Raw genomic sequence first — 142,688 nt, forward strand, 5'->3', positions numbered from 1 at the left:
GGACGGGGAGTCCCGCCCGGGCCCGGTGCCGCCCGGAGAGGCGGCGGCGCTGGAGGCCAACACCCCGGCTCGCGGCCTCCAGCTGACGGTGCTGGAGCCGCGGGTCACCGTGGTGGCCGGCCATGGGGACCTGGAAAAGGTGGGTCTCGACACAGCGGAGGGAGGGGCATCGGCTGACAGTGGGGGCCGGTCACGGGGAGCTGGACGAGGTGGGTCTGTGGCACAGCAGGGGTGATGGTGAGGGCGGCATTGTTTGAAGAGCAGCTGCTGCATGCTGCAGTTGGGCGTTGTGATGTGATGACAGGTTGTTTGCAAGGAGATGGGCTCGTGAGATGCGTGCTTTTTACTCCTATGATCCGGCTGATCCGGCTGATCGCTGTTGATAATGATGTTGCCTTCCCCAGGCCGGGGAGGCGCGTCTACCGCTGTTGTGTTTCTCAGTCCCGGCTGTCTCACCGGTTCCCCCGTCCTCAGGCCGGTGAGGTGCGCCTCCAGCTGCGCTGTCAGACAATCCAGTGGAACGAGCAGCAGCCCATGTACCCGTCCCGGCTGTGCTCGTGTGTCTCCCAGCTCCGGCGGCCGACTGCCGCGCTGCTCTACAACTGCCACGTACACACACGATGCACGGTCAGTCTCGATGCAATTAATTCTAACTTCGAAGGATAACGGGTGTTTTGTTTGGTTGACTAGAGTCTCTTTGCCTTTGTGTTTTCTGTTGAGTATACCTGCCAGTTGTGAAGTACTGTGATAGGACCGACATGATGGCTATTCATTAGAAGGGGCGGGAACATTGCCCCACTAGTGATTGGAAATAAATCATTACGTCCGCCGCTCCTGACGGTTTTCCCTGTTTCCTGTACGCCCTGTCGCAGGTGACGGCCGGCCAGGCGGTGCTGGTCTCGGCCGCAGCGGACGGGCAGCCCGCCCAGGAGCAGCAGGTCGCCTCACTATCCTCCGCCTCGGTCTACTGGAAGGCGCTGCTGGCGCCGGCGCTGTGGGCTGGCTCCCAGCACCCGCTCACAGAGCAGGTGTGCCACGCCGACTGGCTGCACTGTGAGCTCAGCGTGCGCCAGGGCGGTCGGCTGCTACGGCTCTACCGGAACCTGCTGGCGCCCGGCCGGGGAAACCCCGACTCCGAGCCGGCCGGCCCGCAGCTGGATCTGCCGCTGGAGACGGACCTGTGCGGTGTGGACGCGCGGCTGTGTCAGACCGGTTGGTGCTGGGCCGGTGCCGCCAGCCTCGGCTCGGTCCGCTGTCAGCTGGACGGCCGGCCCGTACTGGCCGCGCCCCAGGCGGCCGACGCGCCGGCGGCCGGCGGCGGCGGTGAGCGGGCGGTACGGGCGCTGCTGCAGCTGCCCACAGCCGCCGCCGCCGCGGAGAGCTGCCCGCTGCTGGTGGTGGTCTCGGAGCCGGCCCTGCTTTGCTGGCAGCCGGCGCTGCTGCTCTGGCTGTCCCTGGCCACGCAGCTGCTGGCCGGTCCGCCGGCGGCGCCGCCGCTGCCCCAGCCTCCCGAGCCGCCGCCGCCGCCGCCGCCAGCGGAGGACCGGGCGTCCAGTCGCTCCGGCCGCCGCTCGCCGGCCGTCGATGTACCCCGGCCGCACGGACACTCCCGTACCTCGCGATCGGCACGGAGCCACACCACGGAGCGGAACCTCCCCGCAGTGTCATCCAATACCCTTGCGGCGGCGGCCGTCTCGCCCGCTCCGCCGGCGCCGCCGGCCGCGCCGCCGCTGGCCTGGCTGCCGGCGCTGGAGCGGCTGGAGGTGCGCCTGCAGATCAGCGCGGTCACCGTCACCGTTCCGGCCGGTCCAGAGAGCGGCGGCGGGGCGGCCGGGGACGCGGAGCGGACGGCGGACCCGACCCCGCCCCCTCCCGGCCACCACCCGGCGCCGGTGCCGGGCCGGGTCCGCAGCAGCAGCGACTCTGGCCACCGGTACTGCCTGCACGGCCAGCTGGTCTCTGTGCTGCCCTCGGTCCGACTGGACAGCGCCGTGCTCAAATCGGCCGCCCTGCCGACAGTGCCCGAGGTGCCCGTCCGGCTCACCAGACCGTCAGCGGCCGCAGGTCAGTCGGCTGCCGCACGGCCTCATATCGGCCGCTGAGGAGGGGTTTCTCATAAACTTACATTGCTAGTGATTTTGGCATGGGCATAGACTGAAATAAATGCAACTTTTCGCGTCCTGTGTCATGAAAATTCCCCACCAGCTGGATCCCATTCTCTGGCAGTGCGTGCCTCCCCTTTCTCTGGTGTTTCCGCTCTCTGACCAGCCCCCTACCGCCTCCTCTCAGGCCGTCCGGCGGCGCCGTGGCAGGCCCGTCTCTCGGGCGCCGAGGTGTACGTCCAGCTGGAGAGCGGCCAGCGGCGCGCCCTGATGGCGCCCGCGGAGCTCGAGTGTACCGTGGGGCTCAGCGCGGCGGTCGACGGCGCCGGTCCGCTCAGCCTGGTGGTGCACGCCAACATGCCGGAACTGCAGATCACACTGGGACAGCGACAGGTAAGTAGCCGTGATCTGGGTACCATTAAGCAATGAAACAGAAACCGTCAAGTAATGAAAGAGGGACAGCTAAGCGGCAATCTGGGACTGGTCTCCGTCCGATCATTTCTCGTTTGACATTGTATGTTATCCGCAGATCCAGGGCCTGGCCGTGGTGGTGGAGCAGTGTTTTGCCGTGCTGGACCGCGTGGCGCCGCTGATGTCGGCTGCCGGGGCAGACGTCAGCGCAGAGGACTCCAAACTGGACAGTACGTCATGCTAGCTGATTTATTTGGAGTCGTGCTTCCAATTTACTAACAGCCTGTTGCTGGTCAATTCATGTTTGCAAGTAAGATAAACGTTATAAATGTCGCGCTTATTTCATGTTTCGTATTTGTCACGTCGCCACTGTTTCGTATCGCCTGAGGTATGTCTTCAGTCATGAAACTACTTTTTTATTTATTTCTCCTTCGGCTGATGTGCCCAGTATTGTTGTTGTTAAATTTCTTCTTCATCTGGGCAATGCTCTTACTTTAGCTGTTGTGTTTGTTCGCAGACGCCGCCCGGGCCAGTCAGAGTGAGGAGGTCTCCGCTCAGCTGCTGCGATCCCACGAACTCCGCTCCGACAGCTCCGGTGAGATCACCATACCCCCCCCCCCCCCCTAGATTTTGTACTTATAGGACAGTCGCTCATTCATACCTAAATATTTTGGCTGTGTGACTCGTTTGCTTTAGCGATGCTGTGTTTGCTCGCTCAACGGTCAGCCCCGCCGTCCGGCAGCGGACGGCTGTCCCGTCCGTCCGTCTCCGTCTGTACCCATGTGTTCTGTGTTTTGTCCCCCAGCGGTGGGCGCCGCAGTCTCGGCCGCGGACCGCTCGTCCCGTCCGTCCGTCTCCGTCTGGCTCCAGTGGACGCTGCCGCGCGTCTCCCTGCTGCTGGTCGGTCCGCCGGGCACCGACCGACTGCTCACCGTCATGGAGGACCTGGCCATCTCAATAGACAGCCAGGCCGTCTACACCAAGGCCAAGCTAAACCTGGCCTCGCTGGAGACATCGCGGCAGCCAGCCAGAAACGCCAGGTCGGTGGCGATAGGATGGGACTGAGAGGGCATGGAAGAGACAGTTGGATTTGTTAAACTAAGGCTTTTGGTAAAAGGAGACTGTATGTGTGATCATGTTACATGATGTATCATATTTTACTGATATCCTGCAGGTTTTTCGTGACTGAAATGGTTGCAGTAATGTGTATTTGACCTAGAAAATCAAACTCCCTCTACCTTTTCAACAGCTACACTAACTTGCACTATATGACTGGTTGCTGGCCGTGTTGACCGTTATCCGCTGTGTCTGTCCCCAGCTGCTCGGCCTCGGACCGGTCCCCGGTCCGCCCGGACGCCTCTCGTGTGGTGTTCACCAGCTCTCGGCGCCTGACGCGCGCGCTGGTCATGTGCCCGGACCGGGCCGGCGCCGGCTCGCCGTCACCGGAGCCGGAGCCGTCCCAACCGCAGCACCGGGCGCTGCTCTCGGCCGTGTGCACCCGCGCGCTGCGCTCCAGCGTGCTGCAGAAGTGGGGCTCGCCGACCACCGCCACCAGCAGCGGCGGGGAGTGTCTGACCGAGCTGGAGGTGCGCCTGAAGCCCTGCGACCTGGTGCTGACGCCGGACATGGTGCTGCCCTACAGCGGCCTGCTGGAGCCGCTGCTGACGCCGCTGCTGGCGCGGCAGCAGTCGGGCGGCGGCGGCGGCGCGGTCCCGGCCGGCCCGCGACTGGCGCCGGCCGCCACGGCCGCCGACCTGCCGCTGCTCTACGTCAGCTGCGAGCCGGTGCGGCTGTTCCTGCCGTGTGATGGCCGGCTGTGTCTGCTGCAGCTGGGTCGACTGCGCGTCCATCCGGCCGCCGAGTTCCCTCTGAGTCGGCCCGTGCTGCGGCCCGACCTGTGTCCGCCGGCCGACTGGAGCGGGTCCGGACCCGACGTGGACGACCGCCACTACCAGGCGGACGTGACCGGGGTGCTGGTCGCCACCGGCTCCTGGGACGAGGTGCTCGCCCAGTCGGACCGCGAGCAGCACCAGTCGGCGCAGACGCTGGTCACGATGGGCGAGAACCCGGCGGTGGAGTGGAACAACTACGACCCGCTGCAGAGTCCGCGGGACGTGACGCTCACCTCTGTGCTGGAGCGGTGTGACGTGCGCGTGACGCTGGCGCCGGCGCTGGCCGCCCCCGGCACCCCGGAGCCCACGCTGCTGGCCGGACACGCGCTGGAGGTGAACGTCACCGCCCCGCTGGCCGTCTCGCTCAGCGTGCGACAGGCGACGCTGCTGCGCCAGCTGGCCGATAACGCGGCTGTGGCGCTGCGCCAGCTGCTGGGCCCGGCGCCGGCGGCCGCGGCGGCCCCAGAGGTGGCGGCGCGCCCGGCCGGCCGCCGGCCGCTGGTCGGCGGGCTGCCGCCCTCCCCGGCCGCGGCAGACAGCGGCATCAGTAGCAGCCGTACCGAGCGGCCGGCCGCTGACACCGTGGTGCCGTTCGAGGCGCTCCTGACGCTGGGCGACGTGACGGTCACATTGTACGACCACGAGGACCCTCCACCGCACCACGGCGCGCACACGGAGGGCGAGCCGCCGCCGAGCCGGCCTGTGCCGCTCCTATACGTCTCCGCCTCCCAGCCGCACGCCTTCCTGGCGCGCCGGCCGTCCGAGCGGAAACTGCAGCTCTCCGTGTTCGACCTATCGGTGCTCGCCGGTGACCCGAGTGACCGCGGCGACCCGGAGCAGTCAGAGGACGAGCCACCGGTGCCGGAGCGGGCGCGCTTCCCGGTCACCCTGCTGGAGACCAGGCCCGGCGAGCCGCACTCCAAGACGGGCATCCCTCCGTCGCTGCTGACGGCCACGCTGGCGGACGGCGCCGTGCCGGGCGCGGCGGCGCTCACCGTGGACGTAGGCCGGCCGCTGAAACTCTGCTGGGCGGAGACCGGCGCCCGGCAGCTGGCCACACTCGCAGAGGCGGCGCAGAGGATCCTGGAGCTGCCGGAGCCGTCTGGGACGGAGCCGGCGGGGGCGGGGCCGGCGGACCTGTGGACGGAGCTGGGCGGCCAGGCGCGGCTCTGGGCGGCCGTGGTGAGCGCCGTCAGCGTCACCAGCCGGCAGCTGGTGCTAGAGCTGGACCCGGCGCCGGCCGGCGGCCGGCTGCGCGCCGCCGTGTCAGGGCTGAGTGGCGCGCTGCGCTGCCAGTACCTGCCCGGCGAGCCGCCGCGGCCGGCTGTCCTCTCCCTGGACGCCGAGACCAGCGACCTGTCGGTGAGCTGCGGGCTGCCGACAGGCCCCTGGCGGCCGCTGCTGGCCCCCTGGAGCCCTACTCTGACCGCCGAGCTCGAGTGGGAGCCCTGGAGCTTGCGGCCCTACTGCAGGCTGTTCGTCACCTCCGACGCCCTTGTGCTGGACGTGGGAGCCGAGCAGCTAGCCTGTCTGGAGTCGCTGATGAAACTGGCACCGGCAGCGAGTCCACCAGAAAGTGACCCACTGGAAAATCCACAGCCAAACAGCAAAGACATCAAGCCTACCGCCAGTCTCAGCGCCAACAGCGCTCCGGACGGTGAGCTGAGCTCTCTGGCGACCCGTTCAGAAGACGACCTGCGCCGGGGTCTCATGGCGTTCTCGCAGGGTGACCACGCCGCCTGCCCGGTGGGCCACGTCAGTTTCGACAAGTCGTCGGGCATCATGTCGTGGCGGTACGGCCAGCCGCGCAGCCTGACCGCCGTGCACGTGTACCCCGTGCCGTTTGTGGCCGGCTCCGAGGTGAGCCACGCCTCGGAGGCGGAGCTGGCCGCGGTGATCTGCCTGCTGCAGTACTACGACCGGCTGCGGCGCCGCTTCTGCACGCTCTGCCAGTTCGAGCTGTCCGAGAGCCAAACCAGCCGACTGCAGCTGCCCATCCCGGTGGAGACGAGCAAGGCGCCCAGCGCCGCGCTGTGGCGGGTGCAGATCTGCCTGGAGGACGGGGACGGGCCGGCCGGCCGGCTGGCGGTGTGCCCCACCGCGCTGGCCGCCTGTCTGCGCGTCGACTCCGAGTTCCGGCCGGCGGCCGTGGCGCGGCTCCGGGCCGTGGCCGAGCTGGGCGGCCTGCAGACGCGACTGTGGCTGCAGCAGGCCAGCCGGCAGGCCGAGCTGCCGCCGCCCGTGGCCGGTTACCGCCTGCAGCCCGGCTGGCCCGAGGAGCACGTGTTCCTCACGGTGGCGCTGGACGGCGCGTCCGCGGCAGCCAGCGTGTGGCCCGACATGGTGCGTCTGCAGGCGGACGGCGCCCTCTCGGTGACAGCCGTCAACTACGCCTACCTGACGGAGGCGCCGCTGCTGGAGCCGGTGCTGCTGCGACTGGACGCGGTGCGCTCGGCGCCGGCCGCGGGGCCGCAGCTGGAGCTGCTCGCCGCCGCCGGCCCGGCTACACTCCGGCTCAGTCCCAGCGCGGCGCACACTCTGTCGGCGGCGGCGGCCGACTGGCGGGCGGCGCTGCAGCGGTACCGCCCGGCAGCGGACAGGCCGACGGAGCCGGACGGCGGGCAACTGCTGCTGCCGGCGCGCTACGTCCTCCTCAACAACACCGGCTGTCGGCTGCGGCTGGGACAGGCCGGTGCGGAGCAGGCCGAGCCGCTGCTGCCGGGACACGCGGCGCTGCACAGCTGGAGGGACCGGGGCCTGCCGCCGCTGCTGCGACTCTCACTGACCGACCGGGACGGCTGGAGCCGGCCGCTGTCACTGGAGAACGACGGCGAGCAGGTGGTGCTGCTCCCCGGCGCTGCGAGCGACCCCGACCCGCCTGCCGACGACCGGAGCTCTACCGAGACAGACAGCGCCGTCAGCTACCCAGTGATCGTCACCGTGCGGCCACTGAGTGCCACCCAGAAACTGGTGACCCTGGAGGGGCGCCTGAAGGTGTTGAACGCGCTGGACTCGGCGGTGTGGGCGGACGTGAGGGCAGCGCCGTTCTCCCAGCTGCAGGCGGTGTCGCCGCGCTCCTGCTCCCCGTCAGTGCTGTGTGACTCGGCGAGGGTGCAGGTGGCGGCGGTGACGCCCGGCGCGGCGGCGGTGTACCGAGAGGTGGACCTGGCGGCCGCCGAGCGGGCGCTGCTGGCGCTGGGCCCAGTGCACGCCTGGTGTTCGGTGCTGCACGAGCCGGTGGGCGGCGCGGCCGGGTGCCGGCGCACCCTGGTGGTGCTGGCGCCCGTGTTCTGCGCGCGCTCGCTGCTGCCGGCGCCGCTGGAGCTGCGGCAGACGGCCGGCGGCGCCGTACAGCGGCTGGACGGGCGCGGCGCCGTGCAGCAGCTGCGCTGTGACCCGGCCGCCGCCCACCAGCTCACCATGAAGCTGAGCGCCGGCGCCGAGTGGTCCAGCCCGCCGGTGGCGCTCTCCGTGGGCGCCCTGGAGGAGGGCGCGGCCGAGCGGCCGGCGCCGCCGCTACCCGAGCTGGCCGCCCTGCTGACCGCTGACCGGCCCGACTGGCTGCCCGACGGCGCCGGTCTGCGCACCGTCGACCAGCCCGACATCCAGCTGGAGGTGACGGTGCGCCGCCGCTGGCCCTGGCTCAACACCCTGCTGCTGGACGTGCGACCCACGCTGCTGGTCACAAACGAGTGCGGCGAGCCGGTGGTGGTGCGCTGCGGCGCGCGCGACGCCGCCCCCTCGCTGCTGCCGCCGGCCGGCGTGCTGGCCGCGCCGGCCGCCGACGGCGCGCTCTACATCAGCGCCCTGGTCGGCGGCGAGGAGTTCCAGGCCAGCAAACTGGTGCTGGGCGACCAGCAGTGGCCGTACCAGCGGCCGCCGCCCGGTGGACAGGGCGTGCTGCCGCCAGAGGGCGCCGTGCCCGTGGCCGCCTTCGTCCGACAGCAGGTCAGTTATAGTGGATGAACGGGCTGGTAATGGTTAACGGAAAGGGGTAACAGAAATCAAAAAAGATCTTTCAATTCACGCTAATAACTGTTTCTTTAATTGGTTCAGCCCCATCGATACTCTCCAGCCAATGGTATGTCATTAAATCGGCAATTTACAGTTCCTTGCTCACCAATCTTACGTTCAGTGACAGTAAACGGTGGTATGTTCATTGTCCCCCGCTCAGTGACCGCGCACCGTTCGCTGTTCGGCAGGTTGCTCTGTTCAGCGTGGGTTCCGCGCGGCGCGGCGGGCTGCGTCATGTCTACATCCGTCCGCGGGTGGTGGTCGTCAACGAGACGGGCCGCAGTCTGCCGCTGGCCGCGCTGGCCGCCGGCGGAGCGGCCGCGCCCGGCGGCCGGCTGCCGGAGGTGCACGGCCGGCAGCTGGCACGCGCCGCCCAGCCGCAGCCGCTGCTCTGGTGGCAGCTGGCGGCCGGCATCGCGCCCGACCCGGCCGCCGCGCCGCTGCCGCTGCGGCTGCTGCTCGACCTGAGCGGGTGCCGGCAGCGGCCGCAGCAGCTGCCGGACGGCCGCGGCAGCCGCGTGCTGCACGGCCCCGGCACGCAGCCGGTCGGACGCTGCCTCAACAGTCTGCTGCGGGCGGCGTTCACACAGCGGGACGGCCAGACGTTTGTGACCGTCCGGGAGGAGGCGGCGCCGTTCCTGCTGGTGAAGAACGACACGGCGCTGCCGGTGACCGTCATACAGCCGGAGCCCGGTCAGTAACATAGCGGGGACTGGAGGGGGCTCGGGGGCAGTGCAGAGTAGAGCCGGTATGGCGGGTCCCTAAATTTCCAGAGTCATCGATTTGCTTTTCAAGACAGGTCCAAAAGGACTCGTATGTTCTTCCTTTCTAAGTTGGAAGTAAACAGAGTCATGGTAACATCACTGACACCACTGTTGATCCGTTTTCGTTTTTGTGTCCCCGTCTCTGACCGGTCGTCGTGTCCGTGTTTCCAGCCGAGCCCGTGGAGCAGTTTGTGGCGGCTGGAGCTCCGGGCGAGGTGCCCGCCGGACACAGCCTGTACCTGCCGGAGCCGGAGCCGGCCGCCTCCGGAGCCGAGGAGGCCCACTACCGACTCCAGCTGTCGGTGGGACCCGGCGGCAGGGCGGAGAGCGACGCGGCGGCGACCGCTGCTGCTAGCGGAGCCAACTCAGGACGGATCCCGACCGGTACGAAACGGGCTCATACCTACAGCCAGTCAGTTACTGGACTGAGGGATGGTGGTGATACTGATTGTGTGGCGAAATTATTGTTTTTCTTTTCCAAATGTGTCTTTGGCGTTCCTCATCCATACCAACAACACATATTAAATGTTGCGGCTTATCAAATAACAAACAACGCATGCCGTGCTCCGGAATTACAATAAATAACTTCCGTCCGTTGCAGCCGATCGCGCCACGGTGGACCTGATCTACGGCAACACGCAGTTCCTGCACGTGGCCGGCCACGACCTGACGGCGCACGTGCGCGTCCAGGGCCACACGCACCACGTGCAGCTGCGGCCCGTCAGTCGGCTGGAGGTGTCGGCGCAGGACGTGCGCGCCAGACTGTCCCGCTCATTGGTCGGCGAGCCGGCGGCCGAGCGGCCCGCCTCGCCCAGACCGCCGAGGGTGTCCCCGCCGCTGCCGGAGACGGTGGTGGCCGAGCCGGCCGGTCCGGCGGCGCTGGTCGTCCAGCTGACCGCCGTCTGTGACCAGCTCAGTGTGGTGCTGCAGGACGACACCGCGGACGTGCGCCGCTGCCAGGAGGTGCTGCGCGTCACGGCCGACCGTCTGGCGGTGCTGCTGTGTCCGCCGGCGGCGCCCGGCGCGCCGTGCCGCCTCTCGGCCTGCGTGGCCGACCTGCAGGTGGACAGCCAGCTGCCACCGACCGCCGGCCAGCTGTACCAGGTGCTGGTGGCCGCGCAGCAGCCGCCGGCGCCGCCCGGCCACCAGCCGCCGCTCTCCGGCCTGCCGCCGCTGGCGCTCAGCGCCGCTGTCAACTCCCTGCGCCGCTCGGCGCTGCTACTGCTCGAGCTCGGCCTGGAGCCGGGCGCGGCCGGCGGCAGTCAGCTGCGCTCACTGCGGCTGCAGGCGCGCCCGCTGCGCCTGTTTGTGGAGGACCGGTGTCACGCGGCGTACTCGGCCTACCTGCGCGGCCTGATGGCGGCGGTGGGCGGCGGCGCGGCGCCGGAGCGGGACCCGGACCGCGGCGGGGTGCCGGCCGAGGTGCGCGCCGAGCTGGCCGCCCTCTGCAGCCAGGTGCTGGCCGACCAGCTGACCGTGGAGCCGCTGGCGCTGACGCTCAGCGTGCGCACGCACCGGCAGCTGTACCTGTCCATCGACGACTCGCCGCTGAGCCTGCCGGCCTTCCAGCGGGTGGGCGTGCGGACCAGCCTGGAGCGGCTGCTCGACGAGCTGGTGCACCACTACATGTGGTCCGCCATCTACAAAGCAGGTCAGTGCCGCACTGTTTGGCTGTTTGGCAGAGCTCAGAGGTTGTGTGTCTAGAATAATGTTTGAACGAATGGGAAATGCCTTGTGGCTAGGAAGATGTTCAAGTGTGGGTATCTGTGCTTCCCATCGGAAGGGTTTGTTTCATCGGTGGTCTTAGTTCATTGACTCAGCAATAAATAAATCGTGCAGCTGGTAATTACATCATTTCATTTATCCTTTAGATTCCGGCTTGTTCACGTTCGTTGTTTCCCAACCATTTACACTCGCTCTGTGCTCGGCAGGCGGTGTGGTGGCCTCGCTGGACCTGCTCGGCGACCCGGCCGGTCTGGCGCGCTCTCTGACACTGGGCGTGCGCGACCTGGTGCAGCTGCCCTACCGGGGCCTACTGACGGGCCCGGCCGGCCTGGTGGGCGGCTGCGGCCGCGGCCTGGCCAGCCTGGCGCGCCACCTGACGGCCGGCGCGGTCAGCTCGGTCAGCGGTCTGGCCGCCGCGCTGGCACACAACCTGCACCGGCTGTCGCTGGACGCCGACCACCTGGCGCGGACCGAGGAGCAGCTGAGCGCCGCGCCGGCCGGCCTGACGCACGGCCTGCGCCAGGGCCTGACCGGGCTCGGCCTGGCGCTGCTGGGCGCCGTGGCCGGCCTGGCCGACCAGCCGCTGCAGGGCGCCATCGAGGGCCGCTCGGCCGGCGCGCTGGTCGGCGGACTCGGCCGCGGCCTGGTGGGCGCGCTCACTAAGCCGCTCGGAGGTGCCGCCGACCTGCTGGCGCACACGGGCCAGGGCCTGCTGCACAGCGCCGGCTGGCGGCGGCGGCCGGCGCGACGGCACCCGGACTGCGCGCGCGAGGTGTGCCGCGCCTCGCTGGCGCCGCTCTGGTACTCTGTGCAGCTGGCGGCGGACGGACTCGTGCTGGCCGTGGCCGACGCCACCCTGGTGACGGACTCCCGGCCGCCGGCGTACGCCGCTGTCACTGTGCTGCTGCTGACCACAGAGCTGCGTCTGCTGCCCGAGACCGAGCCGGGCGCACCGGACCAGGCGACCCCCCGCGCCGCCGCCGCTGCCTACGAGCTGTGCGACACCGACCTGCTCCCCTCGGAGACTGACCCGACCGAGGCGACGCTGCGGCGCCGGCCGGGCCGCGCCGGGCCGCCGGCCGTGCCCCTGTCACCGTCGGCCGCACTCCTGGCGCACGGACTGGCGCACGCCGAGGCCACACACTCATACGTGGCGGAGTACGTGCGGGGTGGAGGCGGTGTGCCGGCGCCGGCCGAGGGCGCCGCGCTGGCCACCCTGCTGCTGAGCGCCGAGCGCCGGCCGCTGCTGGTCTCGGCGTACCGGGCCGCGCAGAGACGCCTGTTCGGCACCGGGTTCCTGCTGGAGCTGCGGCAGCAGCTGGCGTGAGACGTGCGAGACGCCTGGAGCTGAGGCCAGAACAAAGGAGGGTTGTGCTGGGAATGGTGAGGTGATATTGGAGTGATATCGGATGCCTGTCGCTGGTGCCTGAAGTGAACTACCGAGTTAAGTCAGCGGGGATGCTCGTTGCCGGCCAGTTCTGTCCTTGTGGCAGCTGCCGTTCTCTGACTGGACCTAGGGTAGCTAGCGTTCTCTGTCGGCGGAGAACGCTGGTGAACGATGGTGTTCTCTGTCGGCCCTCGGTCGCGGCACTGACCAATCACCGCGCTCGGATTCCGTCCTCGCCCGGGACCAGCCGATCGAGAGTCGGAGTGCTGTGGTCCGAGCGGCTGTCACCTCTGCTGGTACTGGAACGTGCTAGCACGGCTGCGGCCTCCGCAGAGGATAACTGGTTTGAGATACGGTCTAAGTAGTCCCAGTCCTGGCGGTAAATCTATGGACGTGTTACGCGTAAAGGCTTCCATCTCCGATACGTATTTGTTGTTACGACGCATCTATGAAGGTGTGGAATTGGGTTTATTGATATTGAACAACACAAGGAAGTTAGCATCATGGTGTGCCAGACGAAGACGCCGGCTGACTATATGTGCCGTTACGTTGTGTATTGTTGGGTAACCACTGTGTGGGGCATTCCATTGATGGCGCCAGTCTTGGACGGTGGTGGTCGGAACTGTTACGGTTAAAACTAACACCTCTTGTATGTAGAGGAGTGGACACTTCTGTGATATCCCGTGAAATACACTGGAAACATCGATACGGTCTGTGAAGTTGCTGCTCTCTGACGGGTAGATGGGCTGACGAGGTAGCGCAGCTCGTCTATACACGGGGTGATAAAAAACGTGCTGAGCTTATGTCTCATCGCGGACGCGGATATGAATCACGCAGGAGTGTCGAGTGTACGAACGCGTACATACGCAAATGCATGACGAATGTCCTTAATTATGTGCGATCTAATCCCGGCATTTGCTGTACCTGGGGCCTGGTCAGGAGCCACGCCTTTGTGAATAGCCGATTACCTTATTGTGGATCAAGTTGTGGATATTGATGCTCAGTTTTCCGTCAGTTTTTGCACAATAGACGGACGTCTAATTTCGTGTGCGCGGTGCATAATTATTCATACATGATCAGTCCGGCGTAAGCAGATTTGCAGTTACTTAACCAGGCACTGATGAGTAATCGCGCCTAAACCCCGGCCGGTCCCCGCAAAGCCCCGGCGACCTGATGGTGAAAAATCGCACCACTTTTCCGTCGATGAACTCATCAGCTCAGCGGCGCGGCGGGCGCGTCTGATCCACTCTGACGGGCTGTCACGGGCTGTCACCTGCGGCGGCGGCGGCTGTCACGCGGACCGCCGATCAGCCGCTGATCCCGCCCGTAATCCTATTTTGGCCGGCGCGGAGATACGTCCCCCCCTCACGCTCCCCTGATTGGCACACTCGTCTGGGGACGCGACCGGCGTGGGACTAAGTAGCATGTCTCCAGCGACCCCACAGGGAGGGACGCTCTTCACTGAACTGAACACGTCAGTGGAAAGGAGGGGGACATTCTCTACGGACATTTTCTACTCGCTGAAGTAGCGAATCTATGTCATTTGCCGTTTTACTTGTTACAGTTGTCTTTTTTATCTTCTTTATGCCCAATTTCTATTGGAGGGCTCATCCTAAGTTTTCAGGTTACGGCTGCAGTAAAATCCAACTTCACTCACGTAACTGGGTAACGTAACGTAACTGGGTATGCCCCTCTGGGGGCCGGGCGGCAACGGGGATCGAACCTAGATCCTCTCGAACCCTGAACCAACGCCCTGCCAACCGCGCCACCACTTCGACTGGGGGATCTACCCTACCAGCCTGACTTTTGGTCAGTTTTCATGTGATCGTTATATTGAAGTTCCTTGTCATTTAATAACCCACTTTCACCGTGTGTCGTGATTGTGTCACCGAGCCAGGGTTTATCCATTTCCGACCAATTCACTCATACCATACGAACGGAGCCCACCAACCAGAACAGTATCAATGGAAAGATGAGAAGATCTAAGCAGAGCCCACCAACCAGAACAGTATCAATGGAAAGATGAGAAGATCTAAGCGGAGCCCACCAACCAGAACAGTATCAATGGAAAGATGAGAAGATCTATATTACATGACACATAAGTACATGCATGATATCGTAACACACTACTATAGCTGCTGAAAACGTCCAGGGACTTTTCTCTCGTTCGAGTAAAGTTGCCGAATCGAATAGGGTTCTCACATAACCGAACACTTAGTTTTGGCACATGAACATACCTACATAATACCATCCTCATTCCTCATACATGGAGACTGCAGATGTAACAATGAAAGGAGCAAATACTTCAGAAACACACTCAGAATCATTAACTCATAACTTAGACATACACAATCTCTTGACGAAACACAAAGGGGCCATCTGTTTCGACATTAAACACTCACACATCCATGCGCCGACGTTTAACACAGCTGTATCGCCCCACCTAATGAAGGGTCGCCTGTTGCACCTTTGGTGACTGGGCCGGAGCTGCGCGAGGGATCAGAGCAGCCTGTCCGAGCCCTCCTTCACACAGTGAGTTCTAGCCAGAGCTGGAGGGACACTCGCCGGGACGGGACGAGGGTTTCGACATTTAACAGTCGTCGGCTATCCAGCGGTGCGGCTCTGCCCACCACCCCCAGTGCAGCTCTGACTCTGTGGACGGCCCCGGCGGCAGATCTGAATGTCATCAGCTGCGACTGCGGCTCCGGCTCCGAGCACAGTCCGGGCGGCTCCGGCTCCGGCTCCAGCTCCGGCTCCGGCTCCGGGCAGCAGCTCACGCGGCGTATCACAGCTCTGGGGTGCCCGCCGCGCCGGCGCCGGTCCCGGACAGGGTGTCAGCGCGCTCCGCTCCTCTCCTCCCCGGCAGCTTCACAATACCAGCGGGCCGCCGCCGCAGTCACTTCCCCGGCGGCTGTGACACGCGGCGTCAAGCTCTGTCTCTGTCCCTGGTAGCCGTGTCACTGCGGCACACGCACGCACACCGCAGCCGGGCCGCGCGCTGAGAACTGGGCCGTGGCCCGGCGGGCTCGGTTACCGGCCTCTGACCGCACGGCACACAGGAGGCGGCGCTCCGCCGGCCGCGGCTGCGCCCGCTGGTCGGTGCAGGTGCCGCTTACTGTGTCGGCAGGGTCGGACTGACGGTGGTGGCGGGGGCCGCTGTGGTCCGGCGCCGGCCGCCCGGCCGCCGGCGCCGCTGCTGTCGGTGCCGCCGCCGGCCTGAGGCGCCGCGCGCCCGGCCCCGGCCGCGGCGCCTGCCTCCGGTGCGCGCCCGCTTCCTGCCGCGGCCGCGGGGCCTCTGTTTGTTACCGGCGCCGCCGCGGGACGGGGCCGGGTCGCCGGGAGCGCCGGTGGGCCTGACGCGGCCCGGCCGGGCCCGGCCTCTGGGCCTGCCGTGGCCGCCGGCCGGCCTGGGCCGACCCCCAGGCCGCGGCCGGCGGGGGCCCGGCCGGCCGGTCGGCGGCGGTCCGGAGGCGGCCGCCGGCAGCATGGCCTGCCGGATGGCCCGCTGGTCGGAGCAGTCCAGGTTCCGCAGGAGACGCCGCACCTGCCGGAACACCTGTAACACGCCGGAGACGCCGGGCACGGCTGTCAGACACGCCGGATGTCCGCTGACAGGGTCCGACACCTGCTGACACCGTGTGACCACCTCCCCGGGCCGGTCAGAGCGGCACATTATACAGGACAGGCCGACCGGCCGGCACGTCACTGACATCAGTTGACAGGGCGCCCGACACGAACAGGGCTGACGTCACACACCGACCCATATCTGCCGGGTATGCATTCAGCTACATGCATGGGGTGGGCCGCATTCAGCATGGTCGCCATGCAAAGTCAAGTGGTCCGGATTGGAGTGAGTCTTCAACTAACTCGTTCTCAGTTTTCACAAACAAAACAGCGAGACAATGAGAACCGACACACATGCCACACGTTCATTGACTATTCCGTACTTAGCATCACCCTTACACCAACATCCTGTCCGGCGGCCCTTTGAGCACACACCGGTCACTCACCGGCGTCTTTTTCCAAGGGGTGATGAAGGTGGGCACCAGCTGGTCGCCCTCGCTGCGCGCCATCACCAGATACTTGGTGCGCCGCTCCTGCAGCTGTGGGCAGCACGCCGAGTCGTGCGTCCAGCGGAACACGGGCCGCCGCAGGCTGCGACGCTCCGTCCGGTTCACAGCCGACAGCTGCGGCTTGAAGAAGCGCGCCTTGCCGGCCAGGATGCGGTCGGGCCGCACCCGGCGGAACCGGGTCCGCACCGCTGGGCGAGGAGGGGCGAGAGGTCAGCGGGAGGTGGTGGGGACACAGCGGAGTAAGGTCAGCTTAACTGGTAGTGTTCCGCGGCGACACTACACAGACTCGTCAGAATGAACTGCATTCAGAAAACCATCAATATGTTCTGGTAGGCGCTGTAAGAGATAGTGTGTGCTCACTGCTTATCTTCCATATGGCCGGCGGCCAAAGTAAACAAGGTGAAAATGAGCCAACATCTATAACCCGCAAGATTTCCAGGCAAGAATCTCTTTCACTGCACATTCGTCTCAACCGTGAGTGACAATGCATATTAAAAGTGAATTCCATTCTGACGGACCATTTCGTGGGCGGCTTAAGATCCGCTTATGCATGACTTCTTATTCGGTTTGTTAGGAATGGCGCTACTCTGTTTAGAGTGATGTGCGATAAGCCCGCCTCGGCACGTCACCAGGTGAGGGAGGGTGGAATTTATTGGACACTCTGACGGTCACCGCTGAAACATCCAGTCCTGCACACGGCTGTCAGCTCCCGGAACGGGGACCGACGCTTTGCCACCTATCTGACTATCGAATTAAGTTGAAAGGAGCCGAGCCGAGTGAACTTTCGATCGAGTTAACCAGCCCCCGGAATGCTGATAAGAACCCGTTCAAAGACGGCGGGCTCGTGTGGGCACGCCTCCGCCCACGTCAGCGTCGGCCGCCGCCGGTGTCCGCACACGTCCCGCGTCTGATCTCAGCGGCCGGCTTACCTACGTCCGAGCGGCAGAAGTGGTCGAGCATGTTCTCCTTGGTCTCTGGCTGGTTGCACGCGTTGCATGCCTCCGACGGCGGCTCCTCTGCAACAGGCAAAGAGCCGCGGTCACGCCAGCACCGTTCAGCTGTGAGGTGAGGGCGGCGGGGCCGGCCGGCTCGCCGAGCCGACAGATTACATCGCGGGCGGCGCCGGCCGGTGATACGAGCCTCACAACTCGTCACGGTCGGGACGGGTGAGGCGCGGCCCGGTGTCAATGTATATGGGAGGAGTTGGCCGGTGTCGGGGTTAGGAGGCCGCAGTGGCCGGTGTGACCCGGTACCCGGTGTCAGTGTATATGGGGAGGTGTTGGCCGGTGTCGGGGTGTGGGAGGCCGCAGTGGCCGGTGTGACCCGGTACCCGGTGTCAGTGTATATGGGGAGGTGTTGGCCGGTGTCGGGGTGTGGGAGGCCGCAGTGGCCGGTGTGACCCGGTACCCGGTGTCAGTGTATATGGGGAGGTGTTGGCCGGTGTCGGGGTTAGGAGGCCGCAGTGGCCGGTGTGACCCGGTACCCGGTGTCAGTGTATATGGGGAGGTGTTGGCCGGTGTCGGGGTTAGGAGGCCGCAGTGGCCGGTGTGACCCGGTACCCGGTGCCAGTGTATATGGGGAGGTGTTGGCCGGTGTCGGGGTGTGGGAGGCCGCAGTGGCCGGTGTGACCCGGTACCCGGTGTCAGTGTATATGGGGAGGTGTTGGCCGGTGTCGGGGTTAGGAGGCCGCAGTGGCCGGTGTGACCCGATACCCGGTGTCAGTGTATATGGGGAGGTGTTGGCCGGTGTCGGGGTGTGGGAGGCCGCAGTTGCCGCTGTGACCCGGTACAGCGGCGCCGCCGTCTCGCTGTGGATCGCTGGCGCGCTGAGTCTATCTGTTAGGGCCGCTCTGATCAGATGTGTGGCCGGCGTCGGGGCGGTGCGGACCGCGCCATGTGGGGACAGATGCCACTGTCCCCGCCACACGGATGCCATGAGACAGCTGTCGCGGGGCTGACGCCGCCACTTCGCTGGAAGGAAACCATTTGAATGCATACATGAATACTAACCGGGCGGGTCGGCCGTTTGTTTCTTTATCCGGGCCGAGACCGGGCTGTAGCTCACAGGGGAAAGCAGATCTGCGGCCGGACAGGCAGCAATATCGTCCATCTCTTTGCAATTTTTAGTAGCAATTAATTTCATCTAGACATTTAGCGTTAATCTAATAAAGGCACGATAGACGCTTCTCTTTCGAGAGCAATAATGAAAGGATGAAGAGAAAAATTTGTCATGATCAAATTCCTTCCCAGTCGCACGGCATATATTTATTATCATTTTTCCTGAAAACGGCGATTTTTCACTCACATATTTCCAGGGATGATTAATTTATGTAGGTATCTTCATTAACGCTTCTTCCCTTTCTTTATGTTCGACAGCAATGCGAAATGATTAACTTAGGTACCTACTGCAAATGTTTCAAACGAGACCGCGCCTCATGGTAGGCATGGAATAAGAGACGATACCAAAAGAACAAGCTTTCTTAGGTATGGACTTAATAAACAGACAGGATGTTAATAATTAAACTTCCTTTCTATCGCAATCAAGTCGTAAGTAATTGTGAGAAATCCTCAAAGAGGGGAAATGGCCCGCCGCGCCTCGGCCGGGGAGTGTTATATTGCTGCCGCTAGATGACAGTAGCTGTAGCGCCTGTGGGTATGCTGTACCGCCATGCACAAAATCCGCGAGCGACAGCCCCGGACTGAGAAAAGAGGACCGCAAGTTGCAGTGGACGGTTTTCATTAATTTTCCAGTGCTTTTTGGGACACACAAGGGTTTCAACAACATCAGGAAGAACAGACAATTGACAAATATTCGTGGATGCTTCACGCCAGCTGCCCTAGGCTATGCTCCCCGGTCCGATAAAACAGTTCGTTGTCCGTTTATATGGCCTTCATGTGTCTTTCCTATATGTGATGCTGAAGCTTGATATTGAGATGACGACACAATCGCATAGTGCATGGAATATCTTAACTTTTAAAAGATGTAAGATATTGAGAACGGATGAAACAAGTGAAAATGCCTAGCTCCCCGACTGTCCGAGACGGATAAAGGTAGGCATTTAAATCGAGCTCCTCTTGAACCGAACCACCATACCATGGCAACAATATAGGCAGGTACGGGTACCTACTCAGCACAATATTCAGTACGTATTGTGACCAGGCCCTGCAGATACTAACCGATACAGATAAAACCAATGCAGGGACCCGCCAATTCGCCACCGTTCCTCACCAATACCCCATAACCATATCTGTCCATATCCGTATACCCCAGAAGCTGTGCCGTACCGCAGAGGTAGGAGACGAGCGGCGGGCATAGAGCCGCCGCCAGTGCCGCCTCTCTCATGCTAATCGGGCGGCGGTGCAGGTCGCGCCAGCTGCACGGAGGCCACGGACGGCAGGCTCGGGAGGCGCGGAGGCGCGCCGTGCTGCAGTAATGCGGCTCGGCGGAGGTCACGGTCCCCACAGCAGCGCCAGTCGCAGCCGGCTACAATTTATTAGGCAATTTCCCCAGGGGCAGCGTGCATGCCGCCGTCGCTGCCGTAATCAGTACCGGGCGCGGGTACAGATAGGCGCGGCCGGCGGCGCCGGCGCCCTCTGAAGGCGGCCATCGGAGCCGATCAAGGGCCGCCGCCGACCGGCCGCCGATCGGATGCCAATTCGACCGAATGTAAATGTTGACACCGGAGCCGGCCGCGGTCCGCGGCGCCGGCGGCGGGCGGTCGAGCCGAGTCGCCACCAGTTGAAGGGCGCCGCGCGCTGGTCCGACACCGGTCGGTGTACGGTACACCGGCCCGGACCGGCTACCGTGACACCGGGCGACAGGCTCGCGCCGGTCCCCTATGCCGGACGGGGGTCGACCATCCCATCCCTGACCAAAGGCTATTCCAATGGGCTGGACGATTCAATTGGTGCGCATTTGCAGTTAAATATTGCACACAAATAGCATGCTTCCTGCACTGAAAACTTTTCTTTCTTTTTTACCTTTTGAGGTGTTGGAACTTTTTACCCATTTACCCAATTTTATCACTCGGCTAGAAACAGGATCCTACCAGCTTTATTTTCGATGTATCCGACTATAAATCAAGCTGCCCTCGCATTTAATATATGCAGATGTTGTCAGGTGAATAAGAAAGAGAAGGCTAGCCATTATTCACTCGGCATAGCTGAAGACGTAGAATAAGAGATCACCCTGGCGAGTGCTGAAGACGCATGTGCTTGGAGGCGGTTGCGCTCTACCTCTTTTCGAACTCATGGTATGCTACTTTAAGGACAAAAAATGCTCGATTAAAATAATTAAATGAAATGCACTATGCAGGTAAGTTGTGAGCTAGATACACATAAAGGTGCACTGTTCAAGATACCCTACGGCCTTATCTAATGCTAGCATGTCCCGAGAACATTTGGTTGTGATAAATTAAAGTTACTAATGTAGTCATTTACCTACCTGACTTTCTTACATCATCTTTTATAAAACGAAGCACACATCTTTTATAAAACGAAGATCCTAGAAGTTAATAAAGTACAAAAACGCAATGCAATACGTAAACCTGATTGCGCAACAAGATGTTGCAATGCTGAATATAACATGATAACGTGTAACATAGTAACAATAACTGCACCCAACGAACATCGAGCAGGCCTCTACGCTAAACTAGACAGTACCTACGATTCATGGACATCGATGCACCATATCATCCAACTTCTAGTAACTAACAGATGACGGGCGTTCGACCAGGCAGCATGCAGCCTTCCGATACATGTGTTGTGTCCGTCTGTCAGCGTATGTGTCGGCCACCGGTGGCCGTCTGTCAGCGCATGTGTCGGCCACCGGTGGTCCGTCTGTCAGCGCATGTGTCGGCCACCGGTGGCCGTCTGTCAGCGCATGTGTCGGCCACCGGTCCGTCTGTCAGCGCATGTGTCGGCCACCGGTCCGTCTGTCAGCGCATGTGTCGGCCACCCGTGGTCCCAGACAGCCAGTTATGACCGTGCTCACCCGAGGGCAGCTGGGGCGTTCCACGACAGATCGACCAAGCCATAACACCCTACCTCTCAGATTTTGATGAAATTGCGTCCAAGGGGTTATCAGTACCGTAGATTCTTAATCTCTTATTTGTAGCGTCATACTACGAACGGTTTACGAGTTATAGCCAGAGGCATTTTCCAAAATGCCCAGAGTAACCCTCTTTTAAACTCGTATTATCAAAAAATATAGCCAGTAACCTACATTAATATGCATATCATTGGAATCCTCATTGACTGTAGAAAATTATTCAACCAAAATATTTTGAAAAATTTTCAAAATCACGATTTTTTGAAATAATGAATTTTTGATTTTCGATTTTCAAAAGGTGGCCATTTAATTTTTGACAAAAACATTATGCCAAAAGATGCCTCTGGATATGAAAATTAAATGTCCAAAAAATTGGAGACATGTTTTGCCTTTAACTTTTTATATAATTTTTTGTTTACGACAATGTTTGTGGTAAAAGGGAACATTTGTGATGCCTTCCAGAGCCAACCATTCTCCTACCCTCATACCCTCGAACTGTTTCATGAAAATTAGAAATAAAAGCCTGGCACTCACACCACACTTACACAACAGGCATGCGATTATATTGAATAATTTTTGCTTCACTTTCGCTGTAGCTTCGAACATTGTTCAATGACGGTCAAAAAATTAATTTTGAGCTGAACACTGATATCGGCTGCCTCGCATGTAATTCTGATATGCTTCTAAGCAGCTTGCACTGATGAAACGTTACACTGGCGGATCCAAGGGGGGTAGGGCCATGCTCCCCCCAAGCCCGTTTGCCCCCCCCCCAAAAAAGACCCAAGTTTTAACATTGCGCCTATGGTGGTGCATGGAAAGGAAGGGGCCATTCCGGCCATTTGCCCCCCCCCCCCAAAAAAAAAACGTCCGGCTGGATCCGCCAATGAAACATTAGGAATTATCAAAATTGTGAATCGAACGTTGTGGCCGGACATCCCTACACAACTTCCGTTCATAAGAGCCGAGGCTGTGTTAGAGTCAAATGAGGAGAAGGCTCTAGCTAGTAATCGCATGAAGTTCGCTCTGTCCTTGTAATAATGGACTTTCAGTAATTTTGATGAATAAATTTGCCACAAAAAAAAATTATACGAGTACCAAAATGTGGCATTTGAAGGTAATTGATTGCAATTGTCAGGGGCGTGACCAGGTCAGAGTGGGTGGGGGTGACAAAGTTACCTACAAGTACTTGAAAACTCGCCGATATTGTATTCTGTTTTCTTGGAACTGGAAACATCTCTAACGTTTTGAAATTAATGCATTTCGAGGTAGTGAGTGGCTTGGGATGATGCTCCATATTTCACTAACATTCACTTTATTAGTATTGTTATTCCCACCCGGCCGAAGGGGAGGGTTTGATGTGCAGCCCCAACGGTTTTCTCGATATTGTTTGCAACGCTGTAAGGCTGGAGAGCTGAAAGTTGACACACTTCAACATTGATTTAATCCGAATCTGTTGACACCAACAGAACAGGCTAAGGTCAGCTTACTGACCTATGACGTCACAAATAAACATCGGAATGATGCAAAAAGTTGCAGCTTTGCACTGTGCTATCAGTGTATGGGAACCTTCTGCAGGGGATGAAACAAGTAACGGCAGTAACGGCTCTTGAGATTTCACAACATAAATTCCTCCAACTTTCCTAAATTTTCACCCGAGCTCAGGCTGGTCACGTGACTTCACTAATATAAGTCAATGGGAAATATTGAAACATTGAAACTGTTATTTAGATGCCGAAAATGATCCAAATGACGTCAATGTGACGTCATATTCTGCCGTTTTCGACCCAAAAAAGGGTTTCGCGGGAAGAGCTGTCAGGCCTATAGTTTTGCAAATACAGAAAAATGATAAAGACATAAAAGCTGTAGAATTGACAGGGCTACAAAACTGCTATCTCGGATTTTTGAAATGTTTTGATTTTGACCCCAAAAATAAAAAAATAGATTTTTTGGATATAATAGTCGTAAAATCCAACAAGTTTTTGGAATTTCGCACAAACCGGAATATATGTGATAGCCCTTACCGCCTGCCATCCACATACCAAATTTTAGATTGATATTATATTCAATACATATTCTGCCGATATTATATATAAACATATTCTGCCGTTTTCGACCCAAAAAAGGGTTTCGCGGGAAGAGCTGTCAGGCTTATAGTTTTGCAAATACAGAAAAATGATAAAGACATAAAAGCTGTAGAATTGACAGGGCTACAAAACTGCTATCTCGGATTTTTGAAATGTTTTGATTTTGACCCCAAAAATAAAAAAATAGATTTTTTGGATATAATAGTCGTAAAATCCAACAAGTTTTTGGAATTTCGCACAAACCGGAATATATGTGATAGCCCTTACCGCCTGCCATCCACATACCAAATTTTAGATTGATACCTCTTTTTTGGCGAAGTTATAGCGAAAAAACTGTTCAAAATTGATGACGTCAAATTTTCAAACTCAATTTTTAGCAATTCTAGACGCCGTAGCGCAAAGCAAAGACCACCATTAGACTTCCCGTGACGAGCTGCATCGAATCAATACCCATTTTATGCAAAACTATCAACTTTAAAATTTGACCTTTTTTGGCCTGACCTTGACCTGACGTTGACCCGACCTTCACCAGAAAGTGCCCTAAGCCGTACCTGATAGTCTTATAACCAACACCATTGAATTGGAAATGAAAAATTGGCCATAAAACATGCATCACACAACCTTAGTAAAGTTGGGCTCATGTGACCTGACCTGTGACCCTTGGTGACCTGACCTGTGACCTGACCTGGTATTGTCAGTGACCTCTAATAGCAACATATCTACTAGGCAACTGACGCACTATCGCTGATTCTCGACAAAATGCGTTTTCCTCGGTGTTATAGCGCATTCCCTAGTAGACCCGTGAACGGTGAAACATTTCATCTTTGACCTGACCTGTGACGTCATCGGTGACCCCGAGGTCAATTAAATTTGGTTTCCTTCGACAAATTTGACAGGCCTTTCGAACGCCGTTTGAATTTTGCGGATCCGTCCAGTAGTTTCGGAGATACGAGGGGGGGGGGGCAAAAAATAGCCCCCCCCCCCACCAGGTCACGTTATAAACAGACCCCACCGGGGCGCGGGTTAAGCGTCTCTAAAAAAATTAACAGCGTTGCACTGAGCTCTTGATCACATTTGACCGTACTCCGTTCAGACCGGTTGACAGTTATTGTTAATTTTTCCACTGTACGACGAAATTCAATGTTGTATAGCGACCTTTAGGGGAAAAACATGTTTTTAATATTTTCATCATTGAAAGTCAATGCGTTCACAAGACTTTTGCTGCAAAAATAAATTGTAAAAAAAGATGGCCACGTTCTCAAAATTTGATTTTTATAAATCAATTTCATGTTTAAAAAATTAAAAATCAAAATTTTCAAAAATAATTGATGTCACGAAAATCTTTGGTTAATTCTTATTGTGATGATATGCAGTTTTACATGAATCTGATGGGTATTTAGCTAAATATGTGGGGATGAAACTTAGAGTTTTTATGATAGCCGTTAAGTTGCCTGGGGCAATATCTCCCAAAGTATTCGACGAATGAGATTGAAAATGTCACAACACGAATCGCCGGGCAAGATAACCCCAAAGACGAATTTTCATCAGAATATGAGAGGTAGGGTGTTATTTCGCGATTTTTTTGGTCGAACTGTCGTGGAACGCCCCAGCTGTTCGTGTCACCGCCGCCATGCCATGTGCCTGTACCCGTCCGGGTCCTGACCGAGCCATGCAGAGTCTACCCAGATCTACCACCAGCCGGCCACCAGAAGCTGCGAGCGAACACCGGCTACCGATCGAGTGCGGAACATTCGGCGACGTCCCTCCAGCCGTCAATGAGCGAGCCTTCAGACCGGGGCGTCCAGCCAACGAACAAACTAACTACTCATATACCGCCGCAGAGCAAACAGTCAGAAAGAAGAAGCGGCCCCGAGCGAGCCTCCCCGTGCGGGGGAGTCTGGGAACAGACCGCCGGCTCCCGAGCGAGCCTCTCCGTGCGGGGGAGTCTGGGAACAGACCGCCGGCTCCCGAGCGAGCCTCTCCGTGCGGGGGAGTCCGGGGACAGACCGTCGGCTCCCGAGGGAGGCGGGCCTGAAATGGGCTCTATCGATCTGGGCAGGATGTGGGAGATGAGGCGGCCACACCGCGGAGGGGTCGCCGTCCGGGCAGGGACCGCGCCCGATCGGGAGACTCGAGCGCCGCTAGCTAGCACAGTGTGAGGGAGACAGGTCTGAAGAGACAGAGCGAGCGACAGAGACCGGGGAGGGGGTAGCATGCGGTCCGGGTGGGCGGCGGCCGGTCATGCGGCGCTGCCGAGGGCGGGCAGCTCGCCACTTACGGATCACCAGCGGGCCGCCGCCGTCATCCTCCCACCGAGTCACCTTCTCTGCAATACACAGGACACGGGCTGAGTCTCACAGAGGCCGCTCGGCCGCCGCCGGCCACAGACGACAGCGAGAAAGTCGCCCGTCCAGGACGATTCAGGAGTCACACAAGCAGGCAGAGGCATGGTGGGTTTCTCTGCCCGGCGCTGCAAAGGAAATCGCATCATACATGCTAGCGGCATGGCGGTGCACAGCACGTTAAAAGTTATCGGTGCAGCTGACCGAAACGGTATAATACATGTACAGATACAAAGGTGGTTCCACTTGGTTGGTAAATGGCAACGAAAAATGCGAGGATATTGCAAGCGCAAGTAGTTGGTAGCAAGAAACGGAAAACCGTAAAAACTGCCGGTTAATCAGTTCTACCCAACACAAAGGAGGTGCATCTGCAGTCTCCCCTTTCCCAGTATTCCTCATTTCTCTGACATTTGCGATTGGCGAACCAAAAACAATTTACTTACATTGCAACTGGCGACCAATGCATACCTACTCGTATACATCCGATTATATCCGCACATTGAATAAAGAGTGAGGAAATTCAGATATCAATCCCCCAACTGGTGCTATGTTAAGATAATGAACACCAGAAATTATGGGCTCTAAAAATGGTACCAAATAGCCTTTAATTCGGGTCGGTTGGGCGTCCATCGGCGCCTGTGATCGGCCCATCCCGTGTATGGCGCCGCACGGAGCTCAGACTCGGCCCGCACTCGGCCCGCTGCACACCAGGATTAATGCCGCGCCCGAAATGGCCCGCAGCCGCCTCCGAAGGCCGCCAGAAAAGACGCCGACTCGGTGATCACCTACAGATCCAGGCCGATTCAGAATCAGCATTTGGAAACTGAAATGCAGCCGCTATGCATAACGCCGATTTAATCTAAAGATTTTGGGCTATTTTTTAAGCGTCGGTAAATAATTGAAACCACTATTTGAAAAACGAAACTTTTGCTAACGTGGATAACAATGACAGGTGGCTGCCTCCCGTTGTATAAACGGCCTCGGGCCTCTCTCAGACTTCAATAATTTGTTTGCTTTCTGATATCCTAAGTTAACCCGCGCCCCAGTGGCGGTCTCAGCCAACTTCGCCCTAGTGGGGGGGGGGGGGGCATATGTTACCACCCACCTCTAACTCAAAAACTAAGAGGGATAGAAAGACGCAATAAAAAGCAGTCGATAGCTCTCAATGCGTACGTTTGAAAGTATTTCAGTCATTTTTCATCTTAGAGCAATATTGGGGTCACCAGAGGTCATCAAAGGCCAAAATTTGCCAATGGTCATTATATTTTTCAGAAAACATGCCGTTATCTCAGGAACTATGGTAGCTAGAAAAACGCATGGAAAAGCAACCGATAGCTTTTGAACTCTTCTTTTGATAAGGTCATTATCAAAATTGACCTCAGGTCAACGGTTTAGCCTCCAGAGGGCAAAAACTCCAAAAATAGCTGTTTTTACGAAAAGTGTTTTTCGACAATAACTTTCGACTACAAAAAGCCACGACATTTCTATTGCCAGAATCGTGTTCCTCTCGCCGAGACGCGTCGAATGAACTATAATTTGACATTGAAAGGTCAACCTGAAAATTTGACCTCAGGTCAAGGTCATGACCTGACCGGAAAAGGTCATGTTGCATATCAGTCGATGCGTCTCGGCAAGACAAACACAATGAGACCATCCCCAGCGTTCTATCTCTTTCCAATCTCGAGTTATTGGCAAAAATATGTTTGTAGCCTCAAATGACCTCGGATGACCTTTCTAGAGGCTATCAGCAAAAATGGCACCTTGGTCATCACGGGTGGCTCAAATCATTGTGATTCTGAAATATTTGGACTGTTCCTATGCGTACACACGGATCTAGAGGCATTTTCATTTTTCTCCATTGACTTGTAATGGAAAGGTCACGCCACTGACCTGACCTTAGGTCACGGATATAAGAAATCCGAGATATACAAATTGTGGGCGCCCATAAATTCATGCAATCCACCAAGTTTAAAACCTTTCCGACAAACACTGCGGGCTGGACATGATTGCAAACTTTTTTAGGCTTGGTCAGTTAACTTGACCTAGTGACCTGACCTGACATGACCTGGGGTAAAAAATTTCACACATTGTTAAAAATTGATGTACCAAAAGCTATCCCAAGCGGCGCGGCGCGTAGCAAAAAACGCGACAGGGTGGTAACATATGCCCCCCCCCCCCCCCACTGGGGCGAAGGTTAAGAACTCAAACAGCGATAGCCAATGCCAAAGCGTTTCTGGCATCTTTAATGGGCCATTAGACAGGCGGGAGATGCAGTTCAATCTGATCATATTTCCTCTCTTGTCTGTAGGTTGCCTGGCAAAGTGGCCTGGCCATCGGTTACAAAGTCGCAACCACAGCGTGATGGCAGGCCACCTGCGACCACCAGCAGTTTGTTACATCTTCCAGTTTCTGCCATTTTAATCCGCCACCGTGCAGCATTGCTCTTCGGCATGTCTGAGCGACACAATGAGCGGAAATGACTTGCATCGTTTTCCGTCGCTGGGGTTAGGACGTTGCAAGTCAAGCAAAAGCCTGATGCAACACATGTGCTCCCATGTCTAGTTGCAATGTGATGTTGGCCCTCAACACTTCATAAAAACGGCTTTGACGTGCAGTTTTAATTCAATTCGTAGTATTCTCTAAGGAGATTAATTTGATAAGTTTGTTATCGCTTTTACAATGCCAATGCCGTGCGATATTGTGCCTTTTAGTTTTGACCAGCGGTGGGCACACAAGCCTAAAGCAGACGTAAGGTAAACGATGTCTTTATTATTGTTTTTTTTCGGTTTACCTTGCTCATTATCAGATACGTTCCTTGACATTTTAGCCTGAATTAAATCACTATACCTCGTTGTAACAGACAATGCAGCCGAATCTTTAAGAACATAGTTACTTTTCATAGTCCGGGATAGGTCCATTCAAAATATTTTCGAAAACTTTCCAGCATTCTCCCGTGCTTCAAATTGAGCCTTTTTAAATTGACATAAAAGAATTGCAGAGGTCGTAAGTCAACCGGCAGTGGTATGATGCATTCGTGCATCATGTGTCGTGCCCTACCGTTTAATTAGACCCCAAAATGGTCTGCGTGATGCGCCACCACAATCTTTACATTGCCCTGACGGTACGTCTACGACCTTCGAGAACAATTATAAATAAACGCTGCTTTTGTACGCTGACACAGGCTGTGATTTCAAACTCTGTGCGGAATAATAAAATATAATTAAAATAGCCCTTGCACTTTAGGGGTCGACCTCTCGGTTTTTCGCGAATAGCTCGCGAAAAAGGCAGCCGATCGCGACGAAAACTTCAGTACCAGCAATTTATCCAATTTAACACATATCCTGAAAAGTTCATGACCCTGACCCAAAGGACCTTTGACCTGTGACCTATTTCTCGAGACCATGTTTTGCCGGAATCGCGATTCGGCGTATGTCGGCTCAGATTATCCGCGCGTTTGCAGTCTTTTTGTGTTTTTTAGCGTTCAAACACGTGGAATGATGTTCATCCCATGCATTATGGTGGGTGTCAAGGTCACGTTAAGGTCAGGTCAGGTCATTGACCAGTGATCTTTGATGACCTTGTTTTTCGAGTTTTACAGGTTTCTTGGCTAGCTTTTGGAGCTTATTTTGAATTTGGCAGCCATTTGAGCATTTACGATGTAGTTCTTGTGCCTTCGTGACATGTTACGAAGGTGTCAGTGGTGGTTGACACCTACTATGAATACCCGGCAGGAATCCTACTGGTTGACCAGACCTGGCCCGACCTTACCTAAATGCATTAAGACATCATCTGTGATCAAAACTTACATGATATTCGTGATCAGCATCCCGAAAAACCCCTTAGCAGCCACACGCTACGACGTTCTAACAGGTCCCGATTTTCCCGACTTTTGGGTCATTGACCTGACCTGGAAGGTCAATCAATGACCAAAGACCTTAAAGTTGGGTATTATCGGCCTCCTATCGTCACGGGCAGCACGTTCGTTTTTTCCGCAAAGCTCTAGCTCGATCAGGGGCCGAAAGGCAAGGGGGGTCCAAAATACCCTGCCTGCCCCCCCCCCCCCCTAGCTACGTTCGCGGCTACGTTCCAGTACGAACGAGGGTTAAAGAGAAAAAACGGATACGATGAACGGATGTTGTAATATTAGTCATGTTTTAGAGGACTTGTTGCATTTTCCTGAAGACCGCGCACACCGTCAATATGGAATTTCAAGGTCTCCTTTCGAGACCACAGGCTATCGGCGCTTTGTGCCAGGTGGCACGCGCTAAACTCATTGTCCTCATACCTCATCACTAATCTGATATTGCCCTCACTTAGCAGTACGGTTTCTGGTTTCCTTGAACTCGTGAGTTGAAAAAGCGCGCCCGGTTCATTTATAAGGTGTTGTGACGCGGTGTCGCCAAACATGACAGCCGTGCAACAAACATTCTCGGACGCTAATTGAGAAATGGCATGTTGCACGTGCTACCCATTGCTATAGTCAACCGCACGTGTATTTTTCGGTACCGGATAATGGCATCGCAACATCAAAGACGCAGCCGAACCGCCGAGCCCACGAGACGCCGCTGAAAGAGAGGGAAAAGCTGGCCACTCTGCCGCGGCCGACACGCCACGGAATGGCCAGACTGGCGGCCGGCACGTGTCCGAGCCGGTCGGGATGGAGCACGGCTCCTTTAGCTGCCGGCCTAACAGCCTTCCGGCACGAGAGGCACGCCGGACAATGAACACGTATGGGCGAGTTCGCTCGCCATTTGATAATTAATTGCACACGAACATGCAATACACGACTATTATGTGTAACCTGGCACCATGAGTAATACCTAAACCAACGTCCACTTTTTCGGACATTCCGGAATTCGGATGGTTTTCTGATGCGTCGACGGGCTTGACTTGTTACACCGCACAAACGGAAAAAGCTAATGCGACGCATTTCATTAATATAATGGACTTGTTTCATTCACCTAATTAGCATGCAGATCGCAGCTTATTGGGTGCCTAAATCCTTGCTTAAATCGAACGTCACTTAGGTACTGATGAAACTATTAATTGAGGCTTATAGTCTTGAAACCCTTCATATAAATGTTACCTTTCAGTAATAATAACTTCGTTTTATCGGTAACGCCAAGTGATATAGGTACGTACGCATCAGCCATCAAATACTTGAAATAGTGCATGCAATTTATCGAGAGGTAATGGCTAGCTCGTTACAGAACCATGGATGAGGAGTGAAACGTTTTCTGACGGCTTTCCCAGCTGCAGGCCAGTCGCGCTCTCACGTCGTCTCAGCGGGACTACATGATACCTAAGGATCCGACCCGTCAACAGCCCACCATCGACCCGTCACCGGTGGCGGCGGAGTGAGACAGCTGCTGACGCACCTCGGAATGGCACTCAGCGGTAAGATCATGGATGATCTATCCGTCCCTCGGCAGGACACGGGGTCCATGGCGAGCCACCGGGCTCGGCGACGCCCTCACACATTCCGGAAGTCACCTCTCCATGCTGAGACCTCGTGACAAGTGTCTGCTCGGGTCCGCGAACACCGCCGCACTGACTGACGCGCGGTGGTGAGACATTTGTCACGCGGTGGTGACATCTGCTGACGCCGGCTGACGAGCGGCGGTGACACGCGCTGACAGCACGACACGCTGTCTGCGCGGCGCGACACGGCGCGACTGACGCGTTATCGGCGGCAGGGCGGCGCCGGCGGCGACACCTCATCAGATAGCCGTGCTGCGGTCAATTATCAGCGTCTCCCCGCCGCCCGACCGGCAGACCTGCGCTGCAGATAATTGGCTGCCGCAACGCCGCCTCCGCCATCGCTCGCCGCTACCGCCCCCGCGCCGCCACCGCGATCGTCACCGCCACCGCCCGGGCGGTGACTGCCGCTACCGCCCCGCCACCGCCACAATGCCCGCACCGGCAATGGACCGATTGCAACGCCCCTAGTTACTACCGCCCCTCGCCATCGCCACCGCCACAGTCACCGCCACAGTCACCGCGACCGCCCAATTCACCGATCAGTAAAATCGACAGTTATTTGCTCGTGCATCACCAAGGGACCGAGCAGAGATAAGTTAGAAGATTTATGTCTAGTAAAACGTCAGTCTACTGTCTAACTGTGCCAGCCATTAGGTCAATTGAGTTTTCTGGCAAACAGTTTTGTCGCAGTTTTGCTATGCATACCATTACTTTCCATTTTGGGATAGCTCAAACAATGACGTCGCAAGTCAAACAAACGATCAGCTTGAAGCCGAAATCATTTAATCAATGGCGCAGAGCACCATTTCCGAGTAACGCCTGTTTGATGATGCTTCCAAGCCAAGAACATGAGAGCATGGATTTTCGAATTTTTAACATGTATGCACCCAGCTGCTTTTCAGCTAGCTGCTAGGTAGGTACTACAAGCGGCTGCGCCGCTTGCTTCGCGGCGTAGCCAGAAAATACGGCAGGAGCCAATTTGCTTTCGAATGGTCTTTGATTTAAATCCATCTGACGTCTGTAAGCAGAGATATGGACGGAAACGTGCAGAGGAAATTTTTGAACATAACTATTCTGAGGGCTTAGTTGGATGAAATTTGGGTCACACGGGGTCAAGTCAGGTCAAGGTGGTCATCCCTGGTCACACTGGGTCAGGCCAGGTCACCTTCGGTCAGGCCAGGTCGTATAGGTCACCACGTCACATTGGATCGGCCTGTGTAAGTACAAAACTTCTACTGCTTCTACCCATACCACTACTTCTACCACTACCCCTACCACTACCCCTACCACTACCCCTACCACTACCCCCACCCCTACCCCTACTACTACCCCTACCACTACACCTACTACTACCCCTAACACTACCCCTACCACTATACTCCTAATGCTACCACTACCCCTACCGCTACTCCTACCAATACTACTACCACTACACTACCACCACTACCACTGGGTCATGTGAGGTCACAGACTATCGTCACTCCATTATTCTTTTTCTCGTGCTATGTTCAAGAAGATGTTTACAGTGAAGGACGAACTTTAAAGGTAGTGTGCCAGAGCTTTCTTGGACCATATGGAGTTAATGACCCGGATAAGGAGAACCGGATTTTTAGAACTTATCCATACCTTCAAAACTCACGGAAACGTCTTAAATTCTTCAAATTTTGAGTACCCCAGTGCGAAATTCGCCCCGACGGGTTGTCGGTCGTACCCCAACCACATTTCACACCACTATGAACAATAAATGCACACACTAAAATCGCTATTACCGATAGGCTCATCCAATCAAGTTTCGATAAACCCGTTCATCATCATCTCCTGCGGTTTTGAACACGCCTGTTAGGTGGCTTCTGATGCTCGTCGAGGTCGGAATTTCCAAATACGCGTGGTGCGTCGGGCCGCGCGCTCTGACTTCGGCCAATAAAAATGCGTCAGCTGATCATTGTCATTTCTGCCACTTGCGTGTGGTGAAATGGGGTCATAACTTAAAGGGACCCTCCCACCTTTAAAAAAGTTTATGAATTGGCATGAAAGTGATGTCGCTCGGTTCAGAAAGAGCGAAAACGAATATCTACCAAATTTCACCGAAAAATATTCACCGGTTTTCAAGATATTAGACTTTTACTTTTGTTTACTTTTTGGGATCTCCGCTGTTCCTAGCGACTTTATTTAAAAGTGCGGCATTTGTTGCGCGCAACGCAGCATATACCACCGCGTGCTACAAAACGTTTTAGTCAAACATTTAACGGACGTTCGAAAGCCTGATGACGTCATCAGATTTAAGTGCCAATACCAATACATTGTGGCACTTATTTGCACAGATGTCAAAATCAAACTCAAATTTCTTTGCGATGAAGTAATTGCTGGAGAAACGGTTTTCACGGCACTGATTTTCAAAGAACGTCCATCAAGATGGCTATCTCAACTCAAATCTAATGTTAAGGTGGGACAGTCCCTTTAAGAGACGGCTGTTTCATATCAATTATTTTATATAAAATCATATTTCAAACCATAAATTAATGTTCGACAGCCAAATTAAAGAAACAATACCAATACAGGCTTACAGTTTAAGTTCAACATTGTGTTGTCTACGATTAGACAGCTGATAACTCATTCCCGTACGTCGTAACTCTATAATGACCTTTGCTTATTGTCACATGTGCGCCGCATTCGCGATTGTTGCCGACGCCTGTTTGCAGGTCAGCCCACTACAGTTGTTATACATATCGAAAAACCGATAAACTTTTAGGCAAAAAAGGCACTATTCCAGGCCCATTTTTTATTTTTTTTTGCGATATTAGGTAAAAACGGAAGCTTCTTATCCTAGGAAAAATAAAATGGGAAATCACTGGAAGGTGGCACACTACCTAAAAAAAAACGAACTATAGGTAGGTATCTCGCGAGCGCTATGTCGTGACCTTCAATTTTATTATGTCGGATCGTCACCGTTGAATTTATGCCATGCGTCGTATGAGGTGCAAAATTAAGGCTCACAGCGATGAGCCTGATTGATATTCAATCAGGGACGAAGAAATCTGATGCATTCTTCTGAGTTGGCAAGGGTTTGACGGGGTTTGACGACGCAAACCAAAGACGCTTTGCATCAGGCATAGGATGTGTTTGCGCTGCAAAATGCAGAGTAAAATGGCAACCGTCCGTTCGCTCTGAACATTTCCCAATATATACTATAGCCCTGAGGCATTTAAATAAATCTAAACATGACTGTTCGCCTTCTGTGTCAAGCTAAAGTTAGGTAAATGAGATCGGTGCAGTTTCGTCCATTTGGAAACTTCGGTAGCTTCGAACACCAGACTTCCAGTGGCGATACTGATAGCCCCGAGTTCGAGATGTCCGTCAAGACAGCCCATATTCAGCCCAGATTCAGCCCGGATTCAGCCCAGATTCGGGACACCTCCGATCAAGCTGAAACTCGCACACAATGTAGGCCATGACATGCCCAATCCACAGTGGAAGTCATTCGGTGGCACTCCCAGCCGTTTGACCTACAGAGGTCAGCAAAGGTCACGTGGCCCAAATTTGCACAGCAGATTGTGGCCCACCCAGTAGAGCTAGAGCGCTAAAAATGGCACCAATCGACTCGCCAGCATCTAATCTTACTTTCCCAACACTCATTTGACCTCTCAAGGTCATGCGATGACCTAAGGTTATTTGTGGGCTATGTCGAAAATACACTTGCACAGCAGTTTTCAAGTAGAGGGATTGACCGCATTCCAAATCAAAGCACATCATCGGGTAGCCCATAGGCCGTAGTAACTTTCCTTAAAAACCGCTTCTCGATATGTGACCCCGTTTGACCTCGGCAGGTCAAAATGTGCAAATAAACGACACTCAATACATCGCAGCCGGGATTCAGCCCAGATTCGGGACACCTCCGATCAAGCTGAAACTCGCACACAATGTAGGCCATGACCTGCCCAATCCACAGTCCAAGTCATTCGGTGGCACTCCCAGCCGTTTGACCTACAGAGGTCAGCAAAAGTCACGTGGCCCAAATTTGCACAGCAGATTGTGGCCCACCCAGTAGAGCTAGAGCGCTAAATATGGCACAAATCGACTCGCCAGCATCTAATCTTACTTTCCCATTACTCATTTGACCTCTCAAGGTCATGCGATGACCTAAGGTCATTTGTGGGCTATGTCGAAAATACACTTGCACAGCAGTTTTCGAGTAGAGGGATTGACTGAATTCCAAATCAAAGCACATCATCGGGTAGCCCATAGGCCGTAGTAACTTTCCTTAAAAACCGCTTCTCGATATGTGACCCCGTTTGACCTCGGCAGGTCAAAATGTGCAAATAAACGACACTCAATACGTCGCAGCCCGGATTCAGCCCAGATTCGGGACACTTCCGATCAAGCTGAAACTCACACACAATGTAAGCCATGACATTCCCAATCCACAGTCCAAGTCATTCGAAGGCACTCCCAGCCGTTTGACCTACAGAGGTCAGCAAATGTCACGTGGCCCAAATTTGCACAGCAGATTGTGGCCCACCCAGTAGAGCTAGAGCACTAAACATGGCACCAATCGACTCGCCAGCATCTAATCTTACTTTCCCATTACTCATTTGACCTCTCAAGGTCATGCGATGACCTAAGGTCATTTGTGGGCTATGTCGAAGATACATTTGCACAGCAGTTTTCGAGTAGAGGGATCGACCGAATTCCAAATCAAAGCACATCATAGGGTAGCCCATAGGCCGTAGTAACTTTCCTTAAAAACTGCTTTTCGATATGTGACCCCGTTTGACCTCGGCAGGTCAAAATGTGCAATTAAACGACACTCAATACGTTGCAGCCCGGATTCAGCCCAGATTCGGGACACCTCCGATCAAGCTGAAACTCGCACACAATGTAGGCCATGACATGCCCAATCCACAGTCCAAGTCATTCGGTGGCACTCCCAGCCGTTTGACCTACAGAGGTCGGCAAAGGTCACGTGACCAAAATTTGCACAGCAGATTGTGGCCCACCCAGTAGAGCTAGAGCGCTAAAAATGGCACCAATCGACTCGCCAGCATCTAATCTTACTTTCCCAACACCATTTGACCTCTCAATGTCATGCGATGACCTAAGGTCATTTGTGGACTATGTCGAAAATACACTTGCACAGCAGTTTTCGAGTAGAGGGATTGACCGAATTCCAAATCAAAGCACATCATCGGGTAGCCCATTGGACGTAGTAACTTTCCTTAAAAACCGCTTCTCGATATGTGACCCCGTTTGACCTCGGCAGGTCAAAATGTGCAAATAAACGACAAATGTGCAAATAAACGACACTCAATACGTCGCAGCCCGGATTCAGCCCAGATTCGGGACACCTCCGATCAAGCTGAAACTCGCACACAATGTAGGCCATGACATGCCCAATCCACAGTCCAAGTCATTCGGTGGCACTCCCAGCCGTTTGACCTACAGAGGTGTGCAAAGGTCACGTGGTCCAAATTTGCACAGCAGATTGTGGCCCACCCAGTAGAGCTAGAGTGCTAAAAATGGCACCAATCGACTCGCCAGCATCTAATCTTACTTTCCCATCACTCATTTGACCTCTCAAGGTCATGCGATGACCTAAGGTCATTTGTGGGCTATGTCGAAAATACACTTGCACAGCAGTTTTCGAGTAGAGGAATTGACCGAATTTCAAATCAAAGCACATCGTCGGGTAGCCCATAGACCGTAGTAACTTTCCTTAAAAACCGCTTCTCGATATGTGACCCCGTTTGACCTCGGCAGGTCAAAATGTGCAAATAAACGACACTCAATACGTCGCAGCCCGGATTCAGCCCAGATTCGGGACACCTCTGATCAAGCTGAAACTCGCACACAATGTAGGTCATGACATGCCTAATCCACAGTCCAAGTCATTCGGTGGCACTCCCAGCCGTTTGACCTACAGAGGTCAGCAAAGGTCACGTGGCCCAAATTTGCACAGCAGATTGTGGCCCACCCAGTAGAGCTAGAGCGCTAAAAATGGCACCAATCGACTCGCCAGCATCTAATCTTACTTTCCCAATACTCATTTGAAATCTCAAGGTCATGCGATGACCTAAGGTCATTTGTGGGCTATGTCGAAAATACACTTGCACAGCAGTTTTCGAGTAGAGGGATTGACCGAATTCCAAATCAAAGCACATCATCGGGTAGCACATAGGCCCCAGTAACTTTCCTTAAAAACTGCTTTTCGATATGTGACCCCGTTTGACCTCGGCAGGTCAAAATGTGCAAATAAACGACACTCAATAAGTTGCAGCCCGCATTCAGCCCAGATTCGAGACACCTCCGATCAAGCTGAAACTTGCACACAATGTACGCCATGGCATGCCCAATCCACAGTCCAAGTCATTCGGTGGCACTCCCAGCCGTTTGACCTACAAGGGGTCAGCAAAAGTCACGTGGCCCAAATTTGCACAGCAGATTGTGGCCCACCCAGTAGAGCTAGAGCGCTAAAAATGGCACCAAACGACTCGCCAGCATCTAATCTTACTTTCCCAACACTCATTTGACCTCTCAAGGTCATGCGATGACCTAAGGTCATTTGTGGGCTATGTCGAAAATACACTAGCACAGCAGTTTTGGAGTAAACGGGTTGACCGAATTTCAAATCAAAGCACATCATCGGGTAGCCTATAGGCCGTAGTAACTTTCCTTAAAAACCGCTTCTCGATATGTGACCCCGTTTCACCTCGGCAGGTCAAAATGTACAAATAAACGACACTCCATACGTCGCAGCCCGGATTCAGCCCAGATTCGGGACACCTCCGATCAAGCTGAAACTCGCACACAATGTAGGCCATGACTGGCCCAATCCACAGTCCGAGTCATTCGGTGGCACTCCCAGCTGTTTGACCTACAGAGGTCAGCAAAAATCAAGTGCAAATTTGGGCCACGTGACCTTTGCTGACCTCTGTAGGTCAAACGGCTGGGAGTGCCACCGAATGACTTGGACTGTGGATTGGGCATGTCATGGCCTACATTGTGTGCGAGTTTCAGCTTGATCGGAGGTGTCCCGAATCTGGGCTGATTCCGGGCTGCGACGTATTGAGTGTCGTTTATATGCACATTTTGACCTGCCGAGGTCAAACGGGGTCACATATCGAGAAGCGGTTTTTAAGGAAAGTTACTACGGCCTATGGGCTACCCGTTGATCTGCTTTGATTTGGAATTCGGTCAATCCCTCTACTCGAAAACTGCTGTGCAAGTGTATTTTCGACATAGCCCATAAATGACCATAGGTCATCGCATGACCTTGAGAGGTCAAATGAGTTTTGGGAAAGTAAGATTAGATGCTGGCGAGTCGATTGGTGCCATTTTTAGCGCTCTAGCTCTACTGGGTGGGCCACAATCTGCTGTGCAAATTTGGGCCACGTGACCTTTGCTGACCTCTGTAGGTCAAACGGCTGGGAGTGCTACCGATGGACTTGGACTGTGGATTGGGCATGTCATGGCCTACATTGTGTGCGAGTTTCAGCTTGATCGGAGGTGTCCCGAATCTGGGCTGAATCCGGGCTGCGACGTATTGAGTGTCGTTTATTTGCACATTTTGACCTGCCGAGGCCAAACGGGGTCATATATCGAGAAGCGGTTTTTAAGGAAAGTTACTACGGCCTATGGGCTACCCGATGATGTGCTTTGATTTGGAATTCGGTCAATCCCTCTACTCGAAAACTGCTGTGCAAGTGTATTTTCGACATAGTCCACAAATGACCTTAGGTCATCGCATGACATTGAGAGGTCAAATGAGTATTGGGAAAGTAAGATTAGATGCTGGCGAGTCGATTGGTGCCATTTTTAGCGCTCTAGCTCTACTGGGTGGGCCACAATCTGCTGTGCAAATTTGGGCCACGTGACCTTTGCTGACCTCTGTAGGTCAAACTCCTGAGAGTGCCACCGAATGACTCGGACTGTGGATTGGGCATGTCATGGCCTACATTGTGTGCGAGTTTCAGCTTGATCGGAGGTGTCCCGAATCTGGGCTGAATCGGGGCTGAATCTGGGCTGAATATGGGCTGTCTTGATCAACATGAGTTCGAGCCGCTCCGGCGCTCGAATCACGAGACTTCTGACTGAGATGGTCTTCTGCACTGAAAACAATTTCACCCGAAGCTGGCGAATTAAGCGTTGCTCTGCGGGTGGTATATGTGTATTAACTCGCCATGTCCAGATTCTAGCTAGAGGGTAAGCAGACTTGCCTGCCTTATTACTCGTAAATATGCACTGCACCCACAGTCTGCAGTAAGGTAGCTACCCAGCACCGGATATTGTCCCCGCGTGTGTCGAGTCATTGACACAGCCCTCACTGAAAGAGTTGGAACTACTCGAGGTATCGTAAACGCGTATCCGTTGATGGCGAACCTTTACATAACCTGCCCTGAAGGAGTTGGATCTACTGTTACAACTAGATGGCGTTGTCTCATACAGTTTTGAATTACAACGTTTTTTTAACTTTTTTTTTGAACCAATGATATATTGGCACATTGTTTGGCGGTTTCCAAGTGGGGGGAAAGTACAATTGTTAGGGTGCACGTTTAAAACCTCTGCAATATTCATCACGGGACGATTGGCAACGCTTTTTCTTCCGAAACTACCTAGTGAAACCATTTAGATTCTTATATAGGTCACGAAAGCAGCGACGACACATCTTCCTGATTTCGGGCGGTCTGCGTGACTGCCGGTGACTGAGTCATGTCTAAATTTCTATGGGAATTCGATTTGACCTTTCCCACCGATGTGGAACTTTCTTACCGATGTTTTCTAGGTGTGAGATTGCTATAATATAGATACAGGGTGTCCCAGAAGTCTTGAAGCTTTTTTATTTTTGTCGTGAGAACTTGCTATGCCACTGATTAAGGCAAATGACGCCTCAAACGAAAGAGAATGAACTGAAGTTTTGTATTTTCATGCGTAGAGCACCACTTTAGTCAGGTGGCCCCCGTTGTGAGTCGCACAAGATTGAGCACGAGAGATCACGTTCTTCGCTGCCGCCAAGATCTCCCGGTTTGCGAAACACCGGTGTCGCCATGCCCGTTTCTGGTCAGCTTCAGAGCCTTAGTTCATGAAGCGAGCCAGGAAACAGAGTATTGGATCTCCGAGAAAACATTAGCAAGATAATGATTACTGATCAGAAAGTCTCCTGACATGTTTGCACGCATCCATTACGAAAATAAGGCTCAGCTGCTTGAGCGCGCTAAGCAACAGCCCGTTGTAATCCTTTGATTCGTCGCATTATTATGGTGCTAAAACAAATATCAACCCGTCGCATATATATGTCGCTAATATTATGTCGCTCGCTTCAGGGAATAAGACTCTGAAGCTGACAAGAAACGGGCATGGCGACACCGGTGTTTCGCAAACCGGGAGATCTTGGCGGCAGCGAAGAACGTGATCTCTCGCGCTCGTTCTTGTGCGACTCACAACGGGGGCCACCTGACTAAAGTGGTGCTCTACGCATGAAAATACAAAATTTCAGTTCATTCTCTTTCGTTTGAGGCGTCATTTGCCTTAATCGGTGGCATAGCAAGGTCACACGACAGAAATAAAAAAGCTTCAAGACTTCTGGGACACCCTGTATTTTCCCGCAAATATGGTCAAGCGTGGGAGTTTTTTTGGCCCTCGTGACTTGGTCGGCGAAGGGTAGGCGTGGAGGGTAACCCCATCTCCTAGGGGTTTGTGGCTTGCTGCTGCCAGGTAGGCGTCGATGAATACCTTTCGATGGAGGGGTCGCGAGCCACTGGTGCGCGAATAGTCGTGGATGGTTACTACTCACCAGAGTGAATTGCAAAAGTGTTATGTCCTAAATTGACTCCTGGGAAGGTGGTTAAAAATGGTTGCGGATAGGGGTACCCGCGAGACACCGGTTTACTCGCCAGTTTTGGGTGAAATTGTTTTCAGTGTGTTAGCGAAATTAAGATCATTAAGTGGATTTCGATTTGATACATTCAGTTCGCCCAGCTCCGTCTATTCAACCCTTCGAGCTTAGCTTATAATGTATAAAACACTTACAATTTATATAACAGACAAATAGAGCCATCTACAATTATTTACTGAAAAAAATGGCCCCAGCTGACAAATACGCAGCTGAGACAGGTGACCAAATAAGGAGCCTGACAGGGCTGCGGGCTGAATCATCACGGTCCCGGAGGCCGGACGCCGCGCTGGTGCAACGATGACAGATTAACGCGTTGCCGAGAGCCGGCTGCTGATTGACAGGTCCGGGCGGCTGCTGACGGGGGTCGTCAGCAAGCGGTCAGCACGGCGCTACACGCCTAGTGGAGCCCGTATCTCGGAACGGACCGGACCGGTACAATACTGATTGCTTATGTCGCATGGGAAACTAACGCTTTGTGGTAAGGATGCGTTTCTACTTTGATTGCTGTAGTAAAGTGCATACACGAACATCATATAGTTTAAATGATTATGACGAAAAATAATGTGAAGGAGCCCCCCCCCCCCCCCTCCGATGGTGTTGACGGTGTCGACGCAGCTTAACGTCCGGAGCATATCGGTAGTGGTCAGAGCGCGGGGAAATGACGGGTGACCTGCTGCGCCGACCTTCGAAACGGAAAGCGAAATCTCTAAATTTTCATGTTATTTCACGCGATAGAAGGGCTACAACTTCGGGCCCCCCTGTATTATGCATTTTGCACATGTAAGGTAAACTATGGGGTCTTCCATTGTACATACATGAAGGCACATGACCCAGCATTACAAAGTTACCTTTTGAGGAGCATTAGTTGAACTGAGCGCCTGGGCGAAATGATTTCATCTGGTGACTTCATCGGTTATTGTATGCATATTACGCTTTAGTATCTATGGATATTTGTTTTCTTGGTGATGCGAAAACCAACTAAAAATAATTCTTTGAACTGTGAAGCCTTTACTCATACCTCAGCCAGCGAATATCCTTTACAATAGGAGTTTTGCCTTGCGTGTATGCAAATGACAACATTTATATAATAAACCTCAGAAATGTGACATTGTTTACACACACCGCCAACCACACAAAGTGTACCGAGTTGAAGTGATCTTTCACCCCGCTCGGGAACTCCAGCGTCGGGAGTATACCCGGGCATACCACGGGCCTTGAGATGGAACGTTAGTGTCACACTGAACCGGGCACGTCAGCACGCCTTGTCAGCATTAGCGCATAGATTACAAAGCTTACGGTTAGCCATCAGCTCAGATCACCTGGACACCCGCCGCTTTCCTCCGACTTAGCCTGTCTGTTCGGCCAGCTGTTGGTCAGATTATCGTAACTTTTCGAATAGTTTGTCGAGTGAGTAGCGGCTGAGCGGCATTTTTGTTGGTGTTTTCGGAAGCGGTCCGTTGTGATCGGCGGTAGGCCGGTCGGCTCGGCTGCCGGCGGGTCGGCCGTGGGTGGCGCGGCCCGGTGGCGGCGCCAAATCGGGCACCGCCGCCGCCGCCGACACGCGACGGAGCCGCCGCCGTGCCGCCGGACCGCCGGACCCTGCCGCCCCCAGACGTGCGCCGGTAGCGGCCGGCGCCGACACGAGTCTGGGCGCGGCGCCCTCCAGACCGGCTACCGGGCTCACACCATCGGCAGTCGGTACACGGCGCCGTGACATACCGTTCATCACCAGCCGCACAATATTGCGTACATATAATAAGATCTATAATTTTTCGTTGCGTCATGTTAAGCACTGCAGTATTGGCGGGGAGGTCACACCTAATAACTATACCCACAGACAGCTTTGAGCTCAGACATCGTTTTTCTTAAAAACAAGGCAACATAATCCAAACGAAAGGAAACAACGACAAATGTCAATTGTCCCTACTTAGGTACTCTTCGTTTCAACAGTCAGCATTCATGTCATATTCCCCTTCCTAGTCGATGCAACAAAGCCATACGTGATACGCACGCCGATATTTTATATCGACATATAAAACTATATAAGACTGTCACATTCCACGAACCTTTTCAGGAAATGTAAGAAAATAACTATAGTGTCGTAATTGAGTTGACATTACTTAAATGTTCTGCAGCGTATGGGGTGCACGATTTGTTCTATATTAATTTCGTAAGTCCTTGGGCACAAGGAAATGACATTTCCATGCTGCACCGAGATTCAAAAGTAATGACCGTACCGGGAAATGACTTCCTGCATGAAGTGTCGCTACGTGATCTTTGCTGCGATCTGACATATTTGCCTTAGGTGAACTTTGAAGCCATATATTATGTCTTATCCTACCATGGAAATATATCCGATAAAAGACGCGTTAAAATATGAACTTCGAGACCTAATTATATTCAGTCTCACAGATGCCGCTCGAGATATATCCCGCCCATTAAAATTCCAATCATTCCTTAGCGGTCAACGTCGGTGAAAATGCGCATCAATCACCCTGACACCAAATAAAGCCGTATATGCAGCGATGGGAAAAGCCCGCCTGGTATCATCAAAGGCTGACGCCGGTCTAAGTCGGCTGGTATCGCCGGCACCGTTCGAGCCGGGCGGAATCACCAGCCCGCAGTCAGAGCCATGTTCCCGTACACCGGCTATCTCTGACGCCGCAGACTGATGGGTGCGCCGATACGAAACACGACGGAGACAACCCATTAATTTCTGCAGATTTGCGACTAGATCATTTTGAGGATGCCGCCCAATTGTGACATCTGAAATCGCTATTACTATTGGATCAGTGACGGGAAAATATGAGATAAACATTGGTAACTGGAGTTGGAAAGTATCTTACAACTGGGACAGATAAATTCATTGGTCTTGCAATAACTTAGCTGTAAAAATTTTAAAAATTTACTGTCGGTAGGTGGGCCTTGGAAGAAAAGTATACACTTTACTACATGCATTTAATTGTGTTTTATAGGTATACCTACTTCGACCTAGCACACGTCAAGGAGGACGTACTTACAATTGAGCATTACAGATCTGGCCTTGTAAAGATGAAAGATCTGTTTAACCCGCGCCGCACTGGGGGATAGAGCCCCTTCCCGTTTTTGCAATATCTTTTAAACCGCTAGACGTAGCAACACGAAACTTTCAGTGCCTATGACTGTATCAATTTGACACCTTCTGTCTAAACCAAAAATTCGTAGCTACCATAGTAGGTCGTCCGAATATCACGTCAGTATGACGTCATGTTTGGCCGATTTTGATGCCAAACATTGAACTACGGCAATCATTCTCAAGAGCTCAGTTTTTTTTTTTAGCTAGATCCGATTGCTCCGCACGAGAGGACTCAAAATACACGGGACTACCAAACCACTAACTCGGAATTTCAAAATTTTGAAAGTTTTGAAATTATTAGTATAAAAACTAAAAAAACATATTTTAAATATTTTCTGATCAGTTTTTGACATCTCCATAAAACCGGAATATCTACATGTGCATACAACACATACAGCTGATCTACTTTGGGAGGGTTAAGCGCGATATCTTCAAAAAATAGCTAAGTTATGCGCTTTGTAGTCAACCTATTTCACGATTATCAACCATTCAAATCCATTTTTCAGCACGTTTTCGACATCGTAAACCAAAATAAATAGCACCATCGTTGCTATTTATTCAGTCAGTTAGCATGAGCTCAAACTGCAGCTAACTGACACCTTTTTGTTGAAAAAAATTAACTTCAAAATTTGACCTTTTTCACCCGAAAGTTACCTCAGCTGTATTCAGCTGAAAATTGCCTCAACTGACACAGACGACGCTGATTTCGAAATATATGGCCTAAATGGACCATAAAACATGTATCACGTGACCGATACATTATAAAAAAAAATCCGTGACATAAGATGACCTGCCCTTGACCTGAAAAATTCGAAGCACAATTTCGGTACCCTCAGGGTATCTATCTTGGCATCTGTTCCCGAGTGTGAAACAAAAAATGAGCCTGATCTGACCAGTAAGCCAGCGACCAGAGCCCAAATTGTGAACAAGCCAAATGTTGATAACTTTTCCTTTGACCTGAGCTTTGACGTCATCGGTGACCCCGAACTCCGAAGTCAATAAAATTAGTTTCACCCGACAGTTTTTCCGGGGCTATCAGACGACATTTGAATTTTGACCATCGCCCCATTACTTTCGGAGCTAGAATGAGGGCTATGAACAGCCCCCCCCCCCTCCAGCGTTATAGAAATAACTCAGTGGGGCGCGGATTAAAAATATACCTATAAAAAGTTTTTTTTTTCAAAAGGACGCTGGCTCAAAGTTCAATATCGAAGCTCTCACGTGAGTTTTGGCAGCTTCAGTGTCTGGCCAAGAATTTCTTACCGAAAAAATAATCGATTTCAAATTGTGCACGGTAAGTAGCTGGAAATTGTTTCTTAAAAATGAACTTACTATGATGACGTCACTGGTGGCAGCAGGCACCCAAATGTCCGTGCACTTTGACAAGTGTCAATGAATTTGGGTGAAACTTAGTTTTTCACTGTTGCCGAGCTAATAATCGAGTAAGCGGTTCCGTCCATGATAGTTATAAGTTACATTGCAATACCTACATGTTCGACAGTATGACGTCACCACTGTTCTCATATATGGTTCCAAAACGCACATATGGAAATTATCGGGAAGAAATCACATGTTAACCCTCGCCCCGTTGGGGGGGGGGCCATTTTGGCCCCCCCCCCTGTGGTTTTTCCTGAATAGCAAGAAAACGGCGGCGCGCAGCGCCGCCAAATTTTCAGTACCTTCCCGGGCATCAATTTGACACCTTCACACCAAATTTCAAGTCTTAGGTCACCTTAGGTCAGGAGTTATTGAGGTCAAACTGAGGTCATGTTCGAGCAAAAATGAGCAAAAAACATGCAATCTTGAAACGCTCACCAAATCTACAGTTATCAAGCAATTTCAAAGTTCTTTATATGGTCTAGTAAACAAAAGGCGGCGCTACAAAACTGCTATCTCGGATTTTCAGAATTTTGGGTTTTTGACCCCAAAAAAATCGAAAAATTGATTTTTTTTGAAAAACTAAAAAAAAATCCAAAATTTTTCCGAATTTCGAAAAAACCGGAATATATGTGATAGTCCCTGCGCTCTTCTATATACATACCAAATTGCAGATCGATATCTCGTTTTTTGGCCAAGTTATAGCGAAAAAACTGTTCAAAAATGATGACGTCAAATTTTTGAACTCAATTTTTAGCAATTCTAGACCACGTACGGCAGAACAAAGACCACCATTGAACTCCCCGTGACGAGCTGCATCGATTCGATACCCATTTTATGCAAAAATATTAACTTTGAAATTTGACCTAATTTGACCTGACCTTGACCTGACCTTGACCAAAACGTGACCTAAGCTGGCCCCAACGGCTGCCTGACCCACATAATCGCATTTGTCATGTAAAATGGACCATAAAACATGTATCACACGACACTTTCATATTGTGACCCCCCAGTGACCTGACCTCTGTGACCTGACCTGGTATCAGTGACCTCAAATAGCAAAATATGTGTTTGAAGAACATTTCCCCATCGATGATTTTCAATGAAATGCATTTTACTCGATTTAACAACGCATTTCTTGAAATGCCTGTAAACGGTCAAAATTAGACCTTTGACCTGACCTGTGACGTCATCGGTTTGACCTAGGTCAATAAAATTGGGTCACAAGGTAGTTCCCTGATAGGGCTATCCAACACCGTTTGCCGCTTGTCGCTAGGTTGCGTGGTTCTCGAGATCTTAGGGGGGGGCCAAAATGGCCCCCCCCCCCAACGGGGCGCGTTGCTCGGCAGAGCCCAACGGGGCGCGGGTTAAAATTAGTCGACGTTCGATTTTCTCAGGTTCAGTTTTTGCTCGTTTTGCTCGCTAAAACACGTGCTTGTTCGAAAAACATACTTGGAGCCAGCGTCCTTTTGAAAAAAAAACGAACTATAGTAATCATATATGCTTGTTCATCGTTGCATTTCAATAAAGGTATCGATGAGCGGCTGAAAGTGAGATTCTATCAAAATGATAGCGATTAAAATAAAAACATGAACGTAGAGAGCACAACAAAATGCGCACATGCAGGGAGGAGCATTCGACTTCCCGTCTCAAAACATTTCCTGAACTGATAAGGACCCTGATAATTATCCATTGGCTCAGTAACAATAAGTTTTATCCCATCCAGCAATGCATTCCAAAGCTAAGGTGTGAAACGATCCAGTCATGTTGGATCAAGTGCAACAGGATCTATCAAATCTCTCAATGTCGCATCTGAGGATGTGAAACACTCCTCGATGATTCCCTGCCAGCTCAATGGCATGCCATCGTTTTCTCGCAGGATGGGGCCTGAGTTTGTATGACTGGCGCATGCTCTAGTACGGGTTGCGGGTGCCCTGCCTGCATCATAATACCTAAGGAGCACGTCGCGATGCCGTTTGTTTATATAACTATATACCTACTTCTGTCCCGGAATATGGGTCGATGATTTAGGGAGGCAAATTAGCCTTTTCGTAAGGTAAGATAAGCAAACAAGTATTGATCGGTCTGAAGCTACTTCGACACTATTGTTCCTCCCAGGCCAACATGGGACATCAAACTGCACGTTAGCTTTCATCATCTTAGCAGTGCTACACCTTGACAGTTGACACCAAACTCTAATAACAGCTGCTTTATCCTGTCATCACACATGTCTTATACATTCCTGCAAACACTATTGTATGGGAAGACCCAAAAATGTTTAATTAAGCAGAAAGTTGGCACGCATCCTAACTGTTCTCAGTGATGTCAGCACTCGGTTGGAGGCGCCAGCACTAGTGGAAAAAGCACAAATACTATGAAATACTTCGCAAGGAAATTGTCTCGTGGCCTTGTGAGAAATGGACGTTCGTCCTTACTGTCTTAGTCACAGAGGAAACGATTCAGCGGCATTCACCGTCGGCATTCTACCTGATGTAACGTGCCAACTGAAAAATACAAGCATATTAGGGAGAAAAAAAAACAGAAACCAACCAAGAACAACCTTTTCTGGAAGGCCGGCTATGAAGGCCCAGTCACATCAGACTTCAGGCGTTTGTGTTTCTCACGCGGCAATGGTCCGTCATCTTAATAATCCTCCATCTGCGGACCGCATCCAAACCGACTCCCGGTCGACTGCGGACCAAGTCCGGACGGAGCCGACTCCTAGCATTCAGCCTGCATCAGTCAAGGCCGGCCTCTTCTCGCATCAGCGGTCACGGAGCGGCGGCGGCGGCGGCTGCGTGGGGCCAGGCTCCAATCTGAGCCGCTGTCGCCTCCCACCGCTGCTGCACGGCCGCTCTGAGCCACCCAGGTCCAACCTCATCCCAGCTGAGCCGGTGGCACCTTTCATATAGGTGCTGACCGCCCTGAGTCGCCGTCCCAGCCTTCAATTTGAGCCGGTGGCACCTTCCGTTGGTGCCGCGGCTCTGAGCCGCTGTCCTTGCCTTCCATCTGAGCCGGTGGAACCTTCCATTTGAGCCGGTGGCGGCACAGACCGTTCTGAGCTGGCGGCGCCTTCCACTGGTGCCGCATCTCTGAGCCGCTATCTAAATTTGAGCCGGTGGCACCTTCTGTTTGAGCCGCTGACGTCAACGTCAACACCCTGAGCCCTGTGAGCCGCTGATGGCGGCCGCTCTGCCGCTGCGCCTCTCACCCACTCACCACCGAGCGGTCAGCCGGCGGCTCCAGACGCGGCCCAGACCCTATCGGCGGCCGGCGTGTTTTCTGACACAACAAACCGCGGCGGGAGCGCCGACACACGCCCGATAGGATCGGCCGGGACCGGCAGCCGCCGGCGACAGGTCCGTGACAGGTGTGACAGCCGGCCGACCGCCCAATCGGCCGCTCCACACCCGGACAGACCCGGACGTCTCAGGTCCTCGGAGCGGGACGGGCCGGGCCCGTCTGCGGGATGGGGGACCGTGGACCACCGTCGGCCCCGCTGCCCGTGTCCGCCGCCACCGGGCTGACATCTTCATGGAGCAGATCGAGCTTGCCTGATTGGGCTAGCGGATAATTGATAGATCCAGACCTGCTGAGCTGCGCTCATCACACCAAACGAGAACCAACTACCGACTACCAAGAGACCAATTTTTCAGCAATTTTTTTTCCAAGAGACCAACTACGTGAAGCGGAGTGTATGCCTAGTAATCACGTTCACCTAATGAACATCCGACCGTCTCTACTTGTCCAGTGATACGACTCCCGGTGCCTGCAGCCCTTCACAGAGAACTCGGATATTCGACGATCTGCCGGCGGGTGCCTCCGTGCATCTGTCGTTCTCGGCACTACACGTCAGAAATAACTGCGCCTGACTGGGAACTCACTGACTGACACCTATCTGATGTGTGGTTTGACAGCTTTCATAAACACAGCAATTTATCATTGTTTTACCAGTTACCTCCTGATTGATTGAATTATTAATTGGCTATGGCCTTATTTGGAGACAAGACAAGCCAACAGCGGCAGCATTTTGACAACCTACTTTGTCAGCTGGCTAATTAATGTCAACTTCATTAATTAACTTGGAAGTGAAATCAAATAACATGGCTTACTTATTTCAGCTGTGTATGGGTTTCAACGGTAAGAATTGTCCTTACTAGCTCTCTGAAGAAGCTGCCTTTATCAATTCTTCATTTCCGATCAGAACACCTACACCAAACAAATAAGGGTTGTCCTCGCTAAACCTCAGGACTAACCCATCCGCATCTTTTCAGCCTTGCTCGCACTATACCTTGTCCGTGCTGACGGTCAGCCCCACCAGACAGCCGGTGGTGAGGTCAGCTCTCCAACAGGAGTGCACCTCTCCGGGGTGACCGTTTGAGTGGCACGGCGAGCCGGGCAGCCCATCGGGACACTCCCGGGGACGATCACATCCACTCCGCCGCGGTGCACCGCTCGGTGGCCCGCTCAGCTCCTTGGCTCCATCCTATCCTATCCTTCCATAGCTTTACAATCGTCTTATTAAACCCAAAAGGCATGACCACAACAAAATAAAAACAATTAGCATACCTAATGCAGCTGGCGGCCTGTTTATGTTTGCACAGGAAGAATGTGGTACTGTCGAAGAAAAATAGAGGATTCACAGCCAAATTTGCAAGTCATAAATAGCAAACATGGAATGCATGTGACTTGTGAGCCATTGCTCATCTACAAAACAACTGTATACGGACGCTACAGGAAATATGCAGGCTGCAGCCTCTTTTGCTGGTTTTCGTTACCATATGTCAGCCATTGCATTGGTATTCCAAGGGCCGATTCGTGCCATGACCGCTCTATAGTCGCCGATAATCTGCACATTTGCATGTGATTGTGCAAGAATCGCGCAGCGCACATCTTATGGCATCAGCATGGGTCGCCTACTGTTGCACAGAAGCCAGCCGTCATGACTTGGACAACCGCTGACACTGCTCTCGGCCGCTCCATCGGTGACCGAGACACCTTTCTGTTGCGGTAGACACACTGCGGCAGACTGTCTGTCGCGGCAGACACACCGGTACAGCTGTCTGTGTCACGGCCGATACAGCGCCAGACACAGCGGCACGGCTGTCTGTCTCGGCAGACACACCGGCCCAGCTGTCTGTGTCGCCACAGATACAGCGGCAGACACAGCGGCAGACACACCGGCACAACTGTCTGTCGCGGCAGACAGCGGCAGACTGTCAGTAGCGGCAGAGGCAGCGGCACGGCTGTCTGTCTCGGCAGACATTGGGGCACAGCTGTCTGTCGCGGCAGCCACCCGAGTTCGTGCATGTCACCGCGGCCGGCGGCACCTGCGGCACCGTGACATACCAGCAGCTCACGAGCACGGCGGCGGCCGGAAGCCGGTCGTGTGGGCGCCTGTGTCACGGGTGCCGCCGACACTGCGACACAACCGGCGACATCGGGAGCGGCTACTGGGCAGCTCAGGGGCCTCAGGGAGCGGGAACGGCTATCCGGCTCAGGGGACGTCACTAGATCAGGAGCCAACGGGGGCAGCTACTGGGCTCAGGGGCCACTGGGGCAAACTAGCGGACTCACGGGCCACTGGGGGCGACTAGCGGGCTCAGGGGCAGCATGGAGCGCCAGGCGACCACTGACGAGCTGGTGTCGGCAGACTTTCACTGTCTGTGCCTACATACAAGAATGACATTTCCTTTTACCGGTGATGTTTTGGATTGCCGTTTAGCTTATTTTTAACAAACTACACGGTTCCCAAATATGCTTTCCAGCCAATGTATGTTTCATTTCTCACGCCCCTAGCATCCGCCTCCAAGATTCCATTCCCAAGTCCCCACGCATCCCTCGCCCTCCAATCTCCCCTCCGTCCCCATCTATCTCTGCCCGTCTCCCCTGCGTCTCCGCGGCGCGGCGCGCTGTGCGTCTCCCGGGGCAGCGGGCGGTGCGTCTCCCCGGGTGCGGCGCGTCGCGCTCACTCACTCACCGGAGGGCTGTTTGCCCGACTGGGCCGTGATGCACATGTCGTTGTCGGCCGGGAACTGGTCGCAGCGCACCATGTCCGGCCACGGGAAGCCGTACTGCTGCATGCGGGCGCCGCAGCTGCGCTCCACCTTCTGGCACAGGCTGCGGCACGGGTAGATGTGCTGCTCCATGCAGATGGGCGCGAACAGCGAGCACAGGAACAGCTGCGCGTCCGGGTCGCAGCGCAGGTTCAGCAGCGGCACCCACGAGGCCGCCTGCTGAGAGATCTCCGACAGGCTGTCGTGGTCCAGCAGGTTGGGCAGCTTCATCATCGAGTAGCCGATGCCGCGGCACAGCGTCATGTTGTGCGGGATGGTGATGCAGACGGGCTGGCCGCCGCGGCCCGGCACCGTGTCCCACTGCTCGAACGCCGCCGCTGGGGCCAGCGCGGCCAGCACGGCCAGCGCGGCCAGCGTCGGCCACCGGTCGGCCATCTCCGCGACTGTCGCCGAGCGTCACCGGCGTCACCGCGCCGCCGAGACTGCCGCCGCCGCGCCGCCCCGCGCCGTCCGCGCCGCCGGTCACGTGACGGCCGGCCGGCGGCCAATGAGCGGCGGCGGCCGGCGCGCGGACGGCCCACGCTGTCCAGCTCATTACAGGCTAATGATGATGAGCAGCCGATGAGTATCTTGACAGGCGCGACAGTGGCCGGCGCGAGAGGGGCTGATGGGTGGGCGGCGCCTGCGGAGAGGGCGGCCGGCGCGCCGGTGGGGTCCGCCCGTCACCGGCCGCTGTCAGCCGCGGCGCCCAGCGGGCCTGATCCGACGCACAGCGATCAGACACCACCGGAGCGCACCGCACCCTCGGTACTGGCTGCCCCTTGTAATGATGGGGATTAGCGGAAACCCACAGTGGGGTGGCAATAAAGTTGTCAGACTACAGCGCCTACGATTCAGGTAAGATAGTAATCACATTATACGGAAAGTGACAAGACAAGCCAGCGAGAAGAGATTGATGGAGCCTACTGAAAGACATTTTTCACTCTATGGGAAGTGAAGAATTGATGGAAATAATTCCATCCAGGATTAGCTTGCTCAATTGTAAGGTACGCCACGCCGAACTGTCTAGATAGGAGGCGGCTTATTGGACGACTTTTGACGATCATGGACATGATTAGGGAGTCTTTCCTGGCAAGGAGACTGATGTTACGTTTGGTTTGTCTTTTTTACGTTCTGGTATTGCCAATCTCTGTAAACGCCTTCAGCTACTCTTCCTACATTTTGCTTGAACTGGTGCCGAATCGCTCGCATAAGGATCACACGGACGGACGTATGTTACTTGACTTCTTGTTGCTGATTTTGGGATTACCATCAACGTGAGCAAGTCTTCAAATGTCAACATTTCCCAAATATGCATGTTTTAATCCATCGTTGTCGTTCTTTACGGCTGCTGGGTGCGCCACATCACGCTCACCCGGGTGGCTATCGCCGCGGGATCAGTGTGGCCGCCTGGCAGACTCCCTGCACGTCCTGCCGGCCCGGCCAGCCGCCGTCCAGAGCAGCCGGCCGGGCCCCATATCGGCCCCGACGACACCGGGATCAAAGCAGCCGAGCGGCGGCCCATATGGAGCCGATACGTGCGCCCACTGCCGATGGCGGCCTGCCGGTGAGTAAGACCGCTCGGCTGTCGCTCCTCGCCGGCCGCAGCCACACATATTGTCGGCGACCCTTATCGGCCGGCTTACCGCATACTTCTCGGACACGGCCATCCATCGCGGCGAGTGCAAATTCTGGTAGCCGTGCCGCGGCGATCGGGTAGTCAGATGCGGGCCGCCGGCCAAGGAACTGAGAGCTGCCGTCTGAGGCACTGTCAGAGCCTCTGAGACTGAGAGACTGTCCGAAAGACTGTCTGAGAGACTGTCCGAAAGACTGTCTGAGAGACTGCGAGACTGTCCCAGAGACTGAGAGATTGCCTGAGACTGTTTGACCTTTGAGGGACTGCCAGCCGCCGCCTGAGGGACTGCCATCTGACGGACTGTCTGATGGACTGAGGGACTGCCATCCCAGGGACTACCGGCCGCCAGCGTCCATCGGTGGCCGCAGCGCGGTGAGCGGTCGGAACACGACGGGTCGGCCGCGGCGCCATTAGTATTCTGCCCGGGCCGGCAGTGGCCGCTCGCCGGCCCGGCCACTCGCTATCGATGTGTGTATGTGGTTCCCGGCCGACGAGACAGATGCGGCAAACATGACAGGCCGGGAGCGCGACCGGCCGCGGCGCGCTGCCCGTGAGCGCCGAACGGGAGCCACGCGGCGTGTCCGCCTGTCACGGTGAACTGCAGCGGAATCACGGAGCTGACAGGGAACCAGATGGTGGAAATCAGATGCAGAATACAGTTACTGGGGGAGACAGAACACTGCAGAGGCAGGTGTAGAATGGGAAACCGGGGAGGAATGCAGCACGTGGCGCCGTGGGGTGGCCTTCGGTAATCTCCGGGTGAGATCAGGATCCGCTAAAACTTTGCCCCGAACAGAAAAGATGCGCTGATACAATAACGTTCAAAAGCTATGGTGGATGCAAGGAACGCCTTTTAGGGGGACGCAGAACCTTAATTACATTTATATAATACAATGCAAGGCAATTAGAGGCCGAGGGGGACCGCAACCTCCAGATTCCTGATAGGTGCGATGGTCGTCGCTCAATGTCCGCATGATCATGTAGGTACGTATGAAATATAGAACCAGTGAACAATACTGGTTATATAAGAGTTAAGTACAACAAAAAAAATGTATATCAACCCATTAATAAAAAGTTTAAGGAGATACGCCGAGCTGTGGCAGGAAGTGGACATTGGTGGAGGAAGAATAACTCATGTGTGACTGTACCTAGGTGTGAGAAACCAGGTGTCGTCGGAGGGATAAGACGGCCGAACTCGTCCGTCTGAACACTGCACAAAAACAACAAAAACGCAGCACAATCGATGACTACTCCGATCGACATACAATTTCATCACTGATGATGACTAAGATGACCTTTGCACTTCTTAAAACGCCATGCCGGAAACTCCTGCAGCCTGTGATTGGCTGCTCCCGGGCAGCCGTTCAGTTTCCTCGTCTCGTCAGCCAGCCCACCAAGGAGAGATTACGCGAGCTGCCTTTTCTGAATCGTGGACCCATTGCGGGAACTATGCACAAACAGTAGTCGGCAGAGGCAAACACGGCTGCGGACCGAGGCCGCGGTGCCGGCGCCGGCCCGGCTGGCCTGTGGGTGTGTCCCGGGTCGTACCTGTCACTCGCTCGTCTCCCACGGGCAGAGTTTCCTTCCAGCGCCGAGCCAGGCACCGGCGCCACATCGGAAAATACTCCGCCGATCCGGCAGAGGAATTAGCAGAAATGCGCGTGGGACAGGTCACAGAGGACGTCGGAGCGCGGATGGCTGAGAGGTGATGGACCCGCCGCCACCATCAGATGCAGCTGAGTCAGCGCCCGAGAGCGCCCACTCCCTCGCTGCCGCCGAATGACCGCACAACGAATATATCGGCCGAGTATCGCCGCCGCGAGTTTAAACGACAACCCACAGTTTACAGACGGCGGCCGCGGCGCCGGTTTGAAGTGCCGCTGGCCAGTGAAAAATCGACGGAAACTTGCTGATACGACGATCAGAAGCGTTTCAATGTCGAGAGTCTATCGCGCAGCACTCAGCAGGTTACACAAACAGAGGCTAATTGCGTGTGCATTTCTGAGTATATTACGGGTATACGGCGGATTATTTTGCGAGGCTCTTGGGAGCGGACCGCCGAACAGGACCCTCTCTCCATCCGGTCGGCAGTTTCGGCCGATTTTTCTGCCGTGTGAAGGCGCCGCCCGGCGGCGGCCCGGGGCGATGTTTGGGGCCACCGACAGTGTTTGGAGCGGGCCGGCCGACTCTGTTTGGCTGGCGGCGCCGGTCGGAAGCGGCAGCGGGCGCGGCCGGCGGCCGGCGGCCGGCGCGCTCCATCCACCTGGGACCGGCGGGCGGCCGGACGGGCCGTCGTGCCGCCGCCGACGTCGCCCGCCGCCTGCGACACCTTGTTATTGTCGCCGTGATTAATGTTGTGCCCAGATTAGCCGATTAACAGAAACAACGGCGCGCATCTATCACTGATGGAGCGCCAGCCGCCGCCAGTCTGTCCCCACAGAGTCATAACAAAAGGGGCGGAGCGCGCCGAAAACAGCGCCGCTCCATTTATTTACCGGCCGCGCAGTGATAGCAGCGCCAATCGCTATGGTGACGCCGCACCCCCGACCAAACGTGCTCCGCTTGCACTCTCGGGAATATACAACATTGCCGGGCCACCGAAATCAAAGGCGCCGACAATGGCAGCGCACGAGTGCTCTGTAAATAAAGTCAAAGTGATTATTCGGTGGGGAAAGACGCAACGATTTTGGGAACCAAGTATTGCGGAGAAGCCAAACTCAAAATATCTGTTCTCTAAACAACACATGCACCTTCCGCCTACACCTCCATATGTTTACCACTTTCCCATATTCAGTCTGTTCTCGTTGGAGTTCTCCCATAAGCCCTCACACGTTCAGGTGTCGCTATCTCGGCCCGGGCCCCAGTGAGCCTGCAGGGCGCCTCTATCGGGCTCCGATCTCCCCAACAGTGACGCGGGGGATGAACTGCCTCCTTCGGCCCCGAGCAGCGCCCGACCGGTTAGATGTGCCCAGATAGCATACCTACTCATGGTCTGGACGGGACGTGTTTTGACTTTCCACGAGCGCATTTAGGAACAGAAGCTCCATTTGGAGGTGGACGTAATTTAGCGGTCTTGTGGTGGAACTACGATGTCATATTCGGTTGTTCACCAGTCACAATTATACAGTGAATGGTGCTAACTCCACAAGTCGTTATCAGGAAAAACAAGGACCTTTTTAAAAATGATGAACTAACCCCGAAAGAAGAAAAATAGGTGATAACTTCTGTTTGCTTTCCTTTTATTAAATCGTTGTGAATGATACATAAGCTATACCGTCAACCTAAAAAAAAACTCATACAAACAACAGCTATGCCGTGCCTTCAATACACATTTAACAATCTACATTCTATCATTCAAAGAAGTCTCACATCACTTGACTCGTTGCATTGCACAGCGGAGCAGCGCCCCACATCACCATCACCCCCCCCCCCCCCCGGCCACCGAGTGCCGCAGAGTGGGCACCCCGGGCGGACTGACCGTGCGGGGTTGGCGCCCCGGCGGACTGACCGTGCGGGGTTGGCGCCCCGGCGGACCGACCGTGTGGGGTTGGCGCCCCGGCGGACTGACCGTGCGGGGTTGGCGCCCCGGCGGACTGACCGTGCGGGGTTGGCGCCCCGGCGGACTGACCGGGGGCTCACCACCAGCGCTCGAACCGGACGTCGGCAGTGTTCAGCCGGAGCCGGCCGAGCAGACACCCCTCGACGGCCTCCACCATGGCGCTGGGCCCGCACAGGTAACAGAGCGGGGCGCCGCCCAGCCGGGCCACGGCCGACTCCACGTCCGAGCTGGACACGCGCCGGTCTGCCCAGACGGACGGGGGCGGGGGGGGGGGGCGGTCAGAGGGAAGTGGTTCTGGTTAGAGTTCAGGTCACTGGTTCGAGTTCAGGTCTGGAGATCATCAGGTCATGTACGCCTTTCGTCGAAAATCCGCACCTTTAATTGGTAAAATAAGAGTAGATACAGCGTTGTTTATGAGAATTATCAACAAACTGTCAAATACCCTTGAGAGTGAGTACTCACTATGGCAGGAGGTATCATCAACAGGCACGCCATTTCCCGTGACGAATAGGTTGGCCGTTACCAAACCCTCGTCGGCCATCCTCGCTATGGTGTCCTGTCGAAGAGCAGAGTCATTTGATGTAAAGAAACTAATTATATTCTTACATTGCTGCATTCCTTTATCTCAGTTACACATAAAACATATGTAGCGGTGTTAAAGTCAAAGCTATGTTCTCGTTTTGTAACTATACAGCAAGCTCGCGCACCTGTGTCAGTTTCTGCGCCCTCCCACCCACCACCCACCCGGAAGATGAGCTCGTGGCGGCTGCGCGCGCTGTAGAGCAGCTCCACCGGCCGCGGCACGTATCCGGCGCCGGTGCGGCGAGACTCGGCGCGCAGGTGGCGGCAGTGGCGCAGGATCGACACCAGCGGGTTAATACCGACGCCCCCGGCCACCAGCAGCAGCGGCCGGGCCGGATCCTGGGGCGCCGGGTGGAAGAAGAAGTTCCCGCCGGCCTTCAGGGTCACCCGACTGCCCACCCGGCACTGCGAACAGCCAACACGGTACAGGTCGTCAATGAGGGACGAAAAAAGTAAATGTTAATATGGTGCCGATTCTGAGCGCCGAGACAGACGCATCATTACAGAATATATAACTGATTTGGGATTATTATTCGAAGGTGATCTATAAGAAATTACGATGGACAATTTCCACGATTTAGTAAAACATAATACGCAACAAAGAAAAGCGAACTAATGGATAAGGTGTTCGTGGTAGCCTTAGCGCTCGCATGGTGGGAAACTGACGAACGAGACTGATGTGCCGGTACATTGCCCGGCTCATGTACTGACCTGCTGGTGGATCCAGACGGCCGGCGGCCACGAGGAGCGTTTGACGGCCAGCTCCAGGGTCCCCTCCATTCGCAGCTGGTCAGGGGCCGAACACATGCTGTAGCCGCCCACCAGATTCGTGCCGGGGATGCAGAAATCCACCCTGCACAACACGACATTAGCAGCTGTTTGGTGTTGCCATTTGATGCTGGTCTGACACGAACTAATGCAGTATTACCTACCGGTTTGATTACATGCATGATGCAATGCATCTTTTCTCATTTCGAGTGTTTTAAATAATATGCATATTGCATATGTAACCATAGTTGCTTTATGTGAATTCGTAAATGCACTAATAATATTTTCAAATGAACATTTGATGGAACACGCACTTCTTAATTTCGCGTCAGTACTTAACATCTGCATTATATTGCCTGCACGAGTCTTACTCGTCGCCTTAGTGCACACCAAACTTTGTTTGCTAAGCGAGCATGTCATATTGACGCCCAGCAACAAAGCCACTTGCCACTGGCCGGCATGAAATCCGAAATTCGGGTCTTCAACCTTGAGCGTCAGGCCGTAGACGGTCGGCGAGATGAGCCTCTTGTCGACGACCTCCGCGCCGCTGACCAGGTCGTGTCGGAACTGGCCGGCCGTCACGTCCAGGTGCTCTTTCCGCGAAGACGACATCCTCCTGAATGGAGGTACACACCGTCACAGCCTGTACTCGGGTCAGACATCACACAGCGCGGCCTTGCACATAGGGAGCACACGGGTTATCGGCTACCATACCACTCACGGCACAGGGTAAGCACAGCGGGTCCGACTCCGTCCAGTCAGGGTCCTTTAGCGTCAGTACTGACGGCCCACCGTTAGATCTACCCGAAATTCACACGGTACTGGCACAGGGATGCTTATCATAATCGGCGACATCGCAGCTACGGTACTTTTACCGCTGGCGGCCCGTTTAAGGCTAGCTCGCTGTTTTCCAATGCCACCCTGTTGTGCAACCCTGAAAGTTTTTCATGTAATGGCAAGTAAAGAAAGAGATAACATGAGCTTTGGGCACCCGCAGCGAGCACCCGCACTTTGTCATGGTCGGTCTATAGTCAAGTGGTCTTCAATTCTAAGCTGACTTACAAGCATATGACGAACTTTTGGCCTGCCCCCTTTTCGGAGAGACGATGTATACCGATTATTAATACGAGACATATTAATTAAAGACGATATCTTTACATGTGCATTTTTTCGTAGTAGGGGTTAGAGTAGGGACAAGAATAGTGGTAGAAGTAAGAGTCCTATATACATTACTGTGCATCATTAACCCGCGCCCTGGTGGGGCCTGTTTATCGCGCGACCTGGTGGGGGGGGGGGGTATTTTTTGCCCCCCCCCCCTCGTATCTCCGAAACTACTGGACGGATTCACAAAATTCAAATGGCGTTCGAAAGCACTGTCAAATTTGTCGAGAGAAATCAAATTTCATTGACCTCGGGGTCACCGATGACGTCACAGGTCAGGTCAAAGATAAAATGTTTTGCCGTTCACGGGTCTTCTAGGGAATGCGCTATAACATCGAGTAAAACGCATTTTATCGAAAATCAGCGATAGGGCGTCAGTTGCCTAGTGCATATGTTGCTATTAGAGGCCACTGATAACACTAGGTCAGGTCATTAGGTCACCCTGTAGGTTAACCCTCGCCCCGCTGGGGGGCAATTTCCCCCCCTCCCCCTGTGTTTTTTCTGAATAGCAAGAAAACGGCGGCGCGCAGCGCCGCCAAATTTTCAGTACCTTCCCGGGCATCAATTTGACACCTTCACACAAAATTTCAAGTCTTAGGTCACCTTAGGTCAGGAGTTATTGAGGTCAAACTGAGGTCATGTTCGAGCAAAAATGAGCAAAAAAAAAAACATGAAATCTTGAAAAGCTCACAAAATCTACAGTTACCAAGCAATTTCAAAGTTCTTTATATGGTTATGTAGACAAATGGCGGCGCTACAAAACTGCTATCTCGGATTTTCAAAATTTTGTTTTTTTTTACCCCTAAAAATTCAAAAAATGTTGTTTTTTAGAAAAACGCAAAACAATTCCCTAATTTTTTCCGAATTTCGGAAAACAGGGATATATGTGATAGTCCCTGCGCTGTTCTATATACATACCAAATTTCAAATCGATACCTCCTTTTTTGGCCAAGTTATAGCGAAAAACTGTTCAAAATTGATGATGTCAAATTTTTGAACTCAATTTTTTTTAGCAATGCTAGACCACGTAGCGCAAAACAAAGACCATCATTGAACTCCCCGTGACGAGCTGCATCAAATCGATACCCATTTATGCAAAAATATCAACTTTGAAATTTGACCTAATTTGACCTGACCTTGAACTGACCTTGACCTAACCTTCACCAGAACATAATCTAAACTGACCCCAAAGACTGCCTGACCCACATAATCGTATTTGGCATATAAAATGGACCATAAAACATGCATCACATGATATTTTCATATTGCGACCCTCAGTGACCTGACCTCTGTGACCTGACCTGGTATCAGTGACCTCAAATAGCAAAATATGTGTTTGACGAACATTTCCCCATCGATGATTTTCAATGAAATGCATTTTACTCGATTTTATAACGCATTTCTTGAAATACCTGTAAACGGTGAAAATTCGACCTTTGACCTGACCTGTGACGTCACCGGTTTGACCTAGGTCAATGCAATTGGGTCACAAGGTAGTTCCCTGATGGGGATATCCAACACCGTTTGCCGCTTGTCGATATGTTGCGTGGTTCTCGAGATCTTAGGGGAGGGGGGGCAAATTGCCCCCCCCCCCGGCCCCCCAGCAGGGCGCGTTGCTCAGCTCGGCAGACCCCAACGGGACGCGGGTTAAAGCCTGGGTCAGCACATGAACCCAATTTTACTAGGGCTGTGCGATGCATGATTTATGGCCAACTTTTCATTTCCAACTCAATGTTGTTCGTTATAAGGCCATCAGGAGCGGTTTAGGTCACTTCCTGGTGGAGGTCAGGTCAATATGTCAGGTCAAAAAAGGTCAAATTTCAAAGTTGATATTTTTGCATAAAATGGGTATTCATTCGATGCAGCTCGTCACGGCGAGTCTAAAAGTGGTCTTCGTTTTTCGTTACGTGGTCTAGAATTGCTAAAAATTGAGTTGGAAAATTTGACATCAATTTTGAACAGTTTTTTTTTTCGCTATGACTTGGCCAAAAATAGGTATCGATCTAAAATTGGGTATGTGAATAGAAGTCATTAGGGGCTATCACATGACATATATTCCGTTTTTTTCGAAACTCGAAAAACTTTTTGGATTTTTTGGCTGTTACTTTTTGGATTTTTTGGAGTCAAAATTCGAAAATTTCAAAATTTCGAGATAGCAGCTTAGTAGCTCTGGTAATTCTACACTTTTTCTTAAACATTTTTCTGTATCTTCAAAACTATAGGCCTCACAGCTCTTCCCGCGAACTTTTTTTTTGTCGAAAACGGCAGAACATGACGTCAGCCTTTGGAAAAGCTTTGGTCACAAATCACAATGTGTACCTAAAATTGATGCCCGGGAGGGTACTGAAAGTTTGGTGACGATCGGCGCAGCGGTTCTGGAGATATATCGAAAAGTCTGGAGGGGGCAAAAATAGCCCCCCGGGCGCGGGTTGAAATGCCCTGCAGACCCTTGCCTTGATCCCCCTTCCCCCTTCAGATACACGGACAGCATCCTTTCAGATGTTGAGACAAATTCGCAGTGTCGAGAGGCGGTTCGAGTTCCGTCTTCCAGGAATGCTGAGCACACTGTATGCTTGCCTTACGGGCTGATCAGCCAGTGGTGGACAGTCGGATAGCACACCCCATGCATCGTTTCATTTAGCTTCGGGTGAGCCGGGAGAGGAGATGGGCTGAAAGCATTCGCCTCGCCTCTCAAGGGCAACAGTCTAAGTGTTGTGGTCTATGGAGGACCAGGTGTTGGCAGGTCTTTGGCTCACAGCCCCCCCCCCCCTCTGGCTCTGTATATGGTAAAATACTACACATACCAATTTTAAAAAGTACACACTGATTCATACTCGTACTGCATGTGGCAAACATCGACGCCTGACTCCTGAGTCGCTACCTAGCGGCAAAACAGAGAAGCAGCAGTTGAATAGATCTCGCTGTAGATGACAGGATGGACCACATCCGTCTGTCAGACCGCCTCAGGTTATGTAAGCAAACCGGGACAAGGCAAAGACACTGAACATTTTGAAAGGCATGAATCGTTATATTAATTCTTTATCAGCATTTGCCTTTTCTGTCAATTATCTCCTTTACTCGCCAATCAAATGGTTGTCACTATTAGGCGCAGTAGAACCCTTGGAACCACGAGTCATGGAATAGCGACGATCCAGGGGAAGGGGAACATTTGCACTTTGCAATTCTGCATACCTATCCCTGTGTGGCCAAAAAGCAGCTCAAAGAATACAAAAGTGAACAAGTAGGGAGGGGGGAGGTTCAGGGCGTTCATGGCTACTATAAGTGTGCAAAAGTATACCCAGGTCCCCGTAGCTCAGTGTGTGTAGTATTGGATTCCTGGCAATGAGAGCCCAAGCCCGAGTCCACACCCCCAGGTCATCTCACCAGGATAGAAGCAGTCACAGCCAGTTGAAATCGAGGCAATAGAAGGAACCACGTCCGGTCTTCATGTGCACCCTAAACTCTGGCGTCCAAATTATCCAGATACCCGCAAATGCGCGATCAGACAGTAGGGACTGTGGGGGCCTGCACAAGATCGGCTTAGCATGGGCTCCAACTCTATTCAATACATCTCTTCTATGAGAATTTATGAGAAACTTAAAGGGACCCTCCCACCTTCAAAAAAGTTTATGAATTGGCATGAAAGTGATGTTGCTCGGTTCAGAAAGAGCGAAAACGAATATCTACCAAATTTCACCGAAAAATATTCACCGGTTTTCAAGATATTAGACTTTTACTTTTGTTTACTTTTTGGGATATCCGCTGTTCCTAGCGACTTTATTTGGAAGCAATAGTTTGGCAGCTGAAAGTGCGGCATTTGTTGCGCGCAAAGCAGCATATACCACCGGCATGTTTATTAATCCCACCCAGAAATGACAAACAAAGCCTCTGATTGGCCAGTTTTGGCTGACAGACGCAGAATATTTGTCACCCATAGAATACTATGCTTTAGCACTTTTTCAATAATGACGCATACGTTATATTCACAGGTTAGGGCAGCTAAAATATTGTAATGGATCTTACGTGTTAAATATAACATTTTTTGGAAGCCCGTACAGATTGTTTCTAGTGAATTAGGTGTCACAAAGTATCAAAAGAAATGATTGTTTTCTACTTACTTAAGAACTAAGGCTTTCAGCCACTAACATCCGCCAGACAGTCTCCAGAATCCTGCGTACGGGGACACCGCAGTCTCGGTTTCTTATGTTATCGCAATGGGGAAAAAGTGAAATTTTAAATGAGTCAGTATCGTGTAAGTACGGATGCTTTCAAAACTAAATACCTTTCAATTCAAATTCCAGAATATCCTTTCGCGGAAATAGCCCTTCTCAGCCTGTCGGCCCATTCTCTAACGCTACAAGCCTGAACAGTGAGCGTCTCATGCGTTGCTCACGTATCGCGATAAAAAGGACGGCGTCATATAATCAAATGAACTTTTCTTATGCATAGAGCATTTGAAACCTCACACCAAACGCCTCCCTTCCTTGTTTTCTACTGCTGCCTTTCACATACCTACCCAATGACCGTTCCCTCGACGTTCCTTATCGACTGCCTCACATTCAACGGCCATCCCAGTAAAAAATACCATTAGAAATTACCAAATGGTTCCAAATGGGAAAAACCATTTGACTTATTGAACACTTTTCCAAATGGTTCCAAAGAGGTTCCATTTGAAATGTGTCCAATTGGCCACCAATTGGTACCAATTGGAACCATTTCATGACCATTTGAAATGTATCCAATTGGTCACCAATTGGTACCAATTGGACACATTTCAAATGGTCATGAAATGGTTCCAATTGGTACCAATTGGTGGCCAATTGGACACATTTCAAATGGAACCTCTTTGGAACCATTTGGAAAAGTGTTCAATAAGTCAAATGGTTTTTCCCATTTGGAACCATTTGGAAATTTCTAATGGTATTTTTTACTGGGCAGCTGGATTACCATTTGAAGATCCTTTTGAAGTCCATGCATTTCATCCAGAAAATAAAAAACTGCACCGTGAATTCTTTTTATTGTTTTACTCTGCAAGCTTATACATTTTCATCAGTACGTACCTACCAACATTAGACATTAACTACACATGGACATTAAATCCCACCTACGCTGAAAACCAATCGGAGGCACTTTCAATCGTTCCTTGAATAAAACTGCTACCTACACGCATTTAGAGGAGAACGAAGCCCCGAAAAGGCATGCATAAAACGATCGGTTTTGGCCCCCATGGAATAAGCCAGCAGGTAACATCATATTGATTGAAGAACATTTTCGAGGACATGATATCTATTAGATATTATTTTGCAAAGGTATTGTGAACATAACGTCCGCGTATCGCAGCTCTGAATCTGCTGGTGTCAGTCCCATGCAGCAGCCACCAGACCACCGCCCCGCCGCCTGCCGTTCGCTGATCATACAGACCGGCTGTCCCAGTGTCTCATCAAACGATCACAGCTGACTCAGTATTTATAAAATGCCAAACAAAAACAGACACGCAATATTGTAGATCATGCCAGCTCTTTCAGTCATGCGCGTGGAGATATGTCGGTAGTTTTCCTATCACAGATCACACTGAACAGAGCAAAAGCGTAGACACGCAGCAATAAATAATGCATTATCAAGTACACCGATCGATGCATCGTGGAATACACCGAATAATATATCACTGCTTTAACGTTCCCCCAGGTGGGGTGGGTGGGGGCGTTTTTGGCCGCACCTGACAATTTTGTGCTTGCATAAATAAAACGACACGAAACTTAGTATAGCTTATGTATAATGCATCGATTCGCATCATTTGTGAAAAAAATGTAACAAACCCCATGTCACCTAAGGTCAGGTCAGGTCACCATGACGTAGAAGTTTGAAACTCGAGCTATTGCATGAGAGAATCAGTACCAACATCCAGAATACATATCTTTAATTTTGATATCGGTGACCTAGGGTCAGGTCAACTTTGCGACGTCTCCAGTTTCAGTCAGTATGAGGAACTCGAAATGCTCTGCTTTTGAAACAAAAACACTCAAACATCGGGATATATCGTATGCTCCTGAGGTCATCTCAGGTCATGTAACGTCTCCAACAGTTTATTTTTGTACATTGATTTTAGATGGAACGTGGCCAGAGCGCTAAAAACATCATAATCATAGGCGGCGGAACGGGGAGGGCACCGGGGCACAGTGCCCCCTTTGATTCTGGCATTTTAACATTAGCCCTATGGGCGTTGCATGGAAAGAATGGGACCAAAACTCGGCAATGCCCCCTCAATTGAAGGTGTTCCGCCGCTACTGATGTTAATCTCAATCTCAATGTAACGAATCGACTGACATGCAATATGGCATTTTCTGCAACTTTGACCTGAGGTCAAATTTATTAAGTTGACCTTGTTAGGTCAACAAAACGAGAGAAACGCAGTGCCGGTAAAATCAACGTAATAAAAGGTTAGTATCAAAAGTTTTAAAAGAAAAGACGATTTCCGAAGCACGCCGAATGTTCAGTTTTTGCCCTTTGGAGGCTCAAACTAGTTGACCTTAGCTCAAATCTGAGAATCTGAAAGATTTTCGAAAGAGCTATCGAATTCGCTTTTCCGCGGCGCTGTAGCTTCTTTGGTTCCCGAGTTATGAACCAATTTCTGAAGTTGTCAAAATCGGGAGCCAAAATTCGTCATCATTTTACTTTTGGTGACCTCCAGTGACCTTAGCGATGACCTGATCGAAAATGACCTGTATGATTCTGAAGAAAAATAGCGAGCTATATATTGATTTTACTGCGTCTTTCCAGCTTTGTTACATTCCAAGATAACCTGGTGTGGCCGAATACGCCTCCCCTCCTTCCCCCCCCCCCCCCACCACCACCACCAAGTTGGCTGAGGGCCACCCGGGCGCGGGTTAATAACATGGCGCAACAGGTTTTGTTATCAACTTGTCCTTTTCACACATAGGCGACACTACATATCACAACCAACGCCTATCACCAACCTGGTGGTGGGCTTTGGCCAGCGATCGCCGATCGGGGCCAACGCGGGCTCTTACTCGTCCGCAGTCAGCACGAATGATGAATTACAGCTGCTCCAGACCGGCCACTTCAATCCAGCGTGTAATCCCCAGTCCACATCAGAACCACTAGAGAAACTCTACTGAGTGGGCCAACTACACTGCATCTTTGACCTCCTTTGCAGCTCTGGCTTTTCAGAATTTGAACAGCCTTCTCTTTCCCCCCCTTCTGTGCTGATGAATGATGATCCTTTGGAAACCTGAAAAAAGACAGTACAGAGAGATGAAACTGTTTTGCTATGGGTCTGTTCCAGTCGCACTTCCTAACACATCTAAACTCCTCCAAGAGCAAGATAGAGGAGGTTGGAGCAGGGCCCTTCTTGTCTTTGTAGGGGCGAAAGCTGCCACTGGAACAGGGAAGCAATCTTGGAGGAGTTAAGAGGTGTTAGGAAGTGCGACTGGAACAGACCCTATGACAATGTCTGTGCATAGAGCGAGGCGCGAGCAGATGGTAGAAGTGGTCGATTGGTGAGTGGAACAAATGCAAATGTCAGGAAAGCAGTCATATTTTGTGATAGGCATGATGCAGATGTTGGCCAAGCTGACAAGGCATATATAATTATCAGCTTGTTACACTATCATATTTTGTTTGTTTAACAGAGGGAATATAATGTTAAAAAGCCTTAGCCAGATGAAAGTAGATAATATAAGCTCTATAGAAAAATGTTGATGTAAGTAATGTAGGATTTGTGGTTTTTAAAGGCTAGGTAAATCTAAATGTGTTCCCTGTTCAACAATTATTCAGCATTCAGACATTGATATCAATGTACATGCATCAACATACCTGTTGTGAAGTGATTCTGGGCTGCTTTCCTGCCCTGTTCAAGTGCTCTGCGGCCGCCGCGGCTCCCGCGGCCGGGAGGCGGAGCCTAATTTCGGTTAGGTTGAACACCCTCGCGGCTGCGGCCGCTGCGGCCGGGGACGAGAATGGCACGGTTGTTTTGAAAGGAGATGCTGATCAAAATTTTGTGCGTAATTACTTTATAATGGCTTTATTATTTCAATTAGTATCTTTTTAAACCAATTATTCCTTAACAACATAATAAAATCAACCGAAACAAAGAGCGAAATCCGCAATGTTTTGTCTCACGCGCGCAGTTTATGTCGAAGTTTCCCTGCGGTCGCTCCCGAGCGACCGCGGGAGCCGCAGGAAGAGCTACGCATTACCCAGAATGCTGCTCTCGCCTGATTGGCCGCCTGCTAAGCTCCGCCTTTTTGGCCGCGGGAGCCGCGGCGGCCGCAGACACTTGAACAGGGCCCTGAGCAATTGATGGCCACGACTGGAATATTAAAAACACAGCTAATTTTTTTCCATTTTGTTAACTATGACTGAGGATCTTCTGTGCTGAAAAAGAGATAGACAATAGACATCAGCTGATAGACATTGTACAACTCATTTGTGAAACAAGATCAATTCCATTTAGGGGGAGGTCTTGGGATAATGGTGACATGAATGATTTTCAGTTTTCACTTTTCACCAGTCCAGGTACCTAGTGACAAAATGAAATATTGTAGGAGGTATCAATGATAATGTTTCTGGTAGAAAATGCAGGCATTTTAGAATTCAGTTGAAGATTTAGATGGAGGATTTTTGGAAAATATTTGCCACAAATAACATAGGAATCTCAGAAACACAAACCAAATCTTATTTGATGTCAAAAACAAATCAAACTGTTACCATTGAACACCAAACAGCATGCTGAGTAGTCATTGACTAAGACATATGCATGTTACACATGGCTACAGTACTTTGAAATAGCTTTTATAAAATGTATGCATTCATGTAATCTGAACATGTAAATATTTCAGCTTAAACTTGTTTTACACTAAACCTGGTACGTCAAGAAAAAAATGATTAATATGAGAAGCCCAAAACAAGTTATTGAAAACATAAACAAAGGTAACATTACAACAAAACTGAGTCAAAACACTCAAAACTAAGTGTTTCAATGAATGCAAGATCAATGCGTGTCACTGTGTCTGTGTGGTTAGTGGCATGACGTGACATGACTATCATCAATACCTGACAGTACAATTAGCATGATATTATCGTTATTGCAATTGTAATAAAAAATGATAAATTGAACTTTTCTTCTCACTTTCTATAGCCAAAATACCTGAGATTTTTTAATATCAAGTTTGCGTACTCCAAAATCGTAACTATTCTAGGCTTCTTCCAGTACCTAATAAGTTTGCACAAGACTATTACCCATTAGATGTATAGGGAAAATCATGACCACTTGACTAAAAAATGGTTCACTTGGTTCTTACAAGCCTGTTAACTCACTACACAAAGTGAGGGGGGGCACTGCAAAAGGGCGTGGAAATCGCCACATTTGTCTCAAGATGTTTAATGCATAATAATCGGCACCAAAATATCGTCGTATTAGTATGCAATGTCACAAAAAGAAAAAGCCAACGTCATTTATCAAATATCAAAGCAAATTGGCAATATCTAGCGCAACGAAACACATAATTCAACACCTAAAGAGGCCGGCCGAGTCCCCGACACCACCATGGCGACCGCTCAAGTCCAACTGGCCGGCAACTGGGCAATCAGGGAGCTTGTTTGTCATTTCTGGGTGGGATTAAAAAACATGCATACCACCGCGTGCTACAAAACGTTTTAGTCAAACATTTAAAAATCGTTAGATATCTGCGCTGACGTCACACATTCAGAGGGGTATTCCCATGCATTAGCCCCTCTGAATCAAAATACTGCAATTTTGAAATTCAATATTTCCGATTTAAGGCATTTCTCGATGTTGTGAGTGCCGAAACCGGTAATTGTGAGCCAGGGACCCCATATTGGCTATCTCAACTCAAATCTAATGTTAAGGTGGGAGGGCCCTTTAAAGATTGAACCGAAGTCCAGCCTGTGCTGGAAATCATGTTCTACAATGTTCTACATGAATAAGGACAAAAATAAAAAATGTGACATACCTTAAAATGCTGTACCTTAAAACTGAGGTAATTCTTCTTAGAGCAGAGTGATACATATTGGACCTTGGCAATTATTAGCAAAGTAATCTTGTTGGCAATTACATTCAGTGCCCTGCAAGAATAGACATATTAGTAAGCATAGAATATTGATAATTGAAAACAAACATTGAATTATGAATAAGCTTAACTATTGTTATCATAGCATATTGTATAAGGGTATTAATATTGAAATATTGTAACATTGATTACATTTGTTATCAAGCATACTTAAAAGAAATGAAGAACCGAGTATCATGGCTGCGGAAAGCACTAAGCAGCACATTTTAAAATAAATATACCACTTTTTATGTTAGTTTTTGCTACAATCTTATTATTTTTATGCTTACAATGATCTGGAAAGAAAATAATATATTGACAAAAGGAATTTTTAAATTACTAGCCTAAAGGAAGAACTATATTCCATCATTGGAAGAGGCTAAATAGTGGTTGCAGCAAGAGCTTAATGCATTGACCAATCATGTTGCATAGTTAAACGCCAACTGCATGCTGATTGGCTTACATTGGCCTCTACGACAGGGGATAGGTGGGCCAGTGGCTGCATTCTTGGCATGCTTTAATGCACAAAATTCCTGTGTAATGCACTGATATTGGATCAAGATTCAAGAAATGGAGCATTTTTTCCCTAGGTTGATCATTGGGCCATAAAAGGTCCTGATTTGTGAATTGTGCTAATCTCGGCACAAACAACAAAACTGCTACTCCAGTCCAGAACCCCATGTTAAGAATTTACTTTTATCAAGTCGGCTCTAATACAACCTATAAATATAATTTAAAAATCAAGTACTTCTTAGTTCTCTTTGTTATCATGACCTTTCCTCCTTTCCAAAACTATGCTGAGCCAAAATTATATTGTTTTAGGGCTAAAAAATATAATTTTGGCTCAGCATATTTTTGGAAAGGAGGAGAGGTCATGATAACAAAGAAGTACTTGATTTTTACATTAATAATGATCCTCTAACAAGCACTAAAACAGATATAAATATAATTGTTTTCCATTCCTTCAGCCACCTTGTGTGCATGCATGTCTAGTTCAATATGAATTTAATAATTCTGGAAATTTCAATTCTTAGGATTTTGTTTTAATATGTAAATTGTAATGCACATAACATGTTTTACAATGAACATTAGTAAAAAAATACTGTTATGTGTTTAAAATAAATGTTCCAAAGATGACACTTGATTTTATAAATTAATTCAAATGAAAAGGTAGGCATAACTTACAAATAATGGCAGCATCAGTATTGGTATTCTTTAAAGGGACCCTCCCACCTTCAAAAAAGTTTATGAATTGGCATGAAAGTGATGTCACTCGGTTCAGAAAGAGCGAAAACGAATATCTACCAAATTTCACCAAAAAATATTCACCGGTTTTCAAGATATTACTTTTACTTTTGTTTACTTTTTGGGATCTCCGCTGTTCCTAGCGACTTTATTTGGAAGCAATAGTTTGGCAGCTGAAAGTGCGGCACTTGTTGCGCGCATAGCAGCATATACCACCGCGTGCTACAAACGTTTTAGTCAAACATTTAAAAATCATTAGATATCTGCGCTGACGTCACACATTCAGAGGGGTATTCCTATGCATTAGCCCCTCTGAATCAAAATGCTGCAATTTTGAAATTAAATATTTCCGATTTAAGGCATTTCTCGATGTTGTGAGTGCCGAAACCGGTAATTGTGAGCCATGGACCCCATTTTGGCTATCTCAACTCAAATCTAATGTTAAGGTGGGAGGGTCCCTTTAAGCGATTCAAACGTATTTGTTCATCAGCACTAGAACATTGATAACTACATCACATCATAAGTCGCATTTACATAGCATTTTTGACGAGGCTCCACTCTAGCTCGTTTATTTGGCGATAATGTCGATGCAGTGGTCTTCAAATATTTAGAGGGGATCATTTTGTAAATTGTTAAGCATCATTGCAATTGGCTTTTGCGACATCACGGACGGAGATATAATCTTGCAGCAAACCCTATGTAAACGCGTCTTTTGTTGGAATGTGAACTCAACTAGCCTTGGCTCAACTTATACTTTTCAAAAATCAGCATTCAAACCTTACCGACCTTACAAGGTGCCCATATTCTAGCCTCAGCCTATCTGTAATAATCTTGCCTCAGCCAACACAGCCCATGATGAAAGCGTAGCGCCTTCGCCGCCAGCTGGAGATGAGAAATATCTGTTCTTTTGTTTCAAGTCGTAATGATTGCGCCCGTGTTACCTAGCATTTCGAAATAATACCACTTGGCTGCTTGGCAACTTGGAAAAGCGTAATTCGACTGCTACTGAATACAAGGTCAGAGGTGCACGTCTATCAATTCAGCAGCAACGAATATCAGCCTCACAGCAGCATATTTCGGGGTCTTTCGATATGGCTGAAAATCGGTATACAGGGCCTCCTCGATGCGCTGATTCCGAAAATGTACCTCTTTGGGGTGGTATTTTGCACCGTTAACGAGTTAACGGCCATTTAACATTTTAACGGGAAACGGCGGGGTCTTTCGATTTGGCTGAAAATCGGCATACAGGGCCTCCTCGATGCGCTGATTCCGAAAATGTACCTATTTGGGGTGGCATTTTGCACCGTTAACGAGTTAACGGCCAGTTAACATTTTAACGGGAAACAGCGGGGTCTTTCGATTTAGCTGAAAATCGGTGTACAGGGCCTTCTTGATGCGCTGATTCCGAAAATGTACCTCTTTGGCGTGGTATTTAGCACCGTTAACGAGTTAACGACCAATTAACATTTTAACGGGAAACGGCGGGGTCTTTCGATTTGGCTGAAAATCAATATACAGGGCCTCCTCGATGCGCTGATTACGAAAATGTGCCTCTTTAGGGTGGTATTTCGCACCGTTAACGAGTTAACGACCAAATAACATTTTAACGGGAAACGGCGGGGTCTTTCGATTTGGCTGAAAACCGGTATACAGGGCCTCCTTGATGCGCTGATTTCGAAAATGTGCCTCTTTGGGGTGGTATTTTGCACCGTTAACGAGTTAACGATCCGTTAACATTTCCGCAGCATGTATCGATTTCAGCAGCAAATTTTCGGGGTCTTTCGATTTGGCTGAAAATCGGAATACAGGGCCTCCTCGATGCGCTGATTCCGAAAATGTACCTCTTTGGGGTGGTATTTTGCACCATTAACGAGTTAACGACCAATTAACATTTTAACGGGAAACGGCGGTGTCTTTCGATTTGCCTGAAAATCAGTATACAGGGCCTCCTCGATGCGCTGATTCCGAAAATGTACCTCTTTGGGGTGGTATTTTGCACCGTTAACGAGTTAACGGCCAATTAACATTTTAACGGGAAACGGCGGGGTCTTTCGATTTGGCTGAAAATCGGTTTACAGGGCCTCCTCGATGCGCTGATTCCGAAAATTTACCATCCGTTAACGAGTTAACGACCAATTAACATTTTAACGGGAAACGGCGGGGTCTAATTTTATTGACCTCGAGGTCACCGATGACGTTACAGGTCAGGTCAAAGTAAAAATTATTAGCATTTTGGCTTGTTCACATTTTGGGCTCTGGCCGCCGTCTTACAAGTCAGATCAGGCTCATTTTTGGTTTACACACTCATGAACAGATGCTCTAGATACCCTGATAATACCACCCCAAAGAGGTACCTTTTCGGAATCAGCGCATCGAGGAGGCCCTGTATACCGATTTTCCGTTATACCGTTATTTTATACCGTTAAATTGTTAATTGGTCGTTAACTCGTTAACCCGCGCATGACTGGGGGGCTCTGCAGAGCCCCCCTCCCGTTTTTCAGCAATATCTTCTAAACCGTTTGACGGATCAACACGAAACCTGCGGTACCTTCAAAGGCATCAATTTGACACCTTGTGTCAAAATTTCAAGTTCTAGCTACCATAGTTTGACCGGAAATGACGTCAAAGTGACGTCATGTCGGCCGATTTTCATGCAAAATAATGAATTACGGCAAACGCTCTCAAGAGCTCAGTTTTAAAGCTAGATCCATTTTCTTTGCATGAGTGGACTACAAATACACGTAGCTATCAAACTGACTTTTCGAATTTTCGATATTGTTAAAATTTTGAATGCTGAAATCGATATATGCTGCTGAAATGTTAACGGATCGTTAACTCGTTAACGGTGCAAAATATCACCCCAAAGAGGCACATTTTCGAAATCAGCACATCGACGAGGCCCTGTATACTGATTTTCAGGCTTCAGCCAAATCGAAAGACCCCGCCGTTTCCCGTTAAATTGTTAATTGGTCGTTAACTCGTTAACGGTGCAAAATACCACCCCAAAGAGGTACATTTGCGGAATCAGCGCATCGAGAAGGCCCTGTACACCGATTTTCAGCCAAATCGAAAGACCCCGCCGTTTCCCGTTAAAATGTTAATTGGTCGTTAACTCGTTTACGGTGCAAAATACCACCCCAAAGAGGCACATTTTCGAACTCAGCACATCGAGGAGGCCCTGTATACTGATTTTCAGCCAAATCAAAAGACCCCGCCGTTTCCCGTTAAAATGTTATTTGGTCGTTAACTCGTTAACGGTGCAAAATACCACCCCAAAGAGGTACATTTTCGGAATCAGCGCATCGAGGAGGCCCTGTATACTGATTTTTAGCCAAATCGAAAGACCCCGCCGTTTCCCCTTAAAATGTTAATTGGTCGTTAACTCGTTAACGGTGCAAAATACCACCCCAAAGAGGTACATTTTCGGAATCAGCGATCGAGGAGACCCTGTACACCGATTTTAAGCCAAATCGAAAGACCCCGAAAATTTGCTGCTGTAATCGATATATGCTGCTGAAATGTTAACGGATCGTTAACTCGTTAACGATGCAAAATGCCACCCCAAAGAGGCACATTTTCGAAATCAGCGCATCGAGAAGGCCCTGTACACTGATTTCTAGCCAGATCAAAAGACCCCGCCGTTTCCCGTTAAAATGTTAATTGGTCGTTAACTCGTTAACGGTGCGAAATACCACCCCAAAGAGGTACATTTTCGGAATCAGTGCATCGAGAAGGCCCTGTACACCGATTTTCAGCCAAATCGAAAGACCCCGCTGTTTCCCGTTAAAATGTTAACTGGCCGTTAACTCGTTAACGGTGCAAAATACCACCCCAAAAGAGGTACATTTTCGGAATCAGCGCATCGAGGAGGCCCTGTATACCGATTTTCAGCCAAATCGAAAGACCCCGCCGTTTCCCGTTAAAATGTTAATTGGTCGTTAACTCGTTAACGGTGCGAAATACCACCCCAAAGAGGTACATTTTCGGAATCAGCGCATCGAGAAGGCCCTGTACACCGAATTTCAGCCAAATCGAAAGACCCCGCTGTTTCCCATTAAAATGTTAATTGGTCGTTAACTCGTTAACGATGCAAAATACCACCCCAAAGAGGCACATTTTCGAAATCAGCGCATCGAGAAGGCCCTGTACACTGATTTTTAGTCAAATCAAAAGACCCCGCCGTTTCCCGTTAAAATGTTAATTGGTCGTTAACTCGTTAACGGTGCAAAATACCACCCCAAAGAGGTACATTTTCGGAATTAGCGCACCGAGAAGGCCCTGTACACCGATTTTCAGCCAAATCGAAAGACCGCGCCGTTTCCCGTTAAATGTTAATTGGTCGTTAACTCATTAACGGTGCAAAATACCACCCCAAAGAGGTACCTTTTCGGAATCAGCGCATCGAGGAGACCAGAGCTGGGCATTGCGCAACTTAAGTCCGCAACTCCGCAACTCCGCAACTTGCGGACTACCCTCTGGGTAGCGGAGTTACGGATCGGCTACCGAGCCCAAAAAAGTTGCGGAGTTGCGAGTTGCGGAAGCGAAAAATTATAAAGCGCAACCGCTACCGGGGCGGCCACCGCTGGTGGGGGCGCCACTGTATTCTTTGCTCTCCACTGCACACAGCACGTGTTTCCAGGCTAGTTTTTGAAGCTGATTTCGAATTTAATGACCTTTTGAACATTTACGAAGTAGTTTTAGTGCCTTAGTAACATGTTACGAGGCTTTCAGTGGTGGTTGACACTGGATAGACGGTAGGACGCCTACTGGTTGACCTGACCTGACCTGACCCGACCAGGCCCAAATGCATGAAGACGTCATCTTTGATCAAAACCAACATGAAATTTGTTATCAGCGCCCCCCCCCCCTCTAAAAAAAAGCATAAAAGCTTCACTTTACGAAGTTCTAGCAGGTCCGATTTTCCCGACTTTTGGGTCATTGACCTGGCCTGGAAGGTCAACCAATGACCTATGACTAGGGTGGCCCTCTGTATGGGGGTGAAATTTCAAACGAATAATGTCTATGCTCCAAACCCGGATTCTTGTTCCTTTTGACCCAGAAACGTGCTGTGCAAAGTTTCATTGAAATCGGAATATATTTAACCGGTGCTCAACGACTCTGAAATTTTACTCAGCGAACGCTAGTCACAAGCACTCCGGGTCCCACTCCCACGTTGCTCTCGTGGGAGTATTAGCCGCTTTCCTCTCCTGGCGGGGGTTATGTGGTTGCTACTTGCTAGCCACTCACTGTCGCCCGGTCCGTGCAAGCGTTCCCTTCCTGGTGTCCGGGAACTGGCGCCGATGGTCCGCGACGACCTGGACGAGGAACTGGAGTTGTTTTTCGTCCTTCGTCAGGAGCCGGTTATACTCCTGAATCAGGGCGACGCCTCGTTCCGCGTGGTCATTGGTGACCGACAGCTTCTCCAGCGCTTTGCACGCCTTGCCGTACGCCTCATCCTTCTTCCAGTCTGCCGGTTCCAACGCCAGGAATCCTTTGTCGATGGACATCTTGGAGAAGAACGAGGACGTATTGGAGGTCACGAAGTCCTCAAGGCTGCAGCCGCTGATCGCTGAAGCGGGAATGGTCACTCGCTTCTGGGCTGTGTCGTTGCCGTCCTTCTCCTCAATCGCCGCTACCATCTTCTTCTTTGTTTCTGATGAAACCCGGTCGTCGAAGAACGCCAGGGCTACCAGCTCTTCCGAGAGGTACCAGAGGTGGCCGAGGAGCTTGTTTGTCGCGGCCTTGGAGACCTCCGCGTCCTCGTACCCGTCCAGTGCCTGAAGCAGCTGAAGATCGTTGAGCGGAGCCGCGACAGCAAGTGGGGCTTGCGTCCAGGCTTTGCTGTAGAGGCGGGCGGAGAACATGGCCACCCTCAACAGTCCGCGCTCCTCCTTCGGCGTCAGTTTGACCTGTCCCCTGAACAGCCACACCTTGAGCGAGTACAGCACCTTGCTCATCCACCTAGCGTGGTGCATGGGGCCAGGGGCACGGAAGCGTATTCCGCGGGGAGGTACGCCGCCGAGAAAGATGACGGTTAGTTCCAGAAGTTCCCGGTAGTCGTCCCGAAGGTCTGTCCGCTCTTTCAGGGCCTGAAGGAACCACTCGATGTCGACCTCTCCTGCTCCATCCTCGATCGGCTGGAACTCGCCTTGGTTGATGAAGGGCCACCTCTCCTGGAAACGCTTGAACAGCAGGACAGCAGGCCCTGTAGTTGGCCCCATCACCGACGTGAAGACCGCCTCGATCACGAGCTCGAGAATGTGGTGCCGGCAGGCGAGGTAGAGGAGGTCGTTCTTCAGCTGCTGCTCAATCAGGGTACACGCCCCGTTGTGGCGACCCGTGTTGGCGGCGGTGGTGTCAAAGGACATCCCCACGACCCGGTCAGCGACGCTCCACTTATCCAACGCCTCCACGACGGCCTTCGCTTCATTCGCCCCTCTTCCACTGGGAAGCTTCGCCACCTGAAGCAGCTGAACCTCCCCTCCCCCAGACACGAGGATGGGCAGGCGGTCGACGTGGACGTTGCTGGTGAGATCCGGCATCAGCTTCCCGTCCCAGTGGACTACCAAGGGGCCTTCTACTCGCAGTTTCTCCTTGAGGGCGGAGGCCAGTTGCTCGCGGTGACGACGGCGCTGGCTTTGGATCGATGTCCTGTTGATGTTGTACTCAACTGTGTCGTGCCCCAGGGCACGCGCTGTCTCGGTGAGGACCACCATACAAGCGGATAGCCCACAGCCGCAGCAGTCGACAAGACGGAATCCGTAACATGATTAATAAGGGCAATGGAGGGAAGAGTTTCAATAAATTAAAAGAGGAATTCCTTCTCAATCAGAACGCACTCCAGAAACATGCAAACACGTTGAAAGAGTACTGCCAAGCACTAGACAAATCCTAGACAGAGGAAAAGGAGCACTAGACGAGAGTTGCCACACACAGTCCTTGGTCCATAGTCCACCAACGAGAGCATCTGAGAACAGAGCCGCGGCATTTGTCACCGACAAAGCCCCTGTATCGTTGAACGTGAAAATGATCTTAAATAGTAAAATTTTAAGGTCGTTGAGCACCGGGTAAATATTATTCGATTAAAAAAAAAAAATACTCGCGTGGTTTTCTCATGGAGTGGAACAAGAATCCGGGTTTGGAGACTGGATTTTCAAACTTTCGAAAATAAGGGCCACCCTACCTATGACCTTAAAATTGGGTATCATCGGCTTCCTCTCGTCACGGGCAACACGCTCGTTTTTTTTCCCGCGAAGCTCTAGCTCGATCAGGGGCCGAACGGCAGGGGGGAGGGGGTCCAACCGACGTACAAGTTAGACGCTGTAAAACACCGCACACAGCGAGGGTTAAGTCAAATTTTATGGTCGCCAGCACGGGGCCGGGGGCGGGGGGGGGGTGTTTGGACACCCCTCCGTAAGGTTTTCCGCAAATATATAAAAAAGGCGGCGGCAGCGCGGCTGTTTTCGACACTGCTATTAACACATCCTTTCCACACATTGTATCAACATGTCAGACCCAGGTCACCTCAGGTCAGGTCACCAGGTCAAGTCAAGGGACCCAATCTCCGAAAAAAAATTAAACACCCGCCCTAGCAATACAGGGCAATATAGCAATATAGATACACCTATTGACCGATCACTTTGAAACTGTCTGCATGTGACAAGGGTAACAAGATATAGGTACAAAGTGTATTGTCTCATATTTTTTTTTATTTGTGACTTAAGGTAAGGTCAACTGTGTGACCTCTTCATTATAAGTCAATGGGAGAAAATACAACTCGTCCGGATTTGCGGCAAAATGATCCCAAACAACTAAAACATGCAAAGAGTAGCACTGGCATGTCATTTACGTCGACTGGTGTCGCAATGACTTGCGCATTGAGCATTATAGGTCACGTGACGTCATCAGAGGCCACCAACAGTCAGGTCACCAACAGAGGTCAACCAAAGGTACTACCTGTCAGACATAACACTGCACTTCAGGACTAAAACTGATAAAACATAGGAACCTAATAGAGGTTGGTAGCGGAGTTGCGGAGTTGCGGAGTTGCGAGTTGCGGTTTTACGATCTGCAAAATAGTTTCGGAGTTGCGATTGCGCTTTGGGTACCTTAGGTTGCGGAAGGTAGCGGTAGCGGTTTCCAAATTTCGGTAGCGATGCCCACCTCTGGAGGAGACCCTGTACACCGATTTTAAGCCAAATCGAAAGACCCCGAAAATTTGCTGCTGAAATCGACATATGCTGCTGAAATGTTAACGGATCGTTAACTCGTTAACGATGCAAAATACCACCCCAAAGAGGCACGTTTTCGAAATCAGCGCATCGAGAAGGCCCTGTATATTGATTTTCAGCCAAATCGAAAGACCCCGCCGTTTCCCGTTAAAATGTTAATTGGTCGTTAACTCGTTAACGATGCAAAATACCACCCCAAAGAGCCACATTTTCGAAATCAGCGCATCGAGAAGGCCCTGTATACTGATTTTCAGCCAAATCGAAAGACCCCGCCGTTTCCCGTTAAAATGTTAATTGGTCGTTAACTCGTTAACGGTGCAAAATACCACCCCAAAGAGGTACATTTTTGGAATCAGCGCATCGAGAAGGCCCTGGACACCGATTTTCAGCCAAATCGAAAGACCCCGCCGTTTCCCGTTAAAATGTTAATTGGTCGTTAACTCGTTAACGGTGCAAAATACCACCCAAAAGAGGTACATTTTCGGAATCAGCGCATCGAGGAGGCCCTGTATACCGATTTTCAGCCAATTCGAAAGACCCCGCCGTTTCCCGTTAAAATGTTAATTGGTCGTTAACTCGTTAACGGCGCAAAATACCACCCCAAAGAGATACATTTTCGGAATCAGCGCATCGAGGAGGCCCTGTATACCGATTTTCAGCCAAATCGAAAGACCCCGAAATATGCTGCTGTGAGGCTGATATTCGTTGCTGCTGAATTGACAGACGTCAGAGGAGCAGGCTTATTTTGTCTCTTACGCGCCACTTCTAAGAGACTTCTTATTTGATTCTGTGTATGCTAAATCAATAATGCAAGCATCCTTGAAATGTTTTTATTTCCCAAAGTCCTTAAAAAGGCAATTCAACTTATCTCAACTTAGTTAACAAAAAGAAACAACTCTGAAAAGCTGGAGCCTCGTGATGAGGGTCTGCATTCGAATCCCCTGGCGCTTGATATGAGAGACTTCTGGAGGGGATGGGATGGTAGGCGGTTGGTGGGAGCAGCGTGCAGTGTACTCGCCTTGGATGGGGAATTCAAATTGGGGGCCCTTTAGTTAGATATCTTTTTCCTCCTGCATCATCAACACAGAACAGTTCAACTTCAGCCGCACGGAAGAGGTCAGGGCCTGCGCAAAAAGCTCTGCGTGGCGACTGGCGTAGGGTCCCCTCCGCAATCCGCATCTGTCAAGCAGTAGGTTATACAGTCCACAGCAGAAGTAATGTGCGGTTTCAGCAGAGCTGGGCAAGTGCGTTCCTTTAGTGCGTTCTTGCGTTCTTCCGTACGTACGCACCGCCCTTTTTAGGAACGCAAGAACGCAGGAACGCAAAGTTTTTCAAAGGAACGCAAGTAAGAGGAACGCACCACCCGAAATTTTGAAGCGTTCCTGCGTTCTTGCGGAACCACCCGAAAAATTATATTGCTGCCAATGACCTCTGTGTCAAATGTTTGAATCTCGAGTACGTGTGTTTGCCGGTAGAGGCGCCACTTGTCGGTCGAATCGAGGAAGGCCTGCTTAGATTTAGTGGTGATGTTTACTATTCGATTCGGTTTCAGGCATTAAATGTGTAAAGATTTTTAGTGGTGATGTTTACTATTCGATTCAGTTTCAGGCATTAAATGTGTAAAGTAAATATGATAACTTTTACTAAGACAAGTTTCACGACGAGCTTACTAGTATTAGAACGTGTTACTGTTGTCCTTTGAAACGCCAGGCATGAATCTGTTGACTTGATTTATAAGTTACTAGAGGTACAGGTTTACGCGATAACTGTATGTTTTGAGTTATGTTATGTTACGGGTGCATTCGTTTGGGTGATTGACTTGTATTTTTAGCTGTATTATTTGGGTAGATTTGGGTAGCTGTTTTTAATTTAACTGTAAGGGATGGTGGCATAGGCGTAGGAACAGGGGGGGCCGGGGGGGCCATGGCCCCCCCACTTTTTAGCCATTTTTTAAAGTAAAATCTTTATTTTTTATTTAAATACAAAACTAAGAGCAGGAAATGATTCAGCAAGGTGAGATGAGCACAAAACTGCAAAGAATTTCTTCATAGGGGTATTGGGGCTCCCACAAAGTGACATTGAAGTTTCGCTGGCCCCCCCACTTTTCGTGAGGTTCCTACGCCCATGGATGGTGGTAGTTGCGGAGTGTTCAAGTGTTTTGTATGTTGGACCCTTTTTGAACACAACCCTACCCCTACCCTACCCCTACCCTACCCTACCCTACCCTACCCTACCCTACCCTACCCTACCCTACCCTACCCTACCCTACCCTACCCTACTATCCTACCCTACCCTACTACCCTACCTTACCCTACCCTTCCCTACCCAACCTAACTCTACCCTACCATACCCTACCCTACTACCCTACCCTACCCCTACCCTACCCTACCCTACCCTACCCTAGTCCCTACCCTACCCTACCCTACCCCTACCCTACCCTACCCTACCCCTACCCTACCCTACCCTACCTGCCCTATTCTACCCTACCCTACCCTACCCTTCCCTACTATCCTACCCTACCCTACTACCCTACCTTACCCTACCCTACCCTACCTAACTCTACCCTACCCTACCCTACTCTACCCTACCATACCCTACCCTACTCTACCCTACCATACCCTACCCTACTACCCTACCATACTATACCCTACCCTACCCTATCCTATCCTCTACCCTACCCTACCCTACCCTACCCTACCCTACCCTACCCATACCCCTACCCTACCCTACACTACCCTACCCTACCCTACTCCCTACCATACCCTACTACCCTACCCTACACTACCCTACCCTACCCTACACTGCCACCGACAGTCCAAGTTTCAGCTAAATCGGCCCAGAAACGGCTTAGATATTGCAAAAACAAATTTATTGTATTTACTGGCGAATCCCCTTGGCGAGCGGTGCCTTGTGTCGGACTTCGTTGTCAAAGGTCAATGACCTCCCGGCATTGTTTCCACTCAGTTTTTTAAGCGAACAACTGAGCCTAAAGCACGTGCCCTCTGCTCGACGCCGGTCGCGGCCCTACCACGTGCACACCGCTGAACCCACACCCTCGAAAATTTAATACGACAAATGAGTGCACGCGCTCGACTTGGCGTGAAAATTTCAGCCCCGTAGCCCTTACCGTTTCCGAGCAATAGTCTGTTGCCGATTCTAGTGTAAACCCTATGGCACACCACGTGAGCACGCGCCACGGGCGCACCCCCGGCCGCATCGTGCCCAAAATATAATACGACCTGTTGAATGACGTGACCCACGAGCCGTGAAAATTTCACCCTCCTGCGTCAATCGACGGCGCCGTAATAAGCCATTTTGGGAGTTACCCCGACGGCGGACTTTTTAGGATTTATAATAGTAGACTAGAGGTACAGGTTTACGCGATAACTGTATGTTTTGATATGTATGATTAACGGATGCATTAGTTTGGGTGTAGAAACTTGCTGGTATTATTTGTGAAGAACTGGGTAACTGCTTTTAATTGAACTGTAAAGTATGATGGTGATGCATGCGAGTTGTTCGAGCCCTTTGTAAGATTAGGATGTTACTTAATTCAACCCTACCCTACCCTACCCTACCCTACCCCTATCCCTACACTACCCTAACCTACCCTACCCTACCATACCATACCATACCCTACCCCAACCCCTACCCCTACCCTACCCTACCCTACCCTACCCCTACACTACCCTACCCTACCCCCCTACCCTACCCTACCCTACTCAACCCTACCCTACCCTACCCTACAATCCCCTACCCTACCCTACCCTACAATCCCCTACCCTACCCTACCCTACCCCACCCTACCGTACCCTAACCTACCCTACCCTTATACTACCCTACCCTACCCTACCCTACCCTACCCTACCCTACCCTACCCTACTCTACCCTACCCTACCCTACCATACCCGACCCTACCCTACCCTACCCCTACACTACCCTGCCCTACACTACCCTACCCCTGCCCTACCCTACCCTACCCTATCCTACCCTACCCCTACCCCTACCTTTACCCTACCCTACCCTACCCTACCCTACCCTTAGCTCTACACTACCCTACCCTACCCCTAACCTACCCTACCCTACCCTACTCTACCCCTACACTACCCTACCCTACCCTACCCTACTCTACCCTACCCTACCCTACCCTACCCTACCCTACAATCCCCTACCCTACCCTACCCTAACCTACCCTACCCTACCCCTACCCATACCCTACCCTAACCTACCCTACCCTACCCATACCCATACCCTACCCTACCCTACCCTACCCTACCCTACCCTACCCTACCCTACCCTACACTACCACCGACAGTCCAAGTTTCAGCTAAATCGGCCCAGAAACGGCTGAGATATAGCAAAAATAAATTAATTGTATTTACTGGCGAATCCTCTTGGCGAGCGGTGCCCGGCGTTGGTATTCATTGCCAAAGGTCAATGACCTACCGGCTCTGATTATTTCCAGTCAGTTTTAAGCGAACAACTGAGCCTAAAGCACGTGCCCTCTGCTCGGCGCCGGTCGCGGCCCTATCACGTGCACACCGCTGAACCCACACCGTCGAAAATTTAATACGACAAATGAGTGCACGCGTCCGACTTACAGCGAAAATTTCGCCCCCGTAGCCCTTACCGTTCCCGAGCAATAGCCTGTTGCCGATTCTAGTGTAAACCCTATGGCACACCACGTGAGCACGCGCCACGGGCGCACCCCTGGCCGCATCGTGCCCAAAATTTAATACGACCTGTTGAATGACGTGACCCACGAGTGGTAAAAATTTCACACTCCTGCGTCAATCGACGGCGCCGTAATAAGCCTTTTAGGGAGTAACCCCGACGGCGGCGGACTTTTTAGGATTTATAATATAGATACATCTTTTAACTTAACTATTGTTTTTAAGCAGGTCGTATTTTTGTTGAAAACCCTACGGATGATATTGGTAAAACGTATTTCAGATATTCGATTCGGAAAAGAGATGTCGAGCTGCTTTTCGGCCCCACGTCGCCATTCTGGGTATTCTGTGATCGATTCGCCCCGTGTTTGGTTGGGCCCGCGCCGCGTGGTTCGGCGGTATTTTTGAGGGAGGAACGCAGGAACGCAGGAACGCTAACGCACCGAGCGAAAAAAAATTGAGGAACGCTATTCCAGGAACGCACTAACCGCGGCCGGAGGAACGCAGGAACGCTAACGCACTACCGAAAATCGAGGAACGCGCCCAGCTCTGGGTTTCAGTCATGGTTATGTTCTGCTTCTGAAGCTTAGGAACGATTAGCCAGACTTGAGCCAGACTACGATGGAACTTTGAATGTAGCTTACATGTATCGTCACCTTTGCAGCTGCAACTTTATCCATTGGCGTCTTCTTTTCGATCACTCCGCATTAAAAAATCGCCAGTCAAAGCCATCCGTTGAGATTGGTAAAACCGCACATTACTTTAGCGGTGGGCTGTACCTATAGGTATTCCGATCATTGTAATAGGCATTCGAGCTGAATTAAATTTAGGCACTCAATCCCATAGGTATGCATTTAACCCTCGCCGGCCGAGGGGGGGGGGCGGGTGCCGCCCCGACGCAGGCATTGTTTTAGACGTTCACGCAACTCACCAAGAGTGTCGGGTTGGGCCGTGGGCGGCGTCCGAAGCCCACAGCCCACAGGCTCTGGCTAGCTGAAGTCATGCAGCTCACAGTGCCTATAGTCTATACTATATCAGCTCGAACATCGAAAATATGTATTATGCAGTCATTGCTGCAGGCGATAAGCAGCGACACAAGACGCTTTTAATTGTTGGTAAAAAAAAAACGAATAAATACGCAAAAGGAAGGAACAATTACATCCGCTCATATTAACATCCTCCAAACACATGAAGCGTCGTTGTTTCAAACGTGTTCTTTAATGACCTAGTTGTATCGTGGCCGGTAGCCGACGATGACACGCTCGTACTGGGGCTCCCCACGGACCTCCTCCTCCTTCTCTTCTTCCTCCTCATCCTCTTCCTCCGACACCTCCGGGGTGGGGTACTCGGTGGGCACCGGGGTGGGCAGGTGGTCGCCCTGCGCCTGGAAGCCCTGCTCGCCGGCCGAGTACAGCACCGTGTAGGTGACGCCATCGGGGGCCGTGTAGCTGAACTGGCCCGACACGCTGTAGCTGTCGTCATCCTCCGGCTGGCCAGACTCCGACACAGAGATGCCGTTCTCGCTCTCGAAACTGGCGGAGGGAGATGAACAGCAAGGTTCACACAATATGTAGTGACTGAAGTATAATGAGAGTGAGATTGAATATATTGAATGGATAATGGTTTAATTAAACTTGCTTGCGAAGAGCAGTAAATAATTGCATTGCACCGTAAGAAGTTAGCACCAATTATTTCGTCAAGAATTATGAAAAGAGGCAATGGATGGGAGACATGAATGCTTCCATCCGCCAAAGCGCCTCCATTGACAGACCCGGGGAGTAGGCCGGTCCGATTGTCATGTCACTCACGAGTGCTGGTAGGACTGGTCGTCGTTGTGGTCGATGTTCTGTCGGAGGATCTCGACAATGTTCCTCTCGTAGGGGAGCTCCGACGGGGCGGCGGCGGCCACGGCCAGCACGGCGGCGAACACGAGCTGAAACGGTACAGAGGGGTTGTTATTGCATACCTTTAAAAAAAAACACATCAAATTATTGAACCAGCATGAGCTAATTGAGAGTATTATAATTGAGAGAATTATAGCGAGTGTAAGACTTCAATTGCACTCCTACCCAATCAACGTTCTTCTTCAAAATCGTGCGTCCAAAAATATCGCTAGACTCTAGTTCAACAACAATATGAGCCCAGCTACTGAAGTCCAAGAAGGATGAGAAAGTAAGGGCATAAGTTAAGTACATATATACATTAAACTGCTTTGGAAAAACAGTGCATCATTACTAGGTCGCCGTTTCGTGGCCCAACTCACCAGCTTCATGTCTGTTGTTTTGGATCTGACCGATCTGTTGTCCTGGATCTGACCAGTAGCGAACTGTGCCCTCCTCCCACCGCTGTGTCCCTTTATACCGGTGGTCGGCAGGTGTACCGCGGTGTCCTCCGCTGGTCCTCGGCACCAGGCTGGGTTGGGACATCCCGGGCCGCCGGTACCGGCGAGGTCAGTCTCCGCACGGGAACCGCCGGCCATCAGTGCGATCGGTGCACGTGAACCCCGCCGTGTGACCGTCCACCCGGTCGCCCGTTCCGGTCACCGTTCACTAAGTGACCCGTCCCGGTCACCGTTTATTGAGTGACCCGTCCCGGTCACCGTTTATCGAGTGACCCGTCCCGGTCACCGTTCATTGAGTGACCCGTCCCGGTCACCGTTTATCGAGTGACCCGTCCCGGTCACCGTTCACTAAGTGACCCGTCCCGGTCACCGTTCACTAAGTGACCCGTCCCGGTCAGCGTTCGACGGGTGACCCGTCCCCCGGGCCCCGGTCACCGTTCGACGGGTGACCTCACCGTTTACTAAGTGACCCGTCCCGGTCACCGTTTATCGAGTGACCCGTCCCGGTCACCGTTCACTAAGTGACCCGTCCCTGATACCGTTTATCAAGTGACTCGCTCCGATCTCCGTTCAGCGAGTGAGTCGCTTCGATCACCGTTTTACCTGGTGACCCGTCACGATCCCCGTATACGTAGGCATGTAAAGTTGTACATATATACTCGTATGCTCCGTTAATCACCGCTCACTTCATATGTGAAGTGTATGTACTGTAACTGTGGGAAAAAGTGTCATGTGAACTGTAAACACATTTACAGTGCCAAGTTGGAATATATGAATGTATGATGCAGGTATATGAATAGGTATACCTATAGTGTCTAGCGAACGAAAAATGATTGATAACATCAGCCAAAAGGAGGAGCAAATGGAGGCGAAACAAAGCCTCTATGCATTCAGTCGAATATGTAAGCTGCATGTATTTTTCTTCTTTTTTTGTTGCATTGCATGATGCGTTTTCGGTACTATACCTATACCTACTTGGCAGCTACAATGAACCGTACATTTTCATTTTTGATGCCAATATAGGTACAGGTATGCATAGTAAAATATATCAATTTTAACGCCCCTACGATAAAATTGATTGAATTAGGCAAAGCATTGCTCTTCCATGCAATTTACGCATTGTATTTTTATTTGTCGACATTCCGAGTTAGACGACATCCCGAGAATCGCGTTTGCTTACGAACTTGTGATTCGCTCCGAATTAGACGGATCGATTTTGATTACATTTAATTCATTTAACATTTAACATAATTCATACATTTAATTTATTACATTTAATCGATTATAACATGTACCTATACCTACATTTGACCTGGGAAGGACTTGCATAACTAATGAACCATTCCTGCCAGCTATGGTCGTCCGTTCTGCCGCGCCCCGCTGAACTGTCGCGATGGCCGCGGTGGCGACGCAGAGGGCGCCCCCAGCGTGAAACGTCACACGCCCTCCGCGGCAGACACCTCCCGCGTCGCTCCGCGCAGCGCGCGCCGCCGTCGATCTCGACGGAACGGCCCGGGCCGAGCGCGTCGGCGTCAGGGGCGCGTCCAGGCGGCGCCGGCGGCGGCGGCGGGCGGCCGCGGCGACCCGCTGTGTCTCCTCTGGGCCCGCCGCTGGAGGCTGAGCGACGCTCCAGCGGTCGATACGGGACGCCGGCGGGCGGCCGTCCGACAGTCTCCGAGGGCCCGGGCCCGCCAGGCAGGGCGTCACCCCAACCGGTGGACAGAGACAGTGCGCCCGACAGCCGCCCTCACCGGCGACACGGCAGCCGCCCGCTCTTTCCCACGTCTCCTTGTCATTCTGCGAGCCAGTGTATCGTTTGACGACTGGACGGAGAACTGATAAGGGCTGGTGGGAAACGGCACCATCTCTGGACCCGCGACGGCCGCGCCCGCAGAGGACAACGCCCTTGGACAACGCCTCGGGCGCCCGCAGTTGCAAGGCTGGATCGGCCCGAGAAATAGAGCCTGCGGACAACGGACGGGCTTGAAGGTAAAAAGTGGGAGGAACCTTTATGATAGCGATATTGTACCTAATGCGTTTCCATCATTGGGTACGTACCGTTACTGATTCGGACGGACGTTTTGAAGTTGAAAAAATAAGTCATCTTTGCCACAAGGGAAGGTGAAGGGAGCCTCTCCCACGTATGCCTACTGCCGAATTATTTAAAGTTCTTTGTTACTTCTTGTTCTAATTACAAGTGATGGTTTGCTCTGGAATAAGGTAAAAAGTGTTCTGTTTGCGGTGATGAACTTTGATGCTAAAAATATCGTGAATACCTAATACCTAGGTATACAAGAACCCAATGGCTCCGCTACGGGCGGGGGGGGGGGAGGGGAAGGTCACAGTAATCCGTACCCCGAATGATTAAGATTTGACCTCCTTAAAGCAGGCTGATGTATAAGGCCCTTATAAAATGTACATCTTTTTTGGTCGGACCCCCCCCCCCCCCATCCTGAAACCGTGGCGGAGCCCCTGCAAGGACCTTTGTTTCGGCAAATAATTCCAAGACAGCTCAATCGCGAATTTTGACGGTCATGCGCAGCGCTGTACTTACCGAGTGCAATGAGAGTAGCGCCGTCCGACGGTCTGACGTCCCTCCCAGGGTTCCGGACAAAAAGTCAAATGATAAAAGGTAAAAGGATGATTAGTGAACAGACATTACGTCAAAAGCAAGAAGTCAAAAATCTTAAAAGCCAACAGGTAAAAGGTCAACAAAGAGGAAAGTCAAAAGCATGGGTGTAGGAGCGCCAAAAATATTGGTGAAGGATGCCACCTGAACCTTCTCCCGCGCCCCGCTGGGGGGGGGGGCAGATTCTGCCCCCCCTCCCGGATTTTCGTGATAACTCCAAAACCGTTGCAGATATCGCCACGAAATTTGGGATACCTTATCCTACATCAATTTGACATCGACTATGCAAGTTTCATCGAAATCACTTTGAAAATTTTTGAAAAAATGCGTTTTTGTGACGTCACAACATGCCAAAATTTGAAAGCAAATTTTGGAAGTTCTAGACCATCTACAACAACGAAAATACCACCGGTGGATTTGCCATCAAAAACTGAATCAGAGAGACACCAATTTTGTTTGAAAAGATCAATTTCGAAATTGACCTAGTTTGACCTGGCTTGACCTGACCTAGACCTGAACTTCGTCCAAATGTGATCCAAATCATTTAGTGAGTATCGTCATTGCATTCTATGGGCAAAATGACCCATAAAACATGTGTCGCACATAGCCCGTTCAGTGGCTACTTTGTGATGACCTTTGTTGACCTGACCTGACCTTGACCTTGAACTTTGCATGGCGTTTTAAGTAAAGCACATCGTCTCCCTACCCTAAGGATGCGTTCTGGGTAGCGCCCTCAATCGCCTCTTCACCAACTGGGCTCAGACGCCAATGCTGTGAAAACCTGTCATTTTGACCTTTGACCTGACTTTGACCTGACTTTTGACCTACTTAAGCAAAATTTGTGGTGTTCTTAAGATTGGTCTCGTTGAGACCTTTCGTTTTCCGCTTACCCCGTCTCTCTACGGCCCTCCGTTCGGAAGTTAGGCAGGGGGGGGCAGAATCGCCCCCCCCCCCCAGCGGGGCGCGTAGTGCTGAATACCCCAGCGGGGCGCGGGTTATGAAAAGGGACAGGACCGTGCTCATTAACACGCGCAGTGGAAGGGGGGAAGGGTTGCGAATTTCGCTAACCCCTCCTGTTTTTCGCAGATATCTTACGCCCTTATCATCCCATTAACGTCAAATTGTCAATCCCTGTCTGAAATTGAATTGTGCATCTTGCCATGAAAGCAATAAGTACCTAAATCGGTCTACAACTTTTCATAATAATAGGAGTGTAAATAAAAAATCCATCCAGCCGGCGGTGCAGCGGCCGGTGTACATGCCAATTCTCACTGCCGGCACCGGACGGTTCCTTTGCATTGCGCTGATTACCGCTGCGATACAGCTATACGTTTACCAACTTCCATGTAGTTTTCGGTTTTACCTATCATTTATTAACCCGCGCCCTGCTGAAGGAGGTGTTTGAACACCCCCCCCCCTGCGGTTTTTCGCGGATTTTCCGCGCCCCGCCGTTTTGGCACACCTTATCATACATCAATTCTACACATGTTGTGAAATTTCAGACCAAGGTCATTCAAGCTCAGGTCACCAGGTCACTTCAAGTGACCTCACCTCATAAAATGTTTCAATGTATGAGAGAAATTTCAAAACCGCCTCTTTTGGACAAAAGTCATTCTAAACACACACTCAAACACTGAATTACAAGTAACTTTGACACACTGAACATGAAAATAGCACCCGTGACCCCTGTTTATGCCCCTGAGGACATCTCAGTGCCTTAAACAGTGTTTCGCGAATAACTTTTGATAGAGGCATTCTAGAGCGATGAAAACGCCTTAGATATGTTCAGCTCGACGATACGGATCCACTGATATGCAACATGACAATTTCCGGTCAGGTCATGACCTTGACCTGAGGTCAAATTTTCAAGTTGATCTTCCGAGGTCACATTATAGTTCATTCGATGCGTCTTGACGAGAGGAACACGATGCCGGTAAAAGAAAGCTTGTGCAAGGCTCGAGTGAAAAGTTATTGCAAAAAAAAAACTCCGAAAAATCGTCTATTTTGGCAGTTTTTACCCCCTGTAGGCAAAACGGTTGACGTTAGGTCAAATCTAAGAGGGTGATTCAGAAAGAGCGTTAATAGGGCTATCAAATGCGCTTTTCCGCGGCGCTGTAGCTTTATTGGTTTCCGAGTTATGCGTCGGCTTCTTGCAAATTGTTGATATTCGATCTAAACATCGGCGAAATTTGGCCTTTAATGACCCCTGGTGACCTGACCTTTGACCTGACCAAAAAAGTGACTGTATCGATTCCGTCATTATTTTTTACGCTCTTTCGAACGCCGCCTTTCGCGTATCGCTACATGGCCCAGGAGCCGAGCCCCCCCCCCCCCCCAGCAGGGCGTGTAAATCCAGGGCCCCCAGCGGGGCGCGGGTTGAATGGCGTGAATTGTGAAGAAGGTAGGTATAACGCTTCACAACTGAAAGGACGGGGTAATTGGGTGCCTATTACCGTTTTACCTTTTTCTCTATCCCATCTGGCACTGTTGTTCCTTTAAAAAAAGACATTAGATCAACCGTCGAATCCAGTCGTTCTAAGCATAGGTGAAGACCCTCCCTTGCATTGCCCAAGATTGGTGAAGGATCCTTCACCAATCTGAAACTTTGGTGAAAGGTATCCTTCACCAAAGAGATACGTTGCTACACCTATGGTCAAAAGGCAAAAAGTCAAAAAGGATAAAACGTCAAAAGATAAAAAGTGAAATTGCCAAAAAGTCAATGAACAAAAAGTCAACTAGCATAGAAGTCAAAAGACAAAAAGTCAAATGGACATAAGGTCAAAAGACAAAAAGTAAAAACGATAAAAAGTCAAATTGCCAAAAAGTAAAAAGGACAAAAGTCGAAAGACAAAAGGTGAACAGGACATAAAGTCAAAATCCAAAAAACCAAAAGGACAGAAAGTCAAAAGGACAGAAAAACAAAAAACAACAAGTCAACCGGGCATGAAGTCAAAATAAAAAGTCAAAAGGTCAAAAAGTCAAAAAGACATATAGTCAAAGTCCAAAAAGTCAAAAGGACAAAAAATCAAAGGGACAGAAAGTCAAAAGGACAAAAAGTGAAGAGGACAAAGGTCAAAAGACGAAAAGTCAACAGGACATAAAGTCAAATTACGAAAAATCCAAAGGAAAAAAGCCAAAATCCAAAAACTCAAAAGGACAAGTCAAAGAGACAAAGTCAATGACACCCGGATCATCAGTCATTACATACATGAGATAACATTTACAAACAGCTGTACCAGGATGCTGCACAATATAACCTGCATCATTGGACATTGAAGCGAGACTGCCTCCATTGCGCGACAGATGGGGATTCCAATGGCCCGCAACCGCGACTCAGCTGGTCACACGGGCATGCTTGGCTGAAATCTGACACACATCCGTTGACACTTACGTGCTAGGTGGGAGCTCGCTCGCATCGTAAGGTTGTCATGACTCATGAGGCAGCGTTACATGATCCTTCGAGACAGCTGGCTGTCCCAGGCGCAGTTTACTGGAATTATTTCAACAAATATAGTTAACCCGAAATGTTATCGATACGAAAGGTTCGCTTGTTCATTTCCTATATTGTTTAGGGAGACGTTTCTTATCAATTGATTCCGTCACGGGTTCTATTAGCGATTTCCCACTTTTATCCCGCGCCCTGCTGGGGGGGGGGGGGGGGGTGTTTGAACACCCCCTTGTGGTTTTTCGCAAATATCTCAAAAACGGCGGGGCGCTCATCATACATCAATTCTACACATGTTGTGAAAATTTCAGACCAAGTTCATTCAAGGTCAGGTCACCAGGTCACTTGAAGTGACCTCACCTCATAAAAAGTTTCAATGTCTGTCATAGCTACACCGAGTGACCGATCGCTTTGAAACTTTCAGCGATTGCTAAGAGCAATAGCATGTACAAAATGTATATCTCAGAATTTTGACATCGATGACCTAAGGTCAGGTCAATTTTGCGACCTCCCCATTATAAGTCAATGGGAGGAAATTGAAATGCGCCTCTTTTGGACGAAAGACATTATAAACACTCCCAAACACCGAATTACAAGTGGTTTAGACACACTTAACATGAAAATGGTGTCCGTGGCCTTTGTTTATGCCCTGAGGTCATCTTAGGTCACGAATGGTATCTAACAGTTTTTCGCAAATAACTTTTGATAGAGGCATGCTAGAGCGATGAAAACGCCTTAGATGTGTTCAGCTCGACGATACGGATCGAATGATATGCAACATGACCTTTTCCGGTCAGGTCATGACCTTGACCTGAGGTCAAATTTTCCAGTTGACCTTTCAAGGTCAAGTTATAATTCATTCGATGCGTCTTGACAAGAGGAACACGATGCCGGTGAAAGTAAGCTCGTACAAGGCTTGGGTCAAAAGTTATTGCAGAAAAACTGTTTCAGAAAAAATCGGCTATTTTTGCAGTTTTTGCCCCCTGCAGGCAAAACCGTTGACGTTAGGTCAAATCTGAGAGAATTGCTCAGAAAGGGCGTTAATAGGGCTATCGAATGCGCTTTTCCGCGGCGCTGTAGCTCTATTGGTTCCCGAGTTATGAGTTGGCTTCTTGGAAATTTTCGACATTTGACGTGGAAATCGGCGAAATTTTGCCTTCAATGACCTCTGGTGACCTGACCTTTGACCTGACCAAAAAATTGACCAAAGTTTCGTCATTATTTTTGACGCTCTTTCGAACGCCGCCTTCCGCGTATCGCTACGTGGCCCAGGATCCGAGTTACAAGGGGGGTGTTCAAACACCCCCCCCCCCCCAGCAGGGCGTGGAAATCCAGGACCCCCAGCCGGGCGCGGGTTATTATAGTTCAAGCGTATTGTATGGTACAATTGGTACAATAGTAAAGCGCGTCGTTTCTTTTAGATAGGTGGAAGTTGGAACGAGAGGCAATTGTGTGATTGTCGGATTGTCCTGCCTTGAAAGGAACGCTCATATTATCAGCATCAACAGACAACAACATGTTAATATTCACGGACTGCATACAATTAAGGTGACCAATTTTCATCGAAAGGTACGGACTGCATACATTTAAGGTGACCAATTTTCATCGAAATGTATAGGTCAATTAAGTTATCGAGATGTGATTGCTAAAAACACAATTTTTTCGGACCTCGGAGCTGTGACGTCCAAAGAGAGGTGACAAGTATAGCGCATTGTGGCCACCAGTTACTGTCCCTCTCCTTCATCTTTGCCTCCGCCCTACGTCTCCTTATCGGAACTGCCCCCCCCCCCCCCCGCCGCCGCCACCAGCAGGCACAGTACGCCAACTTTATACAGATAAGTTCACATTCCCAATATACTTTTAAAGCAAAGTAAAAATAGGTAGGAGCGTTCTTATCGGTAGTGTCGGGGCACGCACGGGGACGCGCCGAGACGCGCTATGCGGTGCAGCCGGCGCCCAGCGGGCGCACACTGGGCCGATCGCCAGGTCTAGCACGACATGGGTAAAAAATCGAACTTTGTGGATGTGCAATGAAACCTATACCAATTTGTTCAAAAATGATCATACTACATTGCTGTGGTCTTTGGTTTTCAACACAATTGCTATTTCATGGCGAAAACTCAGCTTAAACACGAACTTCGGAATCGTTTGGACCGAACTCGTCCCCCGCACTCTTCGACAAGGTATCTTTGATCCACGAAAACAATCACAATTTGAAGAGGAATTCCACATTTATATACATCAAACAATAGCTCAGGTTTTGCAGAACACACATAACCACATGAAAATGGCGAACTCTTACTTGGTTATGATGTATTTGCACCGCAAAGATTTAAAGACGAAAATATAATTTCACATAATTGATGTCACACACAAATAGACTTTTAACCCTCGCCCCGTTGGGGAAAATTTTCAGTACCTTCCCGGGCATCAATTTGACACCTTCACACCGAATTTCAAGTCTTAGGTCAGTGGTCACCTTAGGTCAGGAGTTATTGAGGTCAAACTGAGGTCATGTTCGAGCAAAAATGAGCAAAAAACATGCAATCTTGAAACGCTCACCAAATTTAGTTACCAAGCAATTTCAAAGTTCTTTATATGTTCTAGTAGACAAAAAGCGGCGCTACAAAACTGCTATCTCGGATTTTCAAAATTTTGGGTTTTGACCCCGAAAAATTCAAAAAATTGATTTTTTTAGAAAAAACTTAAAAAAATCCAAAAAATTTTCCGAATTTCGAAAAAGCCGGAATATATATGGTAGTCCCTGTGCTCTTCTATATACATACTAAATTTCAGATCGATATCTCGTTTTTTGGCCAAGTTATAGCGAAAAAAACTGTTCATAAATGATGACGTCAAATTTTTGAACTCAATTTTTAGCGATTCTAAACCACGTAGGGAAAAACAAAGACCACCATTGAACTCCCCGTGACGAGCTGCATCGAATCGATACCCATTTTATGCAAAAATATCAACTTTGGAATTTGACCTAATTTGACCTGACCTTGACCTGACCTTGACCTGATCTTGACCAAAACGTGACCTAAGCTGGCCCAAAAGTCTGCCTGACCCACATAATCGCATTTGTCATGTAAAATGGACCATAAAACACGTATCACACGACACTTTCATATTGTGACCCCCCAGTGACCTGACCTCTGTGACCTGACCTGGTATCAGTGACCTCAAATAGCAAAATATGTGTTTGAAGAACATTTCCCCATCGATGATTTTCAATGAAATGCATTTTACTCGATTTTACAACGCATTTCTTGATATGCCTGTAAACGGTGAAAATTCGACCTTTGACCTGACCTGTGGCGTCATCGGTTTGACCTAGGTCAATAAAATTGGGTCACAAGGTAGTTCCTGATAGGGCTATCCAACACCGTTTGCCGCTTGTCGCTAGGTTGCGTGGTTCTCGAGATCTTAGGGGGGGGGGGGCAAATTGCCCCCCCCCCCGACGGGGCGCGTTGCTCGGCAGAGCCCAACGGGGCGCGGGTTAAAAAAAGTACCGCAAAGTACCGCTTCGAAAATCTCGCTACATGTCAGTGAGTCATTGCAGTACAAGATCCAACAGTCATTTCTTGCGAATTTTTGCGACTTTGGATGTAGCAGCCAAACATCAACCCGCGCCAGACCGGTATTCGGCGTCAAACGCGCCGAGCCGGGAGGTGTTGATTGAACACTCCCCTTCTAACTCGGCTCCTGGGCCACATAGCGACACGTAGTAAGTGGCATTCGAAAGAGCGCCCGAAATTCCAGAGAGAGTAATTAGTCATTTCTAGGTCAGGTCAAAGGTCACGTCACCAGAGGTCATCAAAGGTAAAATGTTGCGTATATCACCATTTCTCGAAACACCGGCCCTTACTTCGCGGACCAATAGAGCTACATCGTCGCAAAAAAGTGCATTCAATTGCTCTTTTAACGGTCTTTCTGAAATAACCCCTCAGATTTGGCTTAACTCTCGCCCCTAGTGGTGTTTTTCCAGCCGCGAACTATAGAAGGGGTCCGTTGGACCCCCCCCCCCTGCCGTTTCGCCCCTGATCGAGCTAGAGCTTCGCGGAAAAGACGAGCGTCTTGCCCGTGACAAGAGGAAGCTGATGATACCCCATTGTAAGGTTCTAGGTCATCGGTTGACCTTCCAGGTCAGGTCAATGACCCAAAAGTCGGGAAAATCGAGACCTGTTAGAACGTCGTAAAGGGAGGCTGCTATGGGTTTTTGGGCGCTGATCACGAATATAATGTTATTTATGATCATAGATGACGTCTTCATGCATTTAGGCCAGGTTGGGTCAGGTCAGGTCAGGTCAACCAGTAAGGGTTTTGCCGGGAACCTATTTGTAGTAGGTGGCAACCGCCTCTGACAGCTTCATAACATGTTACGAAGGCACCAAAGCTACATAGTAAATGTTCAAATGGTTGCTAGATTCGAATTCAGCTCCAAAAACTAGCTGAGAAACATGTAAAACTCGAAAAAGTGAGCCAAGGTCATCAAAGGTCAATGACCTTACCTGACCTTCCGGTGACCTTGACACCGACCCCAATGCATGGGAGCAACATAATATCCCATGTTTGAACGCTTTAAAGCACGAAAAGACTGCAAACTCGCGGCTAATGCGAGCCGACATACGCTGAATCGCGATTCCGGCCAAACATGGTCTCGAAAGAAGGTCACAGGTCAAAGATCATTATAGTCAGGGTCATGAAATTTTCAGGTTAGCTGTGAAATTAATTATCGCGAGTGTACTGAAAGTTTCGTTGCGATCGGCCGCTTTTTACGCGAATTACTCGCGAAAAACCGAGGGTTCCGTTCGAAGATTCAGGCCCTGTCGCGCTAGAATGGCATACCGGCCCACTGTGGGGCGGGGGCCGGGGATCAGGTGGCCCGGCGCGGGTCAGTCGCCGACCGGAGACGCGGGCTGCGGCGTACTTGTACCGACTTAGTTAACGACTGCTGTTTAAGACTACTTTTTGCTGTTGACTTCATTTTGCGCATCAACTTTTCGCGCACCTATTAACTGTTTGCTTGTTGACTTTTTGTGTGTTGACTTTTAGCGTATTGACTTTTAAGCATGTTGACTTTTAGCGTGTTGACTTTTAGCATGTTGACCTTTCGCGTGTTGACTTTTAGCGTGTTGACTTTTAGCGTCTTGACTTTTTGCGTGTTGACTTTTTGCGCGTTGACATTTTGCGTGTTGACTTTTAGCGTGTTGACTTTTAGCGCGTTGACTTTTTGACATGTCGGCTTTTTTTTCTCTTTGACATTATGTCTTTTGACTTCTTGCGTGTTGACTTTTAGCTTGTTGACTTCTGGCGTGTTGACTTTTTGGCAGGTTGACTTTTTGTTCATTTGACATTTTGTCCTTTGACTTCTTGCGATGTTGACTTTCTGTCTGTTGACTTAATGTCCTTTGACTTTTTATCCGTTTACTTTTAACGTTTTGACTTTTCATCCGGGAATCGACGTCCCATCCCAATCGACTCTGAACAGTCTCAGTCTACTCTTAAAAGTACCGCGCATCGGTGCGTCGGATCCACCAAGCACAGTAGCGGCGGAACACCTTCAATTAAGGGGGGGGGGGGGCACTGCCGACTTTTGGTCCCATTCTTTCCATGCAACGCCCATAGGGCTAATGTTAAAGGGACTATCCCACCTTCTAAAATGTTGTTAAAACCAGTTAAATTGTGCCCGACTTTATAGATTGGATGACCAGGAACACGGTTCTGGCATTTATTTTTCATTAAACATCTTAGGCTTCCCATATTCCAAAGACAAACTTTCAAAAATGTGACGTCACAGCCCAAAATTGCCTCCTTCCCCACACTGGCGGATCCAGGGGGGGGGGGCATTTAGGGCCATGGCCCCCCCCCCCCCCAAAGGCCTAAAGTGCCCTGTTTGGCCCCCCCAAAACGTCAGAAAAATTGCTAAGAAAATATACCTTGATGGAGGTTTTTAGCCACTTGAAGTAAAGCTTTCTACAGCATAATATGGAAGCAATATGGTAGCAGTGAGGGTCAGTCAAAAGTTGCGCGAGCGGAGTCGACCTGACTGTTGTTGGCACGTGTTTATGGCGCGGCAGCTGGCAGTTGGCGGTGTTTCGCGTGGTGTGGCATCACTGGCGGATCCAGGGGAGGGGGGGGGGGGGGTGACCCTGACAGGCCCGTGGTGCCCTTGCTAGGCCTGTGGTGCCCCTGGACCCTGGCAGGCCTGTGGTGCCTCTGGCGGGCCTAGGGTGCCCCTGCTAGGCTGCTGATGCCCCTGGGACCTGACAGGACTGTGGTGCCCCTGACAAGCCTAAAGTGCCCCCAACAGGCCCGTGATGCCCCCGACAGGCCCAAGGTGCCCCTGCGTGATGCCGTGATGCCTGCGAGGCCGGTGGGGCCCCTGACAGGCCCATGGTGCTCCTGCGAGGCCGGTGGTGCCCCTGCTAGACCGGTGGTGCCCCTGGCAGGCCTGTGGTGCCCCTGCTAGGCCGCTGGTGCCCCTGGGCCCTGACAGCACTGTGGTGCCTCTGACAGGCCCAAGGTGCCCCTGCAAGGCCGGTGGTGCCCCTGCGAGGCCGGTGGTGCCCCTGGCAGGTCTCTGGTGTCCCTGACAGACCTGGGGTGCCCCTGACAAGCCTGTGGGGCCCCTCACAGGCCCATGGTGCCCTTGCTAGGCCTGTGGTGCCCCTGGAGGGCTGGTGGTTCCCCTGCTAGGCCGATGGTGCCCCTGACAGGCCTGTGGTGCCCCCGGGCACCAAGGGGGGTCATGACCCATGTGGCCCCCCTTGGATCTGCCACTGATACATAATATATTGATTTGTAAAGGCGTTATGGCTTATGCAATATGCAATTGCAGGCACTTGGTATCCCTCACTTATCCCTCATTGGGGGCTCTGGCGGGCTCCTGAGGGCCCACGTCTATCTCCGGGAGCCCTAGACGGGCTCCTTTGGGTCCTTTCAGTCCACTATAGCATAAGAGGTCTCCACGCGAGTCCTATACATCTGAGGGCGTGCCCTGACGTCTGAGGTACCCAACTGCAGCTCCAATGGTCTCTTACACTGGCGGATCCAGGGAGGGGGCATTTAGGGCCATGCCCCCTTCCCAGAGGCCTAAAGTGGCCCGTTTGCCCCCTCCCCCAAACGATAATAAAACTTCAGAGTTCAATCAGTGCGTGGCCCAGGAGCCGGGTTAGACAGGGGGTGTTTTACCACCTCCCGGCCCGCAAAGGGACCCAAGCACTGACTCGAAGCGGGTTAACTGGTCGACAAAAGCAATGGTAAGTGTTTACAAAGTAATATAAAGGCATGGGTCGGGTGGGCTACCATTTATATATTTTTCTTTTTAGTTAAAAAAAATATTCATAGTGTCAGGGCTGTGACGAGAAATAAGTGGCCTAAATCCGATGAGAAAACAGGATTTGGGGGTACCGTAGGTTTGGCTCCTGCATGAGTTGGCCCCCCCCCAAAACGCAAGCCTGGATCCGCCAGTGCAGTTCCCCAGGCCACATTACTGCCATAAAGCTGATTCTTTTTTACTCTGTAGGCACCACAACAAAGTTCAGACCAAGTTTTAAGCGATTTTTCAACGAACAAACCCATTTAAATCAGAATGACTAAACGAGGTGACGTCACACTAACGGTCGCTCCATGTTGAAGATAGGGCCTTGCGCAAGGCCCATTTTCAAATGAAGGGAACGAATTTCTTCAACACCAAGAGGCCGCGGGGGTTGCAACCTAGATAGATAGTGGTTTCTGGACCTCGCCGCAAACTTGGCTATCTCAACTCAAACCCCATGTTAAAGTGGGATAGTCCCTTTAAAATGCCAAAATCAAAGGGGGGCACGGTGCCCCGGTGCCACCCCCGTTCCGCCGCCTATGACCAAGCACAATCGAAGGAGGGCTCAGGCTGCTGCAGGCACGTACCCAGGATTTCGCCCAGGAGGGGGCCACCTGCTTCCGAAGGGGCCCTTAGGTCACCCGGGGCCCCCAGGCCGCCCAGGCGACCAGGGGCTCCCAGGCAACCAGGAGCCCTCAGGGGTCCCAGGCAACCAGGGCCCCCATGTGACCAGGCCCCCGCTACCAGGGGCCCCCTTGGCGACTAGGGGCCCCAGGCGATCAGGGGCCCCATGCGACCAGAGGCCCCATGCGACCAGGCCCCCCGGCTACCAGGGCCCCCTAGGCGACTAGGGACCCCAGGCAATCAGGGGCCCCCATGCGACCAGGCCCCGGCTACCAGGGGCCCCCTAGGCGACCAGGGGCCCAGGAAACCGGGTGCCCTCGGATGACTGCAGGGACCCATCGGGTCATCGGGGGCCCCTCGGGTAACCAGGGGCACATAAATGAAACTTTGATATCATTTTTTCTTCCTAGTAAAAGACGTTTTATCCAGTGTTTGAAAAAATATACCGGGGCCTGAGCCCCCCCCCCCTTGGCTACGTCACTGGGCTGCTGAAATTAGAATTGAGAGTCGCCGAACCAATTGACCTGGGTTAGGGTGACTGGTTCGATGACTCTCTTGATATTAGCAGGCAGCAGTGACGTACCCAAGGGGGGGGGGGGCCTCAGGCCCCGGTATATTTTTTCAAACACTGGATAAAACGTCTTTTACTAGGAAGAAAAAATGATATCTAAGTTTCATTTATGTGCCCCTGGTTACCCGAGGGGCCCCTGATGACCCGATGGGCCCCTGAAGTCATCCGAGGGCCCCCGGTTTCCTGGGCCCCTGGTCGCCTAGGGGGCCCCTGGTAGCGGGGGCCTGGTCGCATGGGGGCCCCTGATTGCCTGGGGTCCCTAGTCGCCTAGGGGGCCCTGGTAGCCGGGGGGCCTGGTCGCATGGGGGCCTCTGGTCGCATGGGGCTCCTGATCGCCTGGGGCCCCTAGTCGCCAAGGGGGCCCCTGGTAGCGGGGCCTGGTCGCATGAGGGCCCCTGGTTGCCTGGGACCCCTGAGAGCCCTTGGTTGCCTGGGGGCCCCTGGTCGCCTGGGCGGCCTGGGGGCCCCCGGGTGACCTAAGGGCCCCTTCGGAAGCAGGTGGCCCCAGGGGCGCGGGAACTACTTTCCGACTGGGGGGGGGGGGGGCACACCATAATAGAGATCAACCTAGGGTACCCCCAAATCTAGTTTTCTCACCGGTTTTAGGCCACTTGTTTTTCATCCCTCGGCTTTTTCAACAAAAAAGAAAACATTTGCAAAAAAACTGTGGTATTCCGTCTCAAAGCTGTGGGGGCACCGCCCCCACGGCCCCAGAGTTGGGGGGGCAAGCTGCCCCCACTGCCCCCCCGGCTCCCGCGCCTATGGGTGGCCCCCTCCTGGGCGAAATCCTGGGTACGTGCCTGGCAGGCAGCAGCCTTCCTTCGGTTTGGCTTGATGAATCCGACGCACCGATGCGCGGTAGGTACTTTCAAGAGTGGGTGTAATTAATTACAATATGTTGAATTTTCATTTATGTTAGTACATGTCCCAGTCCCGACTCCCGATTGTCAAGACTCGAGAGTCCAAGACACCCCTCAGGGTTCTCCCTGGCGGGCCTGCCTCGGCCACTCCCCCCTCCAACGCCGCTGCCGCCTGTGAACCGAAGGGGGAGGCTGTCCATCGTCCCGGCCAATCAGCGGCCGGCGCGGCGTCTCGTTCGTCGCCCGGGGCGTTTTGCGCCCGAGGGACAGCTGACTTCAGTTGCCCGTGCATGAATGGAGGGCGGGCGGCGAGCTTGTGAGGTGCGGAATTTCCACGTGCGATTGTGGTTTGTGAATTGTGATCAAACCACGCGGGTGGTGGTCTTTCAGACAAATGTGTGAGCTGTGTGACGAGTGAGCTGCTAGGCCCAAGATTAGGTACTTCTATGTCAGGGGCCGACTTTTTTGGCGGATTTAATTTCGAATGAGTGACTTAAGCCGGACTTCGACTTGCCTTCAAATGGAACTTAAAATGAGTACACGTTGCTTTCAACCTCAGCTTCAGTCTCCTTCTGACCTTCAAGAAGCCAAAAGAAGTCAGAAGGTTCAGAGGGCCGCATCGAAATGGAATCCGGAATATGACGCCTGTACCTACCTGCAACTCCGCATGGTAATGTATCATTATTTATTATGCCCATTGTCATCTTGTTCGTCCCTCCCCGCCCCTCCCCTCCCAAAGTCCAGCATTTCATTTTGCTTCATTTCATTTAGCTTGATTTGCTTTGGAAGATAATGGGCAGTACAGGGTGTCCCAGAATTGACCGAACACTGTTGATCGGGGTATATTAGATGAGGGAAAAATAATTTCACTTTTTCTTTCTGTTTTCCGAACTAGGACAGCTACAGAATGACAGATGCAAGGAACACGCTAGCTACAAGCTAAGCCAAGGCTATGCCGGCAGTAGTGGACAAATGCAAGCCCTTCACCTTGCTGGTCTCGGCTGTTCTAATGGGTCTCCCCACTCTGGCTCTACAGGCTGCCTTTCAGTGACCTCTTGCCGCACTCCGCAGCATACATACATACTACAAATATTTTCGATTAAATTTACATCCGAATTATTTCCAGACCATAAGGCATTCTCCCCCCCCCCCCCCCAAAAGAACTCGTGCTTTCATCAGCCGCCACTGTCGCGCTGTCTGGCATCTGAAATGGACTATGGAGGACCTCCATTCCTGAACAAAACATGGCGTGACTTTTGGCTTCCAACAGATTTGGTTTCCAAAAGGAAGGAACCCGTTCATGGCCATTCGATTTACGAAATCCAGGTCTTTGCAATGCTAGCTATGTAATTACCGCAGTGGTGCTCTCTGTTAACCAGCGTCGTATTGTATTTAGAAAATCGCGAAGGGGGGGGGGGAGGGGTGCCAAGGTTTTGAGGGCGCCACCTCACCCAAGGAGGGCGCAATCCTTAAAGGAAATAGTTCACTTTCACGAAATTATTTTTTTTGCAATGGATTTATGATTTTTTATGTTCAAAATGATCAGCAAAGAAAATAAAACCTTTTTATAACAAAAGATAATTTTCTATATTTTGATATAGGAAGAACTTTTCAGTTTCTGTAAGGCACACACGATCCAGTATGAAAAGAGCATGGGTCCCGAAAATTCTTCAGAAACTAGAGAAATTATCGCGGCCACCGGCATTTGGGCGATCTGCTCGTGCTTTTGTTACTGGAGCGCCTCTTTCCCCGAGATTGCGCCGGCCGCCTGCCATGGACGAAAAATACACGACTTTGAAATCCGGCTGATCGCGGGAAAATACCGCCGGAGGTCTCGGCTATATGCAGGAATTCACCGGGATGTATAAGTATATACCACTGCCTCGATGTATAGGCTATAGCCTGCAAGCTGGCTTTGGTGTAAACTGCAAACATGTCAAACATGGTATAGGGCGGATTGTCGATTGATGTAAGCGAATCAGACGTTCAATTGACAATTTCCGATTCTTATTCGATAATTACGGCCAATTATATTTTATTTTAGGAAGTGTTATTAGGAGCAGAGCAATAAAATCTCATTTCTCCCCTGTCTCTTTACCTATCTCTCAAATCCCTTGCTCACTCATCTTTCCTCTCCATAGGCGGCGGAACGGGGAGGGCACCGGGGCACCGTCCCCCCCCCCTTTGATTTTGGCATTTTAACATTAGCCCTATGGGCGTTGCATGGAAAGAATGGGACCAAAAGTTGGCAGTGCCCCCCCCCCCCTTAATTGAAGGTGTTCCGCCGCTACTGTTCCTCTCTCTAGGCATCAGTCTCCTTGCCGTCCTCCCTGAAGTCTCTGTTAGTCTTTTCCTTTTCCTTCATTAGTCTTATCCTCCTTTCTCTCACCACCCCCCTCTCTCTCTCTCTCTCTCCCCTCTCTCTCTCTCTCTTTCTCTCTCTCTCTCTCTCTCTCTCTCTCTCTCTCTCTCTCTCTCTCTCTCTCTCTCTCTCTCTCTCTCTCTACCCGTCCGTCTGTCCATCTCTTTGTCCGTCTCTCCGTCCGTCCGTCCGCCCTTCCGTCTCTCAGTCCGTCCATCCATCCGTCCGTTTCTCCATTCTCCGTCCGTCGGTCCATCCGTCTCTCCGTATGTTCGTCCGTCCGTCTATCTGTCTCCCCAGACCCCATCCGCCCGCCCGCCCGCCCAAGGCCCTAAAACGAGTCCTCAAATTAATAGGTTAGGGGCATATGCCCCCCGGACAGGAGCCTGAGGGGCATTCAGTACAAGTATGCCCCCCCCCCCCCATTCAGACTTACACTTCTTACGCCCGCTATAACGAGGAACTAAATAAAAATTGATTAGAAAGCCTTCCTAGTAACTAGGTACTTTTGTGCTCAGAGTCGTTTTAGTAACCTCAATTTAGTTGTCATTGCCTTTATTTTGTCTAAAAATATGTTGCTTCTTACCACAAGGCCAAGGGAGCAATGCCGCTTCAACCCCGTATTGCGTAACGACGGCAGTCATACTGCGCAAGCCAGGAATCGGCCGCCGCCTATGCTTGGGAATAGGGACGGTTAGAATACGATTTACCTGTATGGCCGCAGCCAGCGCAGCGTAAGCGGGGGGGGGGGGGGGGACACAAGGGGCGCGTGCCGCCTCATTAGATGCATGGTGCCCTATGGGCCCGAGAGGCCCTGCAGTGCCAATTAGTGGCCACTCAGGGTCCAAGCGTGCCTCATTTCGACTGATATAAGACCCGCAGGACTCGTGAGAGCACCTCACGGAGACACGGGCTCCTGAGTCGCCACACATCACACATCTCCATAACGGCCCCACTCCGACTTCTGATAGCCCTGTGCTGGCCTCTGAGTGCTCTTGCTGACCCATTAAGCGTCAGCTCAGCTCTAATTAGGGTCCTGACCCATACCCGCATGGAACGGCTTCACACCAGTGTCTCTGAGGGCCCATAACGGCGCCTGTGAGGGCCTCACACCGGCGCCTCTGAGAGCCCAATACCACCAATCTGAGGGACTAACACCAATGTTTCTTAAGGCCCTACATCGGCGGCGGCTCTGAGGGCCCCACACTGGCGCCTCTGAAGGTCTTACACAAGCGCATCTGACGGCTACCTACCTGCAACTCTGTGGGCCCCACACTGGTGACTCTGAGGGCTCCCAGGGAGTCCTCCCATGAGAGCCCTCAGGCGTCGCTGCAGCGACGCCTGAGAGTCCCATGCCGATCTATAAGGACTCCACAGGGCTCCTGAAGATAGGCCGGCAAGTGAGGGCCGGCTAGTGAGGGCCGGCAAGATAGGCCGGCAAGTGTGACGTCATCTTTGACCTGACCTGAAAATGACCTCAGTAAAAATTATAGACCTTATCCATTTGTACCCTGCACCGTTTACCGATTGTCGCTATCTTGCTTTATTCTCGAGATCTCGCTGTCGCTCCCGCTCGTAATAATGGACAGGTCATAAAAATTACCTGACCTGAGGTCAACGCAGGGCGATATCCACTTTTTTATTTTCGCATATGAATGACAATTGATAAGGCTTTAATCGTCATCAGACAAAATTACAACTTTCAGTGGGGAAAATATCACGGTCACTCTTCGAAAAATAGGTCAAAAGGTCACGTGATCAAAATTTTCAAAAATTGAAAATGCGAGATAGCCAAAATGTTTGTTGGCTGATTGTGAGTTGAACCATATAAAGTTTTTATCGCAGAAAACCAATAGTTTCTGAGTTATAGGCCGCCAAACATAGGGCTGCAGCGCGACCTGCTGGAATTGCCCGAGGCTATATCTCGGAAACCGTTGTTCGAAGAAAAAAATCCTTGTCACAGCTGGCTTCCCCGCCCATCACAACCCCTTACACCAGTTTTCAACGAAAAATAAAATATGAGGGTGCAAATTTAATTTTTTATTTGTCGATTTGTCGTGGAACGCCCCACGTGTAATAGCAGCGTGTTGCTATCACCGGTGAAACAGGGCCCAGGTGGCCTACCATTTGTTTTTTTTTTTTAGAAAAAAACTCGTATCAGGGCTATGACGAAAAATAAGTGGCCTAAATCCGATGAGAAGACAGGATTTGGGGGTACCCTAGGAGAAGGTTTGGCTCCGTGACCTGGTATGCCCCCCCCGCGCTGAAACCCTGGATCCGCCAGTGCGTGAAATAATGCATTAAAAATTAAAGAACCATGCAAAGTTAGCCCTTTTACTAGTTTTACTGGCAAGGGCGATAATGTTCCCCTGAATGTCCTTATTGATCAGTACGAGAATTTTTCTAGAGTTCTCGTAGATAATTTCTCTAGTTTCTGAAGAATTTTCGGGACCCATGCTCGTTTCATACTGGATGCAAATATATGCAAGGCACACATCCTCAACGCAAAACACCTTTTTCGGGACGAGAAATAGAATATTTTTGCCTAGGGTGATCGTTGGGCTGTAAAAGCTCCTGATTTATGCTCGTCTCAGCCCAAGCTACGGAACTGCTATTCCAGTTCAAAACCCATGTTAAAATGTGAACTATTTCCTTTAACGATCGCTCAGCGGGTGGGGGGGGGGGGGGAGGCGTTTCTTACCACGCCACCCGTTTTTTTTTTTGCGTAACTTGGTATAGGTTATACTGCATTGATTTCGCATCGTGTGTATTTTGTTTTTACTCCAGGTCACTAAAGGTCAAGCTGCCCGCGCACCGACGGGGGGGGGGGGGGTTAACCGCCCCTCCCCTGAGGTTTTTCGTAAATAGCGGTTTACACATAATGTGCAAGTTTAAACCTCCTAACTTTCAAGGTCAGGTCACCAGGTCACTCCGAATGACCCAACCTCAAATTACTTTTTTGCAACTTTGTCACCGTGTCAGTAGATGTACAGTAGATGACACTGAGGCCTTTGAAAGTCGCAGGATGTAATGAGGTCATTGGTAGCTGCAATTTGTATATCTCGGAATTTTGATTACGTTTGACCTAATGTCAGGTCAATTTCCCGGCCTCCCCATTATACCTAAGTCAATGCATTGACTTAGGTATAATTCCCCCCATTGCAATGCACAGTGGGGATTTTTCCGATCTAGCGCGTCTTAATTCCAAAAATCTTTTTTGGATTTTTTTTATTTTTTTTGTGTCAATGGGGCTAAGAAATGTCCGAATTTTTCATATATGGCATTGTTTTATCTGTATGTCCACAGCAAGACTAGGAAAAATGCGCCCGAAGTTCACACTCATGCGTGATTACTCAATGCGCTCAGTAAGGCCCGAAAGTATAGCTCAATTTCATTGTCCTGTCCTGTTGGTTTTATTCTTGCGGGGTCTTAAAGTTGCATATCTTCTGAAAGGCAACTTTATTAGGAATGGAATGGCAAACAGAAAGTATGCCACAACCTTACTAAGGTCACAAAAATGCCATTTACAAAAAAACCCTTACAGACACCATATTGAAGGAATGGTATTCTAAATAAATGTAGGAAATCAACAATGTTCTCCACACTTTTCCACTCCGAAACATATCCTATCGAATTCGCCACTTTCTCCTGCACAAGACAACGCTTAGTTTGGCTGCCGAAACTTGCCTGAACACATAATATTCACATTAGAGTATCTTAATACCCCACTCTAGGAGCGCTAGGGCAAACAGCACGATATAGGTATGTTCCGAACATAGGCGAATAATTCTACTTCGTGATTTATATGATGCATATTTTCTGAGACACATTCATTAGGAATAGGATGACAAGCGTAAATTATCCCGCGCCCAGATGGGGTCTGCCGAGCAACGCGGTCTGATGGGGGGGCCATTTTGGCCCCCCCCCCCCTCAGATCTCGAGAACCACGCAACATAGCGACAAGCGGTAAACGGTGTTGGATAGCCCCAACGGGGAACTACCTTGTGACCCAATTTCATTGACCTCGGTCAAACCGATGACGTCACAGGTCAGGTCAAAGGTCGAATTTTCACTGTTTACAGGCATTTCAAGAAATGCGTTGTAAAATCAAGTAAAATGCATTTCACTGAAAATCATCGATGGGGAAATGTTCTTCAAACACATATTTTGCTATTTGAGGTTACTGATACCAGGTCAGGTCACAGAGGTCAGGTCACTGGGGGGTCACAATATGAAAGTGTCGTGTGATACATGTTTTATGGTCCATTTTACATGACAAATGCGATTATGTGGGTCAGACAGACTTTAGGGCCAGCTTAGGTCACGTTTTGGTCAAGGTCAGGTCAAGTTCAGGTCAAGGTCAGGTCAAATTAGGTCAAATATCAAAGTTGATATTTTTGCATAAAATGGGTATTGATTCGATGCAGCTTGTCACGGGGAGTTCAATGGTGGTCTCCGTTTTGCGCTACGAGGTCTAGAATTGCTAAAAATTGAGTTCAAAAATTTGACGTCATCAATTTTAAACAGTTTTTTCGCTATAACTTGGCCAAAAAAAGAGGTATCGATTTAAAATTTGGTATGTATATCGAAGAGCGCAGGGACTATCACATATATTCCGTTTTTTTTTCAAAATTCGAAACAAAATTTGGAAATTTTTTGAGTTTTTCTAAAAAAAATCAATTTTTTGATTTTTTGGGGTCAAAATCCCAAAATTTCGAAAATCCGAGATCGCAGTTTTGTAGCGCCGTTTTTTTTCTATACAACCACATAAAGAACTTTAAAATTGCTTGTTAACTGTAGAATTGGTGAGCGTTTCAAGATGTCATGTTTTTTGCTCATTTTTACTCGAACATGACCTCAGTTTGACCTCAATAACTCCTGACCTGAGGTGACCTGTGACTTGAAATTTTGTGTGAAGGTGTCAAATTGATGCCCGGTAAGGTACCGAAAATTTGGCGGCGCTGGTTTTTTCGCTATTTAAGAAAAACCACAGGGGGGGGGGGCAAAATGGCCCCCCCACATCAGGGCGCGGGTTATACATACCGTAACCTTATTGACCCTCGCACTTGTGGGGAGGGGGAGGGGGAAGGGGTCGGAAAAAACCATGGTTTTCCGCAAATTACTCGCGCTAAAAGCGACCGATCGCGACGAAACTTTCGGTGCCCTCGAGATCATCAATTTTACATCTAACCTGAAAATTTCATGACTCGGACCCAACTGACCTTTGACCTGTGGCATATTTCTCGAGACCATGTTTGGCCGGAATCGCGATTCGGCGTATGCCAGCTCACATTATCCGCGGTTTCCAGTCTTTTTGTGGTTTTTAACGTTCGAATATGTGAAATGATGTTGGTGCCATGCATTATGGTGGGTGTCAAGGTCACGTGAAGGTCAAGTCAAGGTCATTGACCTTTGATGACCCTGGTTCACTTTTTCGAAATTTACTTGTTTCTAGGGTGTTTTTTGGTACTGATTTCGAATTTAGAAAGCATGTGAATATTTACGAAGTAGTTCTGGTGCCTTCGTACCATGTTACGAAGCTGTCAGTAGTAGGTGACACCTACTATGGATGGCCGGCAGGACGCCTACTGGTTGATCTGACCTGACCTGACCCGACCTGGCCTAAATGCATAAAGACATCGTCTGTGATCAAAACTAACATGAAATTCGTCATCAGCACCCCAAAATACCCCGTAACACCCTAACTTTACGAAGTTTCAAGAGGTCTTGATTTCCCAACTTTAGTTGGGTCATTAAACTGACTTGGAAAGTCAATTAATGACCTTGGACTTTGAAATTGGATATATTCAGCCTCATCTCGACATAGGCAGCACGCTTGATTTTTCCGCGAAGCTCTAGCTTAAAAATTATAGACCTTGTCCGTGCGTATCCCATACCGTTTACCGCTTGTCGCTATCTTGCTTCTCGAGATCTCAGGGGGGGGGGGGGGTGGTCAACCGCCCCCCGTCGGTTCTAAGTTGGCGCGGACCCCCGTCGGTGCGCGGGTTAAGTGACTATGCTTAAAACTTTTTTTAAAGTTAGGTCACTTGACATGACCTAGTGACCTTGCTTTTAGCGACTATGGCCTGCATTTTTTAGAGCACCGCGTGTAAGAGCAATGTACCAAAAGGTGTGCCCCTCCCGCTCACCCGCCCCCCCCCCCCCAAGAAAAAACAGAAGCTCGTAATGGCACCTTTTTCTGATTTTTTTTTACCGCATGTCTGAAGAAACGTTCTGGCGCGGGTTAATCTCACACGTGACAAAAAAGGTCGCAAGTGATTGGCATCGATACTATGCTAAGTTTCACTAGAGAAGTGTTCTTGAAATGCTGCGCCGGAGGCGCGCGATTTTTTTAAACAACCTTTTGCTCTGCTTTTTATGCACATCTTTTATGTGCCTGCACTGTTTAAAGCTCTTCTCGCTCTTTTACCAAATTTGAAGGTGTAAAAATGCCTAAGGTTTGGTGGGGCCGCTGCCACACAAACTGTATAGGAAGCTTCGCCCATGGGTGACGATGTAGAAAAGTTTATTGGCGGTGGCATACGCACCAGACCACCGTATCGGATTGATACCGGAGCGCGAGATGCGTAAACACAAACGTACAACGAGAAGGCGGCAGCAACAGAAATATAAACCATAACAGGACTGTTCCTCATGAGATTGATTAGCCTGCTCGGGCTTCTCATCCAAATTACCCCAGAACAGCCCTCATGGCCTTCTCACAGATGCATACAGTGTTGAGTAATAGGAGTAGGAGAGTTGCGAGCAGCAGGAGGGCGCCAATGGGTAGAAGGGGGCATGGCCCAGTGCCCCCCTGCCTACGCCCCTGCTGTTAACCCTTGCCGCGCTGGGCTATTCCGCCATACGCGCCATGCTGGGGGGGGGGGGAGGGCAGATTCTGCCCCCCCCCCGTCTTACTTCCGAACCGATGATCGTAGAAAGACGAGAAAATCTTTTGAGCCAATATGTTTTGCCTTAAGAGGTCAGAGGTCAGGTCAAGGTCAGGGCAAGGGTGCAAAATGCAAGTCTCTTCATTATCGGCTTTGGAGCGCAGTTGGAGAAGAAGGGACTGCGATTGATTGCCCAAAACGTTTTTTTAGGCTACCAAGATAAGATGCGTTGCAAACGATGTCATTCCTCATGCTTGATGTCAAAGCCAAAGTCTAGGTCTGGTTAGTTCACCATAAAATGAACTATACGAGAGGACAAGTGCGACAGATGTTTTATTGGTCATTTTATTCATATAATTCAATGGGCATACTCAATTAGTGATATACACCATATCTGGATGAATACCAGGTCGAGGTCAGGTCAAGGTCAGATCAAGTGAGGTCAAATTTTGAAGTTGACTGTAAAAACTCAAAAGGTGTCTATATGCTGCATTTTTTTTTCACGGCGAATCGAATGGTGCCATTTTTGTTCCTGTACGAGCCGAGGACTAGAACTTCCAAAATGTTATTTTTTTAGTTGGTGTGTCGTGATGTCATAAAATGTTGAATTAACTACTGCTACATTTTTCAGTCGATTCTTCAAAAATTGGAATGTAAGTGCAAAGAATCTAATTCTCCAACAATTCTTATTTATTCCGTGTTTTTCGACAAACTCAAATTTTTAGATTTATCTTTAAAATGATTTTCCACCAAAAATCAGTTTGGAAAAAGTTTGAGCCACAATCCAACATTCTCGAAAAACCGAGATAGCCATTTGAAAGACAAAGCAGAATCACGTACATTATTTTTGTTATGTCTCGATTCCTTAAAAAAACTGAAGATGTTAGGAGTGTTTGAAGTTTTGCAATTTTTGAAGCGGAAATGGCGTGATATGACGCAACTAAACCGCCATTTCCTCCCAGAGTTTCCGATGGATTTTGTGGAAATTTTCCGGGAGCATGTCAAATCAAATATCAATGCATGGTAAGGTAGGTAGGTACTGAAAATTTGACGTCGTGAGCTTAGCGCGCTTAGAAGCTATTGGCGAAACACGGGAGGGGGCAGGTTATATATGGCCTTGGGCAGGTTCTGCCCCCCCCCCCCCGCCGTCGTGTTTCGAGTCGTGTTTAGAGCATCTCATTAAGCTGAATGAGTGCACCATGGCCTAGGTATATAGGCCTTACAACGTGGCTCAAAACAGCTCACTCTTGGATTTTCGACGAGAGCCTTTGTTGACCCTAGCGGTGAAGGGACGTACCTTTGGTTCACCGTTTCGACGGCAGGTGACAGCTGATGCTTGCTGACTTCTGTGCCGTCAGATACCTACCTACCGACCGCCAGTGATGCTTATCCATGCGTCTTATGGTGGGTAGGCTGCATGACACATGACAACGCGTATTGAGTATTGCATTTATGCCTACTTTATACTGTATATTGTCAGCCTACAACTACACTTTCAGTCGAGAAAAATTTGACAGGTTCGGACTCGGGACGGTCCAGCCTTAGCGAGTCCTTCCTCTGGTTTCCAATTACCTACCTAACCTACTTTACCTATTACCTATGTATCCAGCTCTTAGCAGTAGCTGTGCGTAGCTTCAGTTGCAACTGATATGGTTTAAGGCTAAGCTGATAGTTCCCTCCCCACCCACAGAGCAAATTCTGGGACTTTTGACCTGACCTGGTGAACGGACCTTGAGAGACGTGGGTCTGAAATTTTTACAACCTGTACAGAAATGATGCATGAACAGCTGTGCCAAAAATGAAGGCGCAATATCTGCGAAATACCTGAAGGGGATGGGGGGGGGGGGGGGTGCGTAAAATGTCCCATCCCCCAGCACGCGCGGCGCGTGTTATCGTATCACGAGTAGTTGCCTAACTATAAAGTTCTTTGCATGGGCAAGGTCCTCCCAGGTCAAAGGAGGGAAGGGTGGTGTTGCTATCTGGACGTTTTTTTCTCGAATGCTTGGAAAGCGTCAACCCGCGCACCGACGGGAGGGGGGGGGGCGGTTAACCGCCCGTCCCCCTCCTGAGGTTTTTCGTGAATAGCGGGAAAATCGCGGCGCGTAGCACCGCGAAATTTGGCATGACTTTTTCCTCATTGATTTCACACATAGTGTACAGGTTTGAACCTCCTACCTTTCAAGGTCAGGTCACCAGGTCACTTCGAATGGCCCAACCTCAAATTACTTTTTTGCAATTTTGTCACCGTGTCAGAGCTACAGTAGATGACTGAGGCCTTTGAAAGTCGCAGGATGTAATGAGGTCATTGGTAGCTACAATTTGTATATCTCGGAATTTTGATATATCAATGACCTAAGATCAGAGGCCAGTTTTACCAACAGAAAAATAGCCACCTGCCGGATTTTTTTTTGCGCAAAGACCGCTTCACGTCCGGAGCGCAAACGCAATGGGCATGGCAGCGGATAGGGCTTTACCGTTTATGCTCCGCATGTGAAGCGGTCTTTGGGCAAAAAATTCCGGCAGCGCAGGCGGCTATTTTTCTGTAAGTAAAACTAGCCTCAGGTCAATTTCTTGACCTCCCATTTTAACACGCGCACCGACGGGGGGGGGCGGATATCCGCCCCCCTTAGGTTTTTCGCGAATAGCGGGAAAACCGCGGCGCGTAGCGCCGCGAAATTTGGTACGACTATTTTCTCATCAATTTTACACATGGTGTGCAAGTTTGAACCTCCTAACTTTTAAGGTCAGGTCACCAGGTCACTTTGAATGACCCAACCTCAAGTCACTTTTTTGCAACTTTGTCACCGTGCCAGAGCTACAGTAGATGTTGGAGGCCTTTGAAAGTCGCAGGATGTTATGAAGTCATTAGTAGCTACAATTTGTATATCTCGGAATTTTGATATCGGTGACCTAAGGTCAGGTCAATTTCTCGACCTCCCCATTATAAGTCAATGGGGGGAAAATCAACTCCCTGTTTTTACCACTAAAACGGGTCGGAATGGCACCATACACCATACATGACTTCATATACGATCAACCTTCACTACCTTGAGGTCTGTTTTGCTGTTGGGCAGCTGTAAGGTCATGTGACGTCATCAAAGGTCGCCAGCGGGTTTTTGCCAATAACTCCGTACAGGAACAAGATACAGCAGCACAGATGGTCTCATTGTGTTCAGCTCGTCAAGACGCATCGAATGATATACATGATGACCTCGAGGTCACGTGACCTGAGGTCATCCTTTGACCTTGACCTTTCGAGGTCAACATATATATCATTCGATGCGGATTGACGAGAGGATCACGATGGTGCCCTTAGTTTGTTCCTATCTTGACTAGTTCGAAAGTTATTCGAGAAAAATTCTCCCCATATCTAGCGCCGCCATTTTGACTTTTTTGACCCCTGTGACGTCATCTTTGACCTGACCTGAAAATAACCTTAGTAAAAAATGTAGACCTTGTCCGTGCGTATCCGATGCCGTTTACCGCTTGTCGCTATCTTGCTTCGTTCTCGAGATCTCAGGGGGGGGGGGCGGTCATCCGCCCCCCCCCCGTCGGTACGAAGTTGGCGCAGACCCCCGTCGGTGCGCGGGTTAAGTTAATCGGGGAAAATCAACTCCCAGTTTTTTCCACTAAAACGCGTCGGAATGGCCCAATATACCATGATCGACTTCATATACGATCAACCTTAACTATCTCGAGGCCTTTTTTGGTCTTGGGCAACTGCAAGGTCATGTGACGTCATTCCAAAAGTGTTTTTGCTTATAACTCCTTACCGGAACGAGACATAGCCGCGCGGATGGTCTCATTGTGTTCAGCTCGTCAAGGCGCATCGAATGATATACATGATGACCTTGAGGTCACGTGACCTGATGTCAACCTTTGACCTTGACCTTGACCTTTTGAGGTCAACGCATACATGATTTGATGCGGATTAACGAGAGGATCACGATGGTGCTATTAATTTGTTCCTAGCTTGGCTACTTCGAAAGTTTTTTCGAGAAAAAAAAATTCATTTCTAGTGCAGTCATATATATTTTTTTGTATCCCTGTGACGCCATCTTTGACCTGACCTGAAAATGACCTTAGTAAAAATTGTAGACCTTGTCCTTGCATACCCCATGCCGTGGGTTCTAAGTTCGTGCGTACCCCTGTCGGTGCGCGGGTTAAAGAAAGAGAACTGACATTCGACATCTCCAACGTTGATCTCAAGCTGAATCTTTTTTTGCCACCTACGTTTTCACTCCATGATGCACGCTGCTGAGATATGACGTCATACATGATTTTGCCGGGATGCTGGCCCGTGCAATGGTTCTTGTTACATGAACCATTGCACGGGCCAGCATCCCGGCAAGATCGTAACGCTCTCGATGTCAGGGAATCTTTCGTAGTGCGCTCAAGGTTTCAGGGACTGGAAAACTCCAATGAACTGATTGAGCTGCCGAATCGTACCACCACTTTCAGCACCATGTGCTGCATTCACAATATACAGCACCACTTTATTCAATAACCTTTCTGACATGACCAGGTGTGACCTGACCCTAGCTTGAGGTCAACACCCAAACTGGCCTTTTGGAACAAATGGTACCTATATCACTCGACCCGGCTGCACAAGCACATGACAAATGTCACTGCTCACTGTCAACAACCTTCGTTTAGTGAAATTATGCACTTGCCGAAAAAACCGGGCCCCGGCCATTTAGTAGTTGAACTGACTGACCTCAGATATCGTCGGCCATTGGTGGAAGTTGGAACCAGGTAGGTGGCGTTGGACGCGCGTATTTGGAATTTCCGACCTCGACGAGCGTCTGTGGTAGAAAACCACCACTTTGGTAGGGGAAATTACTGCTGTCTGCTACCGTTTGCACTGCATGTCTCGCTGTAGTTGCGACCGATTGCGACATCTATGCAAGTCAGCAAGGGTACGTACCTTAGCGATATACGTACTTTATAATTTACGTACTTTTTCGATGCGTATTTTCTTCTTTGACGTACTTTTGTCTACATAGGTATACGTACTTTGTACTGTACGTACCTACCTCTGCGATACGCCTACTTCTGTCCTTGACGTACTTATTCCATACGTACTTTATACTCGACGTAGGTACCCCTTGACGTACTCTTGTCCATACGTACTTTATGCTGTACGCACTTTTACGATATGTGCTTTTGTCCTTGACGTACTTTTGTCCATGCGTACTTAATAATGCACCTATATACGTACTTCTTCGATACGTACTTTTGTCCTTGACGTACTTTTATCCATTCGTACTTTATACTGTACGTACTTTTGCCACTATGCGTACTTTTGTCCTTGACGTAGTTTTGTCCATGCATACTTTATACTGTACGAACATTTGCGATTCGTACTTTTGTCCTACGTGCCAGGGGCGTCGCCACATATTTTCGACAGGGGGGACGCGGATCGGCCGACTAAAAACCCAAAATAAGGTATCGTTACCGTACTTTTTCAGGCCGATGCACTATCAGTTCAACGATACTGGGCTGAATTCCTACGCGGTACGCGTCTGAAGTATTCATTTTTACACGGGTAACCATAGCCTCCGGTCTTCTATCAGGGTATAATTGTTGACACATGCCGTCAATCTGATAGTTAACTGTTAATGTATATGTACATCATACGTGGTGGTTGCTTTAGGTATTTGTCACAACTCTGAACTCATAATCTCTTTTGGTCTTTAGGATGAATGGGCGGCGCGGGTCGGCGCGAAGCGCCGCGAGATTTTCGTCGAGGTCGGAAATGTATATGCATAGATGTCGCTACAATAGCTTGACATGCAGTGCAAATTGTAGCAGACAGCAGTAGTTTCCCCTACCAAAGTGGTGGTTTTCTACCACAGACGCTCGTCAAGGTCGGAAATTCCAAATACGCGTTGGACGCGGCATGGGGCATGCCATACTCCCTAAACACATTTTCCAACTAAAAATACTTCTCGGATTCTCTTCTCTGTGACTATGACTATGACTCTATGACTATGACTCTATGACTTCTCTATGCCTCTATGTTGAGGAACATGGAACAAACTTTATCTAAAGTTGTCAAGTCTTCTTCATGCAAAGAAAACAGAACTTGACCAATTTTGGATGCTGCAGATGTGCAAATGCCCAAACTGGCTCCCTTTTGGATCTGCCAGTGTTACCTACGTGCTGGCCAAAAATTGTCCCGCGCCCTGCTGCGGAGGGGGGAGGGGTTGAGCACTGAGCAGTGAGCACCCATTTGCGGTGTTTCTCGAATATCTCAAAAACGGTTGTTGGTGCACCTTAACGTACACCTTTCCGACACGTGCAGTGAAAATTTTAGACCCAGGTCTTTCAAGGTCAGGTCATCATGTCAGGTCATTCAAGGTCAAGTGACCTTACCTCAGGAAAAGTTACAATACATACTTGCTATTATGTAGCTACACCGGCCGACCGATTGATTTGAAGCTTCCAGCGGTTGATCAGGGCAGCGTATAAAGCGCTTATCTCAGAAATGTAATATTGGTGACCTAAGGTCAGGTCAAGTAGGCCGAGCGCTAGCTACTCTACACCAAAGTTCAAAGAACTTGTTATACTATATGTGTACATGTTTATTTTAAAAAATCAACTATATATCAATTCAAACATACATCAACAATGCATACAAACATGCCAGCTGAAACTTGCACACATGCGTCTATCACAAGTTGCTACTGAATTAAACATACACATTTATGCACATTTATGAGATCCTGTTAATAAGTACATGTTTCACACATGCTTATGAACATGTGCTTATTGAAACTATTCGGTAGAAAATATCTGGTAATACTTGGCAGCATTGTAAATACACCGTATGACCTTATTGTTCCAGTCACCAGGTAACGATGAAAACAACAAATTAATTGTGTCAGGTACCTGAGAGTTGGCTGCACCCGCCCGCGGGCCAGCCTGCACGTAACAACCGCAGCAGCAGCAGCGGCAGCGACAGCTAGTAGTAGAAGCTGTCGGCCACGCACTGGCCGTTGATACAGTGCAGGCCGCGGCCGCAGGCGGAGCCCTCTGCCGCCGGCCGGTACGACACGCAGTAGCCGCTGGACGGCTCGAAGCAGTACAGCTCGGCGCACACGCGGTGGTCCTTGAAGCAGGCGCTCGAGCCGCGGTCCCGCTTGCACTGCGCGTCCACGGTCATCAGCTTGCCGGGCAGCTTCTTGGCCGACGGCAGGCTGGCCGGTTTCTTGGCGTGGTTGTGCATGCACTTTGAACGCTTGTCGTTGGCGAAGTGGGCAAACTGATTGAGACTGCACACCGACCACTTGAGGCCCTTGTGGTCGCGCCGCATGTCGGACATGATGTAGCCGTCCTTCCAGGGACAGGAGCGGGCTCCCGGCCCGCCCAGGTACGCTGCCGGCGGTGAGCCATCGTGCACGGCTCCCAGCAGATGTCCGATCTCGTGTGCGGCCACGATGATGCCGGAGAAACCAGTCGAATCCTCTACCAGAGCCACCGAGTTGATCTTTTTGTGGTAGTTGCTGATGCTGCAACCACCGCCGACGTATGCGTAGCCAGCCGTCACTTTGTTGCAGGTGCCTCTGCCGTTTCTGCGCGTGCACATGTCACGTTTCGTTATAACCATAGCAGCATCGTAGGTGGGGAACCGCTTTTCGTTGAACAAGTACTTGCCGATGGAAGAGAGAGCGTTGACGGCGTCCAGATCTGTGCTTGTTACCATGTGCTTCTCCAGATATGGGGTGGCTTCCTTGGATTTGCTGATGACGATGCCGGCCACCTTGATGGTGATGGATGGCTGCTCGGCAGACTTGTAGCGCAAATCAACAGCGTTCATGAAGGTCATCATGTAGCGTTTCACGGCCTTGGCATCAAAGTTGTGCGCCTCGTATGTCTGGTAGTCGACTATCAGTAGCACCTCTGGGTAGAGCGACGGAGTGCTGCGCTTGTTACGGCTGGGCGACTCGTCCGTCAAAGAGTCTTCACTGGCTGCCGGCTCCTTCTCCACCAGCAGCGAAGAGTCTTCGTGGTCGATGGGAGCCGAGCCGGTGGCCGACGACGGCGAGGCGGCGCGCTTGTAGATGACGTGCAGTCCTCGTGTGACCGGTGGTGTCGAGCGGCGCTGGCGCAGCCGGGCCGTGCTGTCGTGGCTCTCGGACCCGTCCAGCGGCTCCTGGTCATCAGCCAGCAGCGCGTCGTCGTCATGGGACGACGGGTAGTGGTGGTGCACGCGCCTCGGTGCCGGCGCGATCACCAGATCGGACACCACGCCGTTCAGCTGCAGCGTGTCGTCGTCGGCGTGGTTGACCAGCAGCGCCGCCTCGCGACTCACGTCCTGGTACGGCTCGCCCACGTACATGTCCGTGTCGCCCTCGACGCGCTCGATGTTGATGTCGCTGTCGGAGCCGTCGGCGTAGAAGAGCCGGATGTGGTTGTCGATCTCGCGGTTCATCTCCAGGTCCAGGTCGATCTGGTCACCGAACGCTTGCACGTGAACGCTGCGCCGGTGCCGGCCGTTGAGGCTGCGCTTTCGTCTGGAGCTCACGTGGGAGAGGTCGTATTCTGGCACGTCCTCGTGGCGTTCGACGGCGAACACGTGGCGCAGCTCGTCCACGGAGAGGTGGAGATGCAGCGTGTGCCGCGGAGCTGTGTGTGAGGCGGCCGTGGCCAGCTCGTCCGCAGAGGACGACTGGAGGGCCGCAAAACAGCTCAGCAGCGCCAGGGTTGAGGACAGAGTGTGCGCCATTTCGGTGAAAATCTGCGGCACACTCTTTCCCAGTCGGAGAAGGACCTGGGCCCTGTGGAGTCGGTGTGCGACTTGCCAACACTTCCCTATGTTGCGCTATATGTACGTTTGCGTTCGAGAGGAGCCGCCCAATGGCGGTCGCCGCGCGGTGTGACGTCACCTGGCGCGCCCCGTAGCCCCGATTGACGACGTCATCAGCGGGCGCCGCGCGCGGCACGTGTGCGCTGCTCGACAGAAGAACGGGTCACTGGCGCGAGGGTGTGTCCCGTGGCGCCGCTCCCCGTGCGTAGACGGGAAGTCGACAAACCAACTCGGCAGACACTGGCCGGGTGTTTTGATTACACTTGACGCTCCCTGAGTTGAAAATGGGTGATATGTTTCTCACCTGGGACGGTGATTCTAAACGTTGGCGAAGGTGATGTTCTTTCAGTGAGAGGTGTCAGGGTATTGCGCAAGACGCTAATTCGATTTGATTTTGATTTATAAGATTATATGATTCACATTTTGGCAGTTTAATGCCCTTCTCCTTCCCTCTCAAACCATGCATGCCTATGTAAGTCGTATATATCTACCTACAGCTGCACTTGGCTTTGTAAATAGTGTTCTTTACTAATGTTAAAATGATTTGTTCGCCATTCAGTGTCAATGTCCGATATTATATATTGTCCGTCAATGTGCGATATTCTTATTGTACCCAAGGTCCAGCGAGGCATTTTTCTTGCATATAGGTGCTTATTTTAATAGAAAACATGTTTTATATCGATAGTCCGTTGAAAACTTTTGCTCTCCTCTTTGTTATTCCTTTCCCAGGTGCTGCTTGTCACTCGTATCGAACGTTATTGAGTATTTTAGTTTAGCCAAAGACTCTGAACTGGTGCTGAGCTTTTATTTATAACGCGTGTATTATTGATGCATATGTAATAGGTATACATGATATGTGGACTTTGTATAGCACTTCTGATAACACATGTTATTCAGGTGGAAATGGGTACTTTCATTGAAATAATGATCAATAGATAATACATGTAGGTAGATAAACCACATGCAGGTACCAACCGTTACAACTGGTTTGTAACGGCAGGTAAAAATCACGACACTGTTTCTGTCGATGATAAATTGCGCCACAATCACAGCACTGCTAAAGTCACCTCACACAGTTCAGCTTAACCAAGGAATACACTATTTTGCAGCTGTCTCTAATATACACGCATTTCCGGTGCCGGCATCACAGCATCCCAACACACAAACACGCCTTATCTACATACACCCCCTGCATCACATCAGCCGGAATAATGGTGCCTCGGAACACCGCCGCCCCCTCGGTCGTCCGGCCCCATCCAGCGCCGATTATGGACCCGGCGCAAAGAGACCGCATTACTGACCCGCAGACAGGCCCGGCTCCGGTCCACCGCCGGGTCCTCGTCCACCCAGAGGGACGGGGACGGGTGCTATCACCGGCCACACATGGCCGTCCGCAGGCCGCCGCACCCAGGCCCCAGCGCCGGTCACTGGTCACTAGCAGGGCCGGTACTGGCGCATCAGGGTGATCTCCAGGTCAAACACCTGCTTCAACGCGCCGATCCAGCACCGGTTCTGGTCGAAATCGTAAAACGGGAAGAAGAACAGGCACTGAAAAGACAGAATTGGGTTATGCATGGGCAAGGTGCATTAGCTTGTGCTTTTTCTTTGGTGCGGGCTGTGTAAATTTATGTTCCCCAAACCGAAAAATCAGGAATTTCATCCGGCGTCTCACCGCGTTGAGGAGAGGCGCCAGCGGCAGGCTGACGGGCAGCAGGCCCGAGGAGAAGGAGCGCAGCGTGATAATGGTGGAGCCGTCCACGGAGACAAAGTCCACGTCCACCACGTCCAGCCAGCTCAGCGAGGCCGTGAAAAAGTGCAGCGTCGCCCGCGCCTGGCTCGACCACTCCGACATCTGACCGCAGGGGCGGGCACACCGGCGGGGTGCGCGGGTTACCGACCCGACTCGGGACACATTTGGCATACAGGGTAGGTACAAGTGCAGTTACGTTGAGTGTGAAGCAGCTGTGTCATGGTTTCCTGCGGAAGGAGCTGTTTTAACGACCAATGTTCACGATAAGCTCTGCTAAACTCAGACCCCCTGCCCGGTACCGCCGCCGTCCACCGACTCACACGGTTTTCACTTGGCACTTGACGCCGGCGCGGAGCTGTTTGGCGGCGCGGACCAGCGCCAGCAGGCACACGCTGGGCGTGGAGCCGGCCCGCCACGTCTCCTCGAACATGTGCGGCGTGCGCAGGCCGGGCAGCCAGCGGCCGGGCCGCAGCGCGCCCTGCAGGTCGGCCTGCCACCGGGTCAGCGAGTACAGCGCCGCCGGCGGCGTGGTCACTGCCGCAGACACAGGGACAGCGGTCAGGGAGGGGCGGAGGGGTCAGAGACTCACTTACCCAATCACACACTCACTCTTCTCCTACAGTAGGTACTCGTTCACGACTGCACTTGTCCACAGTCCATCCAACCACCAAACGCCCAGCCGGAGCCGCCTTTCCACTACTCCATCGGCTCGCTCGTTCACTCAAAAGCTTCATCACGCACTTCACTACTCACCGTAAGTACTCCTAGTCTCCATCCATCAAAGATGATGCACTCATCCACTCACTCATACACTAACTCATCGTCCTTACTGACTTAGCATATATGCTAACCGAGTTCCCCCTCACTCATCCAATGACTCGCCCACGTATCAACTCATGCACTCACGCACGCACGCACGCACTCACTCACTCACTCACTCACTCACTCACTCACTCACTCACTCACTCACACACTCACTAACTCACGCAAACTGACTCATCAAACTCACGCACAGACTCATTAATTCAGTCACTCACTCACTCACGCAACCTGACTCTTCTAACTCACGCACAGACTCACTCACTCACTCACTCACTCACTCCTCGAACTCACCGTCGGCTGACTCACTCACACTCTCACTCACTCACTCACTCACTCACTCACTCACTGAGTCCTCAAACTCACCGTCGGCTGACTCACCGTCCAGATCCACATCGGACCAAGCCGGTGTCATGACGGGCGGAGGTCCGCCGCCCTGCTCCATGCTGGAGCTGGCCATGCCGCTCCCTCGGCAGAGCCCGCGCTCACGGCTCGCTCACGGCTCCGTCGCGGCTCGCTCACGGCTCCGGCGCGCTCCGCGGGCAGCTCCTCTGTCCCAGCGCGCCGGAGGGGCGGCCCGACCGGGGCGGCTATCTCGGCGAACGACGGCCATTATCGGGCGGCCCGATAGCAGGGTCGGGCGCCACTGCCGCCGATACCCGTGACGCAGCGGTGACAATACGATTGGCGGCTGGGACTCTGATTGTGAGTGACCCTGCAGATTGCAACAGGGGGCGCAGGTCACACCCATGATCTCCGCTCACGTGTCGGGAGTGTTGGGTGGGGATGAGCGGACAACGTTTGTGGGGTAGTCGGCTGAGATGGGTGTGGTTTACATCTTGTGTTGTTTGTTGAGGCTTATAGGCAATGGGCATGCTGTCGTGACGGAGAAAATTAGGCGTGGGTTTTTTATTGTCTGACATTACGCAACAGCTCTGATAAGTCATTACATTCGCATCCCTCATTAGTGAGTCAGGTGACAGCTCTCCGAGAGTACCTACATGCCTTCAGATGCGGCATAATTAGTGCGATTTAGCAGTGTTTTTTTGTTATCGAGCGCGCGATATTCTGTAGATTCTTTGTTCGATTAACGGCTAATGTGGCTTATAAGTGGCTATATAAGCCAATAATGTGGCTTATAATGTGGCTAAGGCTTATAAGCGTCTTTCTTTAGACTTAAGTGTTAGTGCATGATGTCTTGCCTGCCGACTGACAATTAGGTATAATGTAGGTGTTCATAGCTGCGCCGTGCGGGGCAAGATAAATGTAACTTAACCCGCGCCCCGCAGGGGTGGGGGGCAGAATCTGCCCCCCCCTCCCGTTTTTCGCCAATAACTTCTAAACGCGATACGCCAGCAACGTCCAACTTTCAGTACCTTATCATACATCAATTTGACACGTTCCCTGAAAATTTGAGCGAAATCCGTTGGAATTTTTTTGAGAAATTGACGTTTTAGTGACGTCATGTTCGCCATTTTCGCCTCAAAAACGGCAAAATTTCAAACGCCGCTAACATCTTCATTTTTAAAGGAATCAAGACGTAACAAAAAAGGTTATACGTGATTCTACTTTGTCTATCAAATGGCTATCTCGGTTATTTGAAAATTTTGGATTTTGGCCCAATTTTTTTCTTAAACAACTGACTTTTTTGGTAAAATGATAATAAAATCCAAAATTTTCAGTGTATAAAAAAACGGAATATATGTCAGAGTAGTGGTCTATGTGCACCTACATACCAATTTTTAGAAGAATCGGTTCAAAAATGTGGGAGTTATTCAAAATTTTATGACGTCACGACACACAAAAATTTTGAAAAATGTTTTTTTTTGGAAGTTCTAGACCTCGTACGGAAACAAAAATAGCACCATACGATTCGCCATGAAAAACTGCATCAGATAGACACCTTTTTAGGCCTTAACAACCAACTTCAAAATTTGACCTCACTTGACCTGACCTTGACCTGACCTCGACCTGAAATTCATCCAGAGGTGGTCCATATCACTTATTGAGTGTGCCTATTGAATTCTATGAGTAAAATGACCCATAAAACATGTGTCGCACATGCCCTTTTCTATATTTTGTTTTTGGTGACCTGACCTGACCTGACCTGACCTTGACCTTGACCTTTGAATGACATTGTATGCAACGAATATTGTCTTGGTAGTCTAAGAACACGTTTAGGGCAATCAGTCTCAGTCCATTCTTCGGCAACTACGGTGCAAGGCCGATACTGTAGAAACTGGCATTTTGTACCCTTGACCTGACCTTGACCTGACCTCTGACCTACTTCAGCAAAAAAATTTGGGCTCTTAAGATCCGCCTTGTTGAGAGCTTTCGATTGCCGTTTTCCCCGTCTTTCTACGACCATCGGTTCGGAAGTTAGACAGGGGGGGGGCAGAATCTGCCCCCCCCCCCCCAGCAGGGCGCGTATGGCTGAATAGCCCAGCGGGGCGCGGGTTAAGATGTTACTATCAATAAGAGGTAAACTCAAGCAACTTTTCATCACAATTATTCATCGCCTTTTCATAAAAGTGCATCAAATCATCTAAACTATCGCTGTTTCATGAGTTAGGTACTTTGCTGGATCGCATGCTGAGATCCAGTTTGGTTGGCTCAGGCGATAACTTGGGGCGAACTCTCACCTTTTATAGCCGGGCAACTGGAAGATTCAGCTAATCGCCTTCGGAATAAAGCTTTTAATTTATATTAAAGAGCCGTGATGGCTGACCGCATTTCTCCCCAGCCCCTGGAATTCATACATGCCCAAACCTAGCGGAATCATGCATCACGTAACTGTCAGTGAGGTCGCCGAAGGTATCGTGCAACGGAAACCCAGGAGGAAAGCTCGTGTACCAGAAGTTTGCACACATTGCGGGAATGGTTCCTCTGTCTGACATACCTGTTGCCGTGCGGCTGCCGAGCTGACAAAGCCTAACGACAAGGGTTAGAAGCCGCGGGCAGACGTCCCTCGCCACTGCGCTGAGAGGAAAACGGCGAGCGGAGAGCTGGCCCGCGCCCCCGGCGGGCACGGGAAACATTCCTGCTACCCGCTGACTGAACGGTGCATGTACAATGAGCTGCAGAGGAGCAGACCCCCAGAAACTGGAGCATGGTATGCAATGTAGCAGCCCCTCCCCTGCATTGATAACGCTGAACAACCTGCTGCATGATGAGTAATCAGCCATGCTCCGGTAACCAAGGTGCAGTAACCCCTGCCAAGAAAGAGAAGAGGTGCAGTCCTGTTAGACGACTGGCCATGACAATGCCGCTGATAAGTGTGATGCCCTTGATCTTGGTGCTGTTTTTTATATGTTCAGTCCATGAGCCGGGTGTCTAACACCGGTCTCACGTCAGTCTCACAAGTCGCAGTTCATAGCGCTGATGAGACGATGCAGAGGCGATATGGAGCGCTGATGAGACGATGCAGAGAGGGGCGATATAACTGTCGTGCGCCGGTCCGGGGCGGCGCTCCACTCAACTGTAGATAGCACGCCTTCCTGCGTCACTGCCATGAAACTATCGGTGCGCTGGCTATCAGTTATCAGTGAATGCGTGACTTTAGCAACCGCTGTATGTGACGTAGGGGTTGGTCGGCAGAATTGGACCCTCAATATCCGGATAGAAATCAAGGATAAATAAAAAATATTATTTCGTCACGGAAACAGACGTGTCTCTCCAAAATAAGAGTCAATGTAGCTTGAATGCTGAACAGCCGTCCCATGCACCCAGGTCCTAAGAGTCTTCCTGTTCCAATGAAATACGTTTTTACTTTTTACTTTGCAACTGTGGAGTGTGGATAACGTTGTGAATAAGGCCACCAAATCATGGGTACCATCATGGGTACCTTATACGCATGATAAAGTGCAAGATATAATGAAGTTCAGCTTGTTTGTTTTGTTGGGTAAGGCCCTTTCGGTCTGATAATTGACAAAACCATTTCAGAGCCGGAAGGATGATAGGAATTAGGAGGAGACATTGGTCTGGAAGTTCAGCATACCGACCGGTAGCCTATATTCGGTTGCGCCACCACGCGCTGTTCAGTGGCCCTCTAGCTGCACTGGTCGCGTCTGAGCTCCGCCCGGCGCCCCGCCGCTCCGGCAGTGCCGACCCTGGCCGCAGCCAGGTGCGCATGGCCGTCCATTCCGGCGGCGCCTGAGGGGCCCGCCGGCCGTGCCAGACAGCGCGGCGGCACCGGCGCGCAATGTGCGTGCCCCGCTCCCAGACGTCCGCTGCAGACCGGCGGTCAACGAACCGGGCGCCGCTGCGTTAACGAGCCGTCAGCGGCGGCTGGGAGCGGCCGCCGGCACTGGGTGTGAGCAGTGCGTGCAGACGGGGAGTGTCCCGGCGCAGCTGCAGACGCACCTGCAGGCCCGCCGCCGGCCAGTGCAGACCCGCCGGCCCACATATTGGATCACCAATCACCATGGACCGCTGGTGAATTTCAAACAGCGTCAGCTTATGACGTAATCTATAGGCGTCATTTACTACGCAGAGCTCTTGAAGTTTTATGGGTGCGTCCCGTTGTGACTGGGACCAGAAGATGTCTTGCTAATTTCAGACCGATGGACACCGCTGGCGGCTCACCTCTGTACGGAGTATGTACAAAGTGTTCTCGGGTCAGTGGTCCGGTGGCGGTGATAAGTGGCACCGTTCGGCGATTTCCGAATCACCGACCGCAGCCATGCCCGGTTGGCACAGCTGCCGGCTGCGCCCCTCCCAGTCGCAGGAGGGGCCGGTGCGGGCTCCGGTTTGCCGCCGCCGCGGTCACCCCGAGGGCAGTTCTGGGACCGCTCGGCTCTCCGCTCGGCTCTCTCCGAGCCGGGAATGTCCGGACCGAGAGACTGCACCGGCCGACCGGGGCAGGTTCACTGACGCCCATTAGCTGTCGGCAGGCGGCGAAAACCTGCTCATACTGTCAACAAACCATCGTTGCGTCACGTAAAAATGAGCGTCACATCTAAGTGATGACAGGGTCATTAGTTCTAAGACATCTTCTTCTTTTTAAATCAGTACGAGGTGGGTGCACTTGATCTTAAGGCATGGAGTTGCCGAGGGTTTGGTTTCGATTTATCAATGATCTGGGGCATCACTTCTCAGCATGAGAAGCGCAAGTTATCGTCGCTATTTGCCTTCCTTTCATTCTTTGTACGATTGAATTTGAAATGTAAGCCTATAGCGGTAAAATGAAGTCGTGCTGCGCTATTCTCCTCCCCACGCGCCTGCTCTGAGACGGGGGAGCACCGCGGTCTGGCGCCGGCGTTTTTCGGTCACAGACGGTTCCCACGGCGCTCTGCCTGCAGGGCCGCTGAGCTCCGTCGGCGACCGAGCGGTCCGGTCCGGTCCGGCGCCGCCGAGCCGACCGGGAAGAAGCAGCTCCGACCTTTCCCCACGAGTTTTCCTCTCCTCGGTAAATAAACAGCCGCTGCCCAGTGAGCGAGCCCGGACCTCATCAGAGATAATTTGCCACTGCTCAATTCGGAATTCGGACAGCATAGGTCCTATTTATTGTTTAGAATGAGGGGTCTCCTTAAATCACTTTAAGCATAGGCCTCTGCACCTTTCTACATATGCCGGTACTTATTCAGAAATTTATGCGTCAAGTCATTAACTAAGACGCTGAGTCATGTGAAGTAAAATGTTCCGATAGATTTCACTGACCGGGCCGACGAATTTTGGTACTTGGAAACATAAAAAAACGTTTGCAAAATACGCGGAGGCCCGCGGAGCGAATCTTGTGAAAACTGTAAGTCCCTATTCTCATCCACTAGGCTGTTGGCTAAATCCCGGAGAGGGTATGTTCAGCACTTTGGCCACAATTTTACTGCACCAGGAATGTAATCTAATCTGAACAGGAACTGGTGCGAGTAATCGCATCACGGCATTGCACCGCATTAACGACACAAGCCTATTCATGGGCATGTCATAAGATTCTAACAATTGTATGAGCAGTCAGATCAGAGCATTACTTGCATTTGGGGGGGGGGGGGGGTAGACTGACAGTGTTGTGGACAAGTGTAACATTTGAAAGCCACTGCCAAAATAAGAAATCCTTGAACTTCGCGGCGGATTTCTACCCAGCTAGCTCCGATACCAAAGCAGTCACCTGACCCCAGCTGGGGTCGGAGGGTCGCCTGCCCCGAGGTCATTGTGCGGCCGCGCGCGTGCGCCCTGTGACCGCAGCTTCCTCTCTCCGCCGCACTTAGACCGATCGGGCTGGTCGGCGGCGGCCCTCTCAGGCACAGTGCTCCGGAAACCGGGCCGGAAACGCCACCTCACCTGCCTCCGACCGGCCAGCGCCCACGGCGACCACCACAATGGACGGAACGGGACGGGACGGTATACGGCTGCAGTCGGCTCGGCCCGGCGCGCTCCTGCACCGCGCCGGCCGACCAGACCAGCTTCCGGCGGGCCCGCTGCAGACTGCAGACGGTGCAGACCGCCGCGGTCCTCTCCAGACACGTGCGAGACACGACAGACACGTGCGGCTCCCGGCTGGCAGGGGACTGATCATGACAGCGAGCTGTCCGAGGTGGCCGCACGCAGCGCGTGGGGTTCGGACGAGTAGTACGGATCCGCTGCTCTGTTATATTTCAGCAATGTGGTCTTGCTGTTCGTCTGAGACTTCGGAGCCGTTTAAGAAAAACTTATTCGTGCTGTGACGTGGATTATGGTTGGGTTATTGGATCGCTGTGCCTATTGAGATTCAGACGCCATGGTGTGTCCAACAACTCAATGGGTGCAGTAACATGCAATGTATCTTCACCTCTTCTGTCATGTCGAGTAGGAAAACATTTTCAGGTAAAACAGAAGTTTCCGTTTGGCTGATAGTGATTATGCAGGATATTGCAATCATTGTGTCTACCGTTAGAGACCTCCAGCAGGAATAAGGGCAATGAGAATTACTCAGTAATTTTCCCGGTCAGTAGGTGGAACCGTAAACGAGATACTGATACTGAAAAATGTGTAGGTATCTTCTGTGCAAAACCCATGTTTGGTGATGTTGTACCGTTGTCATGTGAGGTTCTTTTCCTTACGCGCTCATAAAAGTGTGTAGTAAACGTTATATCAGATCCTGTAACAAACAGAGCTGTTGGGGAGAGACGCCGGGTGCCGGTAACAGACCTGCTGCCACACCGCTGTGTCTCAAGTGCTGGTGCACACGTTCGGATTGTTCGGCTGTCCATGAATTGGAGTTCTATGCAGTGGCGGCGGGACACCTTCAGTTAAGGGGGGGGGGGGATGGCACTGCCGACTTTTGGTCCCATTCTTTCCATGCAACGCCCATAGGGCTAATGTTAAAATCCCAAAATCAAAGGGGGGCACGGTGCCCCCCCCCCCCCGTTCCGCCGCCTATGTCTATGGGCAGGATGTGATGTTTGGAAAGTTTTTTTTTTGTGCATTTTAATGCACGTTAATGACAGACTTGGTTTCTAGTTACATGTATTGATGTGTCTTTACATATCTGTAGAAGTTTGATAGAGGCATTTATTTACTTGTAAGAAAATGTTAATGCTGCCCAGTGCCCATATACATATCGAGCTATACCTTCCGGCAACCTAACTATGGGTATATGTGTTTCATAGCACGGAACTAGTTTTTTCTCTCTGTACTAAGTTTTAACTAAAATGCCGAAGAACCGAAGTTTTTTTTAGTTCCTATCGAGATTCCATTCGTGAAACATGTTTAGTGTCCGCCTATTTCAGCGCACCCTCTGCAAGTTACTTCATCTTCGACTTCATTACAATTTCGTGTCTGTCATTTCATGATCTCCTTTGTACTCTGCTGCTGCAAATTCTTTCCTTACCGCTTAAAAGGGTCAATTTTCATGAATTGATGAGAGAAGCTCGTGTTGTATGCTGATGAATTCGGCATCACCCTCCCCGTGTTGATACAATGGTAATGTTACGAGTTATGTAAGTGTGTAACGATAGCCCAGGCTGCAGTTCAATGAAAAATAACATAAAGCACGGATTACGCCACCTCCCGCGGAGAGCTGTGCCTCCTCGGATCTCGCCACCTCCCGCGGAGAGCTGTGCCTCCTCGGATCTCGCCACCTCCCGCGGAGAGCTGTGCCTCCTCGGATCTCGCCGACGCCGGCCAGTTCTCCGAGTGCGCCACTCTATCGGCAGTAGTACACGGAACGCCCATGTCCAGAACCGGCCTTGAAGACGCGTCACGTGTTTACGAGCGTAAATACCGGCCATAACAATAGCGGCGGGCGGCTCCTCCGCGGCCGATCGCCATTGTTTCCAGAGAGAGACGCCGTCTTGGACAGTGCGCACCGCTTCGAGCTACCGGTGACGTCACGAGCACTTAGCGCCGAAGCCTTTAATAGGTCGAATGGAAGCGTTGTGACGCGATGGAGTGCCGGCACGCGGTGCTGTGGAGCGGCAGGGGCTGCTGGGGCGGCGCGGCGGCGCGTCTGTTCGGCCGCAGGTCCCAGTAGTGTGAGGGAGTTCCCGGTATATTGGAGTGGCCCGGGTCACCGTTCGGCGGGCCCGCGGCGCCATTCGTTACTCCGTTGCGGCCCGCGCCTCTCTCGGAACGGCTCTCTCGGAGTCTCGGAGGAGCGGGCGAGGCGCACGGGATGGCGTCATGCCGTCATCGAGCCTGACGGCGGCCGGCGCATCGCTCATAGCCGGGCTTTGTATCGTGCATACCTGGGTCGGGTGTTGTTTTGCGGCGCGGCGTGGAAGCACGTAGCCGGATGGGCGGCTGAGGCGGCCGCCGTCAGACGAGCTGGTTTTGTCCTGTTCATCCAGACAGTAGTCGACGAGGCTGACCTCACAAAGCCCGTTCCAATGGCGCATCCAGTCTCTTTCCGACTACTGTAGCGTGGCATCATACTACTCCGCTGTTGTAGGCGCATTGGTGGCGCACCCAACCTGCTCTGTCTTCTTCCTTCATTCTCCGAGTGGCAACTACGAGATTTGCGACAGTCTTTTGTGAGTCTGTTGAGAAAGCTCATAGCTTGTCAATCCAGTTTCCTAGTCAAGTCGAAGTTCCATCATCAGGGCTGGGAAAAATGCTGAATCTGCTACATACCAGATATTACGAGAAACTCTTTATTAGCTACTTTGCCACAGATGTTCCTCACATCATTTCTGCTAGAGAAAATGATTTTACAAGTAATCAAAATTCTGGACAGAGCTTTCCACTTTCATTTTCTATCTATTCTCAAATTGAGCTTTGAATGTTTTTATTTAGTTGGTTGCACAAGCAAAAACAGATACAGTGTCTTGCTTATGCCCCCTGTGAATGTTCTTTTTCTTATTTTTTACTCTTTGTAGGTACTCACTACTCAGGTTTAGAAAAAGCATACAAATATCAAAATAAGGTGCTGTAGGGCTTTCTCAGGGCAAGTTCCAGCACCACCTGAGAGCACGAGAGAGCTCCAGTGAGCCCTAGAATTTTCCTTTCAGCATTCCAGCAACTTCAGGATTCAGATGGTATCAGCCTACTCAGGCAGAAAGTATTTGAAAGAAATCAGGTTGATTTGGCTGCTCAGTCTGGTCAACAATTTACAATCATTGTGCATGCCGAACCCGCTGTACAAAAGTTGCCAGTTGCCACCAATCAAGGTTTAGAGTTAATACAATAATTGAACATGTAAAGAAGTAAATAAAAATTCTTTTCTGGGCGTTACTTGATCAATATTTCAATCAGATCTCACCTTCTGCGCAAATCCGATCATATCTCCCTATATCTTCACACATCTTGCTTTGCGTGCTGGGCGGCTACCTTGCTCTTTAACTGTGTACTGCACGCCGCTTTAGGGACAGTTGTCATTGCAACACTTGAAAATAGGCCTGGAATATCCCACTTTCCTAAACTAGAGACAAAATAAAAGCTAAAATAGCTGAAATAATTCAGAAACACCCAGAAACACTCATCAAACTCAACTGAACTATCCACGCGAAACGACAACTAGAATTGTCTCTAATGCGCCAGAAACAATGCATCAACAAAATACACAAATAGCAATGACGTAATTTGCATATTTTTGACAAGATTTCTTAATAACACTTACAAAAAATGTTTATTAGTTCTTTTAAACTCTAATTTGGTTCAAATGAGTATGATTTTAACAATGAAATACATTAAAATCTGAATAAAATTGTGTATGACGTCATCAAAAAGGATTAAAGACGTTGCAGGACACTGTATCATAAAAGATGGCTTTTTAGAGATGCCATGGGCAGAATGAGTTGATTCTTTTTGTATTTTTATTGATCATTGAACAATGCCCTTTTAAAAACAATTTGTTTTGTTTCGTAAATATGTCATTTGAATATTTCACAAATAATGAAACTCCTTTTTGCAATATTCATAAGAAAGATAGCGCATAAAAAGGCGTAGCAGATACCTTTTGTTACACGACTCAGAGTATGAAGAATTAGTGATGCTACAATGGAAACTGCTACAAAGAGCCGCCAGATTCGTCATAAAATGGAGCACAAAGCTGACGTTTTGAACTTGTGTTATAATAAAAAAAAGTCCGTTTTTCTTAAGTTTGCCCCTCACTGTAAACGTCTCTTTGAACACAGCACGAGAATTGCTAGCTGAATTACTGAGAAAACTGGTTAGCGCACATTGTATTGTATATATGAATAATATTTTCAAAAATAAGTTTTGAACATCGACGATTTAACGTTATGTTAAGCGCCGTGCAATTTATTTATTAGTTCAGACATAATTCCTGAGAAGTCGTCTATCCCTGTGGGGCTGTAGGTATTGGCAGATACGATTTACGAGTCTGTGAAATAGTAAATAAATTTGATGAAATTGATCGACTGTGAAATCTGGTTAAATCAGTGTGCGCCAACCAGTTTTCTCAGTAATTCAGCTAGCAATTCTCGTGCTATGTTCAAAAAGACATTTACAGTGAGGGGCAAACTTAAAAAAAACGAACTATAGTCTTACAGATGTTTTGTTCTTATTCGCCGACGAGATCACTGGCTGGTGGTACCTCTATTTTAAAAATGTGCGAATTTTGATGTTTTTGTTGTATTTTTCTTTTTGATGTACGGAAGAGAGAAATGTTGATCTTGCTACAATTGATGGAACAATAAAGCGATATCTGCTACCTACTGGGGTATGAAAGTATGAGAGATTTCCCAGCCCTGTGACCATCATATTTCTATGAGGAAGAATTGAAGACAAGAGAGTGGGTGAATGCTAGCTGTGTGAGTTACATACATTAGCGGGATATAGCCGTTCAAGTGGTCGTAAGTCCGCCTCCTCATTCTACATTAGTGGTGTCATTTTCCAAAAAATGTCTGACCGATACCGACCGAAATCAAAATTTGGGAAAAATTTCCGACCGAATACCGACCGATAACATCCCAAGCCAAAATTTGACCGAAATTTGACCGAAATTCTATTTGCTATTACTCTACCCCAAAATTAAAATAATTGGTAAATTCTGATGGAAAATAATGGGAAATGGCATTTCAGTCCAAATTCAGTCAATTCCTAGCCACTGCAAAATACATTTTGTGGTAGAAGTTACATTGCTAAGGGTAGACTAGGAACACATGGACCTCAGCATTTCACAGATTTGGTTAATTAGAATTGTCAAGAATCTGCTGTGGTCTATGTAAGGAAGAATACTCATTATGTTGCAAAAGCACGATCAATTAGTAAGTCCAATGGTTGGTAATAGGTATGTTCATGACAACATTCCCTAGGAGAAAAGGCAGAATCAAAACACCACAAAACACATCAACACTGCTTGGAAACTGGCCTTGAGTCTTGAGATGTGGTCTGAGATACTCTACGAAGAATTTGACACTGAAAATCCAGCTGAAAAGGCAGGTATTAGGTAGCTCTGAGCCTGAATTTCGTCCCAAAAATGAAATGAAAATTCATTAAACTGGCACTTTGTCTTATCTTTACAAGAAAACACAATATGCAGACAAAATTAATGCAAAGTGGCGCAAAATAATAGTAGAACCCAGTAGAACCCAAGTAGAACAAAGGATTGACTTTAAGATCCTCTCTTCCCTAACTAAAGGATGTAAGACGATGACGTAATATTTATTTATATACCCTTTTGGTTGAATTATTGAAGTGAAACTAATTTTCTTGTAGTGAATTACACTTACAATGTTGATTTCATTAGACTTCAAATCAAAATCGTGTTGGACCATTTACATCAATAAAATCATTCACGAGGCAGCATATAACAATCCAGAACCTTTTTTGCAGCAACTTAATCAGCTGGTTTAAAGTCGCTGTTATGGCGCATCCTTCATCCATGGCGCATCTGTTTCAAAATCCCTTGTGTTTGGAGATGATGTGGAAGATTCCAGAAAGCGGACATGGCCCTCTAGTTTTTATCAAGATTCCTATGTTTTTATGTTGTGGTCATCTAGATTTCAAACATTTGGTTGGTACCTGCAATATTTAAGGAGAATGTGGAATAGTAGAACACCTGTGAAATGTAAATTGAAATGTGATCACTGCTAAGTGCTTAGTGCTAACTGTCCAGTCTTCAGAAACACATTTCAATTTCAGTAATTCGTTCTTTTTGTCCTTGCATTTTTGATCACTGAATAATGATTTTTGTAGGCAATACTTCTTTGATTACAGGTGATATCTTAACAGTTAGACTGGAATTGAGTTTCGAAATTGTGTGTATTTGTGGGGCCAACTGAGTCAAAATCAGCCTGCTTGTAGTTGTGGTTGCACAATGGGTGGCTGCTGCCTGCTGGGTGGGATCAGGATGGGTACTGAAGTTGCCAAAATGTGGCATCTCTTGTAGCTTTTGGGGGAAATTTTGCAACTCTTTATCATTAACATCCCAATAAATTTCATTTTAACTAGGCAAAAATGGAATACTTTCTCTTTTTGAAAATGGTTTCACTGGCAGGGTGACCGAAAGTGTCCGATTTTTGGGGGGCCTGACCGACCGATTACCGAATCGGTCAGCATATCTTTTCGGTAACCGAAATTTTCGGTAACCGATTGACATCACTATTCTACATTGGAGGACGATCACGCATATTACGCACATCAGCACTTAATAACCCTCTGATTTACTGCCCAGAGCGCAGCTGGCGCGGGCTCATTTAGGTATTCACCCTAAAACTCTCTCCCCATTGGCCACCCATTGTGCGGTCATGTCTCTCAGAGCGGGCCGGGTGGCCTTCACGCACCGGCCCGCGGCGGCACGCACAGTCCACACTCCGCCGCGGTCATTGGCACCCATTGGCCACCCCCGGCAGCCGCGGGCTCCGCCGGCTGCCGGTCCTCCGGGGCGGGACTGTGCAGAAATCCGCTCACCCCATTCTCCGGGCCGCGATCACCCCCAGCGCCGGCCAACGGGACCTGCGAGCTCAGCTGCACGCACACCCAGTGATGCGAAGGTGACAGCCGTAAAGACGGCGCCCGCTGCGTGGGGGCTGCGCGCGCGACACGGGTGCGACCTTAGTCACCTGAGCCGCGCGTGTGCGCCGCGCCTCGTGTGCAGCCTCCCCTCCGCCTGCCCCGCTCGTATCGGCACAATTAACGACTCATTTAGCAGAGTATCGCGGCGGCCCGCCGGTCTGCGGAGCGCACCGCCCCGGCCCGCGGCAGGGCCGCCTGGCGTTCATCGGTAACATATACCACTGATGTGTTGCACAATCGCACGTGCACCGACAGTAGCACGTTTGAGACAGGCGAGCAACGGGACCTCAACGTCGCCGGCGCCGAAACACGGGCACACGATCGTAAGGGTGCTGGTTTGTTTTACAACTGAACTTGACCGCACCAGGGTCAAATGGGGCCACCAAAGGTCTCCAATGCCGGGCACGCGTTTGCAGCTGGCTTCCGATATTCTCCCCTTCAAGGCTGTTCCGTGTGCAGCGGGTTGGTGGGGCGGCGCGGCGGCTGCAGAGACGGACAGGGGAGGAGGGCAGTGCAAATATGCGCTCGGCTGCACGCGGGGGGCTCAGTGGCTGATGACGGGTCAGGCGGCGCCGGAAGCGTCCCACGACCATTGGAGGGCGCTTTGGTGGGTGTCTGACCATCTGAGGAGGCATTAGTGGGTGCCGACCTCCCCTGGCGCCGCCGCGGTGCGTATTGGACGGAGGTCAAGTGGCGAGATCACGGCCGGACAGTTTGGCGGCCAGTGGCCGGCACTCATCGATCATCACGCACTCAAGCGGGCAATGTAAACGCCGTTGGGCAGGCTGGGCTTTCCTGCCGATCGTCCGACACTGCCCACCGATAGAAAACAGGGGAGCCAGAGCGTTTTACTGTATATTATATATATATGTAGGCATGTCATCTTTTGGTTTCTTTCTTCGTATCATCTTCTATAGGTCCTCATTGCTTGCTCTTGCTTTTCTCGTTTTCCTCATCGGTTTTCTTCGTCCACGTTTTAGTCTTTGGCAGCGTTTTAGCGTGTTTTGGCTTTTCATTGTTATCTGCGATTTGCTATGTTCTCCATTCTTGCTTTCAGTATTTCTTTCGTGTATGTCTTCCTTTTCGTGATCATATCTTGCTTCTTCTTGTACTGTATTTCGTGTTTCCTTCTGTTTCATGTTTTGTGCTGTGTTTTACTGCAATCAGCTGTTTGTCTCTTCTCACCTCCTTATTTAAATCGTAAACATATTTGACTTCTGCGTTCCGTAAGGCATATCTGTTAAATGAATTGTTTGTCTTATTCGATTTTGTAATGTCATTTTCTTTATCTGTGCTTTTGGTTATTGTGTATTTAAAATGCAGCCCTAGTAGCTACAGCTGATCAACAATGGAATCGCAAATCTCGTGCTCCATTGTTGATCAGCTGGTTTTTGAATGAGATGTAAACAAAAACTGGAACTTTGGTCTTGGGGCTGAGGCTGGCTGTCTGTCTTCTTTATGTAATTTGCGGATTTGCTCTTTATGCTTATCAGGGCCCTGTTCGGGTCCACGCAAAATATTTTGCTGAGTGTGAAGCAGGGGCGGATCCAGGAATTTTCGGGAGGGGGGGCGGCAAGTTGAAATAGGGGCGACCTGGCAATCCGGGGGCGCTCCATACAAAGGGGGCGCCAAACCGTCAAAATCGGGAGCTAAAAGCCCGCGCCGTGCTAGGGGGCGTTATCGCGCTCCCCCTCAGGTTTTCGCAAATATCTGAAAAACGGCTGCGCGCAGCGCCGCCATTTTCAGCATACCTTATCATGCATCTTTTTTGCACATGTTGTAAAAATGTCTGACGCGGGTGATGGAAGGTCAGGTCACCAGGTTATGCCAAGTGACCTAGCCTAAGAAAAAGTTCAAATGCTTACCATTGCTATACCGAATGAATGATTGCTTTGAACCTTTCAGCGATTGATGAAAGCAACAATATTCATGAAACGTATATTTCGGAATTTCGATATCTTAAGGTCAGGTCAGTTGTGCGACGTCTCCTTTAGGTAGGTAGGTATAATTAAGTCTTTGGGAGAAAACTGAAAGGCATCTCTTTTGGACGAGCGCCATTCTAGACAATATCAAGCATTGGGATACATATAAAATTAACACACTGAATAAGAACATTGCACCTAGTGTGACCACTCATTATAACCCAGAGGTCATCCCATGTCATGAAATGTCCGCAGCAGTTTTTTTAAAAGAACTTTTGATAGATTCAAGCTAGAGAGATAAAAACACCTCAGCTGTGTTCAGCTCGACGATACGCATCGACTGCTATCCAGCATGACCTTTCCCGGTCAGGTCATGACCTTGACCTGAGGTCAAATTCTCAAAATTACATTTCATAAGGTCAACCTTTAGTTTGTTCGACGTGTCTCGACGACAGAAACGCAATGCTGGCAAACATAATGTCGAGACTCTCTTGAGTCAAAAGTTATTGCAGGAAAACATTGTTCGTAAAAAGGCTATTTTTAGAGTCTTTTGCCCTCTGAAGGCTAAACCGTTGACCTGAGGTCAAATCTGAGCGCAGCTTGCAGAAACACCTTTAAAAGGGCTATCGAATGCGCTTTTCTGCGGCGCTATAGCTCTATTGGTTTCCGAGTTATGTGCCGCTGCTTCGAAAACGGAAAAAAATTTGAAACAGGCAACATTTTACCTTTGATGACCTCTGGTGACCTGACATTCGACCTGACCTAAAAAATGACCGTTTTGTTTTCGTCCTGTTTTTTTTTTGGCGATCTTTCGAATGCCGCTTATCGCGTGTCACTACGCGGCCCAGGAGCCGAGTTAGACGAGGGAGTGTGCCCCCCCCCCCCTCCCCAGCAGGACACGGAAAACTCAGACCACCAGCACGGCACGGGTTAAAAGTCGTAGATGGGCACCGCTACCCTAGCAAAAGATTTTAGCAAAAAGGTGGCCTCCATTTACTGGTGCAGTCCTTCTTCTCCCGGTGATGCCCCCTCCTTTTTCTGGAAGCGTCTCACTTATGCTGGTATGCCTCACTTCCCGGGGGCGCCCAACCTCTGCTTGGATCGCCTAATCCATTATGGAGAGACCCACTTTGCTTAAGTCGCCTCATTTCTTCCTTCTAAGAACGACCAATTTGCTGTAGGCGGCCCACTTATCTGGGACGCCCATCTTCTGCTAGAAGTGCCCCTCTTCTTCCTGATGCGTCCCACTTCTACTACGAGTGCACCTTTTCTGTTAGGGCGCCCCTTTGCTGCTGAGGAGTCTTTTTTCTACTGTGAATAGGGCGGCCCTCTCCTGTTGGGCGACCCCAAATTCTGCTGGAGGCGCCCCACTTCTGCCCAACTTTTGGTGGGGTGCCCCTCTCTTGCAGGGGGCACTTCTCTTTTGCTGGAGACGCCACTCTTGTGGGGACGCCCTTCCACTGCGGGGAACGTCTCTCTTCTGCCAGAGGCACCCCTTTTCTTCTTATGGGGCTCCTGTTTTTTTTTTCTGGGGCGAGGCGACCCTCTGCTGCTCGGAACGGGGCACGCCTCTCCTTTTACTGGGGCACCGCCCCTCTGCTGAGGTTGCCCTTCCGCTGTCGTCAGGGGCGCCCCTCTTGGTAGAATATACTCCTTTTCTTTTTGTAATGGGGCGCCCCTCTTCTACCGGGGGCGCCCATCTGCTGCTGGGGCGTCTGTCTTCTGCCGGATATTGTCAATGGGGCACCCATATCCTGTTTGGCGGGCCCAAACTCTGCTGGAGGCTCCCCATTTCTGATTAACTTTTGCTGTGGCGCCTCTCTTCTGCTGGGGCGCCCCTCTTCTGCTTGGGGCGCCCGTCTCCTGCTGGAGACCCCTCTCTTCTGCTGGGGCGCTCCTCTTCTGCCAGTGGCACCCATTTTCTTATTATGGGGCTCCTTTTTTGCTGGGGCGCCCAGCTGCTGTCAGGGCGCCCCTCTTCTCGGAATGGGGGCGCCTCTCTCCTTTTGCTGGGGCGTCGCTCCTCTTCAGGGGGACACGTCTCCTGCTAAGGGTGCCCTTCCGCTGCCAGGGGCGCCCCTCTTGAACAGAAGGTATTTTACATTCTTGTAACGAGACACGCCCTCTTCTGCTGGGGGCGCCCATCTGCTGCTGGGGCGACTCTCATCTGCTGGGAATAGGCAATTGGGCGTCACTCTCCTGCTTGGTGAGCCCAACTTCTGCTGGAGGCGCCCTATTTCTGCTGAACCTTTGCTGTGTCGCCGCTCTTCTGCTCGGGGCGCCCTCTCTGCCGCGGGATATGGGCGCCTTTTTCGGATGGCGGGGGGGGGGGGAGGCGGCCGCCCCCGTCGCCCCCCCCCCCTGGATCCGCGCCTGGTGTGAAGTCACACATGCGATGATGTCAGCCGCCTAGCTCCGCCCATGTTCCGCCCCCTCTCCGCCGGTTCGCAAAGCCGAGGGCCACGCGACACGCGGCGAACCGTGGCGCGGATGGAATGGTGTGTTTCGTTCAGTTACTAAGTAAAATGCGTTCAAATGTGGTTAATAGCAATGTGCCACTGAAAAGAAAGATAATGATACCAAAACAACACCATACTAACCACTTACAATAAGAAATATATGAGGGTAAACTTTAATCCGCGCCACTTTCGCCTCCTGCAGCTACTATTTTCTTCTTGCGCAAAACTGAAAGATTTTGCGCGAGCCTACGTCACACGTGTGACGTCATACGCCGAAGGGCGGAGCTTGGCACCCGAGAGACCCCAACTGCGCATGCGTGGTGCAAAATTTTACAATAGGATGCGCTGCCCGAACAGGGCCCTGACTACGTGTATAAATTCGGCAGTGCTACCATTCTTCATGTCTTCCTCCTGTTGATTGATCTCGTCAGACGATGCAAGTGTCATGTGAATGTTGAATGAGACTGACTTTGGAATCTGAAACAAAATGAATTATATTTTACTGAGAAGTTACTTGCTTTGTTTTATTTCACTTCAAGAACGGAACGAACCATGGACATCCATCACCAGAGAAAGCTGAGTACCCAATTCTGAGACCGAACGAAAGGTCTACATTTGGTGGCAACGGTGAAGGATCCTTTTAATTTTAACATTTGATATCAAATACCTATCACGAAGATGAATGTATGAAACGAATTAAACTACATGAAACAACTTGAATACAACTAGAAGAAACAATAAGAAGAGCACTCCTACTTCAGACTTTTGTATGCGTATCTTCGACTGCAGTGAAGAAGCTTTGGCAATTGGCGCTTTGACATCTGGTCAGTGGCAAACAGCGGCTGCTCAGGCTTGGTGGACCGGGGAGTGCTGCAGCTCACTCTCGTGATGACACGCCGCCTTGGACACGCCTGAGGCCGCTGAGACCGCCCACAGCACCGCCCGGCGCCCGCACGCTGACCTGTTCTGCGGGCTCCGGCTCCGTAGGACCAGTGTTTCCACGGACAGTCCGCAGCCCGACTCAGTGGACTCTGTGACCTGCCTTCCTCGCCTCCTCTCGGCGGCTAGATGCTGTGAACACTTTGTGATGTGATACAGTGCCCGTCTCCGCCCGGCAGAACTAGTGGGGGTGCTTCGGGACTGATCGTTTGCGCCTTCCTCGCCGGGGCGGGGTCATGTCGCAGGAGGAGCAGCAGTGTGGGTCCGGGCAGGACGGCCCGGGATGTGACTGAGCAGTGGTGACGGAACCGTGCTTTGTGAGGCGTGTGTCTACGGTGTCGCGCAGATGTAGCTCATGTTTCATTGAAACTGCGCTTCTTTAGCGCTGACTGGCGACCATGCAAATGTGTCGGCAGGCTCCCTTGTTTATTATTTTGCACTGACTCGATTTTGGTCTGAAAGGCTTGTGTCGGGGTCGGCCAACCCGATTGTCAGTGCGTTACGCGCTGCAATGCTTGCTTAACCGGATCTTGCCAGTGCAGTTAGGAAACGGGGTTTATCGCCAGCACATTATGTTTTCTCAGTGAATGCCTTGCATTGCTTTCAGCAGCGATTTTACTTGGACTTGCAGCTACTGCCTCTCGTCCTTTTACATGCCTACATAGGTGACGGATGTGAAGCATTGAGCATCTGCCTTACGGTTAGCCTACCTTCTTTGCCTGGGAAAAATTGTTTGGAAGGGGGTGTGGTGTAGGAGGTGCACGGATTCGCATTTGATATTTCACGATATGAGAAGTACTTAATGTTTGTATTTGCTCATGCCATGCCACGAGTTAGAAAAGTAAAATTAGGTCATGAAGTGAGGAATCTCGAACGACAGCTGCGCAGCGAAGGTCATTTTGTTTTGCCTGAATTCTTTGTCGACGGTTTTATAATATATTTTATTTGTCTTATTTACTTTATTGATCATTACTAATATGAATGACACACTAATTCGGTCATGTCTACATATATACAATAATGCCTCTTAATACCAAAATATTTTTCTTACGCTATTACGGTCCACCCGCCATATTAACCCGCGCCCCGCTGGGGGGGGGGGGGGGGGCAGAATCTGCCCCCTCCCGTTTTTCGCCAATAACTTCTAAACGCGTTAGGCCAGCGACGTCAAACTTTCAGTACCGTAAACCGGGGTGAGTTGATATGGATTTTGAGGTTATACTAGATTTCTTTAAAAGCGACATTCATTTACGGAATTCTTTTTGTGCCAGTTTCATGGCACATGCCTTGGGGAGGCAATCAGCAAAAATGAATAAAAAATGTATATATTAAGCCCCTTTTTTAAAACGCCAAAGCTCATATCAACTCACCACCCCCCAGGGGGTGAGTTGATATGTTTTTGGATTTTTCAAAATTTCTCGGCCAAAGAAGCTCAGAGGTTAGTTGATAAAATGCCAGTGTTTAAAAAAAGGATGAGAGAACACATCCTGAAAGAAACCATTAGAAAAATGATAGTAGTTTGGCAGCAGACCTCACATTCATGAAAACGCAATCATGTCCAACACAGCGCTATCGAAATGGCTTGATTTTAGCAGCATCATTTTTTCGCTTTATGCTACTTAGTTTTACTTAGAACATTCTGAACTTGGCTAGTCACGTGTCCTCAAGCCAACGGTATCAAAACTGGCAATATATTTTGGAATTACAAGTGTATTTTCTTGTAATTAAAACACATTGTCAGTTGCGGGTCAAGGTTGATATGCCTCTGACAGAAATAATGGATTGAAATGAAAGAATACATATACTTCTGAGCTTTTGTGGACTGGTAGTCAACAAAATATTTATGAAGTG

At 50.9% G+C, this 142,688-nt stretch overlaps 5 protein-coding genes and 1 long non-coding RNA gene across 13 annotated transcripts; all 6 read right to left on the minus strand.

The window, feature by feature from the left end:
* Positions 1-15,252: 15,252 nt before the first annotated feature.
* Positions 15,253-52,184, minus strand: LOC122389945 (secreted frizzled-related protein 5-like). The gene is made up of 6 exons (XM_043382458.1): positions 51,683-52,184; positions 25,780-25,827; positions 17,298-17,384; positions 16,306-16,556; positions 15,747-15,851; positions 15,253-15,429 (listed from the first exon to the last, which is right to left on the minus strand). Exons 1-6 carry the CDS (start codon positions 52,152-52,154, stop codon positions 15,253-15,255), a joined length of 1,140 nt encoding a protein of 379 aa, XP_043238393.1. The 5' UTR covers positions 52,155-52,184.
* A 4,432-nt stretch (positions 52,185-56,616) lies between these two features.
* Positions 56,617-71,804, minus strand: LOC122390189 (oxidoreductase NAD-binding domain-containing protein 1-like). Of its 5 annotated transcripts, none has more exons than XM_043382928.1 (7): positions 71,584-71,804; positions 69,457-69,568; positions 58,752-58,919; positions 58,247-58,388; positions 57,698-57,940; positions 57,416-57,509; positions 56,617-57,196 (listed from the first exon to the last, which is right to left on the minus strand). In XM_043382928.1, exons 2-7 carry the CDS (start codon positions 69,510-69,512, stop codon positions 57,030-57,032), a joined length of 870 nt encoding a protein of 289 aa, XP_043238863.1. In that variant the 5' UTR covers positions 69,513-69,568; positions 71,584-71,804; the 3' UTR covers positions 56,617-57,029. The 5 variants fall into 5 exon arrangements, with proteins under 5 accessions (XP_043238863.1, XP_043238871.1, XP_043238845.1 ...); XM_043382936.1 differs by having other exon boundaries at positions 58,790-58,919; positions 71,584-71,654; XM_043382910.1 differs by having other exon boundaries at positions 56,617-57,201; positions 71,584-71,642.
* On the minus strand, positions 64,918-67,330 carry LOC122390219. Its single transcript, XR_006258108.1, has 2 exons — positions 67,298-67,330; positions 64,918-66,713 (listed from the first exon to the last, which is right to left on the minus strand). It is a non-coding gene; the product is annotated as an uncharacterized LOC122390219 (long non-coding RNA).
* A 12,933-nt stretch (positions 71,805-84,737) lies between the features above and the next one.
* LOC122390226 (cuticle protein CP14.6-like) lies at positions 84,738-87,432 on the minus strand. 2 transcript variants are annotated; one of them, XM_043382960.1, is made up of 3 exons: positions 87,345-87,432; positions 85,507-85,631; positions 84,738-85,230 (listed from the first exon to the last, which is right to left on the minus strand). In XM_043382960.1, the coding sequence occupies exons 1-3, from the start codon at positions 87,366-87,368 to the stop codon at positions 84,924-84,926; spliced, it is 456 nt and encodes a 151-aa protein (XP_043238895.1). In that variant the 5' UTR covers positions 87,369-87,432; the 3' UTR covers positions 84,738-84,923. The 2 variants fall into 2 exon arrangements, with proteins under 2 accessions (XP_043238895.1, XP_043238903.1); XM_043382968.1 differs by lacking the exon at positions 87,345-87,432 and adding an exon at positions 85,962-86,247.
* Positions 87,433-117,614: 30,182 nt separating this feature from the next.
* LOC122390240 (A disintegrin and metalloproteinase with thrombospondin motifs 18-like) lies at positions 117,615-119,522 on the minus strand. Its single transcript, XM_043382977.1, has one exon. It carries the CDS (start codon positions 119,473-119,475, stop codon positions 117,712-117,714), a length of 1,764 nt encoding a protein of 587 aa, XP_043238912.1. The 5' UTR covers positions 119,476-119,522; the 3' UTR covers positions 117,615-117,711.
* An 825-nt stretch (positions 119,523-120,347) lies between these two features.
* On the minus strand, positions 120,348-132,049 carry LOC122390251. Of its 3 annotated transcripts, none has more exons than XM_043382989.1 (5): positions 131,799-132,049; positions 122,492-122,840; positions 121,629-121,840; positions 121,229-121,408; positions 120,348-121,104 (listed from the first exon to the last, which is right to left on the minus strand). In XM_043382989.1, exons 2-5 carry the CDS (start codon positions 122,583-122,585, stop codon positions 120,991-120,993), a joined length of 600 nt encoding a protein of 199 aa, XP_043238924.1. In that variant the 5' UTR covers positions 122,586-122,840; positions 131,799-132,049; the 3' UTR covers positions 120,348-120,990. The 3 variants fall into 3 exon arrangements, with proteins under 3 accessions (XP_043238924.1, XP_043238931.1, XP_043238940.1); XM_043382996.1 differs by having other exon boundaries at positions 122,507-122,840; positions 131,799-132,027; XM_043383005.1 differs by lacking the exon at positions 122,492-122,840 and having other exon boundaries at positions 131,799-132,045.
* Positions 132,050-142,688: the final 10,639 nt, after the last annotated feature.

The sequence above is a fragment of the Amphibalanus amphitrite genome, unplaced genomic scaffold (genome assembly GCF_019059575.1).
Source record: "Amphibalanus amphitrite isolate SeventyFive unplaced genomic scaffold, NRLGWU_Aamphi_draft 000020F_arrow, whole genome shotgun sequence".
Taxonomy (NCBI): domain Eukaryota; kingdom Metazoa; phylum Arthropoda; class Thecostraca; order Balanomorpha; family Balanidae; genus Amphibalanus; species Amphibalanus amphitrite.

What these genes read in the sequence shown, in the direction of transcription:
- LOC122389945 (XM_043382458.1), bottom strand. Translation starts at nt 52,154, where the DNA reads ATGGCCGACCGGTGGCCGACGCTGGCCGCGCTGGCCGTGCTGGCCGCG. An exon ending in GTCGGGCAAACAGCCCTCCG is followed by an intron (nt 25,828 to 51,682) that starts GTGAGTGAGTGA and finishes TGTGTATTGCAG; the next exon opens with AGAAGGTGACTCGGTGGGAG. An exon ending in CCTCCGGACCGCCGCCGACC is followed by an intron (nt 15,430 to 15,746) that starts GGCCGGCCGGGC and finishes CACCACCGTCAG; the next exon opens with TCCGACCCTGCCGACACAGT.
- LOC122390189 (XM_043382928.1), bottom strand. Translation starts at nt 69,512, where the DNA reads ATGTATCACTCTGCTCTAAGAAGAATTACCTCAGTTTTAAGGTACAGC. An exon ending in TTAAGGTACAGCATTTTAAG is followed by an intron (nt 58,920 to 69,456) that starts GTATGTCACATT and finishes ACCTCCATTCAG; the next exon opens with GAGGATGTCGTCTTCGCGGA. An exon ending in TGATGATACCTCCTGCCATA is followed by an intron (nt 57,197 to 57,415) that starts GTGAGTACTCAC and finishes CCGTCTGGGCAG; the next exon opens with ACCGGCGCGTGTCCAGCTCG.
- LOC122390226 (XM_043382968.1), bottom strand. Translation starts at nt 86,177, where the DNA reads ATGGCCGGCGGTTCCCGTGCGGAGACTGACCTCGCCGGTACCGGCGGC. An exon ending in AAACAACAGACATGAAGCTG is followed by an intron (nt 85,632 to 85,961) that starts GTGAGTTGGGCC and finishes GTACCGTTTCAG; the next exon opens with CTCGTGTTCGCCGCCGTGCT. An exon ending in GACCAGTCCTACCAGCACTC is followed by an intron (nt 85,231 to 85,506) that starts GTGAGTGACATG and finishes TCCCTCCGCCAG; the next exon opens with TTTCGAGAGCGAGAACGGCA.
- LOC122390240 (XM_043382977.1), bottom strand. Translation starts at nt 119,475, where the DNA reads ATGGCGCACACTCTGTCCTCAACCCTGGCGCTGCTGAGCTGTTTTGCG.
- LOC122390251 (XM_043382989.1), bottom strand. Translation starts at nt 122,585, where the DNA reads ATGGCCAGCTCCAGCATGGAGCAGGGCGGCGGACCTCCGCCCGTCATG. An exon ending in GGACGGTGAGTCAGCCGACG is followed by an intron (nt 121,841 to 122,491) that starts GTGAGTTTGAGG and finishes TGTCTGCGGCAG; the next exon opens with TGACCACGCCGCCGGCGGCG. An exon ending in TGGCGCCTCTCCTCAACGCG is followed by an intron (nt 121,105 to 121,228) that starts GTGAGACGCCGG and finishes CTGTCTTTTCAG; the next exon opens with TGCCTGTTCTTCTTCCCGTT.